Source organism: Chiloscyllium plagiosum, unplaced genomic scaffold (assembly GCF_037043375.1).
Source record: "Chiloscyllium plagiosum isolate Xiang-an unplaced genomic scaffold, Cpla_swu_hap1 HiC_scaffold_23, whole genome shotgun sequence".
Taxonomy (NCBI): Eukaryota; Metazoa; Chordata; class Chondrichthyes; order Orectolobiformes; family Hemiscylliidae; genus Chiloscyllium; species Chiloscyllium plagiosum.
Window position 1 is genome coordinate 53,691,556 of NW_028270161.1, and position 144,179 is coordinate 53,835,734.

Sequence of the window (144,179 nt, forward strand, 5' to 3'; positions counted from 1 at the left end):
TCTTGTCTGCTGGTTTGGCTGGGCCCCACCAGTACCCTTTCACTGACACTCTCATTCGTTTGGCTGAACTGGTCCCCACACTCAGTGATTCCTCCTTCGATTCCAAAGGGGTAGCCAAGTGCCCCAGCTATGCCTGTTTCTTCGTCGGGTATATGGAATAGTCCATCCTCCATAGCCACACCGGCACCATTCCCCACTTTTTCCTCCGCTACATTGATAACTGTGTTGGCACCACCTCGTGCTCCCAGGAGGAGGTTGAACAACTCATCAAATTCACTTATATGTTCCACCCCAATCTTAAGTTCACCTGGACCATCTCGGACATTTCTCTCCCCTTCCTGGACCTCACCATCTCCGTCAACAGTGACCAACTCAACACAAACATCCAGTACAAACCCACCGACTCCCACAGCTACATGGACTACACCTCCTCGCACAATGCCTCTCGTAAAAATGCTATCCCATACTCACACTTCCTCTGCCTTCGCTGCATCTGCTCCCAGGAGGATCAATTCCACCACAGAACACACCAGATGGCTTCCTTCTTCAAACACCGCAACTTCCCCTCCCACGTGGTCGTGCATCTCATTCACTTCCCACACCTCCACAATTGAACCCACCCCTTCCAACTCAACAAGAACAGAACCTCCCTGGTCTCCACCTTCCACCCCAACATCCTCCGGATACATTGTATTATCCTCCGCCATTTCTGCCACCTACAAACGGACCCCAGCACCAGGGATTATTTTCCTTCCCCACCCCTATCCACTTTCCGCAAAGACCATTCCCTCCATGACTCCTTTGTGAGGTCCACGCCCCTCACCCAACCCACCCTCCACATCTTGCACCTTCCCCTGCCACTGCAAGAATTGCAAAACCTGCTTCCACACCTCCTCCCTCACCTCCATCCAAGGCCCTAAAGGAGTCTTTCACTTCCATCAAAGATTTACCTGCACTTCCACACACGTCATCTACTGTGTCCATTGCTCCCGATGTGGTGTTCTCTACCTCGGGGAGACAGGACGCCTACTTGCAGAACACCTCAGAGAACACCTCAGAGACACACGCACAAAACAACCCCACTGCTCCATGGCTGAACACTTCAACTCCCTCTCCCACTGCACTGAGGACATGCAAGTCCTGTGCCTCCTCCACCACCAAACTCTTACAACCTAATACCTGGAGGAAGAACGTCTTACCTCCCATCTTGGGACCCTCCAACCACATGGAATCAATGTGGATTTCACTAGTTTCCTCATCTCCCCTCCCCCCCACTTTATCCCAGTCCCAACCTTCAGCTTGACACCGCCCTCTTGAACTGTCCTACCTGTCCATCTTCCTTCCCACCTATCCACTCCACCCTCCCCTCTGACCTATCACCTTCACCCCCACCTTCATCCACCTATCGCATTCCCAGCTACCTTCCCCCAGCCCCACCCCCTCCCATTTATCTCTCAGTCCCCTTGGGCTACCCCTTCATTCCTGATGAAGAGCTTATGCTCGGAACATCGATGCTCCTGCTCCTGCTCTTTGGATGCTGCCTGACCTGCTGTGCTTTTCCAGCACCACACTTTTTGACTTTTGCTAGTGTTGGTTGATTGTTCTTTTCGGTTGGAGGTGTAGATTGGAATTCCAGGCTGAACAATAGTTCCAGACAGGAATCTCCGTTCTGCCGGCTATGTTGTGGATTTGCTGCAGTCGCATCAGTCCAGGGTTTTGCCCAGTATGTCAGATATTGGAAAAGTCAGCCTCTTGGCCAGTGATTTAGATGATGGGGATTTTTGCTTGATTTTACAAAGGGCCTCTCTGTACTGTATGACAAGATGATTAATCGGTAATATTGAGCTAAAGCTGCTGTCATGTCAGTCGTGATCAATTTGGTCAAAATATTCTGTGCTGAGCAGATCCAACTGGCCTGGATCAAGTTCCTGGTCAAATTCCTAACAGCAACCTCTGCTGCAAGGTGTCTGAGAAACAAGAACCCTTCAAGCTGAAGATGCGATTGTACCATTCCATGACTTTCAGTGCCATTGGGACCAGCACTAGGCATCAGCTGTTCGCTGCATTATCCTTGAATGGCGTACTCGCCTCTTTGTTAGGAGACCTCCGATGGTATTGCTCAGAGCAGTGCGGGGATTGCTTTATTGAAATAACACGCAATTTAATGTCAAACATTGGAAAACTTCAACATCACTAACTCTCATCAGTTACAGAGCTTTTAAGGATAATTTTACAACAAACGTTTTGGGATTTTTTTTTCTGCTGCTTTGGGAAGTGAATTGTCAGAACTCCAGACATCACTTTCTCTAAGTATAAATGAGTCATATGGGTTGTGTTGGTTCATAGTTGAATGTTAATCCCTCATACATCCTCAAACTGAGGTAATGCAGCTTAGTCTGCCAGATACACCCAAGCTAAAATCAACAGCACGGCATCATAATTTTTTATTTTGGTGTGCTGTTATTGGAGACATTTTCAAAACTTCTGGGTGCAAGTCAGTTACATTGATTCTATAAACACCCTCCATTGCAGCAAAACGCATGCTGGGTGATACAGTGCAAAAGACAGGCTAAACAAGCAGTTCAGCTCTCAGCTCAGAGACCATTACTATTTACACCAGGATTGCATCTGAAAGAACGTGAACTTGGTAGGGACAAGTTATCTGTCCGACCTCCCAAAGCAATAAATGACGGAGTTGGCTGGCTGAAGGTCTGTTTGGGAATCAAAACTGTTCAACAGGCGCTGGAGCTGAAGAGGTTTAGAGAGAGAGAGAGAGAAACCCACACTGCTCCCTGACACAGCAGTGAAGCTTTTTATTTGTCATTTCTACCGTTTACAACTGACACAGTAAAAACAAGACAGCGTTCCACCAGGATCGAAGGTGCCACATGGACAGCACAATCCACACAATCGTACACGGCATAAAAGTGCATAAGAAGTGCAAAACATGCAGGTTACAGTGCAATAGAAGAAGGATAAATAATAGACATTTTTCTAGCAGCAATTCAAAGTTGTGCAAAGAATTTCAGATGGGAAAGAGTCCGATCATACCGTGTTAAGGACCCTGATGGCTTGTGGGAAGAAACTGTTGCACAGTCTGGCTGTGAGAGACTGAATGCTCCAGTATCTTCAGCCAGGAGGGAGAGGAGTTTGAGTCAGGGGTGTGTGGGGTCTTCCACAATACTCTTAGCCTTTTGGATGCAGCTTGTGGTGTAAATAGAACATAGCTATCCCTGGAATTATATCTGCGGAAGCAGGAGTGATTCCTCAGGCTCACAAACAGTAAATGGACAGCTGCAGCCCTGTCATCCATCTCCAGGAATGTGACCCACCCCACACACGGACTAGCAAATGCTCTTGCACGACAAGAGTCCTGCAGTGCGTCTGTACATCAGCTATCATAACCTTAAGATGTGGGTTTAGCCTCCAGCAAAACTTGAGGAGACAATGTTCAGGTTATCCCTGGTCACGTAAGACTTTGGACGTGGACAAAATGGTATCGAAGAATCTGACAGACATTTATCATAGAGTCATACAACACAGAAACAGGGTCTCTGGTCCAACTCATCCATGCTGACCAGCTTTCCCAAACTGAGCTAGTCCCATTTGCTGGTATCTGGCCTGTATTCTTCCAAACCTTTCCTTTTCATGTACTTGTCCTAATGTCTTTTAAATGTTGTAATTGTACTTACCTCTACAACTTCCTCTGGTGGCTTATTCCATAAATGCACCACCCTCTGTGAGAAAAAGTTGTGCCTCAGGTCCCTTTTAAATCTTTCCCCTCTCACCATAAACTTATGCCCTCTAGCTTTTGACTCCCCTACCTTGGGGAAAAGACCTTGGTTAATCACCTTATCTGCGTCACTCGTGATTTTATAAACCTCACAGCCTTCTACGTTTCAGGGAAAACCAGTCCCAGCCTATTCAGCCTTTCCTTATAATTCAAACCCTCCAGTATCAGTAACATCCTTGTCAATCTTTTCCGCACCCTTTCCAGATTAATAACGTCCTTCCTACTGCAAGGTAACCAGAATGTACAGAGTACTACAAAAGTGGCCTCACCGATGTCTTGTATAGCAGCAACATGATGTCCCAACTCCTATACTCAATGCTCTGACCTGTGAAGGCAAGCATACCAATCTTCACCATCCTATCTCATACACGTGGTCAACAAGACCCTCCAGCGTATCCCCTCTACTTCCTGTACCTATGCCCTCGAACCCCACCCCTCCAACCACAACAGGGACCGAACGCCCTGGTCCTCACCTTCCACCCTGCCAAACTCCAGATACATCGCATCATCCTCTGCCATTTCCACCACCGACAGTCAGATCCCATCACCAGAGATATATTTCCCTTCCCATCCCTGTGTGAGTTCCGCAGAGACCATTCCCTCCATGACTCCCTTGTTAGGTCCATGTGCCCCACAAACCCAACCTCCACTCCTGTCACCTTCTGTTGCTACCGCAAGAGATGTAAAACCTGTGCCCGCACCTCCCCTCTCACCTCCATCCAAGGCCCCAAAGGATCCTTCCACATCTGGCAGAGATTTTTTTGCATATCCAAACATCTCAACTACTATGTCCGTTGCTCTCTATGTGGTCTCCTCTACATTAGGGAGACAAGATGCCAACTCACAGAATGTTTTAAAGAACATCGCTGGGACACACACACCAAACAACCCCATCATCCTGTGGCCGACTGCTTCAACTTCCTCTCCCACTCCAATACCTGGAGGAAGAATGCCTCATCTTCATCAATAGGACCCTCCAACTACACGGCATCAACATCGATTTCATCAGTTTCCTCATCTCCCTCCCTGGAGGAAGAATGCCTCATCTTCATCAATAGGACCCTCCAACTACACGGCATCAACATCAATTTCATCAGTTTCCTCATCTCCCTCCCTCCACCTCATCCCAGCACCACCCTCTTGAACTGTCCAACCTGTCCATCTTCCTTCCCACCTATCCGCTGCTCTCTGACCTATGACCATTAACCAGCATCTTCATCTACCTATCGCCTTCCAAGCAACCTTCCTCCCAGCCCCACCCGTCCTCCTATTTATCTTTCACCCCCGTTCTGCACCACCACCACCTACCTTCACCCCCTACATTCCTGATGAAGAACTAATGCTTGAAACATTGACTCTCCTGCTCCTCGGATGCTGCCTGACCAGCTGTGCTTTTCCGCAGCCACACCTTTTGACTCTGACTCTCCAGCATCTGCAGTCCTCGCTTTCTCCCATCCCTCCATGGCATGGCATCCTGCTGCCATCACGAAGCCCCCACCTCTGCCCTGGACCCCACAAACCCCTCAAGTCTCTGCTCCTGGACCTGACCCATCTTTCCCTGCCATGGACACATCCTCCTGCCCTGCTGACAGTTCCAACTCTTCTACCCCAACACCAAACCTTCCATGTGTGTAGACAATGACCCTTTGCCCCTTCCCTGCTACTGGGCCTGATGCCCCAGCTCTAAATCTGACCAATCCCACTCTGAGGTGGTCACTGTCACCCTGCTCCCTCTGAGACCCAGAATTCCCCTTTCCAACACGCTCTGCACAGTGACCTTGCTGGACTTGTATCTCCCTCTAACCCCATTCCACTCTATCTCTGACCTTGCTACCTTGTATCCTGGTACACTAACCAACTGGCACCTTAAGCACTTGTTACAATACTCACCTGGCACTTTACTGCTACCCACCTGGCATGCTACCATCCTGGCACTTACTTTATCTACGTAAGGTTTCAGAGAGCTGTCACAGTGACTGTGTGTGATGCTGGACCTTCACATTTGAGAATGTGCTACTGACTGCTGTGTCAAAGGGGACATGGCTTACCCTCTATGCTGTAAGGGACCTGTCAGGATGGAAGCATGCCCCTACATTTCTGAAGGTGCTCCGTGTAACAGCTCCTGTCAGAAATTAGAGCAGTTTCATTTTGTAAAGAAAGAGGGGGATGACAATCTGTGTGAGGTTGGCCCTCCATGGGAATTCTGGCCCAATCTATCACAATGAAAGCTCTGTAGGCCAGCTACACCCAGTTCAGGATAATGGTGAACAATCAGGTGCCTTACAGGACAAGGAAGCTCCCTCAACATCTCAGTCGCCCAAGCACACTACCTCGACCAGTGCTGCCAGTGATGCTGTTCTGTTTGCTCATAATTATTGTGCTTATTTGAGCACCGCCATGTTTTTTACTGGCATGGTGTTCCACAAAGTGTGCACGCACATCATTCCCACATGTGCAACCTGAACCTGTCGGGTGGGTCAGGAGACACAACTTTTAGCCTCAGTTAAAATATCTACTATGAATGCTACACCATGTCTCGAATATACATCCAAGCCAAGTTATTCCAAGCTTAGTAGAAACACTGACATCTCCCCCAAAACATAGACATTACCCAGATACGTTCTATCAACTAAAAGTAGTCAAGATGTGGAGGAGTCAGTGTTGGACTAGCATGGACAAACTTAAAAATCACACAACACCAGGTTATAGACCAACAGGTTTAATTGGAAGCACTAGCTTTCAGAGCACATCAGGTATGGTGAGGCAGATATCAAGTTATCTCAAGAATGTGACTTAAATGAAGTTTGGGATTTACATATTAATAAACTGAAACCTGGAACCCATTCTAAAAGATGAAAGACTTAACAGCAATCTTGGTTTGTTCAATATACTGTTTTACTTGTGTGACACTGTGATCTTCTGCTATAAATTCTGTGTCTTATGATCCTGCCCCATTAGTTACCTGATGAAGGAGCAGCGCTCCAAAAGCTAGTGCTTCCAAATAAACCTGTTGGACTATAACCTGGTGTTGTGTGATTTTTGAACAAAAAGCAGGACAAATCTACTTTGGTCAGGGACCAGTCTAACAGCAGAGTCCTTAGCAGACTGAAAGGATAGGTTGCCAATTGATCCAGTCCCAGAGTTTGATGTGTGAAATGGATATGCTTTTTGATTAGATTTGATTTATTATTGTCACATGTATCTGGGTACAGTGAGAAGTTTTGTTTTGTCTGCAGTACAAACAGATCATATCTTTGTTGTGGTTCTGTTCGCCGAGCTGGAAGTTTTTATTGCAAACGTTTTGTCCCCTGGCTAGGCGACATCATCAGTGCTTGGGAGCCTCCTGCGAAGCGCTTCTTTGATGTTTCCTCCGGTGTTTATAGTGGTCTGTTCCTGCTGCTTCCGGTTGTCAGTTTCAGCTGTCCGCTGTAGTGGTTGTATATTGGGTCCAGGTCGACGTGTTTGTTGATGGAGTTTGTGGATGAATGCCATGCCTCTAGGAATTCCCTGGCTGTTCTCTGTCTGGCTTGCCCTATGATAGTAGTGTTGTCCCAGTCGAATTCATGTTGCTTGTTGTCTGCGTGTGTGATTTATACCTTCTACCTGAAGGAAGAGGTTGGAAGAGATTGTAACCGGGGCGGAAGGGAATTTTAATGATGTTGGATGCCTTCCTGAGGCAGACAAGCAGGAGGCTGTAAGAACACAGCAAGCCAAGCAGCAAGAAGTGTAGATGGAGTCAATGGTGGAAGGCTGGTTTGTGTGATGGACTGGGCTGCGTTCACGAATTTCTGTAGTTTTTTACGATCCTGGGCAGAGCAGTTACCAAGCAGTGGTACATCCAGATAGAATGCCTTCTACGGTGTATCTACAAAGATTGGTGAGACTCTTTACATAAGTGCTTAATTTCCTTAGCCTCCTGAGGACGTAGAGGTGTTGTTGTGCTTTCTCAACCATTGCATCAACGTGGGTGGACCAGGACAGACTGTTGGTAATGATCGCTCCGAGGAAATTGATGCTTTCAACCATCTCCACCTCAACTCCATTGATGGAGATTTTTTGGAAGAGCACAAGTTTACAGAATGTTCAAAATGGGAAGCCAGCCAAAAGAACAGTGGGAGAATCCAGCCGAGAAGTTAGAAAGATGTGGATGAGGCTTTTAGCAACAATTGGATGAAATAAGAGTCAAGACAGATGAAACTAAGTTCAACAGTTCAAACATGCAATGGATTCATAATTAAATATCAGGACTTAGACCAGTCTGGGAAGTTCATTTGGAACATGCAGTTTGTTTAACATGATACACAAAGGAACAGGGATATGTAAAACTGAGGTGGGAGAAGATGGTGTGACAGGTTTACATTGGCAATCTGCATCATAAATGTAGATATTGGTAATAATTGGGAACAATACACACCTTCATTACCGGGCTGGTATTGTGACAAGGGAGGTTTCTTACCTGTAATAGATTATGCACAGTTTTTAGGATGAAATTTGGAGAAGTTCTAGCTTGTCCAATTATCACCAAGGCTGAGAAGTGAAATCTGTTCCCAAAAATGAATGAAAATCTCGCAGTGACAGTGTTCTGACACCAGAGGGCAGAAAAATGCAAAGAAGCTTGCAAGTCAGTGTACTGGCGTGGGTAAGAAGCTGCTGAAATATTCCTTCCAATCCGAATTTACAAAGAGAAAAAAAATCTAAATGGGTCAATTGGAGGTTGTTTAGACCTTTAGCTTAACACAAACACAGAAAGAACTTCTAAAAAGAAATCAGCTGCAACTCTCTGAATTTAATTTAACCTTAATGAGAGATATTAGTCGGTAAATATTTGCACTGCATGACAATGACTTTGTGTAGATGGCTGCAAGGCCACCTGGTTGTCTGGAGCTCAATGCACACAGTTGGTGTTTCAGGCTCAGTAACTCAATGTGGCCAAGCTGCAATCTGTGTAATGCAAGTTTCTTTTCATATTGTATACAACATGAAATGTCAGGCAGTACTGGCAATGCCTCCTCAGAAAGTGCTGATAGCTCTCCTTCCAGATCCTCCTTGTAGGTTGTTAGTTTCCTTCACACATACAACATGTTGAAGCACGCCTCCATGTACTCCTGATGACTCTTCCTTTAATATAGGAAACATTTCACATTAGTGTCAAAAATTTATTCATTTAATCAACTATTGTGGCAGCCAAGGTTTAACTAAGGTGAGTTTGTCAATCACAATTAAGGTGAGTTTTTCAATCAATAAGTTTTCCAAAGCACATTTATGACTCACAGTGATAGAGTAAAATGCTGTTTTAAGCATGCCTTGCTTCATCAATTTAGCTTTCGGTGTTTTTAATCAGGCAAGTTATGATACACCTCTGGAGCAGATTGGACTTCACCCAGAGGCTGGGATTGTGCTGTGTTGTGGTAGATTATTCCTTGAAATAATCTCAGGAGCCTCGAGACCACAGGTCAGTGATTGTTTATCGAGTCAGTGATGGGAGAGTCCACATCATAAAAGATTGCGAGGTCACAGTGTCCCTCAACAAGGACTCATCAGATACTTAAACATTGTAAGTCGCGTGGACAGTACATTTCTCAAAGTCTGAAATGGTCTGTTTGAGACCAACACCTTGTTTTTCACACAAGTGGCAAGGCACCTGTTACCCCGGTCTCACCACTGCCTACCTTCCCCAGTGCCATCCTATCTCCTCTCTGAAGCCTGTTCTTCATTACTGTCCTTGACTAAACGCCCATTGCTTTGTCTATCTTGCTGTGGTATGGGATCACCTTCACACTTCAGCCCCACCTCAATGAGTTTCGGGATAACATGATATTGAACTCTTCTTCTGTCGCCATCACATCCGTGCCCATTTGTTTGGACAGGAGACCTCTTCCTGTCCCACAAGCCTCTACACACACCTCCAACACTCTCCCTCCACCTGGACCCTTCCCTCTGGCCTTTTACCTTCACTTGATTTGTCCACTGAGAACTAACGACTTAACATCGACTATCTTATTTCCTCTGCACCATCTTCCCCCAACCCTTCCCAAAACTCTCTTCCTTTGAACTGACTGCTCTCCATGCTCTTAGATCCAACCCTGAATTTGTCATCAAGCCTGCAGACAAGGTCGGTGCTGTTGGAGTCTGCATTGCAGTTGCTGAGTGCCAGCCTTCTGATACCACCTCCCATCTCCCCCGGACCAAGGGCCCATTATCGACCATCACCAACCTCGTCTCATCTGGCGATCTCCCCATGGCAGCCTCCCAGCTCACAGTCCCCCAACCCCACGCAACCCCCTTCTACATTCTCTCCAAAATCCACAAACAGGACTGTACGGACAGACCCATTGTCTCTGCCTGTTCCTGCCCCACAGAACTTACTTATTCCTGGATGTTCGGACTGCAGTCGGGGGGGGTGGCGGAAGCAGGAGGTAAAACCTTTGCTGAGTACAGAACACTCAGCATCAGAGAGCAGAAAGTCGGGAGGAATAGTGAATAGATGACAGGAGGTGGGGTTGGAAGAGGGGATGGAGTCAGAGGGGAGGGGTATGGAGGAAGGCTCCAGAGGGACGTGGGTACCTCTGAGTTGTTGCAGATTGCATTCCTTCATGCCTGAGAGGAACAGAAAAAGCTTCTCAGACAATCAAATGAGCCAGAGAGTGACGGGGGAATGGGCTGGGAGAGACAGCTGAGAGAGAAAGAGATCTCTCTGTTGGAGAGAGATGTCGAGAGTGTACACATGGTGATTCTGGGCACTGAAAGCGGATCTCAGGATGCAATTAGAACAGTTGTCTGAGGAGTGTTATACGTCTTTAGTTCTCATGGAGATATCTGTGATCCTGGATGGGTTCAAAATACAAAGGGTGAACCTTCAGTCGGAATCCACCTGGGGTGATTCTGAATTGGAGGCAGTCACTGAGGACTGAGGTGTGGCCGTGGAAGTGGGTTTTGGCAAAGACTTTGTCAGATGCTGCAGGAGGAAACAAAAAGTAATAGTGGTGAACAAGAGAGAGATTAAAACAGACATCCTGTTGGAGACTGGAGCAGAACTTCTTCAAGGTGGGTGTACCTGGAAGAGATGTGGCGGTGAATTAATCACTAGAACAAAGAACGATGGATGCTGGAGTCCTGAATCCAAAACAGCAATTGCTGGAGAAACTCAGCAATTCTGGTAGTGTCTTTCTATAAAAATGACCCTGAGTCTCCCAGTTGCCTGCCAACTCCAGCACAGCACCATGTTCCCACACCAACATTTCTGCTGCAGTGTTCCAGTGAGACTCAGGGCAAGCTCAAAGAACAACATCTGATTTTCAGGGACTCGATGTTGAGTTCAGTAACTTTAGATCTTGATTACATCCTTCCATGTTATTTACCTAACCCACATATTGATTCTATCATGACATGGGTTGCTTTCAGCATAGCCTTTCCATTCTCACCCTCTCTCAGTCCTAATATTACATTATGAGTTACTTTCAGTACCCCATTTTCTCTTAATCTTAGCCTTTGTTATCATTTCAGCATTTCTTCTATCTTGGCATAATCTCTTGTCTGCCTATCCCTTTCACATCTCTCTCTCTCTGGACTCTCCTCATTGCTCACCTCTCTCCCGACAGCCCCCAGCACTGGCTTCACCATGAATACCAGATTCCTATCAGTTCTAATGAAGAGACACCAGATTTGAACTGTTGAACTTTACATTCTCCCCATGGATGCTGCTTGACCTGCTAAGTTTCTCCAGTACTTTCTGTTTTCATTTGACTCCATGTGTCAGTTCATGAGCCCTCATTCATGCCTTTGTGACCTCCAGTCTCAACTACTCCAATGCACATTGGGCTGAGGTCCTACATTTTATCCTCCATCAACTTGAGGTCATCCAAAATATTGTTGCCCATATCATAACTCCCAGAAAATCCCATTCTTTTATCACCTCTGCATTTGTTAATCTACATTGATTTCTGGTCAAGAAATGTCTTGAATTTATAGTTCTGATCCTTGTTTATAAATCTTTCTACTGCTTCACCCACCCCAGTGTCTGTAATCACCTCTAGACCCACAACACTGTATAATATTTACTCGTCTTTATTTCTCACCATTTGTATGCCCTTAATTTTAATTGCTCTGTCTTTGGAGGCTGTGCCTTTAGTTTCCTACTGAGAATATGTGTAGGGAAAGAGTTAAGTTTTGAGTTTTGTGAAACAAGAGGTTCAGCTGAGTATGACTCAGATCAGATAAGAACTTACAGTTAACAATGGGGTGCTGGAGGCAAAGGTAATGGGTTAACAAGGTGGAAAAGCATTCATTACGTAGAGCAATTTAACAAAATTGGAAGCATTCAGTTTGTAAGGTTAATTTATGAAGGTGAAAAGTATTCATTATGTGAAGCCAGTTAAGGTTAAGAACATTCATTGTGGAACAGCAGATGGCTTAATTTTTACTGTTGATGCTCGCTGATTGTAATGGTCACCCAATTAATATGTATGTTGCCTTACCTGGATGTTTCTCTCTATATAATGACTATATAATTCATTAAGAAACTGTTGTTCAAGAGAGAAGACAGAGAACTCATGTCTCTGTGCACATGGGCAATTGTTCTCTCTCCCTCCATAGCCCAGAATAAAGATGAAGGAGGTAAAGTCATGCTTTGTCTCTGAGCGTTTTGCTTTGACTGAGGGGGGGAGGGGGAACAAGATGACACTACCGCCCCACACCTTTATACTTTGCCACCTCTCTATCTGGCTTTCCTTATTTAAGACAGTCTTTAAAATATACCTTTTAGACAAAGCTATTGGTGAGCTGACATAATGGGTTGCAGTTTTGTCAAGAAGGAAGTCTTCCCACATGTTGATTCCATGATCATCCTGGTGGAACCCACCAGTCGTCTCTTCCTTACGGGTGTTGTGTGAAACTGAGCCCACTGTTTCTGGAGGGGTATGTCTGAATAAGGAACAGAGTTGGCCAAGCTGACAGAGTAGAAGTCACCCCCTCCCACCACCCTGTGTCTCACTAATTTGACTGAGTTTTTTGAAGAAGTGACGAAGAAGATCGATTGAAAACAGAGCATGGATGTTGTCTGTATGACCTTCAGCAAAATGTCCGACAAGGTTCTGCAAATAGAATAGTTAGCAAGGTGAGATTACATGGAATGCAGGGAGAACTAGCCACTTGGATAAAAAATTGGCTCAAAGATAGGAGTCAGAGGTTGGTGGTAGAGGGCTGCTTTTTGGACTGAAGGCCTGTGACCAGTGGTGTGCCACAAGGATCGGTCTGGGTGCACTACTTTTGGTCATCTATATAAATGCCTTGGATGTAAATAGAAAGGTATGGTTACTAAGTTAACAAATGACATCAAAACTGGAGGTGTAGTGGACAGTGAAGAAGGTTACCTCAGAGTACAACAGGATCTTGATCAGATGGGCCAATGGGTCAAGGAGTGGCAGATCATGTTTAATTTAGATAAATGTGAGGTGATACATTTTGGTAAGGCAAATCAAAGCAGGACTTAAACACTTAATGGTAAGGTCCTGGGGAGTGTTGCCAAACAAAAAGACTTTGGAGTGCAGGTTCATAGTTCTTTAAAAGTGGAGTCAGAGGTAGACAGGGTAGTGAAGGAGGCATTTGGTACACTTGCCTTTATTGGTCAGTACATTAAGTATAGGAGTGGGGAGGCTATTTGTGGCTGTACAGGACATTGGTTAGGCCACTTTTGGAATACTGCATTTAATTCTGGTCTCCCTGGTATACAATAGATGTTGTAAAACTTGAAAGGGTTCAGAAAAAAATTTATAAGGATGTTGCCAGGGTTCAAGAATTTGAGCTACAGGGAGAGGCTGAATAGGCTGGGGCTGTTTTCCCTGAGGGGTGACCTTATAGAGGTTTATAAAATCAGGAGGGGCATGGATAGGATAAATAGGCAAAGTATTTTCTACAGGGTAAGAGAGTCCAGAACTAGAGGGCATAGGTTTAGGGTGAGAGAGGAAAAATTTAAAAGGGACCTAAGGGGCAACTTTTTCACATAGTGTGTGGTACGGGTATGGAATGAGCTGTCAGAGGAGATGGTGGAGACTGGTACAGTTACAACAATTAAAGGCATCTGGATGGGTATATGAATAGGAAGGGTTTAGAGGGATATGGGCCAAATGCTGCCAAATGGGACTAGATTAATTTAGGATATCTGGTTGGCATGGATAAGATGGGCTGAAGGGTCTGCTTCCGTGCTGTATGACTCTGTTTACTGGAATACTATGACTCTAACTCTATGACTCTGTTAACTGTTCAAGCTTATCAAGCTTTCTCTCCCTGGAGTCCTTTACGTCATTTTAATGCACCCCTTGAAATCCCACACACCAACCCTTCTACTATCCATTGTTTCAGTAGATAATGATCCATTGGGAAATCTGACAAGTCTTCAAATTGCTCTGGAAACTGACAATAGAAGCAAATTTTTGAAAACGATTGTCTGAAGAACTGATGACTTTACAACCTGGTGAAAATGTCAGCCATTCACAGCATTAACAATACAATCTTTAATCCAATTCAACCATTTCAATCTTGAGTGAATGAATACTCAGACTTTGAAAAATATAGTATGGAGAAAAATCAGGTTATCATATGAAAATACAATGGTCAATCTAAAAAAAAAGCCACTCCACCCCCTCGAGCTTTGCCAACATGGCATGCAAGCTTGAATCCTTCAGCTGTTCTTGGAGCTATGCCAGGCATTCATAATGAGGCCATCTGGCAACGGTCTCAACTGAAACATTTTGAACAGATCGCCAGACGTTTGGAATTCTGGAATTGGATCCAGTCTGCCATTTTGAAAGGACTCCTGATTCAACTTATCTTCACAAAAATCTGAGCCAGTGTCTGCAATTGTGGCTCAGTGTTGTCTAATTCTCCAGTGATGTGGCTGAGAGGTGCCATATAAATATACATTGTTACATGCATCTGCAGGAGTATACACAGGAAAATATACGTTTTTTAAAAAGGTACCTGTCAAGTCAGGTCAGCTGAGTCAATATTCTTGTCCTGTATTTGTCTAAATCCCTAAGTCTTTAGACCCATAGGAACATGAGTAAGCATTCAATCCATATCTTCTTGAACGACAAGAAACCTTTTACCTGTCCTCATAATTAAACCTCCTAAGGCTTTGTTATCATTTTTCCTTATATATTGTATCTCAAGAATGTCCACCCAGCCAAGGTGAATCCAACGGTCAATTGACTATTTCTGCACAGCTCCTTGACTTCACCAGGGATGAGCGTGGAATGCAGCACTGACTCACCCTAGCAATAGCACTTCATTGTTCTGTGTGCCCTGAATCACAATGAGAATGGTCAAGGGTAAGCAGTGTCCTCCACTGCAGCGATAGGTATGTCTATATATATTCTACTTAACCCCTCTCTACTCATTCAAAAGGACAGGGTTAAAGTGTTGCTTAATGTACAGCATCTCTGTGTATAGCCACAGTAAATAATTGATTAATAAATAACAAAAGTGCATGCATTTGCATCACCCCCTACTGTGCATCCAGTCTTCAGTCTCACAAACTCAGCCGGTGAGAGATAGATTTTTAACCCATTCCTATCTTAATTGCAAGGCTCTTACTTACACCACCACAGCTGGGAATTGGGAATTTATCGGCACAGGAGAAGACCATTGTATCCATGTCAGCCTTCTGAAAGAGAAGCCCTTTTCCCATACCCTTTAACTTTTAAAAATATTGATCATTGTGCACACAATTTCCTTTGCAAGCTGCTACTACCACTGGCAAAGGGCCATTGATTTGAAACGTTAACACTGCTTTTCTGTATCCATAGCTGCTCCCTAGCCCACTGAGCATTTCTAGCATGTTCTGCTCTTATTTCGCCTTTTGAGCATCCACATGGGCAAAAGAGACAGGAGGCCATCTGCAGGATATCTTTTCTCATCCTCTCTGTCAGAACTCAAGCAAACCAGATAAAGCACATAACGCTGGGAGGTGTGAGCTGTCTTTGATAACGATGGTAAAAACAATGACTGCAGATGCTGGAAACCAGATTCTGGATTAGTGGTGCTCGAAGAGCACAGCAGTTCAGGCAGCATCCAAGGAGCAGCAAAATCGACGTTTTGGGCAAAAGCCCTTCATCAGGAATAAAGGCAGTGAGCCTGAAGCGTGGAGAGATAAGCTAGAGGAGGGTGGGGGTGGGGAGAAAGTAGTACAGAGTACAGTAGGTGAGTGGGGGAGGGGATGAAGGTGATAGGTCAGGGAGGAGGGTGGAGTGGATAGGTGGAAAAGAAGATAGGCAGGTAGGACAAGTCATTGGGACAGTGCTGAGCTGGAAGTTTGGAACTAGGGTGAGGTGGGGGAAGGGGGAAATGAGGAAACTGTTGAAGTCCACATTGATCCCCTGGGGTTGAAGTGTTCCGAGGCGGAAGGTGAGGCGTTCTTCCTCCAGGAGTCTGGTGGTGAGGGAGCGGCAGATAACGATCAGCCAGACCCACTGTCTGTGAGGAACATGCTCTACACAAAGTGCTTCTGACTGCTTTACATTGAAGCATCCAAGGAGCAGGAAAATCGGGCTTTTGCCCGAAATGTCGATTTTCCTGCTGCTCAGATGCTGCCTGACCTGCTGTGCTTTTCCAGCACCACTTTAATCTTGACTCTAATCTCCAGCATCTGCAGTACTCACTTTCGTCTGCTTTTCATGGAACACAGCTTAGGCCCCAGTGACCAAATCATTGAGATCATAATGATGGCTGCTGGGTTTCTTGTACCTTACCTCTCAGGCTGTGAGAGCACGACTTGCTGCAATTAGACGGTGTTGGCTTCAGACAGATATTCATATATTTGTGCATCATCCATATTAAAGGTAGCAGAACCTTTATGCACAGTGCTGGGGGAAGATGGTGACATGGTGGTAATGTCATTGGCCCTGTAATCTAGAGGCTCAGGCTAAATGAGTAGTGACATGTGTTTAAATTGCATCATGGGGGCTGATGCTAATATAAGTGAGAGTGTGAACAGTTGCTATGCCACTAAGCGTTTATTATTATCCATTTTTGTCTCTAAGGAAATTGGTCATCCTAATCTAATCTGGGTCCCAGGCACCCAGCAATGCTGTTGACTCTTAACTGCCCTTTGGCATGGCCTAGCCCCTTTGTTCAGTGGCAATTAAGGATAGGCAACACAATCTGGTCATGCAACACTCACATCCGATGAAGAAAAAAAAAGCTTAAAAATATTTAGCCCAGACAAAGCATCACAACAAACAAAGCTAATACTTCGAGCTATGCTGCTGGCAAAATCTTTCTGACATTTTGTCAAACAAACTTCCAATGTTTGCCTGGGTGCAGTAAATCCACAGAAACAAAAAAAAAACCATAAGAAAAGAAATGACTCTATAAAGCGGTGAATAGACCAGCAACTATGTTCAGTCTTGACATAACATAGATAAAATCTACGAGGGAAAGTAAAAGGGACCTTTACTTTTTGACAAAATGTGTTTGTGCCACACATATAATAGAACTGCCCTCTGCTGGGCACATGCTACACTTTGTGCTGTTTTTAGTCTATATTCCATGTGACTGTTTAACTCACAAGAAAGTCGTTCTAACAAGGTTTGAGTTGGCTTATGCAACCCAGTATCTCAAAAAATGTTGGATGACATTGAGTTCGAATTTTTACACTGTTTCTCTCAGAAACAGTGAATCTAGCTTTCGTTTGTTAATGATCACCAGGAGGTTACTGGTTAGCATAGAGACCATGCAAATTAGTAGCAACAAACATTACAGTTTGCACATCTCATCTGAGACAGCAAAGAGGGAATTATCCAGGCAGATGTGAAAAGAGAAAGATTCATCTAAGTTTTATTATGTAAATAAAGTGATTTAAGATTGTCAGTCAGGTGAGCACACTTGCGCATACTGGAAGCCACTTATATTAACACACAGGGCTTTCTTTTTGCACACAGGAATAAAAATGCCTATTAGTCATCTTTAACATCTGTTCACTGGCTCATTTCTCAGTGCAATGCCCTGACCAATCAGAATCAACCTACCTGCTTTGAAATGTAAACAAAGCCTGACTGCTCACTGTCATTCAGCATTAATGGCTGAATTCTACATGGCAAATCCACTGCCAATCAGTGTCTATTTGCTAACCAATCAATCCTCTCCTGTCTGCCAGTCCATATGTTGATTTTCCCCTCAAATTGATATTTCTTGCAAATAAGTTCAAGCCAAAAAGCTTGAGCAAAATGTGTCTTTTCTCAGCAATAATTATCATGAGTGAAATTCCACGCCCAAGTACTTTTAATGTTTTGGGCTGAACTCCCATTCAACAATGAATCCTGCAATAAGCTATAAGGAAAGGCTAGAAAAACTCACGTTGTTTTCTCTGGAGTGGTGGAGGTTGAGGAGCGACTTGATAAAAGTTCATAAAATTATGAGAGGCATAAATAGGGTTGATGGTCAGAATCTTCTTCTCAAAGTTGAAATGTCTAAAACTAGGGGGCATGCATTTAAGGTGAGAGGGGGAGAGGGGCAAGTTTTCTCTTACACCGAGTGTGGTAGGTATCTGGAATGCGTTGTCAGGCATGGTGGTGGAGGCAGGTATGATAGGGGCATTTAAGGGGCTTTTAGATAAGTACATGAATGTGCAAGGAATGGAGGATTATGGACCAAGAACAGGCAGAAAGGATTAGTTAAATTTGGCGACCTGTTCAGCCGAAGGGCCCATTCCTGTGCTGTACTGTTCTATGTTCTAACTATATATGTCACTCTATCTTCTTATTCTGTCCATCTACCTAACTTATTATTTTCTGTCTTTCTATGTCATCTTTTTGTCTATCTATTTTACCATCCATCCATCCAACAGCTTTCTGTCTGTCTATATCTCCATCTAGCTCTGTCTGTCTGCCTTATATGGGGAGGAGCCCATTTAGTCATGCACTGTCTGGCACAGATGGTTAATGTTTTCCTGTGAATGAATGGACTCTCACATTGATTTACATCCATTTCCCTGAAGGCAATGTACAAGAGCAGAAATTCTGATATTAGTTCAGTCCAGGGGATGCAATGATAAATTCTTACCAAGTCTTACCCCACCTGCCTTCCTATCTCTAAATCCTCTCAGCCTCTGCTTACACTGCAAGGCCATGCTAAGCTGATGAAGCGTAGACTAGAGATTGGAACTGCCCTGCACATCTTACAAATATATCAGGTCATATATTGGTTTCCTTCAGGCTGAAAGTGACTTACTGCAGAGAAATGAGGGAGAGCTCCTAAACTGGTGGTGATCTAATGACTTCGCTGTATCTTGTTCACAGCCCCTAGTTGTTTAGCCATCTGAGAATTAATCACATAGTTGTCAGCAGGCAGAAGACTTTATCCTGACTGAGTGGTCACTGGGTGACAAACCAGTCCACTACCTATTGCTGACCAAATCTCCATTTATACACAACTGTTTGGCTCCAGTTCATCTGCAAACACTGCTGTAACCCACTGCTGTGCAAATGGTCTTCACAAAGAGTATCGAGCTCGTTGAGAAGAGTTGGTTAGCTGGCTTGTCATACAGACTAACACCAACAGCATGGGTTCAATTTCTGCACCAAATGAAGTCACCACAAGGGGCTGTCCTTTTCAATGTCACCCCTTGGCCTGAGGTGTGGTGACTCTCAGATTAAACTGCCACCAATTGGGAGAAAGTGAGGACTGCAGATGCTGGAGATCAGAGTCGAGAGTGTGGTGCTGTGGTGAGGCAGTATCTGAGGAGCAGGAGAGTCGATATTTCGGGCATAAGCCCTTTGTCAGGTATGGTTCACCACTTGGCTGTCTCTAATGAGAGAGCAGCTCTATGGCTCAGTGAGACGATGGAAACTTTTACTTGCGTTCAAACTGTGTAACAATCCTTCCAATCATTAGTTTTAAAATGGATCTTTTCTAGCTTCAGTCCACAATTTAAAAAGACACAAAAATAAAAAGACATGGTCTTTCCAGTATCAGATACTAATGTCACTTATCCAAGTACGATTCTGACATAAAGCCAGAGTTTTAATTTTTTGGAAGTCCATGAATAAGTCTATTCTGCAATATCTTCCAGATATGAGGCCACTGCTTGGTTATTCACTGCTCACCACATTTGTACATGTCATTTCTTATATGAGGTATAAATAATTTCTCCTAAGCGATGTATTTGGAGTACTATAAATGAGTTTTTCGGATTCTGCTGCATTAGGTGTAATTAAAGGTGAATGAAGCATTTTAATAGATGCTGAAATCTTGATACAAGTATAACAGCTCTTGAAAATTAAGTATTTAATGGCGGATTATTGAGATGCAGCTAAAATATTTTCCCTTCATCACCACTTCAGAACAAAGGGATGGGCCTGTCTGTTGGAACTGAATCACCTTATATGCCTATCCCAACTGAATTTGTCTTGTAGGCCTCACCCACTTCACATAACACAGTTGAACTCCAGGATAGTTATGTGTTCCATGTACTTCAAGACTGGGTCAAAGGCGCACTGCTGCCTCACAGTGCCAGGGACCCGGGTTTCAGTTTAACTTCAGGCGACTGGCTGTGTGGAGTTTGCACGTTCTCCCCATGTCTGTGTGGGTTTCCTCCAGGTACTCTTGTTTCCTCCCATAGTCCGAAGATGTGCAGGTTAGTGGATTGGCCGTGGGAAATGCGGGCTTATGGGGATAGGGTCTAGGTGAGATGCTCAATGTAGACTTGATGGACTGGATTTTTGCAGTCCATAGAATCCCTTCCTGCACGATTGGGATTCTATTTTTTAAAAATCTGCCATTATATTAATACTTGGATAAATTTTAAATAAGGCCTGTATTAGATTTTTTTTTACTCCTGTTTGCTTATTGAATTAATTTCTTTAATCAGCCGAAGATCTACACGAAGCTATCTTGCCTCCTCCAAACCTGTCCAATCCTCCATTCTCCTCTCTTCATTATTGCTCAGGTTAGGGCCCAATTCGACCCAGACAAAAGTCATCTGCTTGTGCGCTGTGGAAGTTGGTCCCTGTGCCCCAGTGGTCCTTCTGCCCGTTTGACCTCATCATTGACGGGAGTACCATCAGCTGTCTGGGCTGTTCCTTCCATTAATCTGTCTGTCTCCTTTTAAACCTTCCTCTTTGATTGACCTTTTGGTCAAACCTCCTAATATTTTCTGCTTTGCCTCAGACCACAAGAAATAGGAACAGGAGTAGGCCATTCAGCCCCTTGAGTCTGCTCCGCCTTTCAATAGGATCATGGCTGATCCATGTCTATTGGGAAGAATTTTGCACTGCTTCACAACTATTTTATATTTTACTATCAATAACATCAATATTCCTTTGCTAGTTTATTCAAAAATCTTTAAGGTAGTGCCATGAAATCTTTTACATACACGCGAGAGGGCAGAGAGCTTTATCTTAATCTCTCATCTGAAATGTAACATCTTTGACCATGCAACACCCTCTTGTTACTGCAGTGAAGTGACAGGCGATATTATATGCTCAAGCTCTGCTATTGGGTTTGATTAGTTGAACACACAATCTCCTAACTCAGAAGTGAGCATATTCCAGTTGAGTCGAAGTTGACACCTTAATTACTCTTTTCCTCCTATTTGGCTTAGAAAAGTAATTTACTACTATGACAGTTTAGGCTTTTGTCAAAAGACAACAAGTAAAATCTCATTCGGCTGTCAAAACACATATGGGAACAGTTTGTCAAATTGTTTGACAAACGAGCTCAGTGACCTACAGACTTAGAATTTCAAAAAAGAACGGTAATTCCAATACTGCTGGTTATTCGCTGTAAATGACACAATTAAAATTGATTTCTAACTAAGACAAATTGAAGGAATAGAATTTGAATGTGGATTTTTAGATGAGATCATTTTTTAATATATTAACCAAGTATATTAGTCCAGATTATCCATGCCTGGATGAATGTTAAATATGGTGTAGATACTGTCATGGGTAGGATTTATGCATTTTCCCACTGTTTGTGAGCAGTGCATTTTATATTGTGAGAGGTATGTCTTTTTATGCTCTCAAAGTGTACATCCTAAATTTAAATAGTTCAGCAGCAAACTTCTGTGAATTTAGGACAATGAGATTATTTATTCTTACTCATTCAACTTGAATTTAAGCACAACATCTCACAATTGTTCCTACATTCCCACTCAAAGCACACACACACACACACCACTTGGTTATACATAAAAAGATACAAAAGGTAATGGTACTCATTTACAAATTGTGGTTGACTCAGCCTCTGGTTCACTGATCTGTGTGGCAACCCTGGTTTCTTGAATTAACATGATGCTTTAAAGTTGACCGTAGGGTCTTAGAAAGCTAAAAAGGTTCTTAGTAAGAGACAAAAAAACTGCAGATGCTGGAATCCAAAGTAGACAGGCAGGGGGCTGGAAGAACACAGCAGGTCAAGCAGCATCGAGAGGTGGAGAAGTCGACATTTCCGGTGTAACCCTTCAGGACTAGAGGTGGGTGTAGGGGGAGCTGCAGATAAAGGGAATGGGGTTGGGGTCAAGGTGAAATAGGGATAGGTGAAGACAGGTAGAGGGTACGACCTGGTTGGTGGATGGGATGAATGAATCCGGTAGGTGGCGGGGAGGGGTGGAAGGCAGGGGGAGGGGCTGGGAAGGGAGGTTATTTGAAATTGGAGAACTTCATGTTGAGTCCTGCAGGCTGTAGGCTGCGCAGGCAGAAGATGGGTGGTGACTGGGAGGACCCAGCTGAGATGCTCGGTAAACCATTCCCTGAAAATTGAAGGAAAAACACCTCATCTTCACCTATCCCCACCTCATCTTCACCCTGCCGCCGCCACCCCCTTTATCTGCAGCTCCCCTTACACCCACCCCCCATCCTGAAGAAGGGTTAAACCCGAAACGTCGACTTCTCCACCTCCTGATGCTGCCTGACTTGCTGTGTTCTTCCAGCCTCCTGCCGGTCTACTAAGGATTCTTGGTAAGCGGTGAGGTTTATTGCAATCAAATGTCTAGGACTTTGTTTCACAGGTGAACTTAAAATTGGAACAAGCTGGGGAGTTTCACTCTGTTGGGATCTTCTTCCAAGGTAGTTCAGTTAATTATTTTGATTGCGAGGTGACATGCAAGCTAGTTATGGCCTGGCTTTCTCACCACTGAAATGTTGGTTTGATGGTTTTCTGATGGGACTACCAATAATCAACTTCTGGTTGAGTTTAAAAGCAGACAATACCATGGTTTCCTCATTATGTGACTTCTACAAATTCAAAGTTCTCTTCCAAACATGTGGTGGTATCTATGTTGATTCGGTGTTGTTAACATCTTAGAAATTCAGTCTGCCTAGAATGGATACTGGAAATCATCATTAAATAACATAAGCCTTTTGTGTTGTTCCATCTTTAAACAAAGAAAATGTGACTTTCCCCAGATGGATCTGAATGTCCATTGTAAATGAAATACACCTTTGAGACATAATACTGTCTTGCTCAATTGGCAAAATGACTTTTCAGTCAATAATTTTATTAGCCTGTTTGTGTTCAGTTTTTAAAATTATTGACTGAAAATTCACAAAATGATACGTTTAGTATCGCGATACACTGAATTTCATTTGCCACGGTTCGGTTTATCAGTAGCTCGAAGGAATTGCCATATACAATGTTGATTGACTGTACCTTGCATTTTCCACACTGGGCGAGAACTCTTTTTCCAATCAAGTTGCCTGAAGATAATAAATTTTTCACTTTTGTTATTAAACAGTAATGGTTTCATGTACTTCTTTCTGTGTTTTGAGCTCATTAAACAAAGGTTGTCAGTATTGGATGGAACAGTTTCACACTCCCAGGTCAAACATATGATGGGAGTTGGGGTAGGATTCACTTGAATTTTCTTTCCAGCCTGTGAGGTCAGTGCACAGAGTGACTTCCAGAACTCGGATCACCATGCAAACCATGGGATTGTAAGTCCGTAAGACAGGATTGTGGGAGGAAACTCAAGCACCCAGAGGAAACCCATACAGCCATGGAGAGAATGTGCAAACTCCATACAGAGTCACCCAAGGCAGGAATCGAACCCAGGTCCCTGGCACTGTGAGGCAGCAGTGCTAACCACTGAGCCACCGTGCTGCCCAACCATTAAATGATTCATTACCTGCTGAAAGAAGAAATTCTCCTCAGACCTCTCTTACCCTGAGATTATACCCTCTGCTTCTATACGTTCCATGAAGGGAAACAACCTTTCTATATCTACCCTGTCAAGGCCCCTAAGAATCTTGTACATTTCAATAAGGTCACCTCTCATTCGTTTATATTCCAATGAGGACAGGCTCAATCTCTCCTCATATTACAATCCCTCTTTTAAAAGGGACCACTGTTTGAGGAGGTTCCTAAAAAAATGGTTGACAAAGTCTTAATTGCTGTGAGACCAGGAGGAGCAGGGAAATGTTCCACCTCGATTGACTAAAATTCTGGGATGTGTTATTGGTCTCAGATTGACTGTCAGCTCATGGCCTGTCCCGTAACCAATTGAAGGCAGGAATATGCATCAAGTGTCAGTTAGTGATGGACTTATCTCCTATAATTGCCCAGTCTGACAAGGACTGGCACTGGGATCACCACGTAGGAACCCATTGACGCCCAACCAACTGTAGCTGCTGCCTACTTTGCCTGCAGAGCTTGCCAGTAGTCATTGAATTACACCTGAAAATGGTTCAATTCTGAAATCATAGCCAGAGTGTCTAAAGTGGATATGTGTGTTGTGTGAGAAAGAGTGTCCAACTTTCATTCAACATCACTTCTATCAAACTTTCCTGGGGCAAACAAACCCTTGGGTGAACCAAGGTAAAATATCTGCTTATATAAAGTGAACTGAAAATGTTAGAAACTTACAACATGAGAGGAGGCCCATACTCGTTATTAAAAACAGTTACACAACTAATCTGGCTCCCCTACTCATTCCCTGTAACCTTTCCATATTTGTCCCCTTTCGTTTCCCATTTGAAAATTTCATATTGAATCCGTTTCCCCCAACCTTTCAGGAAGCGCATTCCAAATCACAACAACCCATGGATGTAGTGATTGTAGCAATGTCAGCCAGGTGGACCTCACAGAATACGAGCTCCCTGAATGAGGGAGTGAGCCTGGTCCAGTTAGAGAGCCCTGGCTGACAGGAGTCTCAGGGGTTCTGTTCACTCTATGAGCTGGCTCTGAGGGAGCTGGATCAGTGATAAGGAAGTAAATAAAGGCTAACTTGGTGACAGGATACTCGTCTCTGTGGAGTTATTTCAGTGGGGTTAAAAAAGCCCTTTGCCTTTCACCATTGATTATTTTTTAGCAATTACCTTGAATCAGTGCCTTCTGATTCCTGATCCTCCTGTCCATTCAATCAACACCCCTCATGATTGTAAATACATTTAAAGAAATCACCCCTTAACCTTCTCAGCTCTAAGGAAAACAATCCCAGCTTCTTAACACAACTCACATCTTCCATTTCTGTGAGTAAGAATTATTCAGTAAACCAGGAAGAAAGTTACCTCTGCGAATATCCCTCAATCCCTTAATATGACATGATTACCACACAGGGAAGAATTTATTTTTCAATGTATGGAAGGAGTGCATGCTTTCTGAAAACTACTGATCAGTTTTTGCTTCCTTGCTATTCTTTTCCAAGCATTCCCAACATGTTTTCAGCTTTTTATAATTTTCCAATTCACCATGCAAGCTTAGCAGCCTCTTGGGGGATTGATTTGTGAAGCAGATCTGTTAGCATCTGCGTAATGCAAATGACCTCGTCAAGATGGCAGATGGAGCTGAAAATAATGAGAGGAAGCTAAGATTGGGGGTAGGGCAGCACAGGAGTTCTTGGGAGGGGTTGGGGGGGGGGGGCGGCGATAGCAGCCAGATTGCTGAATGCATTATCTGTCAATCATACCCTTAAAGGTTTCTGAGCTCATCTTTGTTCATGAGGAAAATTAGTGGAGAAAGACCAGGAAAAGCAGGCCCTGGAAGCAAATTCAATTATAACTTTTGAGAGGGAATTGGTTATCCACAGGGATACATGTGACTGGGACTCATTCAAAAAGACAGCACAGGTAGAATGAACCTTCTGTGTCTCCTTCTGTGTTGAATGATGTTATGAGAGACACACACATTGCTAGTGTCACAACCTATTACGGCAAATAAATTGCTGAAACTTGCACTGATCCACTTATATCCCTGTAAACTGCATGTTCTCAGTATATTTGCTGAACTTATGTTCTTAATGTTGTGCATGTCATGGAGCTACACTGGTTGCACAGCACAGAAAAAGGCCATTGAGCCCAGCTGCCATAGCTAGAGTTTATATATCACACAACCTGCACCAAAACCTCTTCGCCTGATCCCTCCAACTTTTCATTCAATTCCTACCTCCCTCATATTTTCAAGGAGAAGTTAGAATCATAGAGTCTTACAGCACCGAAACAGACCCTGCGGTGCAACCAGTCCATGCAGTCTGTATTCCCAAACGTAGCCAGTCCCACCTGCTTACACTTGGCCCATATCTCTCCAAGATTAGAGTGGGGCTGGAAAAGCACAGCAGGTCAGACAGCATCCGAGGAGCAGGAAAATCGACATTTCGGGCAAAAGCCAATTATCAGGAATGAGAGCTTTCATTCCTGATGAAGGGCTTTTGCCCGAAATGTTGATTTTCCTGCTCCTCAGATGCTGTCTGACCTGCTGTGCTTTTCTAGCACCACTCTAATCTAGACTCTTATCTCCAGCATCTGCAGTACCCACTTCTGCCATATCCCTACAAACCTTTTCCTATTCACATACTCATCCAAATATCTTTTAAATGTTGTAACTGTACCTGCATCTATCACTTCCTCTAGTAGTTCATTCCACACACAGGTATAGCTTCTTCTTATCTCTATCCAAACCACTCATGACTTTGAAAATCAGATGGGTCTTTATGACCATCAACAGTGGTTACAAAGTCACCAGGTAGTCATTCCAGAGATTTTAAAATTGGATTTAAATTTCACCATCGGTCATAGTGGGATTCAAACCCATGTCCTCTGAACATTAACATTGGGTTCTGGATTGTTAATCGCCACTATCACCAGGCTACCACTTTGCCACGTGTAATAACGTTTACCTGCTTACTCGGGGAGAATACTGTTCCCACAGAGAGCTGTCAGTCATTCTCTTGTGTGTGTGAAGAGGTGTGCAGGATTTTGGCAAGAAAACATGAGTAGATAACGAAACATTAAAGGAGAGTATAGTTCAAAAAGCCGAAAGAGGCAATCACTTTCCCCGTTCTGGTTTCTGCAGAATATTAAGCCCCTCGGTGAAACCCCATGCCTGTGTGGGTTTCCTCCAGGTGCTCTGGTTTCCTCCCACAGTCCAAAGATGAAAGATTAGGTGGATTGGCCATGAGAAATTGCCCGTAATGTCCAGGGATGTGTAGGTAGGTGGTTTAGCCATGGGAAATGCAAGGTTACAGGGATAGGGTAGGGGTGTGGGTCTTGGCGGGATGCTCTTCAGAGGGTCGGTGTGGACCCGATGGGCTGAATGGCCTACTGCCACACTGCAGGGATTCTATGATTCAAGACAGAGTTCTCACTATTCAGTCACGTGAAGGTAATGTTGTGGACACGTTTTGTGAACAGATTTTCAAAGTGTCAGGCAGGGATTCCAAATGTTCTTTCAAAACAAGCCTACCAAGCAATTGCGTTGTTCCATTGTTTGGAAACGTAGCAGCAAAGACAGACACATTTTGTTTGTGGATAAACAAGGGTACAGCTGATCAGACATTCGGCAGGTGGTACCTGGCTCTCTTGTACGCTGCACTGCACTTGTTCTGACAAAAGATCTGGAACAAAATGTTGAGTTGGATTTTTCATTGTTACAAATGCATTCTCTGAAGGTTATTTATCAGCTCCCATCCCCCCCCTGTCCCAGTCAGGAAGGGCAAAGGCTACAAGCAAGGACAAGCATTAAGACCATTGTGCCCAACAACTGACAAATCCTTCAGGAACTGGGAGCCAGCTGACTGAGTAAGTGGTCTGTACAGATGGTTCACCAAATCAAACTTATTCTTAAGGGAGAGAGACCATCAGTGGAATTTCTGCCTCTAAGCATCAGAAGATTATTGTTGATTCAAACCTTTGACAAACCTGCTTGATTAAATTCTTCAGAGCTCCTTTCGTTGTGTGAGGGGCACTAATTTGACACAGAAAGAGGCAGAAATAAAACTGCCAAAATACAAGAGCTGCGAGCTCATGTCAGAATATCTTTTGGCAAGTTTAATTTAGAGACCTTATTAAAACATGTGAGATTACTAAGGGAATTGATCGGATGGATGTGGAGAGGTTGTTTCTCCTTGTGGGAGAGTGCCAGGTCCAGAGGGCATCATCTCAGAGGGAGGGGTCACACTTAAGAGATGAGGAGGAATTCCTTCCCTTAGAGGTATTGTATCCATGAAACTTTACTGCAGAGGACCTTTGAAACTGGATTGTCAAACATATTCAAGGCTGAGATAGACAGATTTCTAACAGTAAGGGAATCAATAGTTAGAGGGATAAAGAGGGAAAGTGGAGTTAAGGATTATCAGGTCAGCCACGCAATCATGAAGTATGAATGATGGGGTAGAGTCAATGGGTCGAATAGCCTATTTCTACTCATTCATCTTCGGGTTTGCAAATCAGCCTGCTAATTCAACCTGTCCTCTACATTGATCTGCATTTGCATCTGGGAGTAGCTATAATTTGCAGTGCACAGACATCCTGTTTTGTAATGTCAAACTGTATGATGCAGTTGTAGGCTCTGACTGATTTGATCTTTTAGATTAGATTCCCTACAGTATGGAAACAGGCCCAACAAGTCCACATTGACCCTCTGCAGAGTAACGCACCCAGACCCATTCCTTTACTCTATATTAACTGACTGATGCACCTAACACTATGGGCAACTTAGCATGGCCAATTCACCTGACCTGCAGATCTTTGGAGTGTGGAAGGAAACGCAGACATGGGGAGAATGTGCAAACTCTACACAGGCAGTTGGCCAAGGGGGGGAATCAAACCCAGGTCCTTGCTAATGACTCTTTGGAGTAGAAGGGCTGAATTTTTCTGAAAAGGTAACAGGGTCAGTATTAATATACGGAGCTTCCAGTCACTAGGAGTGAGGAAGAACTCATGAACTGCAAGTCACCAGATGTTCCTGGCTACATGCAGTATCTCCAGATTAACTATTGTAAGAATCTCACCTGTAACAGCCCCTTGATTGTCACGGACTTTGTAGCATTTGCAAATTATTTAAACCTGCCACACATACTTAATAATTATTACTTCAACACCTCTTTAACGTGACTATTAATCTGGCTCCCTGGCCCAGAAAGTATACAATTCTAAAGTGTTCCTTCGTCTTCCTTCCGGTGGTAAATACTTTAAAAATATTATATTTTAATCATTTATATTTTCATTCTTCTTTTTCTATTCAACTCTGTTTTTCTGCCTCTTAATGCAACTTTTCTTCCCTTCTAACTTTTTTTGTGAATGAATTGATTATTATTTGCCCTCCTTTCCATTCCCCACACCCTTCTCTCTTTCTTTAATTCTCAATCTTTTAACCTTTTTGGTTCGGGAAATACGTTGTTTGACCTGTTGTTCATGTAAGTTCTAAATGTTCATTATCCTTGTCCAGCGATTATGTGGGCAAAAACATCAAAACCAAAGTGTGTAATTGTAAGAAGAGTTAATGGGATACACTGGAGATTCCATACTGAAACAATCTCTATGCATTCTACTTTCATCAACTTTCCAAATCCATTGTTTCTCCAGGGATACGCTTTTGAAACTCAACCCTGTAAGAAAGGCTTAGGATCATTAATTAACTCCAGGCAATGCCTTGGTTAGTAATGTTTGGTGTAAAACATTGTAGAAAACTCACCAAAGATCATTAGACTGCATTTTCCAAACCTATGATCACTTCCACCCAGAAGGGCAACAGAAGGGAACACCATCACCCCAAGTTCCCCTCCAAGCCACTCACCATCCTGACTTGGAAATATATCGCCATTCCTTCAGGGTCGCTGATTTAAAATCTTGGAATTCTCTAAGTGCACTGTGGGTGTATTTACTGCTCATGGACTGCAATGATTCAGCAAGGCAACTCATTCCCACTTTAAGAGCAACTCAGGAAGGGTAATAAATGCTGGCTCAGCCAGGGGTTCCATGATTGAATGAAAGAAATATGATTCCAATATCATTTTGGAATGATAGCTTCATGCACACGTATATAGAATGCTATGTTACTCCCTCCTGCACCACAGTCTGTACATCGGACTAACAATATATCAGCCGACAGCACAGTGTGATCCGAGAAAGATGTTTGAACAAATTCCAACTCTAGAGTTTAAAAGTAAGATCAGTACGAACTTTTGAGAACCACAACGTACCACAGAAGTGTTTACATTTCACCAAATCATAATGTTAAGGATATTAGAAGAAATGCTTGAATACTAAAGCTGTAAATTAAGTTTGTGGAGAAGTGTTGATTGAAGTGTCAATAACATTCTGCTCCACAGACATTTATATCTAAAGCATGAATTAAATCTATTGTTAGCACTTTGTAAAATTAATTGCATACACTTGCATTCCACTCCCAGATGATTAATTACAGCTCCCCTGCTAACTTCCCGTGATATCCAAGTCATTGTAGCTGCAGTTCACATAAATATTAAACACAGCTGCCTTTTGTTACTCTTGCAAGCCAAGTAATCGCAGTCACACTTCTCAGGAATGTGCCATTCTGTAAGAGCTACTCACCACGTTTCTGCATTTGTGTTGCAGCTAAGACTCAACATTTGCGAAACAGCAGATTTGCAGCTCAGAAATGCAACAAGCTAAACAACGTGACTCTTTAGAATGCAATTCACCAAAAAAATGAAAGCCTTTTGGATTTTGTTGGACTTCCTGTGACTGGCCTTTTTCTGGCATCCCGTCCCAGTGAAGACACGTGCAGCAATTTGAGGAGATGGATACTCACTGGCCGTTTCAAAGACAGGGTCTCTATTTAATGGGAGGCTGATATGCCAACCTGGTACATGCCTGTAATCTTGTAATAACATGAGGCCTCAAGATATTTTCTAGCCACTGGGTGCCCCACCTCCAATCTGCAACCCACTGTCCCATCATCGACTCAGTGTATCCCATTAATTCTGCTTACAACTACATGCTTTGGTTTCAATGTTTTTAACCCATAATGTTGCTGGACGTGAGCTGTTAACAGTGTGGCAAGGGTAATGGGCATCTAGGACTAGGATGAACAGCAGCCCCTGACGCTCCAGAGGAAAAATCCCCAACCTATTCAGCCTCTCCATATAACACAATTTTAAACTTTGCGCAATCTAAGAAGGAGAGCATTCCTGACCTCCTCTGACCACAAGAGAGTGAAGAGGTCCAACCAGTCTGTGTGTCATGGGTAGAGAGTCTCCAGGAAATGCTTGGAAGGACTTGTTGACATGCGGCAAGTAACATGCGCAGCACACAAATGCCAGGCAATGCTCATCACCGTTAAGAAAGAAAGTAACCACTGCCCCTTAACATTCAATGGTGTCACAATCAATGAATTCCCCACGATCAATATCCTGGGGGTTACCATTGACTAGAAACTCAACTGGATTCATCACCTAAATACAGTGGCTACAAGACCAGGTCTGAGACTAGGGATACTGAAGCAAGTAACTCATCTCCTGACTCCCCAAAGCCTGTCCACCGTTGAAAAGATAGAAGTCAGGAGCATGACGGACCATCCCCCACTTGCTTGATTGGATGCAGCTCCAACAATACTTGCAAAAGCTTGACATTACCCAGAACAAAGCAGTTCACTCAACTGACACCCATGTCCACCCACACATGGACGATCAGTGGTAGTGTGTACTATCTACAAGATACACTACAGAAATTCACCAAAGATTCTCAGACAGCACCTTCCAACCCCACATCCACTTCCATCTAGAAGGACAAGAGCAGCAGATAGATGGGAAGCCCCCACTCCCTGCAAGTTCCTCTCCAAACCACTCACCATCCTGACTGGGAAATATGACCATTCCTTCACAGTCACTGTGTCCAAATCCTGGAGTTCCCTCAAAGAGCATTGTGGGTCACTTTGAGAAAGAAGCAAAGAGCTTTCAAGCCATCTTAGTGTAGGATGGAGGTGTAAAGAGATTGCACATCCATGGTGAATAGAAGGTGGTTAGGGCCTGTGAACTGAAAGCTGTCAATGTATCGCAAGGCTGTCAACTTTGTCAACTCTGACAAAGGGTCAGTTAGACTCGAAACGCCAGCTCTTTTCTCTCCTTACAGATGCTGCCAGACCTGCTGAGATTTTCCAGCATTTTCTCTTGTGGTTTCAGATTCCAGCATCCACAGTAATTTGCTTTTATTTAGCATTGTGGGTCAACCTTCTGCACATGAACTGCAGTGGATCAAGAAGGCAGCTCACCACCACCTTCGCAAGAACAATTAGGGATGGGCAATAAATGCTAGCCGAGTAGTGATGCCCACATCCCCGAGTGAATAAAAGCAAATTGTCACACTGAGAACAATCAAGAAGTTGAGTTCTCTTCACTGTCTTTGAATTCATTGGTTCATTACAAAGGAGATAGTGTACAATACAGGAGTGGTAGTAGTGAAGCTAGTGAGTGTGATTACAAATGGAATATTACAATGATGAAGATAATGGCCTTCATTTCATGCACATTGGATTAAATGATCTATCCCCCATTGAATGTTACTGCAAAATGTTGTCAAATTTATCACAGTGACATGTTTCAGACAATTATCAGAGAGGAATGTGAGGGGCAACATACCTTCACTTTAGATTGTAACTGCTGGTTGTAAGTAACTTTGTATATTGGAATATATAAACTCTTCAAATGTCCATTCAGAGGAGCTATATGGATTCTGAAATGACCCTCAGGCAAAAGTACTGTTGGGACAATTGGTCGTATCTACTTAGGTTATTGCAATTAATGTGTGAACAGAAGGGAAGGGGCTGATTGGTTGTGCTAGTGGCTAATTATGTTGCCTTGGTGATTAATCATTGCTTACCAGCCATTCGGGTATTTGGAGTTGATTTCATTTTGCAAAGTGCAAGATTAGTGAGAGTTATGGAGGTGTTGAATGATGTATGGCCACTCTTCAGGACTTGTACATTGTTCTTTGGCCATCACATTCTCTACCATGGCTTTCCCATAGTTGCCAGCCGCAAAATCAGTGTGCTTTTACTGAGTTCTTCTGTTTGGCACTCATTTCAAGAGAGTCAAGTGGAGAAATAACATAGAAACAGAGTATAATAAAGACAGTTCTCCTACACCTCTGGTTTTTCAAGAAGTTGCATCGTGTTTTGTAATTGGCATTGTATTACTCAAGAGAATAGTATAAAGCTTTGACAGGATATTCCAACTGATCCACAAGTTACAAGATGAATGGTCTTTTTTCAGATGCAATCATGTTTGAAACAGCCAATCGTGTGGTTAACCCCATAAAGAGGGTGGTGAATAGGTTCCAAATACCTACACAATAAGGGGAGACCCATCAAAGCAAATTGACCACAAAATGTGCCTGGATTTCCTCAGGGAAATATCCTAGGGCCAACTATCTCCAGCAGTTTCATCAATGACACCCTCTCCATCAGAAGGTGAGAAGTGCGGATTTTCACTGATTTTGACAGAATGTTCAACACCATTCACAGCTCTTCAGATACTGGAGCAGTCCATTTCCAAATGCAGCAAGACCTGGATAATATCCAGGCTTGGGCTGACAAGCAGCAAGTAATATTTAACCACACGCATGTACAAGGCAATAACTATTCCCAACGAGATTTTATCACCATCTCATCTTGAGTTTTAAGTATGCTGTTGAAATGTGTGGTGCTGGAAAAGCACTGTTGGTCAGGCAGCATCTGATGAGCTGGAGAGTTGACGTTTTGAACATAAGCTCTTCATCATTTTGAGAATGCTGACATGTACAGCCTTCGGAATCTCATAGTCATAGAGATTAACAGCGCGGAAATAGACCCTTTGGTCCAACCTGTCCATGCCGACCAAATATCCCAACTTAATCTAGTCCCATCTGCCAGCACCTGGCCCATATCTCTGCAAACCATTCCTATTCATATACCCATCCAAATGTCTTTTAAATGTTGCAATTGTACTAGACTCCACCACTTCTTCTGGCAGCTCATTCCATACACGTACCACCCTCTGCGTTATAAATTGGCCCCTTAGGTCTCTTATATCTTTCTCCTCTCTCCCTGAACCTATGCTGTCTAGTTCTGGATTCCTCCACCCCAGGGAAAAGACTTTGTCTATTTACCTTAGCCATGCCCCTCACGATTTTGTAAACCTCTACAAGGTCACCCCTCAACTTCTGATGTTCCAGGCAAAAAGCCCCAGTCTCTCCCTATAGCTCAAATCCTCCAACCCTGGCAACCTGTAAATCCTTTCTGAACCCTTTCAAGTTTCACAACATCTTTCCAATAGGAAGGAGACCAGAATTGCATTATTCCAGCAGTGGCCTAACCAATGTCCTGTACAGCCGCAACATGACCTCCCAACTCCTGTACTCCATACTCTGACCAATAAAGGAAAGCATACCAAACGCCTTCTTCACTATCCTATCTACCAGTGACTCCACTGTCAAAGAGCAATGAACCTGCACTCGAAGGTCTCTTTGTTCAGCAACACTCCCCAGGACCTTGCCATTAAGTGTATAAGTCCTGCTAAGATTTGCTTTCCCAAAATACAACACCTCGCATTTATCTGAATTAAACTCCATCTACCACTTCTCAGTCCCTGGTCCATATGATCAAGATCCTGTTGTAATCAGAGGTAACCTTCTTCGCTGTCCATTACACTTCCAATTTTGGTTTCATCTGCAAACTTACGAGGTACAAACAATGACTGCAGATGCTGGAAACCAGATTCTGGATTAGTGGTGCTGGAAGAGCTCAGCAGTTCAGACAGCATCCAAGGAGCTTCGAAATCGACGTTTCGGGCAAAAGCCCTTCATCAGGAATAAAGGCAGTGAGCCTGGAGTGTGGAGAGATAAGCTAGAGGAGGGTGGGGGTGGGGAGAAAGTAGCATAGAGTACAATGGGTGAGTGGGGGAGGGGATGAAGGTGATAGGTCAGGGAGGAGAGGGTGGAGTGGATAGGTGGAAAAGGAGATAGGCAGGTAGGACAAGTCCGGACAAGTCATGGAGACAGTGCTGAGTTGGAAATTTAGAACTAGGGTGAGGTGGGGGAAGGGGAAATGAGGAAACTGTTGAAGTCCACATTGATGCCCTGGGGTTGAAGTGTTCCGAGGCGGAAGATGAGGCGTTCTTCCTCCAGGCGTCTGGTGGTGAGGGAGCGGCGGTGAAGAAGGCCCAGGACCTCCAAGTCCTCGACAGAGTGGGAGGGGGAGTTGAAATGTTGGGCCATGGGGCAGTGTGGTTGATTGGTGCGGGTGTCCCGGAGATGTTCCCTAAAGCACTCTGCTAGGAGGCGCCCAGTCTCCCCAATGTAGAGGAGACTGCATCGGGAGCAACGGATACAATAAATGATATTAGTGGATGTGCAAGTAAAGCTTTGATGGATGTGGAAGGCTCCTTTAGGGCCTTGGATAGAGGTGAGGGAGGAGGTGTGGGCACAGGTTTTACAGTTCCTGCGGTGGCAGGGGAAGGTGCCAGGATGGGAGGGTGGGTTATAGGGGGCCTTGGACCTGATCAGGTAGTCACGGAGGGAACGGTCTTTGCGGAAGATGGAAAGGGGTGGGGAGGGAAATATATCCCTGGTGGTGGGGTCTGTTTGGAGGTGGCGGAAATGTCGGCGGATGATTTGGTTTATGCGAAGGTTGGTAGGGTGGAAGGTGAGCACCAGGGCCGTTCTGTCCTCGTTACGGTTGGAGGGGTGGGGTCTGAGGGCGGAGTTGCGGGATGTAGACGAGATGTGTTGGAGGGCATCTTTAACCACGTGGGAAGGGAAATTGCGGTCTCTAAAGAAGGAGGTCATCTGGTGTGTTCTGTGGTGGAACTGGTCCTCCTGGGAGCAGATCTGGCGGAGGCGGAGGAATTGGGAATACGGGATGGCATTTTTGCAAGAGGTAGGGTGGGAAGAGGTGTAAGCCAGGTAGCTGTGGGAGTCGGGGTGGGTTTGTAAAAAATGTCACTGTCAAGTCGGTCGTCATTAATGGAGATGGAGAGGTCCAGGAAGGGGAGGGAGGTGTCAGAGATGGTCCAGGTAAATTTAAGGTCAGGGTGGAATGTGTTGGTGAAGTTGATGAATTGCTCAACCTCCTCGCAGGAGCACGAGGTGGCGCCAATGCAGTCATCAATGTAGTGGAGGAAGAGTGGGGAGTGGTGCCGGTGTAATTACGGAAGATCAACTGCTCTACGTCGCCAACAAAGAGACAGGCATAGCTGGGACCCATATGTGTGCCCATGGCTACCCCTTTGGTCTGGAGGATTCAAAGGAGAAATTGTTAAGGGTGAGGACCAGTTCGGCCAAATGAATGAGAGTGTCGGTGGAAGGGTACTGTTGGGGTCGTCTGGAGAGGAAAAAAACGGAGGGCTTGGAGGCCCTGGTCATGGCGGATAGAGGTGTAGAGGGATTGGATATCCATGGTGAAGATGAGGCGTTGGGGGCCGGGGAAACGGAAGTCTTGGAGGAGGTGGAGGGGGTGGGTGGTGTCTCGAACGTATGTGGGGAGTTCCTGGAGTAGGGGGGATAGGACAGTGTCAAGGTAGGTAGAGGAGATCTCCCACCCACAGCTTCCAACCTCATAGTCCGGGAACCCCGCATTGCCCGGTTCTACCTCCTTCCCAAGATCCACAAGCCTGACCACCCTGGCCGACCCATTGTCTCAGCATGCTCCTGCCCCACTGAACTCATCTCTACCTACCTCGACACTGAGACAGTGGTGTTTTTTGTGGGGCTCTGTAACATTTGTGTTCCTCAGCTTGAGCTAAGTTCAAACTGTTTTTTCCTGCCATTTGTCCTCAAGATTCCCATTTCTCTCCATGCTCTTTCCTCTTTTTTCCCATTTCCTATTCTCTCTCTCTCTCAATTGATTTCAAAGTCACAATATGCCAACTCCAATTCCTGTCTCTGGGTTCAAATCGCAACATAAGTCCCCGGTTTGTTATGATCAGATCTGGATGGAAACAGACCCTTCGATCCAACCCATCTGCACAGACAGATATTCCAATCTGACCAAGTCCCATTTGCCAGCATTTGACCCATATCATTCTAAACCCTTCCTATTCATAAACCCATCCAGATGCCTTTTAAATGTTATAATTGTACCAGCCTCCACCATTTCCTCTGGCAGCTCGTTCCATACACACGCCGCCCTCTGCGTGAGAAAGTTAACCTTCAGATCCTTTATAAATATTTCCCGTCTCACCATAAACCTATATCCTCTAGTTTTGGGCTCCCCCACCCGAGGAAAAAAATCTTGAGTATTCACCCTACTCACGTCCGGCACAATTTTATAAGCCTCTGTAAGATCACCCCTCAGTCTCTGATGCTCCAGGGAAAACAGCCCCAGCCCATTCAACCTCTCCTTACAGCTCAAATCCTCCAGTCCTGGCAATATCCTTGTAAATTATTCTGCACCCTCTCAAGGTTAACAACACCCTTCCTACAGAAGGGTGACCAGAATTGCATGCAATAATCCAAAAATGGCTTCACCAATGCCATGTACAACTGCAACATGACATCCCAACTCCTATACTCAACGTTATGATCAATGAAGGCAGGTATGGCAAACAACTTCTTTACCACCCTGTCTACCTGCGACTCCACATTCAAGGAACTATGCATCTGCACCCTCGGTCTCTTTGTTTAGAAACAGTCACCAGGACCTTACCGTTAAGTATCTAAGTCCTGCCTTGATTTGCACTAGCAAAATACTAACATCTCACATTATCTAAATTAAACTCCATTTGCCACTCCATTGGCCCATTTGATCGTGATCCAGTTGTACTCTGAAATAATCTTCTTTGTTCCCTAATTTAATACGGTTTTAGATAGGACACCCCAAATTGTGAAGCTCACATGTCAGGAGGAGTGAATTAACCCCCCCCTTGTTTATTCAGCCACCCCTTGGTTGGTAGCAACAAGTTTAATTTACAAAGGATTCCTATCACTCAGAGCAAACGAGTTTATGTTCTAAAAGGAACCAATTCAGGGAGGCTTCCTTATGTTAACAAAAGGGCAGATTTACTAGTTACTAAATACAAGAAGAAATAATAATAATGCAACCCACATACACACAGAGTTAGAATAAGAAATGAATCTAAAAAAGATAGAAATCAAAGAAAAGGTCAGTCCGTATAATGGTGAGAATGTTATGGTCTTTACAACAAATGTTCCTGGTAGTATTGGCATTGTTAGTTGTTAGCAATTGATTTTGAGATTCTTGGCTTTACAGTTTGATTGAAATTCTTTCATCCATGTTCCTTTTGACAGTGGCTGGCTGTCAGTACTCAGTGTGAGAGAGGCTGCCTCTTTACCTGCAGGGCCGGTGTGTTTATCGGTTGTCCTCCAAGCTGTGACCCCACAGTAGACTAGTCCACATTAGGATGTCAAATCAGTAACACACCTAGACCAGGGTTAAAACTTACTTCTAAAGCCTGTCCCTGTGTATTCTTGAAAAGGGAAAATGCAAATATGCCTATCACACAGCCTGCTGACTTCCTTTAGCATCATGTTGACAGTCTGAGATACCCACAGGGATTACCACTCAGGTTGTAGTGCATTTCTTCCTCTGAAGCAGCGGGTGGGAGATTTCACAGTTCCTCTCCAGACAGCCATTGGATTTACATTGTCAAATAGTTTTGGCTGCATCTTTTAAGAACAAGTTGGAATTCAAAAGATTCATATGCCCTTAGAGCTATGATCCATTGTCATCATGAACCCCGGTGAATATTGTAGGCACTAGGATTGGAAATTTGACACTGGTGCTTCAATTTGCTCTCTGACTAATGCCAATGTTTTTAGAACTCTTTCACCACCTCTGTTCCTGACTTGGGAATGTTTTATTCTTTGCGTTACACTAATATTACTACTGGCATATTTACATACTTCTCCATCGTATCTCTGGGCTTTCTGGTAGAGTACCTAAGACTTTCTTTTTACATGCTTCTTTCTCGTTTGGTCTCTACTTCTTTTCAGCACTGTTGATGTCAGAGTAACATTATCAATTGCATCAAGATAATTTCAATGTTCCAATTTACACAGGGGAACCCCACAATTTTAGTCCCAACGGTTTCTGATTTGTTTTGCCTATCCTTGCTAACTTCCCACCAAAGTCTTGAAGTCCTTCATGACCTACTGTTCCCTATCTTCATAACCTTTTCAACCCGACAATGGCTGTCAATCTCAAATTATTGGCTCTGGGCTTTTGAGTATTGTCCTTCTTTACTCATTCATCGGAGAGCCATGCCTTTAGCTGCCTCAGTGACAACTCAGGAATTTCATCCTCAAACTGCTGAGAATCTCTCTTGATCTCCTCCTTTAAGACCTTTTATAAAACCTTCCTATTTGATCACTCCTTTGCCCACACTTCCCATCATCTCCTTACCTTCACGGGTAGCACGGGGGCTCAATGGTTAGCACTGCTGCCTCACAGCACCGGGCACCCGGGTTCAATTCCCACCTCAGGCAACTGTCTGTGCGGAGTTTGCACATTCTCCCTGTGTCTGCGTGGGTTGCTCCGGTTTCCTCCCACCATCCAAAGATGTGCAGGTTAGGTGTATTGGCCATGCTAAATTGCCGGTAGTGTTAAGGGCATTAGTCAGGGGTAAATGTAGGGGAATGGATCTGAGTGGGTTGCTCTTTGGAGGGTTGGTGTGGACTTGTTGGGCTGAAGGGCCTGTTTCCACACTGTAGGCAATCTAAAAAAAATTTGTTTTGTGATTACATCTCTGTGAATTACTTTGAAATGTTTTCTTTGTTTACATTATTCCATCACCAAATTGTCAATACAATTCTAGTGTCAGTGTTGTTTCTGTTTGGATTAAAACCAAACATCTCAATGAAGCTCTTTCATTGCGCCCCGTTGGCATGAAATTACCAAATCGAAATGAATAGAGGCCATTCAGGCTGGGTCACTTTCTCAAAGAGCAAATCAGTCCCACTCTGCCAATCCTTACACAAATTCCTGCAATTTTTCTCTTGTAAGTACTTTTCTGATTCCCTCTAAAAGTTTAACATTGAGCTGGCATCTCCCGATCAGATAGTTCATTCCAAATCCCCACCATGTGTTTAAGAAAGATTTTCTTCCTGTCATCTCTGGGTACTTTTGCCATTCATCTCAAATCTGTGACATTTGGTAACCAACCCTTCAGACATTGGAAATACATTATTTTTGCTTGTTTTGCACTTTGGTGTTGCATTTTGGTAAGGAAAATCAGGACAGGACTTATGCACTTAATGGTAGCCTCTGGGGGGGTGTTGCCAAACAAAGAGGCTTTGGGGTGCAGGTTCATAGTTCCTTGAAGGTGGAATCACAGGAAGATAGGATAGTGAAGAAGACATTTAGTATGCTTGCCTTTATTGGTCAGTGCATTGAATATAGGAGTTGAGATGTCATGTTGTAGCTTACAGGACATTGGTATACTGTGTTGAATTCTGGCTTCCCTGATATATGAAAGATATTGCTACACTTGAGAGAGTTCAGAAAAGATTTACAAGGATGTTGTCAGGATTGGAGGATTTGAGCTATTGGGAGAGGCTGAGTGGGCTGGGGCTGTTTTCCCTTTAGTGTCGGAGGCTGAGGGGTAACCTTATAGAGATTTATAAATATCATGAGGGGCATGGATAGGGTGAATAGCCAAGGTCTTTTTCCCAGGATAGGGGAGACCAAAACTAGAGGACATAAGTTTAGGGTGAGAGGGGAAAAAATTAAAAGGGACTTAAGAGGCAACTGTTTCATGCAGAAGGTGGTGTGTGTACGGAATGAGAAAGTGGTAGAGGCTGGTACAATTGCAACATTTAAAAAGCATGTGGATGGGTACATGAATTGGAAGGGTTTAGAGGTTTTGGGCCAAATGCTGGCAAATGGGAATAGATGGATTTGGCATATCTGATCGGCATGGACAAGTTGGTCCAAAGGGTCTGTCCCATACTATACATTTCTATGACTCTGACGCTTACCTGATGATAACACCTCAGCTTCAGAACCACAGGTCATAGTTTTCCGAATACATTTTGGACTGTGATGAGGAGAAATTTCTTCACCCAGAGAGTAGTGAGCCTGGACGAAATGTTTTCAAGCCAAAGTTGGATATAGTTCTTAAGATTAAAGGATGGTATGGGAAGTAAAAGGGGTAATAGTAATGAGTTGAGTGATCAGTCATGATCATATTGAATGGTGGTGCAGGCTCAAAGAGCCAAATGGCCTACTGTTGCTCCATTTTTCCACATAACTGGGAATCTCTATTCCCTACAACAAGTAATCCTTGCCTGTCCCCTTCCTAGTGTTTGCTTTGGTTTGCCATTGAACGTTATGATGGAGTTTGACAAATATGAGAAAAAACAAACAGAGACTAACACAAATGAACTCCTCACTTTCCCTGAGGCTGCTGTAGGTGACATTGTCTAAGCTTAGGATTGGTGGGAGGAAATTGAATGCAGAGACAAACTCAATCGCTTTAGATATAAAAAGGAAAATTAATGTCTTCTGAACTTCTAGTTTTAAGTAGCAACAATGTTTCCGTCCCTGTTAATGTCTGGATTTATGTTTAGCTATTTTAACTTCACAGCTGCTGCTTTGAATAAGAAACAAAACAATGTCCAAGTTTTTGATGTTTGTCTGGGGGCTGTAATTCTTCAGAGAATAATTAATTCTGTATCTTATTCTGTAATTAACTGTTTAATTCTTTGGATTATTGCTGACTTGCGGTTAATATTTTGTAAGGAAAGTTAATCAGTCTTTACAATGGACAGAAGGAATTGTAAATGGCTCCCAGGAGACATGTTGTAGTGATTGTAATGGGGTCAGACGGCTGGACCTCATAGAATATGAGTTCCCTGATTGGGGCTATTAATCTGGTCATATCACAGAGGAGAAAGTGAGGACTGCAGATGCTGGAGATTAGAGCTGAAAATGTGTTGCTGGAAAAGCGCAGCAGGTCAGGCAGCATCCAAGGAGCAGGAGAATCGACGTTTCAGGCATGAGCCCTTCTTCAGGAAGCTGCGCTTTTCCAGCAACACATTTTCAGCTCATATCACAGAGCCCTGGCTGACAGATAAAAAAGGGAAAGTGTCAGCAATTCAGGTCTCTTATGAAAAGCAGCTGGTTCAGTTCCTGCTGGTTCTAGTAAAAGGCTTGGGTCCATGCTTGACGGGGTGAAATTGGTTGAGAAAGATTCACCTTGATTGGCTCAACATTTTTCTATAAGAAAATGGCTGCCTGAGTGAAGTCCAAATTAAATACCCGGTCGTTCTTCAGGAAAGCTAACAGACCACCAAAAGAGCCAAGGCCACCTTGCATGTTGACCAGGAAGCAACTCCTCGATTCTGCAAGGCCTGCCCTGTGCCACTTGCTTTATGGGTAAAAGTAAGGGCAGAAGTCAGGAGGCTGGAAAGCGAAGGAATCATCAAACCAGTCCAGTTGGCAGAATGGGCAGCACCTGTCGTACCAATTGTGAAGGCTGGCAGGTTGGTTCGCTTCTATGGGGGCTTTTGCAGCTGGGTTAATACCCTATCCCTCTCATATTGGATTTATACGCAAAGATGGCAGGGGGGTTGTCCTTCACAAAGCTGGACATGAGCCATGTGTACCTGCAATTACGATTAGGTGAGGATTCCCAGAGATACGCTGCAACTAATGCTCATAAAGGTTTGCACGAATAGATGAGACTGCCATTCAGGGTATTGTCTGTCCGTGCAACCTTTCAGCGGACGATGAAAACATTTTATATGCCTACTGCAGTTTGCCATTTATCCAGATGATGTGCTAATATCAGGGAGCACTAATTAGGAACACTTAGAGAACTTGGATATTCTCCTAAGGTGTTTCTCCCAGGCAGGCATTTGCCTTACAAGGAAGAATATGTGTTCCAGGCACCTGAAGGATCTACTAGGGCTACAGAGTTGACAAGATCCAGTTACACCCATTGGAACATAAAGTGAGGGCGTTCAAAGGTACCCCAGCTTCCATACCTGTCCAGGAGCTTAAGTCATTTCTTGCATGGGTAAACTATTATGGGAACATTCATACATAATCTTGTCTCCATCCTGGCATCTTTGCATCAACTCATTAAGAAGGGTCAGTCTTCTTAATGGTTGCATAGCCAAGCCATAGTTTTCAGGGAAGTGAATAAACAGCTCTCATCCTCTAAAATGTTAGCACACTATGATCCCAAGAGAGATCTGACATTGAAATGCGATGGCTCCCATTACAGCCAATGGAGAGGAACGCCCAATAGCATATGTATTCAGGACTTTGGCTAATGCTGAGTCTAATGATGTGAAGATAGAGGAGTAAGGTTTGGCGGTCATATTTGGAGTCATGAAGTTCTGCCAATAGCTTTGCGGATGTAAATTTGTAATAATAACAGACCACAAATCCCTGCTAGCTCTACTTAAAGAGAACAAGGCAGTGCCACCCGTAGCTTCAGGCTGAATTCAGCAGTGGGCTCTATAATTGTGTTCATAATTACAAGTTAGAACATCAACTTGAGGCCGAGTCATGAATGCGAATGCTTTGAGCTGCCTCCCATTAGTGGATACACTACGATTGGTACCCCCAGTGGAAGAGTTCGTAATGGCATTTAATTTTCTCGACACACTCCCAGTTACACCTGACAACGTCAGATCCAGAAAGATCCAGTCTTGTCAAAACTGAAACAACTGGTGGTGATGGGGAGGGGACCATCACAACTAGAATTGAAACAAGAGAGACCAGCTCACAGCAACGGGCACCATATCATTATGAGGAGCACGAATGATTGTCCTGAGCAAAGGTCACCATGAAATACTGACTGAACTCCGCCGGGGCCACCCAGGAGTCTCCAGCTCGAGATATTGGAGCCAAGTTATGTCTGGTGGCCAAGCCTGGATGTCAAAAAGGAGAAAAATTACCGCCAATAGCTTCCCCACCTCTGTGGAAATGGTTGGGTAAACTTGGACTCAGTTGCACACAGACTATGCAAGTTCTTTCATGGGCTCAATATTCCTCATCATTGTGGCCACTCAGTCAAAGTGGTTGGATGTGCATCGAGCACATTCATCAAACATGAGGATAACGATTGAAAAACCACCCACGTCTTTTCTCCGAGAAGTGTAGGCCATAGGCTTGAAGAAACAAGCCAACTAGATACCAAGCTGTCCCTGTTACTTGATTAAAGGACAACCCACATGCAACTGTCGGGATAGCACCGATAGATTTGCTAATGAGTAGAAGACTCCACACCAGGTTAAATCTGATCTTCCAAACATAGCGGGGCATAGGTGAAATGGTATCGTGAATGCCAATGCAGGAGACAAGACTCCACCAAGTGAGAGAGAATTTGATATAGGAGACAAGGTTTGGTGGAAGAATCATGAAAATGACCCTGCATGGGTAAGAGGCATGGTCAACATGATGGAGAAATGAGGACTGCAGATGCTGGAGACCAGAGTTGAAAAGTGTGGTGCTGGAAAAGCGCAGCAGGTCAGGCAGCATCCGAGGAGCAGGAGAATCAACGTTTCGGGCATAAGCCCTTCTTCAAGAATGAGGCTGGTGTGCCAAGTGGGCTGAGATAAAAGGTGGGGGGGGAGGAGTTTGGGGGAGGGGCTCTGGGAATACGATAGGTGGAAGGAGGTGAGGGTGAAGGTGATAGGCTGGAGAGGGGGTGGGGGCGGAGAGGTCAGGAAGAAGATTGCAGGTCAAGAGGGCGGTACTGAATCCGGGGGTTGGGACTGAGATAAGGTGGGGGGAGGGGAAATGAGGAAGCTGGAGAAATCTACATTCATCCCGTGTGGTTGGAGGGTTCCTAGGCGGAAGATGAGGCGCTCTTCCTCCAGGCGTCATGTGGTCAGGGTCTGGCGATGGAGGAGGCCAAGGACCTGCATGTCCTTGGCAGAGTGGGAGGGGGAGTTAAAGTGTTCAGCCACAGGGTGGTTGGATTGGTTGGTGCAGGTGTCCCAGAGGTGGTCCCTGAAATGTTCCACAAGTAGGCGGCCTGACTCCCCAATATAGAGGAGGCCACATCGGTTGCAACAGATATAGTAAATGATGTGTGTGGAGGTGCAGGTAAATTTGTGACGGATATGGAAGGATCCATTGGGGCCTTGGAGGGAGGTGAGGGGGGAGGTGTGGGCGCAATTTTTGCACTTCTTGCGGTTGCAGGGGAAGGTGCCGGGAGTGGAGGTTGGGTTGGTGGGGGGTGTGGACCTGACGAGGGAGTCGCTGAGGGAGTGGTCTCTCTGGAACGCTGATAGGGGTGAGGAGGGAAATATATCTGATAGGGGTGAGGAGGGAAATATATGCTGATAGGGGTGAGGAGGGAAATATGATGTCAGAGGAGGTCAACATGATGTCAGAGCGAATGACATATAAAATTCAGGTGGGCACGATGGTTCTGAATAAGTAGGTGGACCGCATAAAAGCTGCAAATTTGCAAATGGTAAGGGAGCAAAACATGCCCAGGCCCTCGGAACAGTCAGAAAGGCTGCCAGGACCCACAGGTTCACCCTCACCATCAAGCATTGATGTGTCCTCGGATTCAGAGATGAACATGATGGATGTAGCCGCCCCAACACCTTGCTGCCAGAAAAACAGAGGGAATTCTTACTGAGGCACAAGAGGTAAGCTCCCAAGTATTACACGCTGCCCATATCAGATGCTGAGAGGTCGGAACTGGACCTGGTGCTAAAACAGTCCAGGAAGCTCTCCAAGAGAAAGAACTGGTCTATGTCCTCGGACTCAGTTCAGATGGATGTAGAGATTGTAACTAGGCCAGCCAGGTGGACCTCATAGAATAGGTGTTCCCTGATTGGGCTGTTAATTTGGTCCAGTCAGAGAGCCCTTGTTGACAGATAAAAAGGGAAAGTGTCAGAGAATACTTGCACTCTGACAGCTGACTCTGAAGGGGCAGTACTAGAGTCAAGGACTCTCCATGTATAAATAAAACATGATTTGGCAACAGGATACCAGCGTCTGTGGAGTTATTTCTCACCTGACAATCTATTGTGGATTCAACTGATGTTGGACCTCAAGATCTGAACTTACCTCAAGAAGAATCACAGAAGTTTTGAAATTTGCTGAACACTCCCAAAGGTGAAATTAATTCATTAATTAATTAAGTTCCATCAGAGGTGGCTGTAGAAGTTCCTATCTCCCTTACAGAAATCTTACAGAATGACAGCCATTCAAGTTTATATCTGAGATCGATAAAACATTAACTTGAATGGCTGGAAGATGATGAATGGATACATGCTCCAGATGTGGACTTACTCCCAGCATGGATACATGATTGGGCAGTTTGACACAGCAACCATTTTTTAAGTTGTGAAGTCTGAAAGGTATGAAAAGCCTTGTGTGTAATGATCTCTGGGGAATCACCTGAACATCACCAGGAAACCATCTTGAAACAGCCATTCCTTCAGAACCAAGAGGCAACGGGAGGCATCCAGATTGTTGTATGGGACAAAGCTGCCAAGAGCTATAATCGACAGTGCCATAAAAGTAAAGCAAAGGATTCGTCACTCTGCCAGAACCTGTTCTGTTCCTGCCCTTTAGCTATCTACTGAACTGATAAACCTTCAGCAAGCAAAGAAATCTGAGTGAAGGGCAGATCATCGATCACAATCCCAGTTGGTTAAGAGTATGTCCATTATGCTGAATGATTCACGCCATAAAACTTTGCTAAAGATGCAGACTGATTGACTTCAAAGCAAAATAAACAATTCATAGAATCCCTACAGGCCATTCAGCTCATCAAATCCACATTGGCTCTCTGAAGAGCATTTCACCCAGACCTACCCTATACCTGTATTTCCCATGGCTAACCCATGTAACCTGCATATCTTTGGACTGTGGGAGGAAACTAGAGTACAGACGTGGGGAGAATGTGCAAACTCCACATAGACAGTGACACAAAATCAAACCGGGTTCCCTGGCTTGATGAGACAGCGGTACTAACCATTGCGTCACCTCAGCAATTGATGTCAGGGCTTTCATAAGATAATCGGTGAAAGGATTTGGTTTGGTGGGATGTTGTGGAGATGAGGAGAGCATTCTTCTCCTGTCATTGAGGAAGTTGAAGTTGTTCTCCTCAGACAGAAGATGGATGTTTGATTAGGGTTTTCAAAACGGTGAGAAAGTTGGACAAAGGAGCTATCCCTGCCGTAAAAGAAAAAACGAACAGGAGGATTCAAGTGATGTGAACCAAGCAAGGGGTGATGGGAAGGAAAGCTTTTTCACCCAGCAAGTAGTTAGGGGATGGAATGTACTGCCTGGAAATGTGGGGGAGGCAGGTGTCACTGAGGTATTCAGGAGGGTATTGAATGGTTATTTGAATGGGAATGGTATGCAGGCATAGGCACTAGGTAATACAGCCAGTACAGGCATGACGGGTGGAATGGCCTCCTGCTGTGCCATCACAATTCTGTGATGCTGAACCTTACAGTCAATGTCTCCCTCTTTATCCAGGGGAGAGTCATAGAGTCACACAGCACAGAAACTGACCCTTCGGTACAACCAGTCCATGCTGAACATAATCCCAAACCAAACTAGTCCCATCTGCCTGCTCCTGGCCCATATCCCTCAAAAACTTTCCTCTTCATGTACTTATCCAAATGCCTTTTAAATGTTGTAATTGCACCCACATCCATCACTTCCTCAGGGAGTTCAATCCACACGCAAACCGACCTCTGTGTAAACAATTTGACCTCTCATGTCTTTTTTATATCCCTCTCATCTCACCTTAAAAGCATACCCCCTAGTCTTGAAATCCCCCATCCTAGGGAAAATACAACAAATATTAACTCTACCTATACCCCTCATTATTTTATACACTTCTATCAGGTCGCCTCTCAATCTCCTACGCTTCAGTGAAAAAAGTTCCGGTCTATCCAGCCTTTCTTTATAACTGAAACCTTCCATCCCTGGCAACATCCTGGTAAATCTCTTTTGTATCCTCTCCGGCTTAATAATATTCATCCCATAACTGGGTGACCAGAATTGGACAAACTATTCCAGAATAGGCCTCACCCCTGTCCTGTAAAACCTCAATACGACTTCCCAGCTCCTATACTCAAAGGGCTGAGCAATGAAGTCAGGCGTTCCAAATGCCCTTTTAACCATCCTGTCTACATGTGACGCAAGCTTCAAAGACTTATGTACCTGCAACCCCTAGGTCCCTCCTTGAGAGATTTCTGTCCATGTGTGTACACAAGCCATCAGAGCTGCCGAATCCAAGTTCAGGACTCAACCTCTTCACTTAAGGATGAGAATCATCAAGCATTCCAGGATTGTCATGATGATAAAGACTGATCTCATTTTTGCTCCCATATATAACTTTCGACCTTACTTACTTTAACTCTGTAACATTCAGCAACAGTTGTGCAATATCCTTAGTTCATGGATATGTCTGAGGACATACCTGGTGTGTGACAGGTTGAGTGTAATGATTGTAACCTCTGTATCAAGGAAATGTTTAGAGAGATCAATCTATCGTAGAATCTATACAACACAGGGGAACCATTTTGTCTTTGTTATCCAATAGCTCCCAGTCTCCCAACTCCCACTCTTTCCTCATAGTCCTGCAGTAATCTTTTCTTCCAGTATTTAGCCGGTTAATAAAATAATATACCTACCATAGAATCCTGACAGTGTGGAATGAGGCCATTTGGCCCATTGAGTCTGCAGCAACCCTCTGAGCAACATCCATGCAGACTTTGCCCCCGACCCTATCCCTGTTGCCCCACATTTACCATGTCTAACCGACCTAATTTACATATCCCTAGAGACAATGGATATTTTAGCATGGTCTGTCCACCAAACTGCACATCTTTGGATTGTGGGAGGAAACCAGAGCACCTGGAGGAAACCCATGAAGACCCAGGAGAATGTGTAAACTTTCTCTTTCAAGAAACTTTCTCTTTCAAAAGTTCTGTATCCTCCAGACTCTGATTTCTAGCTCAGAACAATTCGGCATGGAAAATAAATTCTCTTCACCAACTCTCCCAGTTCTTTTGACGATTTTGTTATTAAATATCTGACATTTCAGATGAGCAAATATTTGCTTTGCTGTGCAATCAATTGGATAGATTATTCAACAGAGCTTTGCTGTGTGAGTCATTCAACAAAAAACAGGCCTGCTCTTACTAACTAAGATTGCATTCAATAATTTGCCTTTCATCAGGATTTAATTGCTTGGTGAAGATTCATCAGTGGAGCACAGGGGAAAACTGAAAGCAATTCCAAGAACAAACTCCACACAGTCACCCAAAGCTAGAATCGAACCCAGGTCCCTGCTGCTATTAGGCAGCAGTACTAACCACCTTACCACCCCTCAGTCACCTCTGCTCGAAAGAAAAAAATCCTAGCTTGTCCAACCTCTTGCTATAAGTCAGATTGTTGAGTCCTGGCAACATCCTTGTGAATTTCTTCTGCACTCTTTGCAGTTTAATAACACCGTTCCTAAAGTAAGGTGACCAAAACTGAACACAATCCTCCGAGTGTGGCCTCACCAATGTCCTGTATGACTGCAACATAACTTCCCAACTTCTATACTCAGTGCCCTGACTGATGAAGGCCAGTGTACCAAAACCCTTCTTCACTGCTCTGTCTACCTGTGACTCCACTTTCAGATAATCTTGGTCCTGAATCTAAATAACTGAATCACAGTGAATGGCTTAAGTTCTAAACTCACTTTTAAAATGAAAGTAATGGTGCCTCAACATTGTCCCCATCAAACACTCCCAGGACAGGTAACAGCACTTGGTTGATACAGCATAAAGTAGCCCCTTAAACTGAAAGTAAAACTCCTTTTATTCCTTTAAACTGAAAGGAAAGCTTCTCTACATTTTTTTCACATGTAAAAGTAAAATTTCCACTGCATTTTTTCAACTAAAAGTAAAGTTCCTTCTACACTGCTCCATCAAATACTCCAAGGACAGGTCTATACTGGGGGAATAAATATCTTAGCACCAAGCCCATCCAACTCACCATGGTCTCACATGAATAAAGAAATCATGGTTACAATTTAAACTGTACTCTCATGATCAAACTTACCTTAATACGCTGTTGTTAAATTACAGTATAACATCCGTCTAAACTTTCAGGAATAAAAAAATTACCCCATCACAATTTTATAGACCTTGGAACCAACTGGAATTACTGTTACCATGATTATGAAGGTGAAAAACCCTACATTCCAGCCAGTGAGGTTGGCATGGGAACGCTCAACCTGTTTATTTCCCATATTCCTGTGTGCTGAGTTTTCATGAAGGCAGGTCACGTAAACAGGAGATAACTGAGGCCAGCCTCTGTCAAGTGGGAATACTCCTGTCCTCGCATTGCAAAGTAGGCATTCAATCCATCTGCCAGGATATTTAATCACTTAATCTCAGCTGACAGATCAGAGCAAGGCCATGCCTGCCCTCCCAGAGTGGGGGCTGACTGTTCTTCTCAATGTCCACACCAGTATCAAACAGCATCATAAATCGGTCAGCTATGGTGCTAATTGTGGGGTCTTGCTATGGACAAATAGAATGCTGCGATATCCCACTTTATGAAAGTAACTAATCTTTACAAAGGCTGTCAAAAACTTTGGGGTATCCCAGGGTCAAGAAGGGCTCAATAATTTTTTTTAATATAACGTGTTGGAAAACTTAGTGTAAGAGTGAATTGAATGCTTAGATGTGAACTCGTTCAAGACGAGCCAAGGGTTGATAGCATAGTTTCAATGCTGAGAGAAAGAGAATTTCAACAGCATTAATAGTGGTGGAGAATAAAGGAAACAGTTGGTCAAGAACCAAAAGTGGGGACACTTGAATATTGGGGTCCTTTAAAACTGAATTTTCCTCATACCTTATAGAGGTTTATTAACCTTAAAGGGCATGGATAGGGTGAATAGCCAATGTCTTTTTCCCAGGGTGGGGCAAGTCCAGAACTTGAGGCCATGGATTTAAGGTGAGAGGGGAAAGAATTAACAGGAACCTGATGTCAAGTTTTTCATATAGAGGGTGGTGTACGTACGGAATGAGCTGCCAGAAGAAGTGGTGGAGGTGGATACAATTCCAACATTTAAAAGGCTTCTCTGAGTAAATAAGTAAGAAGGATTAAGAGGGATATGAGCCAAATGTTTGCAAATGGGACTAGATCAATTTAGGATATCTGGTTAGCATGGATGAGTTGGACTGAGGGTCTGTTTCTGTGCTGCATTACTGTAGACTTACTATGTAGCATGAGATTTCATTTCACAGTGCTATGGGTAGCAATGATAGAGGCTTCAATTTACTTCCTGTTACAACTGATTAGGAATCTCTCTCAAAACCGGTGATTGTTGCAAGGATTTACAAAGCGATACTTCACCTGTTTGACTATATTATGATCAGACCTTCCTTGGCCATCAAGTCTGAATTGGACTTGAATGCAAAACCTTGTGGCTCAAGGACAGGGACACTCCCCACTGTCCACTTCCCTTCACATATTACAACATTATTAAGTAAATTGCTGTCTACTTCAGACCTAAAAGCTTGGAGACTGAGAAGGGTGTATTAGTTGACCATCTTTGGTAGACAATGAAGTTCAGACCAGACCCTGAATCTCTTACAATTGCTTCAGCCCTGCCTGTAACATCAATACACAGCTTCTGCAGCTCTTCATAAGAACGGGTATTAAAAAATCTGTATCTAGTTACCTTGTACCTAAGGTGGTGCCAGAAGGGACAACTTGTGAACTTTTCACTGTGGAGTCTTGCTATGCACAAATTGGCTGCTGCATTATCCTACTTTATGAAAACAAGTGATCTTTTCAAAGTACATAATTGGCTGTCAAGCACTTTGGGATAGCCCAGGATCAAGAAAGGTGCTACTCGAATGCATTCAAGTACATGTGGCAAAAAAGAACTAATTCATTTCAATTCAGAAAATACCCCAGGAATTGATTCTTCAATGACCTCTGGAGACCCAGGGAAGGTTCTGATATGCGGTTCTGCACTGACCTTACTTAGCCCCAATGGCATTGATCTAGGGAGATGTACAAATTTCCATTGCATGATCTCCTTTGGTGAGTTGAGGGAAACAGGAGGTTGCTCCACTCCAGATCCATGAAGATGTTGGCCCCTCTCTGAATTGTTAACGATCACCCTGTTCAGCCATTTCTGTGGTACATCAGCTTCCCAATTCAAACAGAGAGAAGGCCCTATCCCTTGACTCTAAGTCTATGTTGCAGGCTGCATTTGGACAGAAATCTTATAATTTGCTGCTCTTGCTGTTTACCTTTTAACTTCATATTATGTAGAGGGTCTATCGAACTGTTTGAAAAAAGGCACTTTTTGTTTCATTCATGTTGGTTAGGCCAAACCACATAAAGATGGCAGTCTTCACTTCCCCAAAGGCTACCAGTGAAACAAATGGGTTTTCATGGTAATTGGCAATGATTACCGTTGGACTAGCATTTTTTAAAAAAAAAGCTCAAGTGCCATTAGCAGGATTTGAATCCATCACCCCAGAACACTCACAGTAAACTACTAAGTCCACTGATGTCACCACAATGCTACTGCCTTTGCTTGCGTGATAGCTGGTTATTGTTGTATTTTTACCAAAGTAGACTTTGTGCTTTGATTTAAAAAAAAATTGTGGTTTGCTTTCCTTTAAACATCTGATTTTGTAACTTTCCAGATGAAATCGCTCCCAATTAAGAATAACAATGCTTCCATTGAGAAGATCCTTTTCCCCAGCCCATTGTGTCAAACGAAAAGAATTCTGGAATGTCCATTTTAGCAGAAACGAGGGAATTCCTGTGCACTGTTTATTCAGATGACGACCTGAGCACTTGGGACAACAAATACTTGTGTTTTAAAGAGTATACATCGTGAGGAAGGATGTATCATTTTCATTGTAAAGTTGAGCGGTCACCTTTGAACTTTGGCCTCTGCCCTATGTTCTGCATCCAATCATTTAAACGGAGACCTTGTTCTCAAAGGTCTATTTCATTTCATTTTTGAAAAGAGGCAACTGTTTGTCAACCCTTTGTGTGTGCTGTATTGCCCTGAGGAGACTATTAGGTCCTCAATAAAACGCTGACAATTTGAATGAATCTCCCAAGAGACAGAACTCAGTTACAACTTTGTTTGGAATCAGTAGAGTCTGTTTCCTGTGGCTGTGATTGATGAGTGGGGAACATGCATATCTCGTCATGTTGCTGGCATTTAAACCACACTGTGAGACTGTTTCAGGTCATGGGAGCCACTGACGTCAGCGCCTGCACCGATAAAGTAAATAGACTGATGCGGTCTGAGCATGTCACCTTGACCTTTGCAAATTACCTATTTGGATTCTCTGCGTGGCAATAAACCTGAGGGTCATTCAATGCAATGCGCAAGTTTGGAAGGCAGTTGCCATTCCTGTCAAAATACAAAGGGTTTTCAGTGGCGCTGGATTTTCCTTCAAAATTCACTCGCATGTTGTGGGTGTTGCTGGCAAGGCTGGTATTTATTGCCCTACTCTAACAGGGTCATAGAGTCGTAGAGTCATCGAGTTGTACAGCATGGAAACAGACCCTTCGGTCCAACCCGCCCATGCCCACCAGATATCCCAACCCAATCTAGTCCCACCTGCCAGCACCCGGCCCATATCCCTCCAAACCCTTCCTATTCATATACCCATCCAAATGCCTCTTAAATGTTGCAATTGTACCAGCCTCCACCACATCCTCTGACAACTCATTCCATACACGCACCACCCTCTGTGTGAAAAAGTTGCCCCTTAAGTCTCTTTGATATCTTTCCCCTCTCACCCTAAACCTATGCACTCTAGTTCTGGACTCCCCAATCCCAGGGAATAGACTTTGTCTACTTATCCTATCCATGCCCCTCATAATTTTGTAAACTTCTATAAGGTCACCCCTCAGCCTCCGACGCTCCAGGGAAAACAGCCCCAGCCTGTTCAGCCTCTCCCTATAGCTCAAATCCTCCAACCCTGGCAACATCCTTGTAAATCTTTTCTGAACCCTTTCAAGTTTCACAACATCTTTCCGATAGGAAGGAGACCAGAATTGCACACAATATTCCAACAGTGGCCTAACCAATGTCCTGTACAGCTACAACATGACCTCCCAACTCCTGTACTCAATACTCTGACCAATAAAGGAAAGCATAGCAACGCCTTCCTCACTATCCTATCTACCTGCAACTCCACTTTCAAGGAGCTATGAACCTGCACTTCAAGGTCTCTTTGTTCAGCAACACTCCCTAGGACCTTACCATTAAGTGTATAAGTCCTGCTAAGATTTGCTTTTCCAAAATGCAGCACCTCGCAATTATCTGAATTAAACTCCATCTGCCACTTCTCAGCCCATTGGCCCATCTGGTCCAGATCCTGTTGTAATCTGAGGTAACCCTCTTCGCTGTTCACTACACCTCCAATTTTGGTGTCATCTGCAAACTTACTAACTGTACCTCTTATGCTCGCATCCAAAACATTTATGTAAATGACAAAAAGTAGAGGACCCAGCACCGATCCTTGTGGTACTGCACTGGTCACAGGCCTCCAGTCTGAAAAACACCCCTCCACCACCTCCTTCTGTCTTCTACCTTTGAGCCAGTTCTGGCATCTTGGGCATCTTTCACATTCTTCGCTCTGACTTTGCAGTCCATATCTTGAACCTAGAAAGGCGCCAATCTCCTTTATACTCCCTCAATCATGAAAGCTCTCTGTCTCAGCCAAGACACTCCTGAAACCTATGTCTTTGACTGAGGTTTAGTCCTGTCTGACAAGTAGCTCTTCAATAACACGATGGTTGTGTTCTTGTGCAGCCTCACATTATAGAAAAATCATGCTTTAGAAACAGCGCTTGAAGTGTTGGTGATGTTGGTGTTGGTGATGGAACAGCCCCAACACACGATTTAAAAGATCATGTGCTTTAGAAACAGTGTCCCCAGTTTGTCAATTGCATTCCAGCGAATTCATGTTAACAAAACACACGCTATAGCAGAACAAGCTGTATCTCGTCACATGGCTTAGAGTCCAATTCTGTCAGGTGAAGCTGCATGGGACGTTTTACTGCATATAAAGGAACAATACCAATGTAAATTGTTGTTGTTGCAACATCACTTCTGTGGGGAGCTAAAGGTCAACTGCATTGTGTGGAACCGGAGTCAGGTACAATGCAGATTAAAGGTCAACTGCATTGTGTGGAACCGGAGTCAGGTACAATGCAGATCAGGTACAAAAGGTGTGGTTCTTCCAGAACAACGTGTGAGAACAGGGTAGGCTATGAAAATCTGATAGTTTTATACTCACTTTCACCAATCTATTTACTTCCTGACTTTTTTAAAATGGAAATTCAGCATTCGCTCTCATTTTCAGGGAGCTGAGTAATATATTGGTGGTTCTCTTGTGGCACTGCCTTGAGCGGCTTCAGATTTGAAAGAGATTTAACCCTATCGCAATATTCAGCTATTATAACCTGACCTGTCTCTCTGATTCTCTGAGACAAGCCAGCTTTGTACAGGTCCCTTGGAGTCAGTTTCAAGACGATTTTAGTTGTAAATTGACAGTTTCAGATTGGGAGCCAAGATGGAATTCCTTTGTTTGTAATGAAGTGTGAGATCAGGCCAGGACCATATGGTGTAGTGGCCTGGGCGCGGTGTCTCTCAGGCTGGCATGGCGATTTTCCAGTGGTACATGGCAATCTCTCAGCCTGGCATGGCCTCTGTGTGGGAGTCCGGTCTAAAGGTGATTCCAGAGCGATTCCTGGCCTCAAGAACCCTGAAGTGAAGCCTAGCATGGTCTGGAGCCAAGGCCCAGTGCGGTTGGGAGACTAGGAGTCAACATGGACTAGGCCGGAAGACTGTTTTACTGGAAAGCTTTTTCCCAGAAAGCAGAACTCAATTACTAGGCATGATTTGGAGACACCAGTGTTGGACTGGGGTGTACAAAGTTAAAAATCACACAACACCAGGTTATAGTCCAACAGGTTTATTTGGAAGCACTAGTTTTTGGAGCGCTGCTCCTTCATCAGGTGATTGTGGGGAATAAGATTGTAAGACACAGAATTTATAGCAAATGTTTACAGTGTGATGTAACTGAAATTATATATTGAAAAAGACCTGGATTGTTTCTTTCAGATGTACGATTCATATGTAAGTTTCTTTACATATGAAAGAAACAATCCGGGTCTTTTTCAATATATAATTTCAGTAATATCACACTGTAAACGTTTGCTATAAATTCTGTGTCTTACAATCTTATTCTCCACAACCACCTGATGAAGGAGCAGCACTCCAAAGCTAGTGAGTCCAAATAAACTTTTGGACTATAACCTGGCGTTGTGTGATTTTTAACTTTGGAGTCATGACTTCAAAGTGAAACAGGAAAGGTTTAAGGGAGATATGCATGGCAAGTTCTTTACACAGAGGGTGGTGGGTGCCTGCAAAACGTTGCCAGTGGAGGTGGTAGAGGCGGGAACGATAGCGTTATTTAAGATGTATCGAGACAGATACATGAATGGGCAGGGAGCAAAGGGAAACAGACCCTTAGAAAATAGGTTTAGATAGAGGAACTGGATCTGCGCAGGCTTGGAGGGCCAAAGGGCCTGTCCCTGTGCTGTAAATTTTTTTTGTTTTTTGTTTTTTGTATTCTCAGTCAGGGCAGCTTGAGAATGTTGATTTTTGATACAACGTAGACTTGTTTGGCAGCACAGTAGCTCAGTGGTTAGCACTGCTGCCTCACAGTGCCAGGGACCCAGGTTCAGGTTCGATTCCAGCCTCAGGCAACTGTCTGTGTTGAGTTTGCACATTCTCCCCGTGTCTGTGTAGGTTTCTTCTGGGTGATCTGGTTTCCTCCCACAATCCAAAAGATGTGCAGGTTAGGTAAGTTGGCCATGTTAAATTGCCCACAGTGTTCAAGGATATGTAGGTTAGATACATTAGTCAAGGGCAAATATAGGGTAGGGAATGGGTCTGGGGGGGTAGCTCTTAAGAGGGTTAGTGTGGACTTGTTGGGCCAAAGGGTCTGTTTCCACACTGTAGGGATTCTATTCAATAAGAGCCCAGAGATGCAGCCTGGTCCAGTCCATGTGCTGGGTCTGTGTCTCTGAGCACAGTGTCCTTGCTGCAGCAGTACAAAGGATAATTACTAGTGCAGTCCAAGATATGGTATTGAAGTGCAGAAGTGTCCTGTAAGTGGACTGGAGATGTACCATGATGGTTCATGGAAGCTGGCATATGTAAGATGCCAATGTCCATGGATGTGGCTGATGCCCATGGAGTGTTGGTGGCGAGTATCTAACATGGTGATCTTTTGAAGCAAGCAGCAAATTAACCCTCTAAGAATGCATTCTGGTTTCCATGTTGAGTTTTCCAAATGGCTATTTTGATTGAGGAGTTTGGTAATTTCACAAGCAGTGGGGAGTGGGGTCACTCAATAAGCAATTATGAGTGTCAGCTGGGAACTTTCTGCTGCCTAGTGAGAATCTCACCAAAAGTGAACAAGATACAGTGAGATGATTTGTTTTTTTTTATTTACTTGTGGGATGTGGGTATCACTGGACAGCCAGCATTTATTGCCCGTCCCTAGTTGGCTTTGAGAAGGTGGTGGTGAGCTGCCTTCTTGAACCACTGCAGTCCATTTGCTGGACATGTTGATCGACAATGCCCTCAGGGAGGGAATTCCTGGATTATGACCCAGCAACTGTGAAGGAACAACGAAATATTCCAAGTCAGGATGGTGACTGGCTTGGTGGGGAACTGGCAGCAAGTGATGTTCCCATGTATCTACTGCCCTCGTTTTTCTAGATGGAAGTGGTCATGGGTTCAGAAAGTGCTGTCTAAGGATCTTTGACAAATTTCTGCAGTGACTCTTGTAGATGGTACAAACTGCTACTACTGAGCATCAGTGGTGGAGGGGGGGGATGTTTGTGGATGTGGTGCCAATCATGCGGGCTGCTTTATCCTGGATGATGTCAAGCTTCTTGAGTGTGGTTGGAGCACCCATTCGCAAATGGGAAGTATTCAATCGCATTCCTGACTTGTGCCTTGCACAAAGAACAAAAAAGCAAAGAAAATTACAGCACAGGAACAGACCCTTTGGCCCTCCAAGTCTGCGCCAAACCAGATCCTCTACCTAAACCTGAAGCCTATTATCTGAAGATCTGTATTCCTTTGCTCCATGCCCATTCATGAATCTGTCTAGATACATCTTAAATGACACTATCGTGCCCGCCTCTACCACCTCCGCTGGCAACGTGCTCCAGGTACCCACCACTCTCTGCGTGAAGAACTTTCCATACATATCTCTCCTAAACTTTTCTTGTCTCACTTTGAACTTGTGATCCCTAGTAATTGAGTTTCCCACTCTGGGAAAAAGCTTCTTGGTATCCATCCGGTCTATACCTCTCATGGTTTTGTAGACCTCAATCAGGTCCCCCCTCAACTTCTGTCTTTCTAATGAAAATAATCCTAATCTACTCAACCTCTCTTCATAGCTAGCACCCTCCATACCAGGCAACATCCTGGTGAACCACCTCTGCACCCTCTCCAAAACATCCACATTCTTTTGGTAATGTGGCGACCAGAACTGTACGCTGTATTCCAAATGCAGCCAATCCAAGGTCTCATACAACTGTTACATGACCTGCCAACTCTTGTACTCAATACCCCGTCTGATGAAGGAAAGCATGCTGTATGCCTTCTTGACCACTCTACTGACCTGTGTTGCCACCTTCAGGGAACAATGAACCTGAACACCCAGATCACTCTATACATCAAGTTTCCCTAGGACTTTTCCATTTACTGTATAGGTTTCTCTTGAATATGATCTTCCAAGATGCATCACCTCACATTTGCCTGGATTGAATTCCATCTGCTATTTCTCTGCTGTATTCTCTGACAGTCCCTTCACTATCTTAGTGTCATCTGCAAACTTGCTAATCAGGCAACCTATACCTTCCTACAAATCATTTATGTATATCACAAACAACAGTGGTCCCGGCATGGATCCCTGTGGAACACCACTGGTCACAGGTCTCCATTTTGAGAAACTCCATTCCAACTACTACTCTCTGTCTCCTGTTCCCCAAACAGTTCTCTATCCATCCAGCTAGAACCCCGTGGACCCCATGTGACTTCACCTTCTCCATCAGCCTACCATAGGGAACATAATCAAACACGATACTAAAGTCCTTGTATATGACATCTACAGCTCTTCCCTCATCAACTTTGTCACCTCCTAAAAGAATTCAATTAAGTTGATAAGACATGACCTTCCCTGCACAAAACCATGCTGTCTATTACTGATAAGCCCATTTTCTTCCATGTGGGAATATATCCTATCCCTCAGTTTCTTCTCCAGCAGCTTCCCTACCACTGACGTCAGGCTCCCTGTTCTATAATTACTTGGACTATCCTGCTACTCTCCTCAAACAAGGGGACAACATTAACGATTCTCCAGTCCTCTAGGACCTCACCTGTGTTCAAGGATGCTGCAAAGATATCTGTCAAAGCCCCCAGCTATTTCCTCTCTCGCTTCCCTCAGTAACCTGGGGATAGATCCCATCCGAACCTGGGGGCCTGTCCACCTTAATACCTTTAGAATACCCAACACTTCCTCCCTCCTTATTCCGACTTGGCCTAAGTACTCAAAAATCTATCCCTAACCTCAACATCTGTCAAGTCCCTCCCCTTGGTGAATACCAATGCAAAGTAGATGTTGAACAAGCTCTGGGGAGTCAGGAGATGAGTTACTCACTGCAGTATTCCTAGACTCTGACGTCCAGATAAACAACAGGATTGTAAAGACAAAAGGATGACATTTATTGAAGGATAAACATTGACCACAACACTGGGGATAGCCCTTCTTGGTCTTCTTTGATTGAGTATTATTTACCTCTGTTAGAGCAGGCAGCTGGAGACCTAGGTTGATGTTTCATCTGAAAGACAGAACTGCCGGCAATACAGCACATCTCAGCACAGCACTAGTGCATCCACCTTGAAATTTGTGTTCCTACTAAACAGTGATGTACACATCAATTCCATTGTTAAATGAGTTAAGAACTGTCTGTATATACTTTGGAAACTGAATCACCATTTCTACTCAAGCCATGATTATTTTAATCCATTTTCCATGTATTTGAGCACAGGACGCATGTGGTGGAGCTGAATCTCAAAGAAACATTGTTGTTCCAGCAGCACGATGTGTGGGAGCATCGACTGTCGGAGAAGTCACGCAGTTACATACTTGGGCAGTTGGGCAGTTGAATGTTCCTCCTGCAGTATGTGGGAGGTAAGGGTCACCTCTATTGTCTCTGCTGACTTCATTTGTGGGAAGTGCACCCAACACCAGCTCCTCAAGAACCATTTTAGGGAACTGGAGCTGGAGTGGGATGAACTTTGGAAATTCAGAAGGTGGAGGGGGTTATTGAGAGGAGTTACAGGTAGGTAGTTACTCGACAGCCACGTAAAGAAGGTAGATGGGTTACCATCAGGGGTAGGAAAGGGAACCCGCAGGCAGCATAGGGATCCCCTGTGGTGGTTCCCCTCAACTTCAAGTATACCATTTTGGATGCTGTTGGGGGGGACGATTTACCAGGGGTAAGCAATGGGGCACAGGTCTCTGGCATACAGTCTGTCCCTGCTGCTTAGAGGGGAAGGGGAATGAGGAACAGAGCTTTAGTCATTGGAGACTCCACAGTTATGAGGACAGATAGGAGGTTCTGCAGGAACAAGAGAGACTCACGATTGGTGTGTTGCCTCCCAGGTGCCAGGGTTCGTGATGTCTCTGATTGTGTTTTTGGGATCCTTGAGGCAGAGAAGGAACAGGCCCAAGTCATGGTCCACATAGGCACCAACGACATAGGTAGGAAGAAAGGTGGGGATCTAAGGCTTAAATTCAGGGAGATATGATGGAAGCTTAGAGTGAGAACAAATAGAATTGTTCTCTCTGGTTTATTTCCCATGCCACATGCTAATGAAGTGAGGAAGAGGGAAAGTGCGGAGCTGAACATGTGGCTGCAGGGATGGTGCAGGAGGGAGGGCTTTGGATTCTTGGATAATTGGAGCTCTTTCTGGGGAAGGTGGGACCTTTACAAACAGGATGGTCTTAACCTGAACCAGAGGGGTACCAATATCCCGGGAGGAGATATTTGCTAAAGCTCTTCGGGGGGGTTTAAACTAATGCAGCAGGGGGCCGGGAACCTGAATTGTAGTTCCAATGTACAGGAGGTTGAGGTTAGTGGGGTCAGGGATAGGTTCACAGTGTCACAAGGTGGCACCGGCAATCAGGATGTTGGTTTGAAATGTGTGTACTTCAATGCCAAGAGCATCCGGAATAAGGTGGGTGAACTTGCAGCATGGGTTGGTAGCTGGGATTTTGATGTTGTGGCCATTTCAGAGACATGGCTAGAGGAGGAACAGGAATGGTTGTTGCAGATTCTGGGATTTAGATGTTTCAGCGAGCACACAGATAATGGTAAAAAAGGGAGGGATGTGGTATTGTTAATCAAGGGTAGTATTACAGCAGCTGAGAGAACATTTGAGGACTCATCCACTGGGGAGTTTGGGCTGAGGTTAGAAACAGGAAAGGAGAGGTCACCCTGTTGGGAGTTTTCTATAGGCCTCTGAATTGTTCCAGGGATGTAGAGGAAAGGATAGCAAAGATGATATGAGCGAGAGTAACAGGGTCGTTGTTATGGGGGACTTTAACTTTCCAAATATTGACTGGAAATAATATACTTCATGTAGTTTAGATGGGTCAGTTTTTATTCAATATGTGCAGGAGGGTTTTCTGACACAGTATGTAGACAGGCCAACAAGGGGCAATGCCATATTGGATTTGGTACTGGGGAATTAACTCGGCCAGGAGTTAGATTTGGAGGTAGGTGAGCTGTCTGGCGATAGTGATCACAATTTGGTTATGTCAACAATAGCAATGGGCAGGGATAGGTATATACCGCAGGGAAAGAGGTATAACTGGGGGAAAGGCAGTGGTTTACAAAATTATGAGGGGCGTGGATAGTGTAAACAGGCAAAGTCTTTTCCCTGGGGTGGGGGAGTCCAGAACTAGAGGGCATAGGTTTAGGGTGAGAGGAGAAAGATATAAAAGAGACTCTGGGGCAATTTTTTCACATAGAGGGTGGTACGTGTATGGAACTGCCAGAGGAAGTGGTGGAAGCTGATATAATTACAACATTTAAGAGGCATTTGGATGGGTATATGAATAGGAAGGGTTTGGAGGGATATGGGCCGGGTGCTGACAGGTGGGACCAGATTGAGTTGGGATATCTGGTCGACATGGATGGGTTGAACTGAAGGGTCTGTTTCAGTGCTGTACATATCCATGACTCTATGACTATTTAGGATGCATACGATGGGGAAGGAAACTACAGGGGATGGACACATTTGAAATATGGAGCTCATTCAAGGAACAGCTACTGCGGGCACTTGATAAGTATTTATTTATCAGGCAGGGAGGTAGTTATTGAGAGAGGGAGCCATGGTTTACTAAAGAGCTTGAAGCTCTTGTCATGAAGAAGAAGAAGGCTTATGTGAGGGTGCGGCTCAGATAGGGGGATGGAGAGTTATAAGTTAGCTAGTAAAGATCTAAAGAGAGGGCTAAGAAGAGCCAGGAGGGAACATGAGAAGTTGTTGGCAGATAGGATCAAGGAAAACCCTAAGGCCTTCTATAGGTATATTAGGAATAAAAGAATGACTAGAGAAAGATTAGGGCCAATCAAAGATAGTAGTGGGAAGTTGTGTGTGGAATCTGAGGACATAGGGGAAGCGCTTAATGAATACTTTTTGTTAGTATTCACATTGGAAAAGGGAAATGTTAGTGAGAATACGGAGATACAGGCTACTAGATTAGATGGGATTGAGGTTGACAAAGAGGAGGTTTTAGCCATTTTGAAAAATCTGAAAATAGATAAAACCCTGGGCCAGACATGATTTATTCTCGGATTCTCTGGGAAGCCAGGAAAGAGATTGCAGAGCCTTTGGCTTCGATCTTTATGTCATCATTGTTGACAGGAGTAGTGCCAGAAGACTGGAGGATAGCAAATATTGTTCCCTTATCTAAGAAGGGGAGCTGGGACAACCCTGGTAATTATAGACCAGTGAGCCTTACTTCGGTTATGGGTAATATGTTGGTAAAGGTTATAAGAGATAGGATTTATAATCATCTGGAAAGGAATAAATCGATTAGAGATAGTAAGCACGGGTTTATGAAGGGTAGATCGTGCCTCACTAACGTTATTGAGTTCTTCGAGAAGGTGACAAAACAGGTGGATGAAGGTAAAACAGTTGATGTGGTCTATATGGACTTCAGTAAGGCATTTGATAAGGTTCCACATAGTAGGTTATTGCACAAAGTACAGAGTTTCATGATTGAAGGTGATTTAGCGGTTTGGATCAGATATTGGCTCGCTGAAAAGAAGGTGGTGTTTGATGGGAAATGTTCATCCTGGAGCTCAGTAACCAGTCGTGTGCCACAATGATCTGTTTTGGGACCAGTGTTATTTGTCATTTTTATAAATGATTTGGATGTGGGTGTAGAAGGATGGGTTTGTAAATTTGTGGAGGACACTAAGGTAGGCAGAGTTGTAGATAGTGCTGAAGGATGCTATGGGTAACAAAGGGACATAGATAAGATGCAGAACTGGGCTAAGAAATGGCAAATGGAGTTTAATGTGGAAAAGTGTGAGGTAGTTCACTTTGGAAGAAGTAATAGGAATGCAGAGTACTGGGCTAGTGGTAACATTCTTGGAAGTGTGGATGAACAGAGATCTTGGTGTCCAGGCACATATATCCCTGAAAGTTGCCACCTATGTTGATAGGGTTGTTTACGAGGACGTTGCCTAGAATAGAAGGAAGATCTTACAAGGAAAGGCTGAAGGAACTGAATCTGTTTTCGTTGGGAGAGAAGAAGGTTGAGAGGTGACTTAATCGAGACGTATAAGATAATCAGAGGGTTAGATAGGATGGACAACTTTTTTCCTCGAATGGTGAAGACTAACATGGGGGGACATAGTTTTAAATTGAGGGGTGATAGATTTAGGACTGATATCAGGGGTGCTTTCTTCACTCAGCGAGTAGTAAGGGTGTGGAACGGCCTGCCTGCAACAGTAGTAGACTTGCCATCTTTAAGGGCATTTAAGTGGGCATTGGACATACATTTGGATAATAATGGAACTGTGTCAGTTAGATGGGCATCAGATTAATTTCACAGGTCGGCGCAACATTGAGGGCCGAAGGGCCTGTACTGTGCTGTAATGTTCTATGTTCTATGTTCTATGAAACAATGTAAAGGCATTAAAATTGTTCCAAAAAGGGCTTGCAGAATCAACCGTGGCCCTAATTACTGCCATTAATCTGATGCCTCATATGCTCTCGGTTATCAGTTACTCAAGAGCAGGTCAGATCTGCTCACCCACTCTTTCACAAAAATTACTTCAAACTTAACAACTTGTTTGTCATTGACCAATCTCATAGTGACTGCCAACTACAGAACCTAAAACTGTTTATCGTATTAAAATACTTCATCATTGGTGGAAATGCTACTGTTGCCTGGGGTTTAAGTGCTGGGATATCTTTTATACAGCTCCCGAGCTCCCTTTCTTTCTTTAAGACACTTTTAAAAACTTTCTTCTTAGATAAAGCCTTGGGTCATGAGACCTAATATGGCATGGTGTCACTCTTTATTTCATAATACTCCTGTGCGGCCCTTTGGGATGTTTTATTACACAAAAGGTGCTATATAAATCAAAGTTGTTGTTGTAGCAAAGTGGCAGGATTGAAGAATATCCCTTCCTCACAATGAACAAACACTAAACACGTTTAATCTTTGAACCTTGATAATGTCAAGAGCCTAATTTATTGATGATTACTCTGTCCTTTTTATTTCTCTATGTAGTTATGGATGATTGGAAATCTCACTTTATTCCTGAAGAAGGGCTTATGCCCGAAACATCGATTCTCCTGTTCCCTGGATGCTGCCTGACCTGCTGCGCTTTTCCAGCAACACATTTTCACCTCAATCTCACTTTAGCCCTCAGCTGTGACACAAGTTGGCCTGTAAATGAATAAACCTGTAGCGAATAGTTTTGGAGTGGGAGTTTAAGGGAGAAAATTCAGATGTTGCCAACTGAGTTACATTTTGAAGTTTGCGTCACATAGAGACAGGGTGGTTAGAAAGGCATTCATTGCTCAGTCCTTTGAGTATTGGAGTGGGAAATCATATTGAGGTTGTACAGGACATCGGTGAGGCCTCTTCTGTTAACAGTTCTGGTCACACAGTTATAGGAGGAATGTTATTAAGCTGGAAGGGGTTCAGAAGAGACTTATCAAGATGCAACTGGGGAGGGAAAGTTTGACTTATAAAGGAAGGCTGGTTAGGGTGGGAGGTTTTCACTGGAGTGTAGGAGATTGAGAGGTGATTTGATAGAACTTTATAAAATAATGGGGGGTATAGATAAAGTTAATGGTAGTTGTCTTTTCCATAGAATGGGGGATTTCAAGTCGAAGTGGCACATTTTTAAGGAGAAAGATTTTAAAAAGACAAGAGAGCAAATACTTTACACAGAGGGGGGTCTGCGTGTGGAATGAACGTCCTGACGAAGTGATGGATATGGGTCCAATTACAACATTGAAAAGACATTTGGATAAAGGCATGAATAGGAAAGGTTTGGAGGGTTACGGGTCAGGAGCACGTTAGGTGGACTAGTTTAGTTTGGGATTCTGTTCGGCACGGACTGTTTGGACCAAAGGGTCTGTTTCTATGCTATATAGAAACCTCTCAACCTTGCTGTATGACTCTGACACAAATGAGGACATTCATGAGAATGATCCCAGAAATGAAAGGCTTAATATGGTTGAAGACTCTGGGACTATACTCAATGGAGTTGAGAAGGATGAGGGGACATCTGATTGAAACTTACAGAATACTGAACTGCCTGGATAGATGAACAATAAGAAGATGTCATTGGTGACACAGGACATACATGTGAGTGCAGGTAGTGTGACAATATATATGTACAAACAATTGGGAAATTAGCCAGTTAAGTGTAAGCACTGAGACCTCTATTAACTGATGATCTAACGTACTGATTCTGCCAAATTATAGCTGAGTGTACACACTTTTAACAGTTATTGAGCCTTTATCTTTGTTTCACACGTGCATAGGCGACTCTGAGTGGAGAGTATGCAATTTAATAAGTGGAGTGGAAAATATAATCATTATCCTAAATCAACTAAGTACATGGGAAAAGGGTCAGAGAAAAGAAAGAAAGACAAACCATGTTTCACAACCCTTGGTTCTCCCAAATATCTTTACAGCCAATGAAGGGAATTTTTCAAACATAGCCACGATATTACTTTTGGAAATGTAGCAGCAACTTGCACAAAAGCTGCACACACAGCAATATCCTTATATAGGTCATTTGACCTAGGTGATGTTGATTGAAGGATAAAAAAAAACTGAGCAGGACAATGGTGTGAATTTCCCTTGCTCCTCAGGCAGAATGTGTTCTGGGATGTTGATATTCTCCTGAGAGGGCGGATACGGCTTGCTTTAACACATCTCAGCTAAAAGGCAGCCTCAGCTGACAGTATAGCATTCCTTCAATGGAGGGTTAGTCTAGAGTTTCTGCTCAATTCTCCAGAGTGTCTTGAACTCAAGACGTTTGAACTCAGAGGTGACTGTGCTACCGCTGAGCTGCAGCTTTCAATATCACACTGTGAAAAGGATGCAAAGCAGCTAACCATACAGGACAGCTGGCTATCCAGATGGCCAACATTAGGAATCTCACTGAATGTTGGAGGTTAGTGAGCAGAGAGCTCCTTGTCAATAAATAGCCAGCTGCAGAAATCTAACTTACTTCATTAGAGAAGGGCATGAACAGACAATGCAATTCTATACTACTGTTTCCCGGTGCTCTTGAAACAATTACAATTTCACAGCAGTAGCACATCCCATGAGGACCACTAATGTTATGAATTGCACTAAACTCTACAATGATGTGACTGTATCAGAGAATGATGTTGCAAGTATTATGCGTTATTTTGCACAAAACTTTAAGTTTTTAACTCTGTAAATTGGTGCAATCAAACAATGAAGTTCTGCCTTTTACGACTTCAGAACATAGACAAAGAAGTACTTTGGAACATCATACATTGTTGCAATATAGATAAATGTGGAGCCAATTTAAAACAGCAAGATCATGGAACTCAAAGGAGGGAGTCTTTTATTACGTCGTTTTATGCCCACTATCAGTTTGGGTTCAAGACAGATTGGTTGAGAAGGCAATGTCTTTGGACTTAGACTTCAAAAAAACCTTCAAAGTATATATTTCTGTGGGTGGCAATCATAGTTACACAAGGCTCTGATCTTACCGTTACAATAGGGACAAATCTATTCTCTTTGTGTGTTCATGCCCATGTGCTCTTTTAATCTAATATATTGTCGTGTAGTTGTATTTTAACATTGCCCACACTGTGCTATATACACTCAATGGTGTGTACACTCCGTGACATCATCGCAAGTTTGTTAGATGGCCTTCCACAAGTTTTATCCAACAATGATTAATGGGGAAGCTATAATAAATTATTGGACAGTACCCGGAGAGAATGCTCCTCTTTTCTTAAAATACTGTCATGAAATCTTTATCATCCATCTAAACAAGTCAATAAGAATGGTTTGTCTAAAGGATTGCCATTCCATGACTGAAGTACTCTGTCAATATTGCATGAGAATAAAAAAACCTTTTCACATTGTCACCCCATTTCAGTGTTCAAAAGTTGCCAACACCTCAGGGATTCCTGTGAGATTGGGAAGCAAGGGTTGAGAGAACACTAAGAGATCAGAGGGCAAAGCTGTTTGATCCACTGGAGGTTTGAAATAGAAAGTACCTGCATAAATCTTTTAAAGCAGTGGGTAACCTCCAAGATTGAGCAGGTTAATCATGCAATTATTAGAAAATCTACAATACCTCAGGAAGGATGCATTGGCCCTGGAGCGTGTCCAGAGGACGTTCATGAGAATGATCCCATGAGAATGAAACGCTTAACATATGAGGAAGATTTCAGGACTCAGGGACTATACTCAATGGAGTTTAGAAGGATGATGGGGGGGGTTCTGATTGAAACTTACACAATACCGAAGAGATAGTATGGATGTTGGGAAGATGTTTCTATTGACAGGAGAGACTAGGATCCAAGGGCGCATAGACTTAGAGTAAAGGGAAGACCTTTTTTAGAACAGAGAGAATGAGAAACTTCTTCAGCCAGAGAGCGGTGAATCTATGGAATTCATTTTTACAGAAGGCTGAGGAGGCCAGGTCAGTAATTGCCGAGGCGATCAAAGGTTACAGGGAGAAAGCAGGAAAATGGGTTTGAAAAACCTATCAGCCATGATTGAATGGCAGAGCAGACTTGATGGGCTGAATGGCCTAATTTCTGCTCCTATGTCTTATTATCATCTACATAAAGGGACTTTGCAGCTCCATAACAGCCAATACTGCACCTTAGCTTACAACCAAAATATATTTACTGGTGACCCAACTGTGAGCCAAGAGCCCCAGTTTGAGGAATCCTGCATGATAATATCAGCCTGGAATATGTGTTGAGGGGTTGGAGTGGAATTGAGAATTCTGCCGGGGTAACAGTAATAAGGGTGAGCAGAGAACGGAAATGAGACATTTCCTCAGCCAGAGAGTGGTGGGCCTGTGAAATTCATTGCCACAGAGCGCATTGGAGGCTGAGACATTAAATGTCTTCAAGGCAGAGATTGATAAATTCTTGATATTGCAAGGAATTAAAGGCTACAGGGAGAGTGCGGGTAAATGGCATTGAAATGCCCATCAGCTATGATTAAATGGCAGAGTGGCCTCAATGGGCCGAATGGCCTTATTTCCACTCCTATGTCTTACGGTCTTATGGATACTAGCACCATCAGCTACTGTAATGGTGTCACAGTTGAAATTATAAATGTCATAATGTATATGAAGAAGAAAATCTCTTCTAACCATGCTGAGAAACGTTATCCCTTTGGCCACTGCCATTGTGAGTGATTATTACAGAGTCCAGCTGCAGTATGTTAATTACCAGCTGATCCAGATGCACACAGTCTCAAGAGCTAGCCATCTCTTTCTCATTACCAGCAGATTAAACATCAATAAGCTATCGGTGATTAGATCATTCTTATCCAATTCAGACAATCATGAGCTCCAATGGGAATCAACCATCTGAACTCCGAGATGACAATTTGTTATGCCTTGTTGTTTCCACTGGTAGGTGAAACTAGGTCAGAAATCACACGACACCAGGTTATAGTCCAATATGTTTATTTGAAATCACAAGCTTTCAGAGCACTGCCCCTTCGTCAGGTGACATGCAGAGCAGTCTCCCCATGATCCATGCTTCTTCACAGGGCCCTGGTGTTCTGGTGATGAAGGGGCAGCGCTCCGAAAGCCTGTAATTTGAGGTAGAGCTGTTGGACTATAACCTGATGTCTTCTGACTTCTGACCTCGTCCACCCCAGTCCAACAACAGCACCACCACATCAGGGTGAAACTAGAAATAGGGGCATAGCCTCAAAATAAGGGGGAGCAGATTGAGGACTAAGCTGAGGAGGAATTTCTTCACCCAAAGGGTTGTGAATCTGTGGAATTTCCTGCCCAGTGAAGCAGTTGAGGCTGCCTCATTGAATGTTTTTTAAGGCAAAGATAGAGAGATTTTTAAACAGTAAAGGAAATTAAAGGTTTCAGTGAGTTGGTGGGTAAGTGGAGCTGTGTCTACAAAAAGATCAGCCTTGATCTTATTCAATAGTGGCGTAGGCTTTGATAGGTCAGATGGCCTACTCCTAATTCTTATGCTCCCAAAGATGGCTGAATGACCACCTTTGCCATTCTGGTGTGGAGCAGGCGGGAATAATGTTAACAAAGAGAAGACTTGCATTTATAGACTTGGACAGCCATAGAGATCTACAGCACAGAAAAAGGCCCTTCAGCCCATCTTGCCTTGTCAGTCAAAAACAAACAATTTTCCAGAACTTGTCCTACAGCCTTGTATGCCTTGGCACCATAAGTGCGCATCTAAATACTTCTTCAATATTATGAGAGTTTCTACTTCGAGTTCTAGATTCCCACCATCCGCTGGGGAATAAAAGTATTTTCCCACATCACCTCTAAACCTTTTGCCCCCTTACGTTAAATCTAACCCATGGGCATTGTTCTGTCCAATGAGGGGAAAGGTTTTTCCTGTTTAGCCAATGACCCTCGTAATTTTATACATTTCAATCATTGTCCGCTCTCAATCTCCTCTGCTCCAAGGAAAACAACCCCAGTTGTACAATCTCTCTTCTTAAGTGAAACTCTGCAGTCCAGGCAACATCCTGGTAAATCCCCTCGGTACCCTCTCCAGTGCTATCACATCCCTCCTGGAATTTGGATTCCAGAACTGCACACAATCCCATAGCTGTGGCTTAACCAATGCTTGTCTTCATTGCTCAGACCTTTGAGTATAGAGGTTGGGATGTCATGTTGAGATAATAGAGGATGTTGGTGAGGCCTCTTCTGGAGTACTGTGTACAATCTGGTCGTCCTGTTACAGGAAGGATATTATTAAACTGGAAAGGGTTCAGAAAAAGTTTACCAGGATGTTGCTGCGAATGGAGAGTTTGAGATATAAAAATAGACTGTAAAGATTGGTTCTTTTTTCACTGAGCACAGGAGGTTGAGAGGTGACCTTATTGAGTTTATAAAATCATGAGGGGCATGGATAGAGTGAATAGGAAAAGTCTTTTCCCTAGGGTACGGACGGTAAAAACTGGAAAGCATATTTTTACCGTGAGAGGAGAAAGGTTTAAAAAGGACATGAAGAGCAACATTTTTACACAGAGAGTGATTCGTGTGTGGAATGAACTGCCAGAGAAAATAGTGGATGCAAGTACAATTACAATGTTTAAAAGACATTTGGATAAGTTCATGAATCGGAAAGGTTTAGAGGGATATGAGCCAAGTGTAAAAATGTGGGGCTAGTTTAGTTAGGAAACATGGTTGCCATGGAGGATCTGTTTCCATGGAGGAATTGAAACTTTGTGCAAGTACCTCTGCTATTTCCTTCCTTACCTCAGTCAACAACCTGGGATACATTTCATCTGGGCCTGGAGATCTATCTACCTTGAAGTCTGCCAGACCACTCAGAACTTTCTCTTGTGTATTCTAATTTCTTTAATTGTACTACGGATATTCTCCTTGATTTTTAAACTTATATTGTACCTTTCACTAGTGAATATCAACCCAAAGTATTCACTTAGAACCCAGTACATCATGTGGCTCCACACTTGAATTACCCGCTGTAATCCTTCATGAACCCTAATCTTTCCTTGTCACCCTTAATTTACCTATAAAACATTGGAGTTTCCTTTACTTTACCAGCCATTTTCCTTTCTTGTTCCTTTTTGATTCTCCTAATCTCCTTCTTAAGTTCACCTTCCCAGTAGATGGTAGCCTGGGTTGGCTTCTGTCTTGCCTATGGAACACCAGAGGCAGAGGTTGACAGATGCACCATTTCAGTCTTGGCTCATTATCCAGACACCATGGGCTGAATCCTACGCTTTTTTTGGCAAAGTTCGAGTTGCATTGAGTTTTTTTGGAGAGTTTTATGCCGTGTGGTCTAGCTAATTATTTTGCTATACCTGACCAAACCAACTTCATTTAGTACCTCCCACATCCCAAAGCATCTGTCATGACTAATTCCATTCCTGGTACAACTCGCCACTCACCCAAATGTCTGATATGCTTCATACACATTCTATATTCCTCCAGGGCATTCTGCTGTTTTGAATCCTCGGTGTCTGTCTAACCCTCTCTGTTTCCTCTTTGAACAATGCTGTATATCCCTTAATATCACAGGATTTGATGGTCCCACACTTTTTCCTCAATTGGACCATGTTCATAAAATCCGCACAGTATGAAGCAGGCCATTCAGCACATCGAGTCCACATCGAGCCTCCGAAGAGCATCCCATTCAAGATCCAGATCCCTACCATATAACACTGCACTTCTCATGGCTAATCCACCTAGCTTGCACATCCCTGGACACTATGGTCAATTTAGCATGGCCAATCCATCTAACTTGCACATCTTTGGATTGTGGGAGGAAATCAGAGCATCCAGACCAAACCCACACAGACACAGGGAGAACGTGCAAACTCCACATAGACAGTCACCTGAGGGTGAAATTGACCCCAGGTCCCTGGCGCTCTGAGGCAGCAGTGCTAACCACTGAGTCACCATGCCAGCCTGTGCTATCTATATTTCCTTCTTGAATGCATTTCATTGTTCTGAGACAGAGTTACCTGAGAGTATCTGTTCCCAGTCCATTCTGGGCAAATCATATCTGATCTTATTAAAAATCACCCGTCAACCGGTTTAGAACTTTGATTTCAGGCCCATTGTTGCCCTTTACATAACAATCCTACAGAGCACCTTTCACAAACTCAAAGCATTGCAAGCAATTCAGTACTTTTTGTTTGACTTATGACACTGGAAATAGGCAGCCAATTTGCACACAGCTCTGGCAAACAGCTATGAGATATTGCTCAGATATTCTAATTTAGTGATGTGGGTTGAGGGATAAAAATTGGCCAGGACATTGGAATAATTTCCCCTGCTCTTCTTTGAAATAGTATCATGGAATCTTTTACATCCATCTGAGAGGGACCATCTTTAAATGTCTAACGTGAAAGCAGTCACCGTCCAATCATTGCAGCACCTTCCCAGTAGATGGTAGCCTGGGTTGGCTTCTGTCTTGCCTATGGAACACTAGAGGCAGAAGTTGACAGATGCACCATTCCAGTCTTGGCTCATTATCCAAACACCATGGGCTGAATCCTACGCTTTCTTTAGCAAAGTTCGAGTTGCATTGAGCTTTTTTGGAGAGTTTTATGCCGTGTGGTCTAGCTGACGAAACCGACTTCATTAAGTACCTGCCACATTCCTGTAGCATCCCTCATGACTAATTCCATTCTCCATCCTACCACAGCTATTCCTGGAACAACTCGTCAGTCACCCAGATATCTGATATGCTTTTGCCCATCTTTGAAAGGTTACTGTGCACTCGGGCAAGCACTGACAGTCTGACAGTGCCCACCATTGGCAGTGTAAATAGGTGACAGGTTTAGATAGAGGTTCTGTATCGGTGCAGGCTTGGAGGGCCGAAGGGCCTGTCCTCATGCTGTAATTTTCTTTGTTCCTTGCTCTTTTCTTTGTAATAGCACAGCAGCCATAAAGTGCTCACGGCAGATATCCAACATGACTGACATTCCTCGCACAGTCTCTGACTTTTGGAGCTGTGTACATACCCAGTCACACTGTTTATCCATTCCTTCTAAGCACCCACGCGAGGTCACTGAGACTCTGTCCCCAGCACCCACAGAGAATTGGAATGAGTCAGGGACCAGCAGAGGAACGGCACGCAGAGGCAAGCAATTCCAACATGAGCTTTTATTTACTGACCACAAAAGCAACCAAGTATAACGAATACAGCTGCAGGTTGCCCTCTCAAACCAAATGCTGGCATCATGACCAGCAACTGATGTACAGTCCACGATGGTCTACTCTACCCAGGTCCCATCACCTTGCATACATTGCAAATAGACTTTGATTTGATCTCAAATTCTATGTAGCTGGAGTTTTCAACTATCTGCTTCATGGATTTGCCCCTTCACCATCCCACTGTCCTTTATGTATGGATCCCACACTTTCACCCACTGAACTGGCAAACTCTGTTCACTGCTGGCATTGGCCCAGTCATTTCCTAACTTCAATTCACATCCAGAGAAAGGCAAGTGATGGCAGTGGACACCGTTAGCACTGAGCTCTGCCAAAGTATGCACCCGTCTCCCGCAACACGAGACTCCATGTTCACTTTAACCCCACACTACCCAGACAGCTCATTTTCACCTTCACCACCCCATGGGTAGACCCACAACATTGAACTTTGCCTCCAACTGTCCTCACTGCTTCCTGACCCCTGACATTACACGTTAATGATGACCAATCCGCTCCTCTGCATGGAGGCCATGATGGTGGTCACGAATTCCCCAACCCCTGCCTCTGATGCTGTTCCACCTCCCCCTTCAAACATCTTGAGATTTTCCCAATCACCATCCTTATCTCCACAAATGCCCCTGATTCCCCTCCATGCAGCTCCTTGACTTTGCCATCCCTTTTGGCACCGTCCGTACAGACTGTTCCACAAACAACAAATAGAGTCACCCCCCCACGCCCCTCCCCCTCCCCCGACTTCCCCCCTCCCCAGGACTGTATACGCTCCAGACTTCTGACCAGCTTCAACGAGCAACTCCTGGACATGAATAAGCAGGCCACTGACCACTGTCTTTACAGCTCCCTCTAGACACAAAACTCTCAAACACTCGTGTTGTCCCTTCAGAACTGAAAGTTACTCACACCTCGGACTGTAGTCAGACACATCCCCTGGCTGTGAGCAGCTCAAGTGGCTGACTGGCCAAGGTCATGACCCAGACTGGGTGCAGAATATACTCATGGCTGATGTTACCAAGACCTCCTGATCGACAGCGCTCCCACTTGACTGGACTGAGGACAAACCCCCAGCAAGTTTCCAAGATGACCCTTTGGTTGAATAAACATGCAGTGTGTTTGCCGCACTGGCAACTAGCACGTGCTATAGGAGATACACTGATGTCTCGGCGTGCCGCACAGCAGGTTCGAGCCCAATATCCTGACTGTCTCTATGTGTGACTGCATGAAGGAGCAGCGCAATCTGGCAGTACTGGTAGCTTCCAATATTGTGAAAACTCAGGTCTTTGTGCCAGTATACAGATTCAGATGTGCAAAGGGTGAATATCAATGCTTTCCACACGTCAAAGCAATAATTTGCTTGGGAAGAAATTCAGTTAAGTAATTCTCTGAATTCTGTGATGCACTCCCCTGGAGATTTAAATCATACTAGAATAGGCATTAATTTACAGCGGCAGACCAAAGTAAACAATGATGTTTTCATTATTCTGACTGCAGTTAAAATGTGTCAGCATAAAATCCTGGCAAACAGAAGTGTATTGACCACCAAGACCTGCACTGTACCCAACCTCGTGCCAATTGCAATATTTGTGCAATCCATTTTGTGAGAAGACTTTGTTCAGAATAATGAAAAGGTCTGAAACTGGAATTTGGCAAATGCACGTCACTGAAAGAGCAGATAAGGTATGACTGGATTTATTTTCTCAATTTGTATTCTCCACTACCAGTGTGTATCAGAAAACTGGTTTGTTATCTTTCAACCTGTACCCTTAAGCCTTTCTGTCCTGAACCTTTTCACAACTTGACCCCATTGTAAGGCTTAAAAACTGTCATGACCCCACAGTACCAGGCCCAGGAGAGGGCGGAGCATACCGTGCTGATGATCAACCTCCTCTTGGGAAGCCCAGCTCACTGACCAAGCAGCCTGTCAATCTGGGTGCTCAGTGTCCAAAGCAGCCAATCTGGTGCATCCGGATTAACAGTCCATACAGCCAATGAGTGCTCTAGTTCCTGAAGAATGACAATCGTTGGATCTGCCATCTTCCCCAAGGTCACCTTTCTGGCTGACCTGACGGATCATCTAGTTTTTGAAAGCAGAGTGGTGTCAGCATTTACTTTCTTCACTTGACATCTTACCGGAGGCTGTTAGATCAATTAATGAGGAAAAACACCCAGGGCCTCAACTCTAAATTTAGTTTAACATCAATCACTGAAAAGACTGTAAGAGTCCATTGTAAAGGATATAAATTAAAATAAACAGCAGCGAGTGTCAAGGAGGCGGAGTTCCAATGTAAGCTGACTTCAAAGGAAAGGGACTATCTAAAGTCCCTGTGTGGTCAGTGTTGAATCCCAAGAGGAATAATGGAATGTTACACCTGAATAGTGTCAAGGAACTTCAAGTCTCTCTGATTGATGAACACAAGGCAGCACAGCCATTGTTGAGGTTACCTCTGCAAACTCCATTCAGCTAGGCCACCTTTGGAATATTGTGTGAAATTCCAACCTCCCTGCTATAGGATGTTGTGAAATTTGAAAGGGTTCAGAAAAGCTTTACAAGGATGTTGCTAGAGCTGGAGGGTTTGAGCCATAGGGAGAGGCTGAATAGACTGGTGTTGTTTCTCTGGAGTGTCAAAGGCTGAAGGGTGATCTTATAGAGGTTTGTAAAATCATGAGGGGCACGGATAGGGTAAGTAGGCAAGGTCTTTTCCCTGGGATGGGGGAAGTGCAGAACTAGAGGGCATAGTTTTACGGCAAGAGAGAAAAGATTTAAAAGGGACCTAAGGGGCAACCTTTTCACACAGAGGGTGATACTTGTATGGAATGAGCTGCCAGAGTATGTGGTGGAGGCTGGTATAATTACAACATTTAAAAGGCATCTGGATGGGTATTTGAATAGGAAGGGTTTAGAACATAGAACATAAAACAATTCAGCGCAGAATCGGCCCTTCGGCCCTCACTGTTGCGCCGACCCGTGAACTATTCTCAGCTCGTTCCCTTACAATATCCCAAAAGGATTATCTAAGGATTGATTAAATCTCCCTAATGTGGCTGAGTTGATTACCTTAACAGGTAGGACATTCCACACCCTTACCACTCTCTGCGTAAAGAACTTGCCTCTGACATCAATCTTAAATCTATCACCCCTCAATTTGTAGTTATGCCCTCTCGTACACGCTGGCGTCATCATCCTAGGAAAATGTCTTTTTCTGTTTACCCTATCTAATCCTCTGATCATCTTGTATGTCTCTATCAAATCCCCTCTTAGCCTTCTTCTTTCCAATGAGAACAGGTTCAAGTCTCTCAGCCTTTCCTCATAAGACCTTCCCTCCAGACCAGGCAACATCCTGGTAAATCTCCAATGCTTCCACATCCTTCCTGAAATGTGGGGACCAGAACTGTACACAATATTCCAAGTGTGGCCACTCCAGCGTTTTATATAGTTGCAGCATGATATTGCGGCTCCGGAACTCAATCCCTCTACCAATGAAACCTAACACACTGTATGCCTTCTTCACAGCACTATCAACCTGGGTGGCAACTTTCAGGGATCTGTGCACATGGACTCCAAGATCCCTCTGCACATTCACACTAACAAGAATCTTTCCATTGACCCAGTACTCTGCCTTCCTGTTATATTTCCCAAAGTGCATCACCTCACATTTAGCTGCATTGAACTCCATTTGCCACCTCTCAGCCCAATCCTGCAGTTTATCCAAATCCCCCTGCAACCTGTAACATTCTTCCAAACTGTCCACTACTCCACCGAATTTATAGTCATCTGCAAATTTACTAATCCATCCACCTATGCCTGCATCTGAGTCATTTATAAAAATGACAAACAGCAGTGGTCCCAAAACAGATCCATGTGGAACACCACTAATAAATGGACTCCATTTTCCATGAATATTTTCCATCAACCACCACTTGCTGCCTTCTTCCAGAAAGCTAGTTTCTAATCCAAACTGCTAAGTCACCTCAATTCCATGCCTCTGCATTTTTTCCATCAACCTTATCAAAGGCTTTACAGAAGTCCATGTATACCATGTCAACTGCCCTACCCTCATCTACATGCTTGGTCATCTTCTTAAAAAACTCAAAGACGTTTGTGAGACATGACCTGCCCTTGACAAAACCATGTTGACTATTTGAAATCAAATTGTTGCTTGCTAGATGATTATAAATCTTATCTCTTATAATCCTTTCCAACAACAGAAGGAAGGCTCACTGGTCTATAATTACCTGGGTCATCTCTGTTGCCTTTCTTGAACAAGGGAACAACATTTGCAATCCTCCAATCCTCTGGTACTAAACCCGTAGACAATGATGACTCAAATATCAAAGCCAAAGGCTCTGCTATCTCTTCCCTCGCTTCCCAGAGAATCTGCGGATAAATCCCATCCGGTCCAGAGGACTTGTCTACTTTCACTCCTTCCAGAATTGATAACACCTGTGCGTAACTAACCTCAACCCTTTCTAGTCTAATATCTAGTCTTTATTCTTCTCCTCTACAATATTCTCCTTTTCCTGAGTGAACACCGATGAGAAATGTTCATTTAGCACCTTTTCAATCTCTACAGGGTCCACACTCAACTTCCCACTTCTGTCTTTGACTGGCTCTATTCATACCCGAGTCATCCTTTTATTCCTCACATACCTATAGAAAGCTTTAGGGTTCTCCTTTATTCTATTTGTTGAAGACTGATCGTGTCCTCTCTTTGCTCTTCTTATCTCTCTCTTTAAATCCTTGCTAGCTGATCTATAACTCTCCATCGCCTCATCTGAACCATTTTGCCTCATCAACACATAAGCCTCTTTCTTCTTCTTAACAAGAGATGCAATTTCTGTTGTAAACTATGGTTTCCTTACCTTATCACTTCCTCCCTGCCTGACAAGGACATACCTATCAAGGACACACAATATCTGTTCCTTAAACCAGCTCCACATTTCCATTGTCTGCATCCCTTGCATTTTGCTACCCCATTCTATGCATCCTAATTCTTGCCTAATCGCATTATAATTGCCCTTGCCCCATCGGTAACTCTAGACCCGCAGCATGTACCTATCCCTTCCCATCGCTAAGCTAAACGTAACTGAATTATGGTCACTTTCTCCAAAGTGCTCATCTACAACTAAATCCAACACCCGGCCTTGTTCATTACCAAGCACCAGATCCAATGTGGCCTCCCCTCTTGTCGGCCCTTCGACATACTGTGTCAGGAAACCCTCCTGTACACATCGGACAAAACTGATCCATCCGACATGCTAAAGTTATAGCATTTCCAGTCAATGTTGGGGAAGTTAAAGTCCCCCATAATGACCACCCTGTTCCTTTCACTCCTACCCAGGATAATGTTGCTAATCCTCTCTTCCACCACCCTGGAACTCTGTGGAGACCTATAAAATCTCCAAGAAGTCTGGCCTCTCCTCTTCTGTTTCTAACCTCAGCCCACACTACCTCAGTAGACGAGTCCTCATCAGGGCTAGAAGGTTTGCTTTATAAGAAGAGGCTGGATAGGCTGGGACTCTTTTCCCTGGAGTGTAGAAGGTTAAAGGGTGACCTTATAGAAACATAGCAACATAAAAGATCGGAGCAGGAGGAGGCCATTCGGCCCTTTGAGCCTGCTCCACTGTTCATCATAACCGTGGCTGATCATCCAACTCAATAGCTTAACCCTGCTTTCTCCTCATAACCTTTGATCTCGTTCACCCCAAGTGCTGTATCTAGCCGTCTCTTGAATATATTCAATGTTTTGGCATCAACTACTTCCTGTGGTAATGAATTCCACAGGCTCCCCGCTCTTTAAGGGAAGAAATGTCTCCCCATCTCCAACCTAAATGGTCCACACCAAATCCTCAGACTATGACCAGACCCACCATTGGGAACATCCTCCCTGCATCTACCCTGTGTAGTCCTGTTAGAAGTCTATAAATCTCTATGCCACCCCCCCTCATCCGTCTGAACTCCAGCAGAAACAATCCTAATCTAGTCAATCTCTCCTCATGTGTCAGTCCCGCCATCCCTGGAATCAGCCTGGGAAACCTTCACTGCACTCCCTCGAGAGCAAGAGCATTCTTCCTCAGAAAAGGAGACCATAGCTGCACACAATATTCCAGGTGTGGCCTCACCAAGGCCCTGGAAACCTCTCGCAGTGAAGGCCTACATAACATGTGCCTTTAAATACTGCCTGCTTGCACCTGCATGCTTACCTTCATCAACTGGTGTACAAGGACACCCAGGTCCTGCTGCATGCTCCCCTCTCCCAATTTACAGCCATGCAAGTGGTAATCTGCCCTCTTGTCTTTGCTTTCAAAGTGAATCACCTCACGTTTATCCAAATTATCCTGCATCTGCCAAAGATTTGCCCATTCACCCAAACAGTCCAGATCACGTTGAAGGATCTCGTCACAGTTCACCCTCCCATCCAACCTGGTGTCATCTGCAAACTTTGAGATGTTTCATTTTGTTCCCTCATCCAAATCATGGAGATAACTTGTGAATAGTTGGGGTCCCAGCACTGTTCCCTGTGGCACCCCACGATTTACTGCTGCCAGTTTGAAAAGGACTCATTAGTTTCTACTCTTTGTTTCCTCTCTACCAGCCAATTTCCTATCCATTCCAATATACTTCCCGCAAACCTATCATCTTTAATCTTGCACAATAATCTATTATGTAGGACTTCATGAAACGCTTTCTGAAAGTCCACATATACCACATCGAATGGCTCCCCCTGTCACCTCTACTAGTTACATCTTCATCGAATTCGAATAGATTTGTCAAGCATGATTTCCCCTTCATACATCCACGCTGACTCTGTCTGCTCCTGCCACTACTTTCTAAATGCTCTGCTATAAAATCCTTGACAGAGGTTTATGAGATCACGAGGGACATAGGTAAGGTGAATAAACAATGGTCTTTTTCCCCAAGGTAGGGGAGTCCAAAACCCAAGGGAATAGGTTTAAAGTGAGAGGGGAAAGATTTCAAAGGGATCTGAGGGGCGCATTTTTGTGCAGAGGGTAATGAATACATGAAATGAACTGCCTGAGGAAGTGGTAGATGCAGGTACAGTTACAACATTTCAAAGATATTTGGACAGGGATGTGGCCAAGTGCGGGCAAATGGGACTAGGTTAGTTTGAGAAACCGGAGGAGTTGGAACAAAGGGTCTGTTGCTGTGCTGTATGGCTATATGATTCTGTAAATATCTGGGGAGAGATTTGGAGATGGAACAGTTAGCAAGGGCAAACATCAGGTAATGTGCCCAATGCCTTTCCATTTCCATGCCATTTTGTCAACAGCAGGTGCCAATGTCCACTCCCGCACCTTCAACACTGCCCTCAGTGGTACCAATCACCATGCTGAAACAGGATTACCTTTGCTTCTTAGGCCTGAGTTCAGGAAACTGCCACCTCTACCAAATTCTAGCCCTTAGAGTCATCGAGGCATATAATACAGAAAGAGGCACTGTGGTCCAACTCATCCGTGCCAACCAGTTTCCTAAACAAAACTAGCCCCATTTGCCTGCATTGGCCCATATCCCTTTGAACCTTTCCTATTCACGCATCTGTCCAAATGCCTTTTAAATGTTTAAATTGTGATGCCTCCACCACTTTCTCTGGAAACCCCTTATTCACCCCAATGTGCTTCACAGCCAGTGAGCTACTATGAAGAACAGTTGCTGATGTAACTTTGGAAATGCAGCAGCCATTTTTCATACATTGAGCTCCCACAAGTTAGTAACAAGATAAATGACCAAAGGGCTTGCTTTACAGATACTGGTTGCGGAATGACTATTGGCCAGGGGCACAACAGAGATCTCTGCTGTGCTGCATTCGGGTCTGCAAGGGTTAATACTGAGGAATGCCTTAAACAGCACCCACTGGACGGAATTGCAGGCAGAATGGCTGCAGATCTCGAAGGAGTGCGATCTAACATCTCGACCTCTCTGCAACGCTGTCTATCACATCGATGTAACCTGTAACTAATTACTAACGTGCAATAAACTATATCGTGTTAACCAAAAACACTTCTTAGACCAGGAAGTTATTCATAGAGCATAGACGTAGAGGTCAACAAGACAGAAAAAGGCACTTTAACCGATCATATCTGATCCTATCTATTCTAATTCCATTTTCCAGCATTTCATCCATCACCTTGTATGCCTTGGCATTGCAAGGGCACATCTAGATACTCCTGTCCCACACTAGACTGAGCAGGGCTTGTACTTTGCTGCTCCTTAAGAATAAGTTTGCATTAACCTTCACTATGAGCTGCAGTTTAGTGAACAGCATCATCATGATAAAGGGCATATGCCTGAAACGTTGATTCTCCTGCTCCTCAGATGCTGCCTGACCTGCTGTGCTTTTCCAGCACCATATTTCTTGACTCTGACCTCCAGTATCTGCAGTCCTCATTTTCTCCTGAAAAGCATAGGGACCAAACATGCCTATACAAGGGGTGGGCAATAAATGTTGGCCAACCAGCAGCACCCATACCCCAGGAGTGACTAAAAATAATTCGTTGCTAACTCCTTAAGGATTGAGCTTCATTGAATGGTCACTGACTCACTGAAATATTGTTTGTGAAGTTTGGTTTTGAATTTTGTTGTCTCGAGTCTAGGCTGTGCCCTCCGATCACTGTTACACTGTTTTGGCTGCTCCCTGTTCAGATTAATCAAATGGAACATGGACGGTATGTGAAGCTAAGGACTACTATCATCATTCAGTCATTCCTGATGAATAACCAAGCACAGTGTGGTAAGACAACTCGCGTTTGTCTCAAAATTGCGCTCATCGTTTTGACAATGTTAAATCTTATTATTACTTTTGCAAAGCTCTTGAAAAAGGCTGTAAATCTTAGATTAGATTCCCTACAGTATGGAAACTGACCATTTGGCCCAAAAAGTCCACACCGACCCTCCAAAGAGTAACCCACCCAGACCCATTCCCCTACTCTATATTTACACCTGAGTAATACACCTAACACTATGGGCAATTTAGCAATTCGCCTGACCTGTACATCTTTGGATTGTGGAAGCACCCAGAAGAAACCCACGCAGACATGGGGAAAATGTACAAACTCCACACAGACAGTCCACAGAAATTGAGCCGTGGTGCTGTGAGACAGCAGTGCTAACCGCTGAGCCACTGTGTGTATTGGATGTTGAAAAAAGTTGAACCACGCACCAGAATTTTCCCTTCCACCCATTTTGGCAACAAATCGATTAAATTTAAAAATTATCATATGTGCTTCTTTTGGTCACAAAATTAGCATTAGGGTAACCAAAGGTACAATGGTTCTACCCTATTGGAAAACCAGTGACCTCGAACTGTTCAGGGTACTTGGAGCACCTGTAATCAAGATCTTCAGAAAGAATCCATTTCATTTTCAATTTGCAGTTAAGACAGTTTTTCTTTTTTATTACAGAATCTATTGGAACAGGTGATATCTGGAGAATGTCAACTCGACAGCTCAAATCTCCAAGGCTCCTCTGCAAGGATGTATTGTTGTCGTCACCAAACATAATCGGGTGTAGTTCTAACCTTCCAACAGATCCAGCTTATCTCTTACATGAATATCTGTTTACTTTCTCAGTGTCGGTAAAGACCTCATTTGTTATGAAGTCTGCACTAAAAATGCTGAGTTGATATGGATTCGTGTAAACAAAAGTGTTAATCACGTAGTATGACGATATGGCCTTTTAGCTGAGAATGGAAAACCAGAATATTTACAAGGAGGGTGACTGAGCCATTAGCACTGGTTAGCACTGCTGCCTCACAAGGCCTGGAGCCAGGTTCGATTCCACCCTCGGGAATTTGCGGAATTTGCACATTTTCCCCGTGTATGTATGCGTTTCCTTGGGTGCTCTGGTTTCCTCCCACAGTCCAAGGATATGCAGGTTGGGTGAATTGGCCATGTTAAATTGCCCCATAGTGTCCAGGAATGTGCAACGTAGGTGGGTTAGCCATGGGAAATGCAGGGTTATAGGAATACGGGAGGGGTGTGTGTCTGGTTGCGATACTCTTCAGAGGGTCAGTGTGGACTCAAGGGGTTGAATGGGCTCCTTCTACACTGTCGGGATGCTATGATTTCTGGGTGAATAATCACCTTGTGACTGTAAAGCAAGCTGTCCCACAGCCACTGAGTCATTGTGTATGAATCATGCCCATTAATAAAATCCATAAGTCAATTCTCTTCCTTTTACTTCCCAGTGTAATATTCACCAGCATCGATCAACACCTGAAACAAGTGTTGGGACTCCTGCCAACCAACACCAAATTCAGTATAAGTTGAATAAAGCTTCCATGCACATGCTCTGCTCAGTTTTTCTGGGTTCCCAGTGGTTAGTGGTCCTTACAAAAATAACCACTGACAGAAAAGCAAGCTCACGTTTATGCAAATCCAGCAGGCTGATCCGATCCTGCGACAGCAACAATGATACTAAAAGCAAAATACTGTGGATGCTGGAAAACTGAAATCAAAACTGAAATCGCTGAAAAAACTCAGCAGGCCTGTGGAGAAAGAAACAGAGTGAACTCATCCTGCCAACATGTGGGGCAGTACTATGGGGGCAGGCTCACTCTTAGACCTGACTGATTACGCTGAAGACCCAATCAGCAAACAAATCCATGTCTCAATGCAACTCTCTGATTTAATGCAAATAAATCCCAAAATCCACTATCCAACAAGCCGAGGCCATCTCTTTTATTTTTTCAACTTGTGGGGCTTGGGTCTCATTGGCTGGGCCAGTATTTATTGCCCATCCCGACCTGCCCTTGAGAAGGTGGTGGTGAGCTGCCTTCTTGAACACTGCAGTCCATGTGCAGTAGCTAGACCCACAATGCCCTGTGGGAGGTTATTATTCCATCTTGGGTGCAGATTCCCTTTTGACCCCACAGTAATGATTCCTCAAGTTTTCTGGCTTTAAATTTCAATTCTGCATTGCCTCATGTCCAGCTTAGTTTAGGGGCGGCACGGTGGCTCAGTGGTTAGCACTGCTGCCTCACAGCGCCAGGAACCCTGATTTGATTCCAGCCTCAGGAGTTTGCACATTCTTCCCGTGTCTGTGTGGGTTTCCTTTGGGTGCTCCGGTTTCCTCCCACAGTCCAAAGATGTGCAGGTCAGGTGGATTGGCCATGCTAAATTTCCCATAGTGTTCAGGGATGCATTGGTTATGTGCATTGGTCAGGGGTAAATATAGGTTAATAGACTAGGGGAATGGGTCTGAGTGGGTTACTCCTCAGACAGTCAGTGTGGACCTTTTGAGTTGAGGGCCTGTTTCCACACTATAGGGATTCTATGATTCTAGCTGCCTGTTATTATTTTCAAAAGGCAGGATAATTCAGCACCAAACTCTCATACTATCATTATTTACACCATGACTACACCCTTATCCAAGTCTTCAGAAAGTTCACCGTAAGTTCTCCTGATCATCTGCTGGAATGTCAGTGAAAGCTGCAGGATTTATGCCTCGGCTTCCTGATACATTTATAGAAAATGCCCAGGAAAGCCCTTGTGGTAATTCTGCAGTCCCCTGGATTTGGAAACACAGCAGTCATGAGATTACATTTTGGCAGCAAGTTGTGTAATTTGATTCAGTCAAGCATGGGGCTAGAATAATTGATGCTAACAGGCACCCTTGACATTTTTTTTACCTAATATGCCCTTGTACAATATGGCAATAATCTCAATCACAAGAACCTTCAGAAGTTGTAAGGGGGAGTTATAACATATGTTGCGCTTAGGTCACCCACAGACATCCTTTTGGGTGGAAAGATAGACTGAAGCCATCTCCCATCTTTTGTATTTGGGAATAAGAGACTCCAGTTTTCCTTGCAGGGCCCTGAGATTCGTTTCTGGCCCTCTCCATCCCATAAGAAAAGCAGCCAGCTTTGGGTCATACACACACACACACACATACATGGACACACATATACACGGATACATACATGGACATGCACACACGGTCTCACACACACACAGACGTACACACATTAACACGCGCACACATGGACACTCATACGCGAATGCACACACACACAGACACGCACACACGTATATACTCACACATGGGCACACACACACATGGACATGCACAGATGGTCACACACACAGACACACACACATGGACACACATTCACACATGGACACACACAGATTCTCTCTCACACACACACACAGACACACACACATATATGGAACGCATACACAGACACATGCACACAGACACACACACATGGACATGCACACACGGACACTCACTCACACATAGACACACACACACACACACATATGGACAAGCACACACAGACACACGCGCACACGGACACACACACATGGAAATGCACACATGGACACGTGCACACAGACACACACACATATGGACACACACAGACACACATGCACATGGACACACACACGGACACACACACACACACACACGGCCATGCATACACAAACACGCACACACAGACACACACACATGGACGCATACATGGACATGCACACACGCACACCGACACACACACAAATGGATATGAACACATGGACACACACTCTTACACACAGACAGACACACACACAGATACACATACAAGAACACGCACATGCGGACACACTCTCACATGGACACACACACACACGCACACAAATGAACACACACACACATGGACATACAAACGTGGACACATACACATGGACACACACACACGGGCACACACATACAGACACGGGAACACACTCTCATAAGGATACACACACACACGGACACACAGTCACACATGGACGCGGACACACACACACACGGACATGCACACATGGCCACACACACACGGACATACACATACACGGACAGATACATACAACACACACACACACACAGACACTAACAGTCATAATTCCCTGTCCATTAGAGCAAATGAAAAATGGAACACATCTCCATCAGTTTTACACAGGGTAAGCAACCAAGCAACTTTAACTGTCCATCTGTCCATCTATTCCTCGTGGGATAGGTTTGATCCTGACTCACTGACAGAATGAGCAGCAAAGCATCTAGTGAGACCCTGCACAAAGCTGTCCAAAACGTCCTTCAAGGATCCCAATAGAATCCTCACAATTTCCTGGAGCTGCAGATCAGTCTGACGAAATATGACCCTCAAAACAACAAGCATCTCTCTGGAACTGTCAGATTAAAGAGTGTGCCTCAGCCAAACATCTCCAGGTGCCTGCTTGGGAACGGGCAGCAGTGAAGCAAAGGCTGCTGATCTCCCTCACATGGACGTTGGTGAAGAAGTTGAACAAAAATAAGGAGATGGTCAAGGAGCTGGGAAAGAAGTCTGATACCTTCCTTCCCCCAGGATCCCTCATTAAGCAGGTTCTTCACATTCTGGGTCCTGATCTGAATAAGCCTTGTAACTTCCTTTCCTTCCCAACGAACACTGGAAACAATGCTAACCAAAGTAGATAAAGTCAATGCAACCACCACGTTCCTGGTGAAGAAGGTGTTGTACCTGGCTGTTGATGTGGGCCACATTAAAATGACTGAAGAGAGTTTTGTCTACAACCTTCATTAGGCAAACAACTTCCTGGTTTCATTGCTGAGGAACTGGTGGAATGTGTGTGCCCAGTACAGTAAGAGGGGTATGGGCAAGTCTCAGCACCTTTACTGAGTGATTGTACATTTTTAAAACTAAAATATTGCACAGCAAAGAAATGTAATACACTTCCATATCACAAACAACAGCTAACATTTGAAATGTAAAGCTGTCCTTTATTGACAATGCTTCTGAAAATGACAGCAAGTGACTGTTCAGCTTAGAATTTCACAGGAACTGTTTGATTAGTTTTGTGTTATGGCATCTGATGTGTCACACTGTGTACAGAATAAGGATCATTGTCAATTATCGATTCTACCTAGCATCGCTGAGGTAAAGTAACAACACAAAGAAATACTCGACCTCTACTTGAAAGTTTTCTTCATAACTTATAGAAGAAGAGTTGTTAGCTCTTTTAGCTGGGTTTAACCGATCCACTGACACTATTGGAAGCACAAAGATGATCTGTCACATGTCCTGAGGGCAGGACAGTGGCTCAGTAGTTAACACTGCTGCCTCACATCGGCTAGGTTCCATTCCACCTTTGGGTGACTGTGTGTACAAAGTTAAAAATCAGACTACACCAGGTTATAGTCCAACAGGTTTATCTGGAAGCACTCACAACAACCTGATGAAGGAGCAGTGCTCCAAAAGATAGTGCTTCCAGATAAACCTGTTGGACTATAACCTGGTGTAGTCTGATTTTTAACTTTGTCCACCCCAGTCCAACACCGGCACCTCCAAATCATGTTGGTATGGAGTTTGCACATTCTCCCATGTCGGCATGCGTTTCCTTCGGGTTCTCTGGTTTCCTCCAACTGTCCAAAGATATGCAGATCAGGTGGATTGGCCATGCTAAATTGCCCAGAGTGTCCAGGAATGTGTAGGCTGGGTGGATTAGCCATAGGAAATGCAGGGATAGGGTAGGGGGATGGCTCTGGGTTGAATCCTCTTCTGAGGGTCAGTGCGGACTCAATGGGCCGAATGTCCTGTTTCCACACTATGTGTAATATGAAATACTGCATTCTGACAGGATGTCACTACCTGAAACATTGACTCCATTTCACTCTCCACAAATACTGCCAATCAGCCTGAGTTTTTCCAACATTTTAGTCCTGTTTTTTCGATATAAAGCAACCTGTACAGTAATTTCTCTCATTGCTGTTTGTGGGAGCCTACAATGTGCACATTAGCTGCTATATTTATCTAAACTGCAAAATGACTGCATTTTGACAGCATTCCATTGACTGTAATATGCATCACAATGTTTTGAGGTCAATAAAAGAATTACCATACAAATATAATTTCTTCTTTGTTTGAAGCAGCAACGCACTTCCAGATTCAATAGCTCTGAGCTGGAGCTATAATTGTGAAGACTCTTGTGGTAAGGTGGTAGTATCCCTTTGTCTGAACCAGAAGGCCTGGGATCAAATCACATGTTGCTGCAGAGTATGTCATAAGACATCTGAGTAGATTAGATAAAATTATCTGGAACCTTTATGATGGGTGATTTTAGATGCAAAATTCTTTAATATAAAAATTTTGTTGGAGAGAGAATGAATTAAAATAATATCTTTCGACATTAGCTACTCAATAAGGCCAAGGCTGGCCTGTTAATCCAGAGCCCAGGTAATATTCTGGGGACCCAGGTTCAAATCCTGCTATGACAGATGGTGGAACTTGAATTCAATAAAAATCTGGAATTAAGAGTCTTGCGACGATCATGAATCCATTGTTGATTATCAGGAAAACTCATTTGGTTCACCAATTCCCTTTAGGGAAGAAATCAGCCACTCTTACCTGGTCTGGCCTACATGTGACTCCAGATCCACAGCAATGTGATTGACTCTTAACTGCCTTCTGGGCAATTAGGGATGAGCAATAAATATCGGCTTAGGTGGTACCATCCTGTGAATAAGTTAAAAAAAGTTGAAACACTTCCCTGTTTTGAAAAAGCATTGAAAAATAATCTTGAAATATCAAGAGAATACTCAATGTTTAAATGAATCGATTTTCCAAAAATGATTTTCCTGTTATTTCACTGTTACTTTTTATTGTGTTAAAAAAAGGAGCCAGCTGCTAAGTTAGCAATGGCAGCTAGTAGCAGCCTTGTTTAAGACGAATAGCTTGCAAGTATTCAGCCAATGCCGCAGTTAGCAAGGCTCTGTTGCTCAGGATATAAAACAGCGCACAGTGAGTCATTGGAATGAAACTGAATTGGGAAAAGAAATCTGGCGCTACTCACGCTGGACTGCTCTCAGCACTCACTATTTTTAAGGACTCTGTTCTACACAGCCCCTGTACAGCGACACACTGTAAAAGTCCTAATGTTCGGGCCAAGAATTTCTCGAGACTGTTTACATTGGCACTGTAGAACTACTATTCAAATCTTGAAATGCCATGAAAGCAAACGCAACTCGTTTTGACAACAAAATGCCAGATTATTTGCTGCTGAAAAAGTGTTTGAGTCAATCTCAAAATATTAAGTATGCTAAATGTATCAGGATGAGCCCACGAAAGCCCTGCGTTTCTCATGATTTCAGATTAAAACAATGGTTGCAGAGTTTCATTGAGCAACACTTTTGAAAGGGGTTTGATTAATTGAGGAAACCTGAATATACAGCTGCAGAAGCCTCCCTCTGACACCTGTCCAGGACCTCCTCTAATTTTTTGAAGGAATACTGACCCATCTAAGTCTTCCTCCATTTTCTGCAAATAATACCGACCTGTCTAAGCCTTCCTCTGATTTCTGGCGGCCAGTACTGACTGAAATAACTCCACACAGGCCGGTATCCTGTCACTAAGTCACCCTTTATTTGTATGTGGAGGTCCTTGACACTGATCCAGCTCCCTCAGAGCCAGCTCTCAGAGTGAACAGAACCTCTGACCTTCCTGTTTGTATCTATCAGGCGGAGCTCCCTGATTGGACTAGGTTAACAGCCCCAATCAGGGAACTCACATTCTATGACGTCCACTTGGCTGACCCCGTTACAATTATTATATTGACCTGTCTAAGTCTCCCTCTTATTTCTGGGAGTAATACTAACCTGATTCAGCATTCTTTTGATTTTTGGGAGTAAAATGGACCTGTACAGATCTTTCTCTGATTTTTTTGTGTAGTGTAATGAGAGTCATTTAGATCATGACTCTTAAATTAGTAATAGCGAAGACAACAGTCTAGAATGAACACGTGAAGAGGGAGGTTTTAGATTAGATTTTCTATAGTATGGAAGCAGGCCCTTCAGCCCAACAAGTCCACACCATCCCTCTGGAGAAAAACCCACCCAGACCCATTCCCCTACCCTATATTTACCACTGACTAATGCACCTAACACGAGGGGCAATTTAGCATGGCCAATTCACCTGACTGCACATCTTTGGATTGTGGGAGGAAACTGGAGCAAATCCATGCAGACACAAAGAGAACATGTAACCAGTTGCCTGAGGTAGGAATTGAACCCGTGTCCCTGGTGCTGTGAGGCAGAAGTGTTAACCACTGAGTCACTATGCCACAGGTTGTATTCACCCCACTGGAGAGCTGTACTGTGAACTCACTTGGTGTGGAAGGAGTGTTACAGTACATAAGGAGCAAAACAGCCTTTCTTCAAAATAAGGAATAAGCAGCCTCAGGGACAGGGTATGTGCAGTCACCCACAGCTCGAGATATTCCAGACTGCTGCCTCAAAGTACAGGGAGCAATACTAGTTTAAATCACAAAATAAAATATCTGCCAGTTATACTCACCTGTCTGCGTTGTTTCCCAATCTCTTTGAGTAATACCAACATTCCTGGGCTTGAACACGAGGAGAAAACCTGAATAGCAGATTCAAACATTTATCATTGATCTAACAGCTGAGCGTTCATCTCAAAAGACATTTGAGTTCTAATTTTATTTCTTGTTAATCACGCCTTCTTGACAACATCAAGTCAACTTCATGTGTCCTTCTCAGGAAGGATCTTACCCATTTGGTTTGGGCTCAGAGAACATCAGAAGGTAATCATTTACTTCAATTTTTCAGTTCATTCTGGAAGGGAGAACAAAAGAACAGAGTTTTATTTACATGGAGAAAAGCTGCAACACTAAGGGACTTGGGGGAGCTTGTGCATGAGAGACAGGAAGCTAACCAACAGGGGCAACAGGTAATTAGGAAGGCTAATGGCTGGGGGGATCCAAGATGGCGGCGACCCAGTAAGACTGAGTCTATAGTGCTCCTCCCAAGACCTGGGCACAGTGGGTCACCTACCCCCTACCAAGCTCACCAAATCATTTATAAATCATTTATAATAGTTTAGTAACTGAATTAGTGGTTTAATATTACATTTAAGCTACATTTAAGCAACTTTATCCTAAGTTAAAATGACTAAAGGGAAGGGAGCCCGCAGCTCTCAGCAAGCAGGAACCCCTCCCCCACACTCTCCAGCTGCAGCAGAGGTGTCCACAGCCGCCCCGGGGGACCTACCTACAGTAGCAAGCCTTACAGAAATGCTTTCCAAGCTTGACTCGAAGATCGATGCCTTTATCGTCGAATCCAGGAACCGTTGGGAGTCGTTGTCGGCCGCGCTGAAGAAGCACGACCGTGAAATTGAAGTCACGGAGGGGCGGAGCTAAAGGCCGCGACCTCGGAGACAACCGCTCAATCGGCCGTGGATCAGGTCCGGACTCTCGAGCAGCGAGTCCGGACCTTGGAAAATCATATTGACGACCTCGATAATCGAGGTCGTCGAAAAAATATTCGTTTGCTGGGCCTTCCCGAGCAGGAAGAGGAAGGCCAGCTTACAGCATTCCTGGAGCAGTGGCTGCCACAACTTTTAAATCTGGAAGCTGGATCAGGCCAGGTAAGGGTGGAATGGGCCTACCGGGTAGCAATACGGGGGCCCGGCTCGAACCAGCGCCCACGCCCGGTCCTGTTCCGGTTGCAGAGCTACAGGGAGAGGCAGATACTCCTAGAAGCCTCTAGAAATCTCGGAAAAGACCCCCAAGCTATGATCTACAAAGGATCCAAGATCATGCTATTTCAGGACTTTTCCCCGGCTCTGGTTCGAAAGAGGAAAGCATTCGACGAGGCGAAGAAGCGTTTAAGGGACTTAAATGTACAGTACTCCTTGCGCTACCCAGCGATGTTACGCTTTAACCATGAAGGTTCTGTATATAACTTTGGATCACCAGAAAAGGCTAAGGAATTCTTGGACTCTCTTAGATAAACTGTAGGACATAATGGATGTTGGTCTGCCTTCCCCCCCGTTTTGGTTTATATCCCCTCCCTTTTTTTTTCTTACCTTATTGCTTAATATTATTATGGGGGGTGGGGAGAGGGATTTGATTTTCTCCCCCCCCCCCCCTTGGAGTTGTTTTCTGTTATTATTTTATGTATATATGAGGGGTGTATGTATATGTGTGTGTATGTATATATATATATATATATGTATGTGTATGTATATATATGTATATATAAGTTGGGGGATTTGGTTAATGTTGGTGGGGGGAGGTGGTTACCTTATTCGATTTTACCTCTGTCTTTAGGAGCGGGGTTGTTTTTCCCTTCGTTATTTTGTATTATCATATTTAATTATTATTTGTTGAACTGGTAATTTTATAGTTATATGTTTATATATGGTATTAACATTACCAAATATACCCAGGTGTTGGTAGGGGTGGGGGTGGGGTGCTCACTGTTAACTCTAGCTTTGTATTATATTTGAATTTTCCTCACTTTATTGAGGAGTGCCTGGGTCAAGGGTGGGGCATTGGTTGGGAGAGGATATGAGGGATTTTTGGAGAGGAAGTGATGCCCCCTGGGAACAAGGGGGAAAGTCTCCACTTAGATACGTTTTATATTTTTTTTATTTAGAAATAGTTTTTTACTGTATTGTTGTGGGTGTATTAAAGAGGGTTTATTTTTGTAAATTTTACATGTTCCATGCTCAGGATGTTCTGGATAGGGTTCCCCCTCCCGAGGGGTCTCGGATTGGCCCAGAGGATTATGGTTGATCAATCGGTTAAGTGGTGCACCTGGAATGTCAAAGGGAGTAATTCGCCACTTAAAAGGAAGAAAATATTATCAAATCTTAAGAAGGAAAGAGTTGATATAGCTCTCCTACAGGAGACGCATCTGTCAGATAAAGAACACTTGAAATTACGACAGGGCGGATTTGATCAGGCCTTTTTTTCTTCTTTTAGCTCAAAAAGCAGGGGAGTTGTTATTCTTGTTCGGAAGAATTTCCCTTTCAAAATCCTAAAGCAGATAAAAGACGAATCTGGACGATATATCTTGATTAAAGCTCTCATAAATGGAGAGGAATATGGGATTTTAAATTTGTACTGCCCCCCGGCACACCCCTTTAAATTTATAACAGAAGCCTTCTCAAAATTGATGGCTTTTGATGCCCGTCATATAATTATAGGGGGAGACTTTAATTGTATTATGGATCCGGAAATAGACAGGATTCCCAAGAGTACTGCAGGAGTATCTCCCAGATCTAGACAATTGATGGATCTGAACAAAGAATTAGGATTAGTAGATGTATGGAGATGTCTTCATCCACAGGGTAGAGATTTTTCTTTCTACTCTAATCCACATAAATGTCATACCAGAATTGATATGTTTTTTGCCCCCTCAATTTTTTTAAATTCCATATCATCCTGTAAAATAGGTAATATAGCAATTTCTGACCACGCTGCTGTATATATGGAAACTAAGGCGAGGAACAGTGGGACATCCCCTCGGCATTGGCGTATGGACCCCTTCTTAATGAAAGATAGTAAATTTGTAAAGTACTTCTCTCAAGAATTTAAAACTTTTTTAGAAATTAATTCAGGTACAGCTAGCAACCCGTCAATGATGTGGGAGACCATCAAAGCTTACACGCGAGGCTTGATCATCTCCTACTCAGCGACCCAGAAGAAATTAAAAGGAGAACAACAGCGTTTGCTTGAAGCCCGCTTAAAAGCGGCTGAAACAGCATACACTGATAGACCCTCTATTATTAAATTGCAAAGGATTACAGCTCTTAGGACAGCTCTAAATACTACACTTACTCAAACGGCTAAGAGGGAAATATTATTTGCAAAGCAAAGATTATATGAATATGGTGACAAACCGGGTAGATACTTAGCATTTCTTGCAAAGAAAAAAAAGGCCCCTCAGACGATTATGTCTATTAAGGAAAGCACGGGCATTTTGACTCATGATCATAAAAAGATTAATGCGACCTTTAGAAAATTCTATTCTGAGTTATATAAATCACAGGATTGTGAAGATAGGGCGAAGAGGATGCAGTCATTTTTTAAAAATTTGACTTTTCCAGACCTAACTCCGGAACAAGTATCAGTCCTAAATGCTCCTCTTACACCCCAAGAAATAGTTGATGCAATTAGGCACCTTCAAAATGGTAAGACGCCGGGCCCAGATGGCTTTCAAGCTGAATTCTATAAAGAATTTACAGAAATACTGGTTGGTCCACTTATGGACATGTATAACTATGCATATAGTCAGGGCTGTCTCCCGCCTTCGCTGAAAGAGGCAAATATCTCTCTTATCCTCAAAAAAGGAAAGGACCCAGAAGATTGTACATCATACAGACCTATATCCTTGCTAAATGTAGATTTTAAAATCCTCTCTAAAACGTTAGCACTGAGATTAGAAAGGATACTGCCACATATTATAAAGGAGGATCAGACGGGGTTTATTAAGGGCCGTAGATCATCCAATAATGTTAGAAGGGCTCTGAATATGATTCAAGCTTGTCATCAGGGAAAGATACCAGGAGTAGTGGTTTCATTAGACGCGGAAAAGGCATTTGATAGGGTCGAATGGTCATATTTGTTTTACACATTGGAGAGGTTTGGTGTTGGACAGGTGTTTACCAAATGGATCTCAACATTGTATAGTGATCCCAAAGCAGTTGTGGTTACCAATGGATTAGGCTCGGATAGCTTCAGTGTAGGTAGGGGCTGCCGTCAGGGATGTCCCCTCTCGCCATTGTTATTCACGCTAATAATTGAACCACTAGCAGAAGCTATACGAGCTGATCCTAACATAGTGGCCCCAAGGATTGGTACAGGTAAACATAAAATTACCCTTTATGCAGATGATGTTCTTCTATTCCTCAGTAACCCTTTGATGTCCATACCTCGCTTAATCCAAGTTATTAATACATTTAGTGCATTCTCAGGCTATAAAATTAATTTTTCAAAATCGGAAGCTATGCCAATGGGTGGCCTTGCTGTGATACCCCGCTTAGCGGACGGTTCCCTTTTTCCCTTTCGCTGGTCCCTGGAGGGTTTCTTATATTTAGGCATTTTTATTACTCCAGTATTTGGTCAGTTGTATAAGGCTAATTTTGTGTATTTATTGGAAAGGATAAGGCAGGACCTCCAGCGATGGGGAGACCTGCCAATTTCCTGGCTGGGTAGAATAGCATTAATCAAAATGAATATCCTGCCCCGTCTCCTATATCCTATGAGAATGCTTCCGGTGATGCTGCCGAGGACAGCTTTATGTAAATTATACGGCTGGCTGAGTTCCTTTATCTGGAACCATAGGTGACCCCTCATTAAGCTGAAGAAGCTACAGCTTCCACAGGCAAGGGGTGGATTGGACTTCCCAGATTTTAGGAAATATCAATTAAGTTCCCTATTAAGTTATATAGCTGATTGGGTCTTGTCTGATCCACAATCAATCTGGTTGGACATCGAGGCTTCTCAAGTAAAATACCCACTTATTAACCTTTTATTCTCAGACAAGAGGAAAATCATTACAGATCACTGTAAAAACCCTATAATACTGAATACAATCAAGGCTTGGAATATAATGCGGCAAAATGAGGGTAATTCACATAAAACATCCCCCTATGCACCGATAGTGGGAGCATGGGGATTCCAACCGGGGTTAACAGATGCCACTTTTAAACTCTGGAGAGCCAGGGGTATCTCATGTCTTGGGGATTTATTTAAAGATGGGGTCCTGATGTCTTTCGGACAGCTGCGTCAGAAATTCGGATTACCCAATGGAGACCTCTTTCGATACTTCCAAATTCGAGATTTTATACAGAAGAAGACTACGTTATTAGATAGTCTTTATAAATCCGATAGAGAATGTAGTGTCCTACGACCAGTGGGGGTATCCTCCGTCAGTAATATTTATCATTTGCTACATGATGAAGTATCGGGAGATATGGATAATCTGCTTAAAACATGGGATCAGGATCTGGGACTAGAAATCTCCACAGAAACGTGGAATGATATCTGGGAAAATGCTAGAAGAATTACTATTTGTAACAGAACCCAGGCTATCCAGCTGAAGATACTTCATAGGGCCCATATAGCACCGGTTCGATTGGCAAAATTTAAAGCAGGAGCATCTCCAATGTGTCCTAAATGCAAAATAGAGGTGGGCACTCTTGTACATTGCTTATGGACCTGTCATAAGATCCGTGGATATTGGACTAAAGTAGCAAGTACCCTGACAGAAATTTTAGGAACGGAAATAAAAGTGGACCCCGTATCTCTCCTCTTGGGCTTTTCGAACTTTCCCTCCCTGGACACGTACGGGAAGAGACTATTTTCTATTCTTTCTTTCTGTGCAAGGAAAAATATTTTGATGAACTGGGTGGCGGAGGGCCCCCCTGGACTTTCAAATTGGCACAGACTAATTATGGAATGTATTCCCCTTGACTTCCTTACAAATATGGTGCACCGAAAGACCGAATTATTTTATAAAATATGGCAGCCCTTTTTGAATTACATAAATACAGATATTTCGGCTATCCTAACAAGGGCTTTTATTTAATTGAGACTACGAACCTGGCTGGTCCGCGGCCCCTCGGGGGAGGAATCCCGCACGAATACGGGTTTTATCATATCTGATGTTAACACATCCCGAGCATGTAAGAGACTTAAATATACACCCTGGTTAGTTGTAGGTTAGATTAGTAGATAGTTGAGTTTTGTCTGTTTGTTTTTTTTTTGTTGTTGTTGTTTTTTTTTGGGGTTTTTTTTTGTTGTTTTGTTTTGTTTTGTTTTTTTTTGTTGTCAAATTTTGGCTATTGTATATTTGAGCTAATTGTATATCAATGTTTATATCTGAGAGTTTTGTTTATTTTTGTAAACTTGTAAAAATGTTAAATTTCTAATAAAAATATCTATAAAAAAAAAGGAAGGCTAATGGCTTATTTCAAGGGGGTTAGAGTATAAGAGTCGGTAAGTCTTACTGCAACTGCATAAGGTGCTGGTGAGACCTCATCTGGAGCACTGTGAGCAGTTTAGTGAAAGATATCATTTTATTGGAGGCAGTTCAGGGAAGGTTCAGGATGATCCCTGGTATGGAAGGATTGTCTTATCAGCAAAGGCTAAACAGTTTGGGGCTGTACTCACTGGAGTTTGGAAGAATGAGAGATGATCTCATTGAGACATGAGAGATTCTTTAGGGGCTTGACAGGGTAAATGCTGAGAGGAAGTTTCCCCTCACGGGAGAGTCTAGTGCCAGAGGGCACAGAGTCAGAATAAAGGGGCACCCATTTAAGATGGAGACGCGGAGGAATCTCTTCATTCAGAGGGTTGAGAGTCTTTGGAACCCCTTGTCACAGTGGGGATAGAGACCTTTGTAAATTTAAGACTGAGATAGACAGATTCTTGATCAGTCAGGGAATCAAGGGTTGAGGGGAAAGGGCAGGAAAGTGGATATGAGGAATGTTGAACAAACCATGGTGTTATCAAATGGTGAAACAGGCTTGAGGTGCTGTATGGTCTACTCCTGTTCTTATTCCGTGTGGTCTTAGTTTTACTCACGCACCACGATACCACACTTGGTCAAGTACTGCCTTGATGTTAATAGTGATCACTCTTTCACCTCACCGTTAGAATTCTGCTCATTTGTCCGTGGCTATAATGACCCATTCAGTCATGTGTTGTATACACCAAGGGTATGACTCTCTCAGTAAAGTTCTCCCTAATTTCAGGATTATCTTGCATAGCTAAATGATCATATTTCATAAATGAGAAACCTCAGCTGAACAAACAGTAAAATTTCCAACCACATTTCTGAAATTAAACACCAAGAGGCAGAAATACCTTCAAGATATTTGCTGAGGAGGAATTACAAGTCAGATCAATCCTTAACCCCTGATCTCCCATGGAGGAACAAGTTGCTGAGAATTGAAGGCCAGGTTTTCATCCTCAAGGCAGGTAGTGGGAGTTGGGGAAATTGCCAGCTTTGTGTGAATACCTCAGGAATTATTGGCTCTAAAAGCTGCGTTTTTATTACTTGGAGGACTGGCACCAGTTGGAGTTGATGTTGGATAAGTTCAAAGACAGCCACAACACCTATCAGTTATAAAGTTAGGCTGTGTAAGAGGCTCACATCAGAGCTGTGGGACTTTGCTTCCATGTGCAATTAAAAACAGACACTCCTCTGTAATTGTCACACTCTGTCACTGCCCACACCTTCCCAGTGCACCATCCATGACCCCTTGTAATCAAATACTGCCCTCATCCATGACCCCACATGCCCCCAACCAAGCTGTGGTATTAATGAATTGAATTTATTGTCACGTGTACTGAGGCACAGTGAAAAGCTTTGTCTTGCGAGCAATACAGGCAGATCACAGAGTGAAGTAGCATAGATCAGTAAATAATAGTAATGGATAGAAGGTTACTGCCACCCTTCCCATTCCCTTGTCTACTGTGTCTACCACCCTGTTTGTGAGTCTTAACAAGAAGAAGCTCTTGTCCTCACATGATCTAATTTATTGCATGATAGCCATTGGGTATAATTTGTGGCACAGTGTGGTTGCCCCCTATCGCTGGGCCAAAGGGCCAGGTTTAAGTCCCACCTACCCTGGAGGTGTGTCACAACATGTCATGTTTTGATCTAAAACATATATTTAATCATAGAATTGTTACGATGCAGACAGATGCCATTTCACCCAAAGTGGCTGCACTGCCTGAGCGTTTCAGTTTGTGACAATCACCTGCGTTCTCCCCAAACCCCTGCACAATATTTTCATTTACATAGCTATCTAATGTCCTCTTTGAATGCATCAATCGAACTCATTTCCACCACACTTCCAGGAAGTGCATTCCGGACTGTAACTTCTCACCTCACGTTTGTCTCTTCTGCAAATCACTTTAAATTGTGCCCTTTGGCTCTGACTCCTTTTACAAACAGGAATAGTTCCTCCCTGTCTTTTCTGTCCAGACTCCTCATGATTTTGAAAATTCCTATCAAATCTCCCCTTCACCTTTCTCCAAGGAGAACAGTCCCAACTTCTCCAATCTTTCTTCCTAACTGAAGAGTCTCACTCCTGGATCCATTCTTGTAAACACCTTCCCCTCTGTCTCTCCGATGTTTTCATAACCCTCCTCTGGTGTGACACCCACAACTGTACACAATTCTCCGACTGAGGTCTAACCAGCATCCTAACTTAGTTCGTCATCATTTCCCTGCTCTTGTACTCAATGCCCTATTAATGAAGTCAAGAAAACTGTATGCTTTATTAACAGCTTCCTCCTCCTGTCCTGCCACCATCAATTTCTTATTCACCCAGATATCTCTACTCCTTTAGAATAGTACCCTTTATTTTATATTTATTTCTCCATGTTCTTTGTATTAAAGTGAAAAAAAAATCACCTTCCCAGACACTGAAAGGACAAAGGACCAGTAAATAAAAAGCAGGGCAATCACGACTTTGCAAATAATCAGGAGGAGTCAAAAGAAAGCAATTCATTGACATCGGTGACCGTCTGGTGCCAGAAATGTGCTGCTCTGACAGTTTTTTAACCTTCTCCGCAATTAATATTTGCACCTTGTCCCAACTCGTTGCATTGTTTACATCTGCACAAGAATTTAAAGAAAAGGGTGAAGTTTAAATTGCAGAGTTATAGGTTAGTGATTCAACCTGTCTACTTTTTGTGACTGATTAAAAATAAGTTGGACTCCAATAAATGTTGATAGTAAAAATCTGCATTTTCCTTTAACCTGAGTTAGACAGGTAAATCTGAGCAATTCCATGGTTTAAACACATTTTCACATCCACAGCTTGATTTCTGGTGCACTATCCCTGAATGCTGTAATGTATCTTCACTCCAATATTTTTACCTGAGATCTTTTCCAGACAACTGACAAAAATGTCCACCTGAAAGTGGGTCCTAATGTGGTTACCATTTTGCTGATGCCAAGATACACTTAAGTACCTGCCCAATATCATTAGAAATTATCCAAACCTAAAATAGCATGGCGGCTCAGTGGTTAGCATTACTGCCTCACAGCGCCAAGACCCAGGTTTGATTCCGCCCTCAGGCGACTGTGTGGAGTTTGCACGTTCTCCCTGTGTCTGTGTGGGTTTCCCCTGGGTGCTCCGTTTTCCTCCCGCAGTCCGAAGATATGCAGATCAGGTGGATTGGGCATGCTAAATTGCCCATAATGTTCAGGGATGTGCAGGCGAGGTGGATGAGCCATGGGAAATGTAGGGTTACAGGGATAGGGTAAGAGAGTGGGATGCTTGTCAGAGTGGCAATGTGGACTCAATGGGCCGAATGGCCTGCTTCCACAATGTGGGGATTCTATGAGTGTACATCAGTGTAAAAACAAATGGAGATCAGAGTAAAAGATAAAGGTAAAATCGCCATAGTCTCACCAGACCAATGAGCTGCTCTCTTATTAGAGACTAGTGGTGCTTTATCCTAAAGGTCACCACACCTCAGGTGAGGAGAGAGGTTCAAAAAGAGAGTCATTCAGGAAACCTCAGCAATGCTGAATCCATACCGGTGTAGTCATTCTTTAAATATGAAAATTAGATTTCAAATCAGTCAGCCACATTTTATGCATCTCAGAATGTGGGGTGGCACGGTGGCTCAGTGGTTAGCACTGCTGCCTCACAGTAGCAGGGTCCTGGGTTCAATTCCATTCTCAGGCATCTGTCTGTGTGGAGTTTGCACTTTGCTCTGGTTTCCTCCCACAATCCAATGTGCAGGTCAGTGAATTGGCCATGCTAAATTGCCCATAGTGCTAGGTGCATTAGTCAGAGGGAAATGGTTCTGGGTGGGTTACTCTTCAGAGGGTCAGTGTGGACTGGTTGGGCTGAAGGGTCTGTTTCCACACTGTAGGGAATCTAATCTAATGAAAAAGAATCAAGTAGTATTTCACTGTGTACCTGATACTAATGGACTTGTAATCTTGTCTAACTCAGCAACCATCCTGATTTAAAATAATCGCTATTCTTTGGCTGTCCTGGAACTCTTCCTAACAGCACTGGACTGCAACAAGTGATGGAGGTAGCTCACCACTGCCTTATCATTGAATCCCTACACTGTGGAAACAGGTCATTTGACCCAACAAGTCCACACTGACCCTCCGAAGAGTATCCCACCTCAACACTTACAGTTACCCTTGACTAATGCAGCTAACCTACACATTCCTGAACACTATGGCCAATTTAGCATGGCCAGTTCATCTAACCTGCACACCTTTGGATCATGGGAGGAAACTGGAGCACCCAGAGGAAGCTCCCACAGACACAGGGAGAATGTGCAAACTCCACACAGACAGTTGCCCGAGGCTGGAATCGAACCCCGTCCCTGGTGCTGTGAGGCTGCAGTGCTAACCACTGAGCCACCGTGCCGCCCCCATATAACAGAAACACATCTCACTCACTCAGTGAAACAGACAATGAGATTTAGATTACTTACAGAGTGGAAACAGGCCCTTCGGCCCAACAAGTCCACACCGACCCTCCGAAGCGCAACCCTCCAGGCCCATTCTCTTACATTTACCCCTTCACCTAACACTACAGGCAATTTAGCACAGCCAATTTACCTAACCTGCACATTTTTGGACTGTGGGAGGAAATCAGAGCGCCCGGAGAAACCCACGCAGACATGGGGAGAATGTGCAAACTCCACACAGACAGTTGCCCAAGGCGGGAATTGAACCCGGGTCTCTGGCGCTGTGAGGCAGCAGTGCTAACCACTGTGCCAACGTGCCACCCGCTATCTCTGGACTTGAAAGAAGTTCTGGGATTTACGTATTAATGAACCAAAACCTGCATCCCCATTCTAAGTGATTAAAGATTTAGCAGCAATCTAGGTTTGTTCAATTCATCGCATCAGTTGTATGACACTTTGATCTTTTACTATCTTTTACTGATGAAGGAGCAGCGCTCCGAGAGCTTATATTTTCAAATAAACCTGTTGGACTATAACCTGGTGTCGTGCGATTTTTAACTTTGTCCACCCCAGTCCAACACTGGCACCTCCACATCATGGAAGGCGTTTGGCTAAGAACCCAGAAAATTAGTAGGGAGCTAAAACACTTGAGTCCCTGCTTGATTCTCTTTCTCTCAGAGGGTTGCAAAACTTTGGAATTCACTTCCTCAAAAAGACTTGGCACCTTTAAATATTTTTAAGACCAAAATATTGTGCTAGTGAGTGACACTAGAGAAATGTGGCAGTAATCGGGGATAGCATAATGGGGTGATTAGATACTGTTCTCTACTGCAAAGATAGAGAGTTCCGAAGACAGTGATGCCTACCTGGTGCCAAGGTTGTCACTTGTGAGATGGAGAGGAATTTGAATTGGGAGGGAAGGATCCTGTTGTGATCACCTAGGTATGAATGACATTGATAGGACCAGGAAAGAGGTTCTGCTGAGGGATAACAAGCAGCTCAGGGCTAAAATTAAAAAGAGCAGAATCACAAGGATAATAAACACAAGATTAGTACTTGAACCACATGTCAATTGGCGTCAGTTAACTAAGATTAGAGAGGTAAACGTGTGGTTCAAAGATTGGTGCCAGAGGAATGGGTCCCAATTTCAATTCCATTGGCACAAGTAATGGAGAAAGAGAGAACTGTTTGTGGGATGGGCTCCATTTGAACCAGGATAGGAACCCTGAATCATAGATTCATGGACCATTTGGCCCATCAAGCCCACACCAACCCTCTGAAGAGCAACCACCTACCTACCCTATCCCTGTACCCCTGCATTTCCCATGGCTAATCTATCTCGCCTGCACATCCCTGGACACAATGGGTAATTTAGCATGGCCAATCCACCTAACCCGCACATCTTTGGACTGTCCTGGTAAATAATATAACTAAGATTGTTGATTGGGCTTTAAACAAGTTAACACAAAGAACTGAGGATGCTGGAAATCGGAAACAAAAACAGAAAGTACTGGAGAAACCAGGAGGTCTGGCAGTGTCTGTGGAGAGAAAGTGGAGTTGACATTTCGAGTCCAGTGACCCTTCTTCAGAACTCAACATTAAAGGGTATTCAATATTCCAGATAAATAGACGAAAAGGAAAAGGAGATGGAGTAGTTTTGTCAATGAAGGAAAGCATCAGTAGAGTGCTGAGAAGGGATATGGTGGCAGTAGATCATGATGTATAATCAGTTTGGGTGGAACTAAGGAATAAGGAAGGAAAGAAGCCATGGATGGGAGTTATCTGGAGGCCAAAGAGTTGTCTCATGGTGGGACTGAATCAGGAAATATTAGAGGTGTGTAAGAAAGACACTACAATTGATTTTGATCTGCATACTGACTGCACAAACCAGATGGACAAGTGTAATTTGAAGATAAATTTGCAGAGTACATCAGAAGCAGTCCATCGTAGAGCCTATTCAAAACAGAATATTTTCGATCAAGTAATACATAATGAAGTTAGATTAATAAGAGATGTTATAGTTGAGGATTGTCTAGAGGGTATTGATTGCAACATGGTAAAATTTCAAATTCAGTAACTCGGATATCAAACCATTGGCCCCACCTAAAATAAGGTGACTTTGGAAATATGAGGAAAGAGTTATCCAAAGCGGACTGGGAAAATAGACAAAGGGAAAAGTCAGTCAATGAGCAGTGGCCCAGACATTTTAGCAGACATTTCATAACGCTCAGCAACAACTTACTGGGGTCAAAAAGAAGGACTCAATGAAATGGATGATCCACGCACAGTTAACAAGGACTACCACATCACATCAAAACCACAGCATATAAAGCATGCAAACTAGAGTAGACCAGAGGATTGGGATTCTCTTTATAAATCAGCAGCTGTTGATTAAAAATCTAGTAAATGGGAGAAGATTGATTACAAAAATAATATGGCAATTAATATAAAAACAAACAGCAAGAGCTTCTGCAGATATATAAAAAGGAGAAGAGTAGCTGAAGTAAGTGGTGGACTCTTGTCGAAGCTGACTGGAGAATTGTTAACAGGGAAATGCAGGTAATTTAAATCAATGTTTTGCATCAGCCTTCTTGCCATGAAATTCCTAAAGCTGTCAGATTAGCAAAATAAGGGGAAAGGTTTTGTAACAGTCTCTGTCATAAGGGACAAAGTATTTCACAAACTAATGGGACTGAAAGCCAAATAGTGAGCATGACAGACTCAGTTTGACCATAACTACTGGCCAGAGTAGAGTCATTGAGTCACAGAGATGTACAGCACAGAAACAGACCCCTCAGCCCAACTTGTCCATGCCAACCAGATATCCTAAAAAAATCTAGTCCCATTTGCCAGCATTTGGCCTATATCCCTCCAAACCCTTCCTATTCATGTCCCCATCCAGCTGCCTTTTAACTGTTGTAATTGTACCAGCCTCCACCACTTCCTCTGGCAGCTGATTCCATACACATACTACCCTTTGCATGAAAATGTTGCCCCTTAACTCCCTCTTATATATTTTCCCTCTCACCCTAAACTTATGCACTCTAGTTCTAGACTCCTCCACCCCAGGGAAAAATACCTTGTCTATTTATTCTATCCATGCCCCGCATGATTTTATAAACCTCTATAACGTTACCCCTCAGCCTCCGACGCTCCAGCCTATTCAGCCTCTCCCTGTAGCACAAATCCTCCAACCCTGCCAACATCCTTGTAAATCTTTTCTGAACCCTTTCAAGTTTCACAACATCTTTCCAATAGGAAGGAGACCAGAATTGCATGCAATATTGCAACAGTGGCCTAACCAATGTCCTGCACAGCCGCAACATGACCTCCCAACTCCTGTACTCAATACTCTGACCAATAAAGGAAAGCATACTATCCTATCTACCTCTGACTCTACTTTCAAGGAACTATGAACCTGCATTCCTAGGTCTCTTTGTTCAGCAACAATCCCCAGGACCTTTCCATTAAGTGTATAAGTTCTGCCCTGATTTGCCTTTCCAAAATGCAGCACCTCGCATTTATTTAAATTAAACTCCATCAGCCACTTGTCAGCCCACTGGCCCATCTGATCAAGATCCCGTTGTAATCTGAGGTAACCCTCTTCGCTGTCCACTACACCTCCAATTTTGGTGCCATCTTCAAACTTACTAACTATACCTCTTATGTTCACATCCAAATCGTTTATATAAATGATGAAAAGCAGTGGACCCATCCTTGCGGTACTCCATTGGTCACAGACCTCCAGTCTGAAAAACAACCCTCCACCACCACCCTCTGTCTTCTACCTTTGAGCAAGGTCTGTATCCAAATGGCTAGTTCACCCTGTATTCTATGTGATCTAACCTTGCTAACCAGTCTACCATAAGGAACCTTGTCAAACACTTCACTGAAGTCATAACAGATCATGTCCACCGCTCTGCCCTCATCAACCCTCTTTGTTACTTCTTCAAAAAACTCAATCAAGTTTGTGAGATATAATTTCACATGCAGAAAGCCATGTTGACTATCCCTAATCAGTCCTTGCCTTTCCAAATACACGTACATCCTGTCCCTCAGAATTCTCTCCAATAACTTGCACACCCAGCGATGTCAGGCTCACTGGTCTACAGTTCCGTTGCCTTTTCTTACTGCCTTTCTTAAATAGCAACACCACGTTAGCCAGCCTCTAGTCTTCCTGCACCTCACCTGTGACTATCGATGATACAAAGATCTCAGCAAGAGGCCCAGCAATCACTTCCCTAGCTCCCCACTGGCTGTTCAGCTTTAAATTTGCAGTATTCGAATATCCTCAGCAGCTCAGAATGACCAAATAGATTGTGCTAATTGCAATCTGTCTCGGCACCTCTGATTCCTTATGGATCTGGCTGCAATTAATCAGTTGCAGTGTTGACATATCCGTCAGTTCCCCAGCATCGCAACGATTTTCCCCACGTGCAGTTCACTCTGAAGCTATCGAGGATAGAACTGGCTCTGGAGGTTCGTCTAGCTGGGAGTACTTTCACCAGTGTTCTCAAGAGCAGCTTGCAAAATCTCACAGCAATTGAAGGTCATTATGCAGCATGCAATGAGCCCTCCCTTAGCAGAGAACGTGCCCCACAACCCTGTCACCACCACACAGATGTGGCTGCAGTCCCGTGTGATATTTACTCTCTGGAGTGAACATAGTAACTTCACCTTCCATGTCAACTCATTAAAAGATAATGAGTATATGCAAGGAAATACTTTCCCTATCCACTCTCGAATTTTCCAAATGAAATGTGAAATTTCAGCAACATAATTGAAAATGTTTCAAAATGAATCATTGCAATAAATAGATATTAACATTTACTCAATCCATGAAAGCTCTGACCTTTGTTTCCTTTTGCTTCTGTTCTACTTGGTGTAGGGTTTGAGTCACAGTGAATATTAATATCCAATTAAATGAGATAAATCAAAAAAAGGGAGCTCTCAAATTAACGCTGGTGACTTCCCAAAGGCTTTTCATTCATTTATGATGGCTCCTGCCTAGCAGTTTGGTGAAATCCACTTAAAATAATTGGGCTGATGCTAGACATGAAACTACAAATTGAAATATGTGACTAGCCCTTGTGCTTAAGAACACCAAATGTCATTTCAATCGAATAATACCAGACCGAAAACTCTAAACTGAAATCCAGTAAAATCAGTGCCCAGACAATGAGAATCCCAGATAATTGTAACGTTTGCCTGAATTGTACTCCCTGCATACGTCGCACATTTTCCAAGTGCAGGATTACATTATCTCCATACCACTTTCAAAGTGACTCAATGCAATTTCTTTTTTCAGTCAATAGCAATTTCTTCTCTGAGTTGAAGGTCAGGGTTTCAAGTCTCACTTGAGCAGTGTGATGTCCAGATTCATGGCTTAGACTGCACACAGCGTCAGTGAAAAGTCATCGACACAAAACATTAACTCTGTTTCTGTCACCACTGATGCTGCCAGACCCTCTGCATATATGAGGCAATTTCTGGTTTTGTTTATGGCACATTTGCTGCCAATTTTATGAAATTTACGAGGATATTGCCAGGGTTGGAGAGCTTTCGCTGTAGGGAGAGGGTGAATGTGCTTGGGCTATTTTCCCTGGAGCGTTGAAGGCTGAGAGGGGTGGTGAGCTTACAGAGGTCTATAAAATTATGTGGGGCATGGATAGGGTCAATAGCCAAGTCTTTTCCCCAGAGTAGGGGAGTCCAAAACTAGAGGGCATAGCTTTAAGATGAGAGCGGAAAGATTTAAACCTGACCAAAAGGGCAACTTTTTCACGCAGAGGGTGGTGCGTGTATGGAATGGGCTGTCAGAGGAAGTATCTGGATTAGTGGTGCTGGAAGAGCACAGCAATTCAGGCAGCATCCGAGGACAGGCAAAATCCGAGGACAGGCAAAATCGACGTTTCGGGCAAAAGCCCTTCGTCAGGAATAAAGGCAGAGAGCCTGAAGCGTGGAGAGATAAGCTAGAGGAGGATGGGGGTGGGGATAGAGTAGCATAGAGTACAATAGGTGAGTGGGGGAGGAGATGAAGGTGATAGGTCAGGGAGGAGAGGGTGGAGTGGAAAAGGAGCTGGGCAGGTCGGACAAGTCCGGACAAGACAAGGGGACAGTGTTGAGCTGGAGGTTAGAAACTAGGATGAGGTGGGGGAAGGGGAAATGAGGAAGCTGTTGAAGTCCACATTGATGCCCTGGGGTTGAAGTGTTCTGAGGCGGAAGATGAGGCGTTCTTCTTCCATGCGTCTGGTGGTGAGGGAGCGGCAGTGGAGGAGGCCCAGCACCTCCATATCCTCGGCAGAGTGGGAGGGGCAGTTGAAATGTTGGGCCACGGGGCGGTTTGGTTGATTGGTGCGGGTGTCTCGGAGATGTTCCCTAAAGCGCTCTGCTAGGAGGCGCCCAGTCTCCCCAATGTAGAGGAGACCGCATCGGGAGCAACGGATACAATAAATGATATTAGTGGATGTGCAAGTAAAACTTTGATGGATGTGGAAGGCTCCTTTAGGGCCTTGGATGGAGGTGAGGGAGGAGGTGTGGGCACAGGTTTTACAGTTCCTGCGGTGGCAGGGAAAAGTGCCAGGATGGGAGGGTGGGTTGTAGGGGGGCGTGACCTGACCAGGTAGTCACGGAGGGAACGGTCTTTGCGGAAGGCAGAAAGGGGTGGGGAGGGAAATATATCCCTGGTGGTGGGGTCTTTTTGGAGGTGGCGGAAATGTCGGCGGATGTTTTGGTTTATGTGAACGTTGGTAGGGTGGAAGGTGAGCACCAGGGGCGTTCTGTCCTTGTTGCGGTTGGAGGGGTTGGGTCTGAGGGCGGAGGTGCGGGATGTGGACGAGATGCGTTGGAGGGCATCTTTAACCACGTGGGAAGGGAAATTGTGGTCTCTAAAGAAGGAGGCCATCTGGTGTGTTCTATGGTGGAACTGCTCCTCCTGGGAGCAGATACGGCGGAGGCAGAGGAATTGGGAATACGGGATGGCATTTCTGCAAGAGGTAGGGTGGGAAGAGGTGTAATCCAGGTAGCTGTGGGAGTCGGTGGGTTTGTAGAAAATGTCAGTGTCAAGTCGGTCGTCACTGATGGAGATGGAGAGGTCCAGGAAGGGGAGGGAGGTGTCAGAGATGGTCCAGGTAAATTTAAGGTCTTCCGTAATTACACCGGCACCACTCCCCACCTCTTCCTCCGCTACATTGATGACTGCATTGGCGCCACCTCGTGCTCCCGCGAGGAGGTTGAGCAATTCATCAACTTCACCAACATATTCCACCCTGACCTCGGATGCTGCCTGAATTGCTGTGCTCTTCCAGCACCACTAATCCAGAATCTGGTTTCCAGCATCTGCAGTCATTGTTTTTACCCTGTCAGAGGAAGTAGTGGAGGCTAGTACAATTATGACATTTAAAAGTCATCTGGATGATTATGTGTATAGGAAGGGTTTAGAGGGATATGGGCCAAATGCTGACAAATGGGAGTAGATTAATTTAGGATATCTGGTCGGCATGGACGAGTTGGACTGAAGAGTCTGTTTCCATGCTGCACATCTCTATGTCTCTATGACCAAAATGAAAGACTAGCAGAAATCCTTTTCTTTCAGATGGTGCTCTGTCCTTCTGGTAATTACAATCTGTCCACTAGTGTTTCTCGTGTCTCAGAATGTGATTAATCAACTTGCAGCCTTGTTATTCTCCCAAGTATGTGGATGAAGTCTATCTAAAGCAGATTGTATAGTCAGGGTCTCTTCCTATTATTTTATGAAGGCTCAGATTATGATAGCTGAAAATGTGTTGCTGGCAAAGCGCAGCAGGGCAGGCAGCATCCAAGGAGCAGGAGAATCGATGTTTCGGGCATGAGCCCTTCTTCAGATTATGATAGGATGAGTTGGGAGAGAATTGAAATCTGAATTTGCAGACTTCAATTTGTTTATGTACATACTGAGTTGTTGGGCTTGTATTTTGAACTTGATATCTATTGGTGCTTTGGAAAGTTAATACTGTTCACTTCTTTGTGAATTTGGGGCATTGAGGTAATCAGTACTGTGATCAAAATTTTCCAAATAGAGCCCAAATCAAACTTGTTTTGTACCTTCCCAGGCAACACTTGCAACTCATTTTTCACTTTATATTTTAGGTTACTTCATTGTCTTCTCTGCTATAAGTCAGAATGAAATGAAAGAAGAAGGTCTAATTTATCAGTTGACCACACTTCTCTCAATTCTCTGATTTCTCAGTACAGTGCATTAATGCTAGTTCTTGTACTTTCTGAAAGTGGTGAGCCTCATCAAAGCATTACCAGCCACTGTGGTGGATGTTGACTTTCTGATCTATAGAGGGAGCTAAAAGTGTTCTCCACAAAGGGGCATTGAGGTAATCAGTACTGCGATCACAATTTTCCAAATAGAGTCCAAATCAAATTTGTTTTGTACCTTCTCAGGCAACACTTGCAATTTTATTTTCACTTTATATGGATTGAAAATAATGTGTAGAATAGGTTTTGTTCCTGACATCTCCTGAAATGCTTTTGATCAACTAAGGTGGGATAAAGAGGAATTTTCCAGAGGATATTCACTGTTATTAGTCATAGCCTTTGAAATTGTTGTATTCTATTTTGATGAATTCATGGAATGTGGCCAGTTTCTGGTACGTTGTTACCTAACACTCTGTGCCCTTCTTGACTACAACTGATTGACTTGCTTAGCTATGTCAGAGGACAACTCCGTCACCAACATATATTTTGGTAGGCCAGGACGTCCCATCGTGTCGGACAATGGGACCCTGTGTGAGAATCTCTTCGGCTATGTGGAAGGCATCTTGAAACCTATTGTACAGGGGATCTCCAGCTTCTGTCGTGACACTACGGATTTCTTACAGAATCTCAGCACCCACGGACCAGTCGAACCAGGAACATTCCTCATCACAATGGACGTTTCCGCACTCTACACCAGCATCCCCCACAATGATGGCATCACGGCAACAGCCTCAACACCAACAACTGCCAATCTCCAAACACCATCCTACAACTCATCCGCCATATCCTCGATCATAACGTCTTCACCTTTGACAACCAATTCTTCATCCAGACACACGGAACAGCCATGGGGACCAAATTTGCAGCCCAATATGCCAACATTTTTATGCACTGGTTCGAACAAGACTTCTTCTCTATGCAGGATCTCCAACCAACATTGTACACCAGGTACATTGATGACATTTTCTTCCTCTGGACCCATGGCGAGGAGTCACTGATAAAACTACACAGTGACATCAACAAGTTTCATCCCACCATCAAACTCACCATGGACTACTCTCGACTGTCTGTCTCATTCTTGGACACGTGCGTCTCCATCAAGGACGGACACCTCAGCACCACACTCTACCACAAACCCACAGACAACCTCACAATGCTACACTTCTCCAGCTTCCACCCAAAACATATTAAAACAGCCATTCCCTATGGACAAGCCCTACACATACACCGGATCTGCTCAGATGAGGAGGAACGTGACGGACACCTGGAAGTACTCAAGGATGCCCTCACAAGAACGGGGTACGATGCTCAACTCATCGAACGCCAGTTCCGACGTGCCACAGCAAGGAACCGTAATGACCTCCTCAGGAAACAGACACGTGCTGCAACTGTCAGGGTACCCTTCATTGTTCAGTACTTCCCAGGAGCTGAAAGATTACACCATGTTCTTCGTGACCTGCAACACATTATCAATGAGGATGAGCACCTCATCAAGACCTTCCCCACACCTCCACTACTTGCCTTTAAACAGATCATTGTTCGTAGCAAACTGCCCGGCTCTCCATACAACTCCATACAACCCTGTCACGGTGGACACTGCAAGACGTGTCAGATTGTGGACATAGATACCACTATTATGCGTGGGAACACCTCCCACCGTGTACATGGCAGGTACTCATATGACTCAGCCAAAGTTGTCTATCTTATACGTTGCAGGCAAGGATGCCCTGAGGCATGGTACATTGGGGAAACTGAGCAAAGGCTATGGCAATGATGATTGGGCACTGCACAACAATCAACAGAGAGGAGGGTTCCCTCCCAGTTGGGGAACACTTCAGTGGTCCAGGACATTCAGCCTCGGACCTTCAGGTGACCATCCTCCAAGGCGGACTTCGGGACAGGCAGCAGAGGAAAGTGGCTGAGCAGAGGCTGATAGCTAAGTTTGGTACCCATAGGGAGGGCCTCAACCGGGACCTTGGGTTCATGTCACATTACAGGTGATCACCATTGCACTACACACACACACACAGATATTCCTACACACACACACTCTCACATACACACAGACACAGGTACACTCAGACGCGCACACAGACACCCACACACACCCTTATAGACACACACACTCCCACATGCACCCCCTCACAGACTTAAGACACTCTGCACTCACTACACACACACGCACACACACACACACACTTTCTCACACTCACAACCCACCCCAGACAGACACATACACACAGACAGACAAAGACCCACATACACACATATATTTTGTGGGGTGAATTTGTACTTGCAGAGTTACATTGTACTTTGCTCAAAAATTGCATACATTCATGTAGAACTCTGAGCTCAAAAGCTGCATGAATTTATGTAAAACTCTGTTATCTCACTTTTTAGATTTGAATCAATCTAAACATCATGGCATAGACAGAGAACACAGGGGGGCCAACACCTTCAACATATTGTCTAGCTATCACCATTGTTAACAGCTAACCCAAGAATGCAACTTTAGACAATTAATTTTTCAATGTATAATTTCAGTTACATCACACTGTAAATTTTTGCTGTAAATTCTGTGTTACGATCGAGCCCTCCACTATCACCTGATGAAGGAGCGTTGCTCCGAAAGCTAGTGTGCTTCCAATTAAACCTGTTGGACTATAACCTGGTGTTGTGTGATTTTTAACTTTGTACACCCCAGTCCAACACCAGCATCTCCAAATCTTGGTTGATTATGGTTGACTTTTATTTGTCCTCCAGTAATTAAGTTAAAAATCACACAACACCAGGTCCAACAGGTTTAATTGGAAGCACACTTTTTTTATTTCAAAAATATACTTTATTCATAAAATAATTTGATGGTCTGTACAGTTGGTCATGCCATACATACGTAAACATTTGCATACAGAGATCAGAATTTATCATTCATATATGCAGGTCTGTACATTTATCCATCATATATCCATATATTTAGCTGAGGCCTCAGCAGAGCCCAATTGACTGGGTGGGCCCCCTGTTCTTCGTTAGGCAGGCAGATGTTACACAGTGGTCTTTCCCCACTGCGCCTTGGCAGCAGCTGCCCCAAGCTTCAGCGCGTCCCTCAACACGTGGTCCTGGACCTTGGAATGTGCCAGTCTGCAACACTCAGTCGGGGTCAACTCCTTCAGCTGGAAGATCAACAGGTTTCGGACCGCCCGGAGAGCGTCCTTCACCGAGATGATGATCCTCCAGGCACAGTTGATGTTTGTCTCAGTGTGCGTTCCCGGGGAACAGACCATAGAACACGGAGTCCCGCGTCACGGCGCTGCTCGGGATGAACCTCAACAAACATCACTGCATTCCTCTCCAGACTTCTTCTGCGTAGGCACATTCCAGAAGGAGGTGTGTGACAGTCTCGTCCCCCCCCCCCGCAGCCGCTTCGAGGGTAGCGTGCGGTGCGGCTGAGAGTCTGGGCGTGTATAAAGGATCTCACAGGCAGAGCCCTTCTCACCACCAGCCAAGCCATGTCTTAGTGCTTGTTGGAAAGTTCTGGCGATGAGGCATTCTGCCAAATGACTTTGACAGTCTCCTCAGGGAACCACTCGATAGGACCACCTTCTCCTTTTAACGAAAAGTCTCAAGGACACTACGTGCTGACCACTTCCTGATGGACTTGTGGTCAAAGGTATTTTTCTTCATAAACTTCACCACGAAGGACAGGTGATATGGAACGGTCCAACTACTCGGAGCATTCCGTGGCAGTGAGGCTAGGCCTATCCTTCGCAACACCGGGGACAGGTAGAACCTCAGTACATAGTGACACTTGGTGTTTGCGTACCGGGGATCCACGCATAGCGTGGTGCAGCCACACACAAAGGTGGCCATCAGGGTGACGGTGGCATTGCGTGTATTTTTTCCCCCGTTGCCCAGATCTTTATACATCGAGTCCCTTCAGACCCGATCCATCTTTGATCTCCATATAAACTGGAAGATGGCCTGGGTGACTGCAGCAGGAGAAAGTGAGGTCTGCAGATGCTGGAGATCAAAGTTGAAACTTTATTGCTGGAACAGCACAGCAGGTCAGGCAGCATCCAGGGAACAGGAGATTCGACGTTTCGGGCACAGGCCCTTCTTCAGGAATGACTGCAGCAGCACAGGTTCTGGGAATAGGCCAGACCTGTGTCACGTATAACAGCAATGACAGTGCCTCACACCTGATGACCAGGCTTTTTCCCGCAATGGAGAGCGACCGTAGCTTCCATCTGCCCAGTTTCTGCCTCACTTTGCTGATACGCTCCTCCCAAGACTTGGCGCATGCCCCAACCCTCCCGAACCAAATATCCAGCACCTTCAGGTGAAGGGGATCGAGGATTGGTCAGCCCAGTTCCCGAAGAGCATAGCCTCGCTCTTGCCTCGGTTTACCTTGGCCCCCGAGGCCTGTTCGAACTGGTCACATATCACATCAGAGTTGAAAACGAGTTGCTGGAAAAGCACAGCAACACATTTTCAGCTCTGATCTCCAGCATCTGCAGTCCTCACTTTCTCCTCGAACATACGCACATCAGTCTGTGCACGGACAGCGGATCCGAGCAGAAACGGCGACGTCATCCATGTACAGGGAGGCCTTGACCTGCAGGCCCCCGCTGCCAGGAATAGTCACCCCTCTCAGGCTCGCATCCTTCCTGATGGACTCGGCAAATGGCTCTATGCAGCACACAAACAAGGCAGGAGAGAGAGAGGGCAGCCCTGCCTGATTCCAGATCTGACTGGAAAGCTATCTGATTCCCACCCATTGATTGAGACTGCACTGAATGTTGGGTGTAGAGCAGTCTGATCCAATTGCAGATTCCCTCCTCAAAGCCCATTTTGGAGAGAATATCTCTCATAGACCTGTGTGATATCCTGTCATAGGCTTTCTCCTGGTCCAGGCTGATCAGGCAGGTTTAACATTTCATTTGAATTTAACTCAGTATGGTATATTTGTATTGGACTATTTGTATTGATCAGTGTGGCCAGACCTGATGAATGACTTGGGTCTTTTTACTGTTTGTTGAAGTCTTATTTTTTTCAATCTCGTTTCAGGCACCTGGTGCTGAAACACTGTGCAAGCTGAACTGACATTTCACATTTTCGCGGTGAGCTTCATGAAGTATGGTTATGTTACTGCACCTGCAGTCTAGTGGCCTGAAGTTATGACACACTAGAACAGGTTCAAATCCCACCATAAGCACTTTGAACATTTGAAATCAGTTTTAAGAAGAGTCATACTGGACTCAAACTGTTAACTATTTCTCTCTCTCTCTCCATATATACTGCCAGAGCTGCCGAATTTCTCCAGCAGTTCCTGTGTTTACTACTTTCTTCCCTCCTTTTCCACATATCATTCCTTATCCAGTAGCCTAATCTCAGCCATACTATTTTGTATAATTATTCTTGAGGTTTTTTGCTTTGCTGTTGTCATAGAGTCATAGAGGTCAAAAGTACAGATAAAGGTTGTTTGGCCCATTGATTCTGTGCTAGTCAGAAACAACTACATAACTATTCTATTATCCAGCACTTGATTCATAGTCTTGTATGCCTTGGCATTGCAAGTGTACAACGAAATACATAAATGCTATGAGATTTTCTGCTTCTCCTGCCCTTATAGACAGTGAGTTCCAAATTCCAACCAGTCTCTGGGTGAAAAAAATTCCTCACATCCCCTCTAAACAACCTGGCCCTTAGCTGAAATCTGACCCCACGCTCTGGTCAATGATCCCTCCACCAAGGGGAAATGTTTGTTCCTGTCTACGTTTCTCATTGTTTTATACTTTGCAATCATGGCACCCCTCCCTCTCCTTTGCTCCAAGGGAAATAAAAGCCCAGTCAAATGAATCTCTCTTCATAACAAAAGCTGTCCAACCTGGGCAACATCTTGGTAAATCCTCTCTGCACCATCTATAAGAATCTTGGTCACCTTGTGCAGCTCAAGAATATCTGTGTGTCCACTGCGCCAAGGAAAATGTTAGCTTCATTTAAGAAAATCTTACTGAATCTTCATCTTACCATAAGGCTGCATGACAGAGGGAGTCTGTGATGATAATGCCTATTGTGTCTCATTAGTGCATTGTACAGTCAGACCTAATCCCTTATAATACACCTCCCAAGTATCAATGCACCATCCTGTGTTCCCTCTGACAGCATGAATTGATTGGAAGGTTATTGGGTTTACCCTGTGTAAGTGAAGGGTTTGAAATGTGTTAAAATCTCACCAGCATTGCCTGTGAAGAATCACGGATATCAACTCCCATCTTGTAAATTTCTAACATTGTAGGTGACAACACAGTAAAACATAAAGCATTATTCACAACCCCAAAGTGCTTTAAGGCAAGTGAATTATTTTCGATATATTGTCATCGTTGTAATGTGGAGAAAGTGACAGCCAATTTGCATGCAGCAATGTTCTACAAATGGCAATGTGATAATGACCAGATAATTGGTTTTTAATAAGTATTTTTATCACAAAGCCACTTCCCTGAGGATCTGTACAATGATCCTAAATAGCTCATTTGCAAAATGCATCTCTCTCTGAAGCCCAGATTGTTACGAGAGAGAAAAAAAAATGTCATTTATAAAATGGATAAAATGCGCAATGCACTCTGAGATTCTTAATGGGAACTATAAACTTTGCAGTAGTTATTGGGGAAATATCTATTGTAAAGGAGAGTAGCAATCATTGGGAGACCATTTTGTTTCTAAAGGTGGAATTGGGATTGTAAATTGAACGCATTTTATCCTAGCTGGCCCCACCTTCTGGTTGCTAGGGAAAAGTTTGTCTCTGCATCTTATCGCAGCACCTCAGGGAGACATCAGTGATACAAAACCAAGCCTTTGCCTGTCTGGACACAATTCTGACATATTATAGGTACATGAATAGGACAGGTTTAGAATGTTATGGGACAAGTGTTGGCAAATGGGAGCAGTTCAGTTTAGGAAATCTGGACAGCATGGACAAGTTGGGCTGAAGGGCCTGTTTCTGTGCAATATGAGGAGAAAGTGAGGGCTGCAGATGCTGGAGATCAGAGCTGAGAATGTGTTGCTGGAAAAGCGCAGCAAGTCAGGCAGCATCCAAGGAACAGGAGAATCGACGTTTCGGGCATAAGCCCTGGAGAAGGGCTTATGCCCGAAACGTCGATTCTCCTGCTCCTTGGATGCTGCCTGACCTGCTGCGCTTTTCCAGCAACAAATTTTCAGCTCTGTGCAATATGACCCTATCCAGTTCTCCAACAGCGAGTTCCAGCTCTTTAACCTGCAGATTTGGGTCGCACTTTGCAATCGTAGAGTTGAGATTGAGCCATGTAGGTCATCGTTATACTTACTGCTCCAGAAACCGGGCAGTAAAATGGTCATTATGGAGATGCTTTACAAAGGTTCCGGCACTTAAGGGCTAAGATATTTCCAAATGATTCTTAGCCCCCACACTCCCCATCTGCCTGCATTTAACTAGCGACTGGGATCTTCCAGTTTTTGATCAGTTTTCAGTCCAAACACAGAACAGTTTCTCTAAGGTGAGAAAGCTCACTGGATCTTCCTGCAATCAGGCAGCTGATTAATTATGTCACAAGCATGAGGTCTAATATCTTTGTGGGTATATGTGAAGGTTCTACACAACACAAGAAATGGTACTTTGAACTGATGGTGGACTATGTTGATCCATTTTTAATGCCACAGCCTGTTCATCTGCAAGTGGGCTGGGCTTTAACAGAGGGTTACAGCCCTTACCCAGGAGGAGGTGAGGGCTGGGGAAGTAATGGAGTTGGAGATGATTTGTATTCTTATGGTTTTGATGGACTTCATCTGTGGTCAGGTCAGTGATTCTCCTGTTCCTAAGATTTTATTGTTCATTATTGATAAAACTGCTGTCCCTAAGTGTGACACTCTTACTCCCTCATTTAAAATGTGTCATGATGGTTTGTTAATGTTTAGAATGGATAATATTTGTTGTTGTGGTTCTGTTTGCCGAGCTGGGAATTTGTGTTCCAGACGTTTCGTCCCCTGCAGCACAAATTCCCAGCTCGGCGAACAGAACCACAACAACGAGCACTCGAGCTATAAATCTTCTCACAAACTTTGGATAATATTTGTGTATGTTCAGCTCCCTTGCTATCCACCCCATGGCTGTGTCTTTACCACCCACCTGCTTTCTGCTTACAGTCATTGAGGGAGGAGGTACGCAGAGAACCAACGTCCCAATCTCTCCCTCTCCAATCAGTTTCTCAACCGCCCCCTTCTCTGCTCCTGCCATGCCTGATCCTGGCATGGAGGCACTGTGATTAACGTTGCTCCTCACAGTGCCAGGGACCCCAGGTTCGATTTCAGCCTCAGGCAATTGTTTGTGTGGAGTTTGCACATTCTCCCCGTGTCTGCATGGATTTCCTGCAGGTGTTCTGGTTTCCTCTCTCAGTCAAAGACATGCAGATTAGGTGGATTGGCCATGCTAAATTTGCTATAATGTGCAGGCTAGATGGGTTAGCCATGGGAAATGCAGGATTATATATTAATGATCTGGATGAAGGGACTGGGGGCACTCTAACGAAGTTTGCCGATGATACGAAGTTAGGTGGACAGGCAGGTAGTACTGAGGAAGTGGGGAGGCTGCAGAAGGATCTAGACAGTTTGGGAGAGTGGTCCAGGAAATAGCTGATGAAATTCAACGTGAGCAAATGTGAGGTCTTGCACTTTGGAAAAAAGAATACAAGCATGGACTACTTTCTAAACGGTGAGAAAATTCATAAAGCCAAAGTACAAAGGGATCTGGGAGTGTTAGTCGAGGATTCTCTAAAGGTAAACATGCAGGTTGAGTCTGTGATTAAGAAAGCGAATGCAATGTTGTCATTTATCTTGAGGGTTGGAATATAAAAGCAGCGATGTGCTACTGAGCCTTTATAAAGCTCTGATTAGGCCCCATTTGGAGTACTGTGTCCAGTTTTGGGCCCCACACCTCAGGAAGGACATACTGGCACTGGAGCATGTCCAGCGGCGATTCACACGGATGATCCCTGGAATGGCAGGTCTAACATACAAGGAACGGCTGAGGATCCTGGGATTGTATTCATTGGAGTTAGAAGGTTAAGGGGAGATCTAATAGAAATTTACAAGATAATACATGGCTTGGAAAGGGTCGACGCTAGGAAATTGTTTCCGTTAGGCGAGGAGACTAGGACCCGTGGACACAACCTTAGAATTAGAGGGGGTAAATTCAGAACAGAAATGCGGAGACATTTCTTCAGCCAGAGAGTGGTGGGCCTGTGGAATTCATTGCCGCGGAGTGCAGAGGAGGCCGGGACGCTAAATGGCTTCAAGGCCAAGATTGATAAATTCTTGATGTCACAAGGAATTAAGGGCTACGGGGAGAATGCTGGTAAGTGGAGTTGAAATGCCCATCAGCCATGATTAAATGGCAGAGTGGACCCGATGGGCCGAATGGTCTTACTTCCATTCCTATGTCTTATGGTCTTATGGATTGGTTGTCAGTGGAGCCCTTGCTTGCTGGAATTAAGAGCCATCCCCATCCGTCTGGAGCATCTGGCCAATCAGAAGCTGGCTGCTTTAGACTAGTGCAGGGTCACGGAGAAACCAGTCGCTGATACCGAGGTGACATTCCATCACCCGGACTCTGGGGATGGTCAGTGGGAAAGCTAAGAGTTATCTGGGGAGGTTTCTGTCTTGGGAGAGGGGAACAGGGGTTTAGACGTGAGAGTTGGTCAGCTACCAACCTCTTGAACCAGGCCAGAGCCTCCGTCCTGCACAGATTACTGTAGGTCAAGGGAAGCCATCAATACCACCAACCCCCTGTCACCCCTCTTCATCTCCATCACTTCCCCACACACAACTGGTGGTCTGCCTGAACTGGTTAATCAGTCAGGTAGACTGAATCTTGTTTCAAATGGAATTGAAACAATTGCAGCCCAGGCAGGACCATACCTTTTAAGTGGTCGTTAATTGACAAATTAAGGGCCTCACTTAGCTATGGGGCAGGAATGTTGAACTGGGGCTTGCAGCCCACAAACAACTTCAGGCAAGGTCAAGCAGAAGCTCCTGTGGCACAGCAATGCGGACTGAGAGACCCGGGCTCAAGTCCCACCTGCTCCAGAGCTGTGCAATAACATCTCTGAATGGGCCGATTAGAAAATAGGATCCGGCAAGGTCAGGAGCATTCTGAAGTTCTGGCCAACCACCATCCTATCTGGTTGTGTGTGCCAGCTTTGTTGACTGGAAAGGGTGACAGTTCATTGTGTTGTTGACTGATCTGAACAAAGAGATCTTGGAGTGCAGGTTCATAGCTCCTTGAAAGTGGAGTCGCAGCTAGATAGGATAGTGAAGAAGGCGTTTGGTATGCTTTCCTTTATTGGTCAGAGTATTGAGTACAGAAGTTGGGAGGTTATGTTGCGGCTATATAGGAGATTGGTTAGGCCACTGTTAGTCTCCTTCCTATCGGAAAAATGTTGTGAAAGTTCCCCTCCAAGCTACTCAGCATTCTGACTTGGAAAAAAATCATAGAATCCCTACAATGTAGAAGCAGACCATTCAGCCCATAGAGTCCACCCTAACCCTCTGAACAACATCCCACCCAGATCCACCCCTTACCCTTTAACTCTGCATTTCCCATGGCTAATCTACCTAGCCTACATATCCCTGGACACTATGGGCAATTTAGTATGACCAATCCACCTAACCTGTACATCTTTGGGCTGCGGGAGGAGACTGGGGTACCCAGAGGAAACCCATACAGACACAGGGAGAATGTGCAAATTCCACACAGACCATCACCCAAGGGTGAATGCAACCTGAGTTCCTGGCGCTGTGAGGCGGCAGTGTTAACCACCATGCCGCCATGCCACCCACAGAGATATGAGAGAGAGGACATCAGAATTTTTAATTGATTGGCATGCTTCAGTACATTCTTAGAAATTATTAAACTTCCTGTGCCTTTACATGTGCTACCTGGACCTTGTATATGGTATGAGTGTTTTTCCAGTTTTTTATTCACTTACTGTTCAAACTGGCATGTTATAATTCGTAAAGTGTCAGAGGAATCAATGCTGGTCCTAATTATTCACAACCTATATCAATGATCTAGATGAGGGGGGTCCGAACATATGTTCACTAAATTTGCTGATGGCACTAAGATAGATAAGAATATAAGTTGCTAAGAGGAGGTAGAGAATTTTTATAGGGATATAGACAGGATTAGGTGACCACTAGACGGCAATGTGACAGAACATTTTCCACATGCCTGGCTGAATGCAGCCTCAACATCACTCACACACGCGACACCATCCAGCGCAAGCAGCCTGTCTCACTGGAACCCCATCCACTACTTCCAACAATCGCTTCTTCCTCACTGATGCACAGTGGCAGCAGTGCGCACCGTTCACAAGATGCACAGCAATAACTCACCAAGACTCCTTCGGCAGCTCTTTCCAAATCGATAAGGGCAAGAAGCTTGAGAACACCATCAGCTACAGGTTCCCCTCCAAGCCACACAGCAGCCTGACTTGGAAGAACATTGCCATATTCTGGGCAACTGGGATGGGCAATAAATACTGGCCTGCCCAATAATGTCCACATCAAACAAGTGAATTAAAAAGAATTGTGAGTAGACAAAAATTAGGTAAATTGAGTATAATGTGAATAAATAGAAACGTCCATTTTGGGAGGAGAAATTTAAAAAAGCATATAATTTAAATATAATGAGAGGAATCTTTGGCACATAGGAATCTGTGCGTTTTAGTTCATGAATCACGTGAGGTTAATATGCAGATACAGTGAACGATTAAGTTAAAAATCACACAACACCAGTTTATAGTCCAACAGGTTTATTTGGAAGCACTAGCTTTCGGAGCTCTGCTCCTTCATCAGATGGCTGGTGGGGCAGATATCAAGTTACCTCGAGAATGTGACTTAAATGAAGTTCTGGAATTTACATATTAATGAACCAAAACCTGCCACCCATTCTCAAAGATGAAAGACTTAACAGCAATCAAGGTTTGTTCGATTGTTTAATTATGTGACACTGTGATCTTTTGCACCTCCACACACATCATTTACTGCATCCGCTGCACCCGATGTGGCCTCCTCTACATTGGGGAGACAGGCCGCCTACTTGCAGAACATTTCAGAGAACACCTCTGGGACACCCGGACCAACCAACCCAACTACCCCATAGCCCAATACTTTAACTCCCCCTCCCACTCCACCAAGGACATGCAGGTCCTTGGACTCCTCCATTGCCCTACCATGGCAACACGACGGTTGGAGGAAGAGCGCCTCATCTTCTGCCTGGGAACCCTCCAACCACAAGGGATGAACTCAGATTTCTCCAGTTTCCTCATTTCCCCTCCCCCCACCTTGTCTCAGTCAAATCCCTCGAACTCAGCACCGCCTTCCTAACCTGCAATCTTCTTCCTGATCTCTCCGCCCCACCCCACTCCGGCCTATCACCCTCACCTTGACCTCCCTCCACCTATCGCATTTCCAAAGCCCCTCCCCCAAGTCCCTCCTCCCTACCTTTTATCTTAGCCTGCTGGACACACTTTCCTCATTCCTGAAGAAGGGCTTATGCCCGAAACGTCGATTCTCCTGTTCCTTGAATGCTGCCTGACCAGTTGCACTTTTCCAGCAACACATTTTCAGCTCTGATCTCCAGCATCTGCAGCCCTCACTTTCTCCTATAAATTCTGTGTCTTACAATCCTGTCCCACTAGTTACCTGTTGAAGGAGCAGCACTCTGAAAACTAGTACTTCCAAATAAACTTGTTAGACTATAACCTGGTGTTTTGTGATTTTTAACTTTGTCCACCCCGGTCCAACACCAGCACCTCCAAACCATTGCGATTGACTAGGAAGACAAATGGATTTGTATGTTCATATATTCACGTATACTTGCCAATGCCCCTGAATCCATATCCCATAAAGATTCGTGCTTTTAGTGGAGGAGCTAAAGGAGGGGAAGCTAGCAGAGGACATGGGTAAAGATTAACAATAAATTAGAAAAGTGAGCCACAAGTTCTTCATCAGGAAAAGGATTGGAAGTCATTCGAATATATATGGAAAGATGATGGTGCTGTGATAAAGTCATTAGACTTGCCATCCAGAGGGCCAGGCTCATATCCTGGGGGGTGGCAACTGGTAGGATTTGAATTTCATTATTTAACACATTCCATTGATTAATAAAACTCTAGAATGTAAAGCTGGTTCCAAGAACGGTGACCATGGCAACCACTGACTTTTGTAGAAACCCATTTGCTTCACCCATCGCTCAAGGGCAGAAATCTGCCATCCTTCCCCAATCGATCTACATGTGACTCCAGACCCACAGCAATGTGGTTGGCTCTTAACTGCCCTCTGAGGTAGCCACGCCACTCAGTTCAAGGGCATCTAGGGTTAAGCGTACAAATGCTGGTCTTGACTTTTTCAAAATGGAGAAAGAGCTGATCAAAGCCAGGGAATGTGTCTTGACTATTTTTGGGATGGAATGGAACTTTGACCTCAAAGGACCTCCGACACCTTGAACTTTTATTAGGCCTCAAATGGATGAGGTGAAGCAAGGAACTCAGCAAGATTCTCAAGATGACACGCATTTGGAACAGATAATGCAGTGTGAGGTACAGTGCAAGGTGATTTGCTCACAAGGGTGGGATGTGATCAAAATAATCAGCCAAAGATTGAAGAGGGATATTGTTGAAAAGAGAGAGGGAGAGAGAGAAATGCTGTGCTGACATTTCGCATCTCACACTCATTACTGTTATGTTGGTACTGATGAGTGTCAGGCAAGAAACATCAGCAATAGGTCCATCGCTTTAGCAAGATTCATGTTGTGTAGTGCCAAGTGAACTGTTGATGAAGTTTAAAAAGAGCTTTTCACATTATAGGTTACTAAAACGTTAAATACTTTGTCAAGCCCTGGGATGCTCAGGCAGGTGAGAGCTGCACAGAACTAAAGTGCAAAATGATGCAAAAATGGAAATTGTTGGAGGAACTCAGCAAGTCTGGCAGCATCTGTGGAGAGAGAGCAGAGCTAATGTTTTGAGTCCAGTGGCTCTTCTTTGGAACTGGAAATGTTAACTCTGCTTCACTCTCGACAGCTGCTGCCAGACCTGCTGAGTTTTTACAGCAATTTCTGTGTTTGTTTCTGATTCTCAGTATGCAAAGTTCTTTGTTTTATTTCAGTGTAAACTGATGAATGTTTGTCAGCTGTTTGTATTATGTAAAAATGTACAATTAAACAACACCTCACTAGATACGTCTACCATCAAGTCTGAGTCCTCTGCGACTTAATGTCACTGATATTGCAGTGTAGTTATTAGCCTGTCACAATTAAGCCGATATGCTGTAATAAGTGTGTAGATGAGAAGGGAATAATTATCATAGAACACAGCAGGCAACAACATCATATGCTGTGTCTGACTTTCCAAAAGTGCCATGCAATTAGTCCCAATTATCCACTGCCCTTTTCCTCATAGCCCTGCTAATATTACCCGAACAGATCCCTACGAAAGTTGATTTTTGGATCTGCAGTGTATTCTCCATAACTTCTGTAGAAAATAAAAATTCACCCTATCTTTCTCTGCCTTAAGTTTGTGCCATCTGCTTAGGGCTGGCAGTGGGGCACTGTGTGTCTCAAGCAGGGTCCTCTGGATTGTGCAGGCAGTGCATTTCTCTCAATCTAGTCTGTCCAAGTCCAATATAATCTGTGGTTTTAACCTCTAACCAGAAAGATGGAATGTTAGCACGATGAAGGGAGCTGTAGCTTCCCTCTGCATTGGAACTGCTTTCTTTCAGTCAGTGGTTTGTAATTGTGGTACGGTGGTTGGAACACCAACTTTGACAGGTTTCTCGTTCCAGGTTTTGATGGATTCCATGCTCCGAATTTTCCTTCCAACCTCAAAGGAAGAAATATGTTAGGCTTGGGCCTCTCTATGGTGGAGCCTGTTTGCTATCAGAATGATATCAATAGTAGGGGAAGTTTATGTGGAAGTTAGTATTATCACTTGGCTACTAATTCAGTGACCCTGGGCACCAGGGCTCAAATCCCACCTTGGCAGATGGTGGAATTTGTATTCAATGAAATTAAGAATCTCATGATGACCATGATTAGATTAGATTAGATTCAGATTCCCTACAGTGCAGAAACAGGCCCTTTCACCCAACCAATCCATACCAACCCTCTGAAGAGTAACCCACCCAGACCCATTTCCCTATGACTAATGTACCTATCACTATGGGCAATTTAGCATGGCCAGTTCACCTGACCTGTACATCTTTGGACTATGGGAGGAAACCAGAGCACCCGGAGGAAATCCACGCAGACACGGGGAGAAAGTGCAAACTCCACACAGACGGTCGCCCAAGGCTGGAATCGAACCTGGGACCCTGGTGCTGTGAGGCAGCAGTGCTAGCCACCCGTGCCGCCACTGATTGTCAGGGGAAAAACCCATCTGGTTCACAAATGCCCTTTAGTGAGGGAACTACCATCCTTACCTAATCTGGCCTACAATGTGAACCAATATGACTTCAGACCCACAGAATGTGGTTGGCACTTTACTGTCCTCAGAGTAAGAGTGATGGGCAATACATGCTGGCCAAGCCAGTGACACGTATCTGATTAACACTTTTTTAAAAAATGGTAGGAGAGATACCCGTGATTGGTGAACATCAGAACAAATTCAACTTGTTCCTGGCATTGCAGCTGGCCTCAGATTTTGCTGGATTGGGTTGGGAATCACAGGATTCGGGATCTTGGAATTGTGAGTTTGGGAACTCGGTGATCCAGAATAACGGGGTCACAGCTCAAGTAGGCAATGATCAGAGAGAGGAAGGCGGGTCCCTCGGGGGGTAGGAGATCAAAGATGGAGGATTTCCAGTAACGGAAAATCAGGGATCAACTAATGAAATGGAGCTTGGGAGGCCCAGGCTATGCAGACCACTCCCAATCCACCTCACCAGGGATGATGTAGCTGAGGATTGAGGAGCTGGCTGTGTGAGGACCAGGTGATTTGGGGCAGGGAAAGGTAAGAGATAAGAGAATGGGAAAGTCAAAGCCAGCAACTGTGTCAGATAAGGGCAGGGCCATGAGGTTGTTGAATTGGCCAACGGAATTGAAAGCCAGGAGATTTGAGTTGTTCAAGGACATGTCATGGAGAACAGTGTGGAGATATGCATTTGATATGAGGTGATTAAGAGAGGAACAGAGCTGTAGAAGAGTAAGATTGAGTTCAATGGAAGTATAGTCTTTCAATGTGGGACCTTGTGTAGTTCCTAGCTCCACATCCAGGTAACTTAATAACTTCCATTGTTTAGAACGTAGAACATAGAGGCTGTGAAGACAAGCCCCTTGCCTGGTTTGCTGGAATTGCCAGTTAACAAGTGTTCCTGTTAAGCCTTATAGTATCCATCTTTAATGGGCCAACATTTCCCAAATTACCCATTTCTTTCTCTTAACGTGCTGAAGAAACGTCTTGCTGTTTGCTTCGTGCTTTTTTGCATTTGAGAATTTATGTGTTGCTTTAACGGTGCTGTTAAAAAGATAACCGACATTTTAGCGTGGATGGTCCAAGACTTGGGGCTTTTGCAACTGGATTCACAGCCCATCAGATTGCAAGAAATACAGAGCAATGTGAACTCTCCTGCTCCTCGTTGTGATATTGTTGTTCTCAGTCAAAACGTGTGGCGCTGGAAAAGCGCAGCAGGTCAGGCAGCATCGGAGGAGCAGGAGCGTCGATGTTTCGAGCATAAGCTCTTCATCAGGAATGTGGGGGAGGCACATGTGGGCTGAGAGATAAATGGGAGTGGGGTGAGGCTGGGGGGGGGAAGGGAGCTGGAAATGAGATAGGTAGATGAAAGTGGAGGGTGATTGTGATAGGTCAGAGTGGAGGACGGAGTGGATAGATGGGAAGGAAGGTGGTCAGGTAAGACAGTTCAAAAGGGTGGTACCAAGTTAGAGGGTTGGATCTGGGATAAAGTGGGGGAAGAGGAGATGAGGAAACTGGTGAAATCAACATTGATCCCGTGTGGTTGGAGGATCCCAAGAAGGAAGCTGAGGCTTTCTTCCTCCAGGTGTCAGGTGGCATTAATCTGGTGGCGAGGAGGCCCAGGACTTGCATGACCTTGGCAGAGCAGGAGGGAGAGTTGAAATGCTTGTGATTGGAGGGTCCAAATCCTCCTTGAACTGTCCTCCCTGTCCATCTTCTTTCCCACTTATCCGCTCCACCCTCCACTCTGACCTATCACCATCACCTCCCACATTAATGTCAATGCTGCTGTGTTTCAACGAGAGTTTCAGCGTGGCTTCTTAGCACTGTCTTTGCCCTGCCCTGGAATTCTGGGTATTTAAGAGTAGAAAGAACAGACCAGCAGACTGTATACTCGCTTCGCAGAGGCATTCAAACAACTCGCAAACACGTGAAGGGAAGCTTTCTGTTGCTCTTTTCAAAGCTGATTGAGCCGTTTGCAGCCTTAGTTTCTTGTGATATTGCTCACAGGATAATGGCATTTTAATGGGTGGAAATTCTCAGCCTGTGGGTCCACTGTCCCCCCAGTCCCAAAGAGATGTCCCAATGAGTATCACCAAAATATGGAAAAGGGCCAAATTGCAAGCTATCTCCCTCAATATTGAAAGCTCATGATGACATCCTGTTTGTCAATGCAGTCTTACTATTTTATATATTATATTACTTTTCAATAATATACTTATATATTGTTATTATTTTAGATAATACCGTGTGTTCTGATATAATGAGATAGTTGTGCGATTCCACATTATAAGAAAAATACATAAATGCAGTACCATTTAAATCAATAAGACCAGAAATGTGTTATAGTCAATACAGGTAAGGAAAGTTCATATTCTATAAGTAACAGTCTAAATTCTTCAATCACATTGCAGCCAATTCATGTTGAAGAAACATGCGTTATAGCAGGACCAACTGGATGACATATTATTATTTTATAGTGTATTACTATTTTGAATTTCCCTCAGTTAGGGTCATTTTCTTTATGGCTGACCAATAACACAGAAGTGCCACGCATATTACAGCGCCAACTGTTCACGGGAGCTGATGCTGAATTGCAATTCTAATGAGTGTGCCACCCAGCTCATCTCCTTACCAAGGAACGCCTTGGAATCCCGAAGATGCTCAAACAATGCAGCAGCTGAATGTGCAGCTGTTCACTCCCGGCCTTCACAAACCAACAGCCTCTCCAGCTGCTGAATTGCGTCACTCACTAACACGACAGCAAGGTCTGTCTGCGTGATATTGGATTTCAAATAAGTGCCAGCTGTTCCTGCAATGAATGGGGTTTTCAGTGCAGTTATTGCATTGGAAATAGACCATGAGAAATACAGCCGCCCATTTGCTCGTATGAGCATTTCAGCTCTCGTTCCATTCTATGTTTGTGCTCTTCTTCAGACACTTGTATTCACATACTACTTCTCACAACCAAACTCCAAAAAGCACTTTACAAACAATGAAGTGCTTTTGAAGTGTACTCATTGCTGGAGTATAAGAAGCAGAACAGCCAATTTGGATACAGCTCCCACTCACACTAATATGATGCTGCCTCGATAGCCTGTTTTTCTGATGTTTGTTGAAAGATGAACATTGGCCAGGGCACAGGAGATAGGTCTCCTGGTCGTCTTTGAAAAAATGCTGAAATAACTCCAAAGAGGCTGGCATCCCATCAACCCTTGTCCGACACATGGAGAGTCCTTGACGCTGATCCAGCTCCCTTACAGCCAGCTCTCAGAAGGAATTGAACCTCTGACCCTCCTGTTTATATCTGTCAGCCAGGGCTCCCTGATGGGACCAGGTTACCAGCCCCAATCAGGGAAGCCACATTCTATGAGGTCTACCTGGCTGATCTTGATCCAATCACTACAGGTGCTGTGGGAGCTTTTACATCCTCCCCAGCAGGGAGATTGGGCCAACAGTTCTAATGACTCCTACAGTGAGCTGCTACCACCACTCCAAGCTAACTGTGCTGCTTAGAGTTGCCTGGGCTGCTTAAATCTAGTTTCTGTCAGAGGAATTTGTTGCTGCCATTCAGGCACTGTCTCTGATTGGTGAAACCCTGAATAATAGCCCAGCAAGAGAGAGTGGGCTCCAATTTTCTCAGATGCAGCAATAGAGGCCTAAATGAAGGAGGTGGAAAGGAGATATTCTGCACAACTAGTGAGCAGGAGGCACATTCAGAAAGTGATGGGCTCTGAACACCATGGAGGTCATTGCAAAGAAGCAAGCTCCGAGGAGCAGGAGGCAGAGTGACATTGACTGAAGGTCAGCGTGTGCATCCTGAGTCGATACATCCAGCCACCTGCACTATCAGCCTCACACAGTGCTCCAACTAATGCAGCATCTTCACTTACCTCATCAACAATCTCTGCCTAACAGGCCAGATACACTCTGTAACATTGCAAAATTCTCACCCACACCCCCAGCAATTCGGGAATCCTGTGACCCATGCACTAGGCACACTGACATACTTCCCTCTCTCTTGCAGAACAAGATGACACACAGCCAGATTCAGTCTGATTGAACAAAAGGGGGACAGATGTACCTCTATACAAAAGCTATGATTTGATGATACAAGTTACCCAAAAGTCATGCACAAGTGGAAACATCTGATTGGCATCAACCCTGTTAAGCCCCTGGTCAGCCATGTTTTATGTAAAGTGGTGTCCATTAAGCTGCCTGTTCCAGAGAAGACAATCAGTGGAGAACAGACATAAGTACTCATTTTGTCTGCTTTGTGGTCTCTGGATACAGGAAGTCTCTTTCATTTAAATAATTTAGCTGCTTATTAAACATTACTTCCCCCTGTACTTTTCCCCTTCCTGCCTTTGCAAAAATAACTGGGAAACCTTTTAATGAGAGCTGCCATTTGAAGAGAAACGCATTCTTTAATTCAAAGTTTGTCCTGTCTTCTGACATGCTTAATTAAAGAAAGCATTTGGGACCAAGTGGATGGTTGGTTTCTGTGAACGTGCTGTCATTTTTAAGTGGCAGCTGTTGGAAATGCATTAGAAACATCGCCGGGATGCTCAAAAGAAAGGCTTTATTAAGAAATATGGAACCCTGTACTAATAGGTAAAAACTTCCACTCACTTGAGCAATGTAGGCAACAGTGAGGAATTTAGCAAAATACAGCAACGTTGGAAAAATTAGATTCTTGGCATCAACAAACAACTTTTGGACTTTCCCTTAGGCTAGTGCTTCCCAAATCTTTTCCTCCTGTAACCCCTCAGTGAGGAATTGTGAAAATGGATTTTTGGGAGTATTGAGAGTGGGGGGACTGAAATTGGAGCAGGGGTTCTAATAGAATCACTACAGTGTGGGAGCAGGCCTTTCAGCCCTCGTGTCTGCAGCAGAAGAGCATTCCGCCCTGACCTGCACCTCTACCCTACCTGCACATTCCTGGACACTACGAGGCAATTTAGCATGACCAATCCACCTAACCTACAACTCTTTGGACTGTGGGAGGAAGCCCACATAGACATGGGGAAAAATGTGCAAACTCCACACAGGTGCGCCACCAAGGCCAGAATCGAACCTGGGTTCCTGGTGCTATGAGGCAGCAGTGTTAGCCACTGGGCCACTGTGTGGGCTCAGTGGGTTAGAGCACTGACCTCCTAAACTAGGGGTTGTGAGGAGGCATTTCAGGAGTTTTGTGTCCCTGCTACCTTCCACAGTAGTAAGGTGTGGGAGATCTGAAATAATGGAAAAACCAGAAAGCTCTGGAAAAGCTGAACAGATGTGCCAGCAGTTTTGTAGGGAGCAGCAGCATTAATGCTTTGGGTCCTCTTCAGAATGCCAAAGTTCTGAAGAAGTGTCACTGGACTTAAAAGTCTAACTCTGTTTTTCTCTCTCTCTCTCTTTCTTTCTCTCTCTCTCTCTCTCTCTACTCTTTCTCTCTCTGCCTCATCATGTGTTAGAGCTTGGTCAGCCATTGTGTGGCCATTGCTGTCTCAGAGATTGTGACTCCAAACTTTCAGCTGAGAACCTCATTTCTACCCTTTGTCCATGAAATGGGCATCCCCATAGCCACCAACCTCACCACATCATTGAAGCTGCCTTTGAGTGTGTCGAATCACATGCCCCTTCAGCCCTTCAACATTTCACTTTGAAGCTCAGGGACATTTATGACTAGCGTGCTTCTGCCAGGAATCTTTGCGTGCTGGGGTACACATGTATCTTGTGCGTCTACACAGGATTCATCTTATGATTTGTTCTCAGCACTCACTCACTTTGCATTTGCTCAGAGTCTACCAGTATCTCTGGCTTGCACAGGAGCTTGAGGCAGGCTCTTTGTCAGCATTGAACAGTCAAGGCAGCAGACATGTTGCCTTGTCACACCTACAGTGTGCGCCAACAGCTTACACACCGAACACACTGCATCTGCTGCAAGCAAATAGTCGTGCCTGGAAGTCAAAGGAGATGAGTCCTCAGTGGACTCACAGGGGACAACGGTCAGTCAGGGGTAACACTACACTCAGTCAAGAAGCTTGTCCAGTTCCAGTTCAGGGCCACAATCTGTCAGATACTTGGTCCCATTGGTCACTGAGTATGCAAATGTTTGAAGCTAAGGGAGTAGGCCATGGTTAATCCTATAGATCAAATAGTCCCAATCCAGGTAGGTCAGTCAAGGGGCAATTGATGAATCAGTCTGGAGTATGGTCTGTTCTCAGACAGGATTGTCCTCACAAGTCAGTCTGGGGTCTGGGCTATGGTCACTCCTGGGTGGTTTAAACATTAATGGCCAGGGGTCGATGAGGGGACAGTTCATGGAGTCATGGAGAGGGTACAAAGCTCACTTCTGGGATCAGGGTTCATTGGACTGGGTCACTGAATGGATGATGCCAATGAAAGAGGGCAGTTCCACATGGAAGGCTGGGATCTTACAGAACACGGAAGGGGGAGGAAAGTGGAATAGAGGGCTGTGAGCAGAGGTGTTGCTCACAAGTGGTAATTATCCTGGTCTCAACATGGGGGTGAATGTATGACCAACAAAGGCATGGCAATGCACAAAGCCATGAGGGTAAATTGGTGACATAAATAGTTATATAAAGGAGCTGAATGGAAATGGGGTCATCTGGGACATCAAATAAAGGAAAACTTGCAGGAAGTCGGCATCTACCCTCTGTGCTCAGCTTACCTATTGCCATTGATGCCAGAACTTGGAGGTATTGAGACATATAAGATAATGAAAGGATTGGACACTCTGGCAGCAGGAAACATGTTTCAGCTGATGGGTGAGTGCCGAACCAGAGGACACAGCTTAAAAATACGGGGTAGACCATTTAGGACAGAGATGAGGAGAAACTTCTTCACCCAGAGAGTGGTGGCTGTGTGGAATGCTCTGCCCCAGAGGGCAGTGGAGGCCCAGTCTCTGGATTCATTTAAGAAAGAGTTGGATAGAGCTCTCAAAGATAGTGGAATCAAAGGTTATGGAGATAAGGCAGGAAGAGGATACTGATTAGGAATGATCAGCCATGATCATATTGAATGGCGGTGCAGGCTCGAAGGGCTGAATGGCCTACTCCTGCACCTATTGTCTATTGTCTATTGTCTATTGTATATGCCAGATATCCTGGGAGCTGCCCTGGCATCTACACACTGGAGAACTTACAGGTTCCTGCCTCCTTCCAAGGTCCCAAACCCATACCAGGATGGTTGCAGGGGAGACAACATGATCGACGACACCATAAAAAGACTGTCAGATTGATACAAATGGGGGTGCAACACTGCCGATGCTCCCATCAGGATCGTTATGGTACAGACCATGGGCTACCCCAACATGGCCTTGCGGTGCCTCCCTGTGACCATCACAACTCAAACCGTCAAAGGGAGAAATGGGAGATCGAGCACACCTCCCAGCCTTCAATAAGCTCCTTTGAAAAGCAACGAGGGCTCTAGAGCAAGCAGCAGACACTTTAGGAGAGAAAATAAACAAAAATGTACAAAAATGCAAAATTGCTAACAATGAAATCCCACTACCTACATGTCCTCATTCAGATTTTGTTTCTTCTTCTCCTCCCCAGTACATCTGAGTCCACAGTTGGGGTGGAGGGAGTGTGCTCTGTAGTAGGCCTGGAGGAATTGGCTGGTCAAAGCTGGGGGACAGCGGGTATTTGGGCCAAGAGGATCCAGGCTCTCTGACAGTGTCCTGCCCAGAACCTTCCTCAGCTTGGACTTCTGCAGGCATTAGCATCCCAGGCAGGGGAAGATGGAGGTGCCTGGTACCTCCAGCATGCCCTGAGAGGATGCTTCAGGATTGACTCTTCCTTCTCCTTCTCCCATTGGTGCCACCCAGTCACCCTGAGGTGAAGAGGTTCCTGGAGTGAAATCATGCCGTCTGTTAAAATAGAGCAAGGGTAGGAGAGTGGAGGATTGATTTTTAATCCCCAGCATGCACTATTTGTATTGTGTTTGAGAACACAACAAGGAGGAGTGATACCACAAGAAAAAGAGGGTCGCTATGATGGATCACTCTGATGAGCTGAGCCACGGTAACTAAGAACTCAGGGACATCGCCAGCTCACTATTGGAATAATTCCCCTCACAGGAGCTGGGAAGTTTGACAATGAGCTGAGAAGTGTTCGTTTGGGACCTAGTCTTACTGGACCTCCTGGAAAAGACTTGAGGGGTTTTCGCCGGCATTTCAGTCAGTGGATTGTCTCCCACCATGACCATTAAACTGCACCCACCTTTTTTCACATGCAATGTTAAATTGAGGTCAGTCTGTCTGTGCAAAGAGCTTTTGAAGGAAGAATTACTCTTTTACACTTTGCAAATTTCTATCCCTCAACACCTGTAAAGCAGATTACCTAGTCATCGTCACGTTGCTGCTTGTGGCTTCTTGCTTTGTGCAAATTGGCTGTTGAGCTTGTTACTTAAAGGATTGACTAAATTGCAAAGTACTTCCCTAGTATTATGGATGTCTGGGGGCTTAAAAGGCATGATATAGATACAAGACTTTCTGTCATCATTGTCTAATGATACTTTAATTTATAACTGGCAGTCTATTCTCTGATCTCTGAGTTTATTTTAATTCAGCTGCAGTCTTTACATTTGTCCATTGAGCTTTGGTATCAGACATCTCCATACTCAATGTCTGCCCTGTGACTCAAAGAAGGAGATGAATTGCTGACGAAGTATATTCACTCCCTTTGGGTTCAGCTAACCACTTATTCTCCTCACATTTCGGAAAATCACGAGAAACTTTTTCAGTGTCAGTTTTTCCTTAAACACAGTTGTCTCTGAAGCTGAAACTCACCCTTTTAAATAAAGCATCACTCTATTTCTGCCATTGATGCTTCAGGAGCTCATACATAATTAAGTTTAAATTCAATTTTTTTCCCCTTTTCCAAAGCTACCTCAAAGGCAGCCAATCCATTAATTAATTTTAATTCAGTCTGCCCGAAATGTCTGCATAAAAATATCTCTGCGCATTGGATATTAATATGAACGTTATCATTGCGCATACTGTTGCTAACAATCTAAGAGTGTCCTGGAGTTTCTAGGAATTAAAGCCTGTGGAGCTAACTCAGGAGTGAATCCACACTCAGGGATTCTATGGATTCATTGGAAATCATAGATTTTTTTTAAAGTGTTTGTTTTATCATTTTCTCTGAATGCTTTTGCTTTTTATAGACATTAGGCAATAGGTGCAGAGTAGGCCATTCTGCCCTTCGAGCCTGCACCGCCATTCAATATGATCATGGCTGATCATCCTTAATCAGTATCCTTTTCCTGCCTTATCTCCATAACCTTTGATTCCACTATCCTTGAGAGCTCTATCCAACTCTTTCTTAATTGAATCCAGAGACTGGGCCTCCACTGCCCTCTGTGGCAGAGCATTCCACACAGCCACCACTCTCTGGGTGAAGAAGTTTCTCCTCATCTCTGTCCTAAATGGTCTACCCCGTATTTTTAAGCTGTGTCCTCTGGTTCGGCACTCACCCATCAGCTGAAACATGTTTCCTGCCTCCAGAGTGTCCAATCCTTTAATAATCTTATATGTCTCAATCAGATCCCCTCTCAGTCTTCTAAACTCAAGGGTATACAAGCCCAGTCGCTCCAGTCTTTCAGCGTAAGGTAGTCCCGCCATTCCAGGAATTGACCTCGTGAACCTACGCTGCACTCCCTCAATAGCCAGAATGTCTTTCCTCAAATTTGGAGACCAGAACTGCACACAATACTCCAGGTGTAGTCTCACCAGGGCCCTGTATAGCTGCAGAAGAACCTCTTTGCTTCTATACTCAATCCCTCTTGTTATGAAGGCCAGCATGCTATTAGCCTTCTTCACTACCTGCTGTACCTGTATGCTTACCTTCATTGACTGGTGTACGAGAACACCCAGATGTCTCTGTACTGCCCCTTTACCTAAATTGATTCCATTTAGGTAGTAATCTGCCTTCCTATTCTTGTCACCAAAGTGGATAACCATACATTTATCCATATTAAACTGCATCTGCCATGCATCTGACCACTCACCTAACCTGGCTAGGTTACCCTGTAATCTCCTAACTTCCTCCTCACATTTCACCCTGCTACTCAGCTTAGTATCATCAGCAAATTTGCTAATGTTATTACTAATACCATCTTCTATATCTTTAATATATATTGTAAAAAGCTGCGGTCCCAGCACGGATGCCTGCGGTACCCCACTGGTCACTGCCTGCCATTCCGAAATGGAGCCATTTATCACTACTCTTTGTTTCCTGTCAGCCAACCAACTTTCAATCCAAGTTAGTACTTTGCCCTCAATACCATGCGCCCTAATTTTGCTCACTAAAATTAGCATTTCTCCACAGATAACTGAACTAACCAACCAAACAGTGAGAAAAACAGGGGTAATCTGATGGTGATAGACATTCCTCAGATGATTTGACCCAAAGCTTTATTGTTTGATTAATTTTAATCTTAGAGGGTGGTTGAAATAGAGGAGAAGGCACCAGCATTAGCTTTACCACTGTATTTTACATAAAATGTTTGCTTTTGTGCAAAAAACTGATATTTCTTTGGGGACTTACATAACCTCAGAATGTCTCAAAGTGTTTTATAGTAGATATAGTCCTCTTCAAGTGTAATGGTTGTAATATTAACAACACAGCAAATAATTTTCACAAAGCAAAGAACAATGAAAGAAGCAACTAAATTCTCTGTTCAGGACCAACATTGAATGTTAGCCTCAGTGATAAAGCACACTCCCGCTCTTAGAAGGGTCATTGAGTCATAGAGATGTACAGGGTAGAAACAGACCCTTCTCTAAAGCGCACATGCCTACCAGATATCCTAAATTGATCAAGTCCTATTTGCCAGCATTTGCCTTTTAAATGTTGTAATTGTACCAGCCTCCACTACTTCCTCTGGCAGCCCATTCCATACACGCACCACCTTTGCCCTCTCACCTAAAACCTATGGTCTCTAGTTTTGCTCTCCCCTATACTGGGATAAAGAGCTTGGTTATTCACCCTACCCATGCCCCTCATGATTTTATAAAGGTCACCCCTCAGCCTCCAACTCTCCAGGGAAAACAGCCCCAGCCTATTCAGCCTCTCCCTATAGCTCAAACCCTCCAACTCTGGCAACATCCTTGTAAATCTATTCTGAACTCTTTCAAGCTTCACAACATCTTTCCTATTGCAGGGGGCCAGAATTCTGAAAGTGGCCTAACCAATGTCCTATAAAGCTGCAACATGACCTCACAACTCCTACACTCAAAGCATTGACCAATGAAGGCAAGCATACCAAATGCCTTCTTCACCATCTTATCTACCTACGACTCTGCTTTAAAGAAACTATGCACCTGCAAACCACAAGTTCTCTTTGTTCGGCAACACTCCCCAGGCCCCTACCACTAACTGTATAAGTCCTGCCCTGGTTTGCCTTACCAAAATGCCACACCTCACATTTATCTATCTTCTTTGAACAGTAATATTAACACACAGCTCAAAGTCACAGAATCATTACTATAATAGAGCAAACGGGGCCCTTGGTGTAATACCTTACCTGAAAACACTTCTCCAGCATGTCTTCAGTACTGCTCATTTGCAAGTATGAATTGTGCACTCAAAGGTTCAGAAATATTTAATCCACAGCCTTTAGACAAGAAGCCCATACCATAAGCAAGGGCTGAGGAATTATTTTGGAAACCAAGATACCTTCAAGAGACAATAGACATATGAGAATTTAAACCCAACAGCTCACGAATGAGTGTTTAAAAGGCTAACAGTTTAAAGCAGCTTTAATACTGGATTTCGTCTACTTATTGCTCCCATTTCGATTCAATTCCACTACTTCATTCTCAATGCTGAATGCCATCCACCAAAATAATTTCTGAAAAAGCTATCATACCTGTACTTTGTTCTGGTGAATGTTTTGATAGGTGAAGCTCTGCAGTGTAATCCATGGTAATGCACTTGTCTCTGACTCCAAAGTTCAGGAGTCCGGGTCTCAGCCCTGACATTTCCCACTGGTTGGTGAGTCAACTGTTGGATCGGGGATACATTTGGTCATCATTGAAAGAATAAAGGAAGAGTAAACCAAATATAGTTGTGAAGATGGTGGGGTGTTTTGTTCAGCCACTGGATGCTGTGATGAAATATGTATGATTTGTATATATTTTAATATCATATTTTGAGTTTGGATTTCAAAATAGTGGGTATATGTGTTTTGGTTATTTTTGCGAAGGTCCATAATAAACAAAAATGTCAGAAAACCCAGACAGTGAATGCACTTAGAGTAGTTCAAAGGAAAGTTTAATATTCTCGGAAGCAAGTATAGTTTCTGTCCTAAAACAGAGTTTTTTCAAAACACTTAAGGGAATAAGTTACCACCATAGAAAAATTTAGTTTATACAACTTCAAAACATGGAGTGTTTGGTTAGGAATCTGCAGGTTATTAGAAGCTGTGAAAGTCTAACACTCCTGTAAGAAGATGTTTAGTAAATTGAGGCAAGATTGCTTGACTTCAGGGATTTACATTTGCTAAATAAATAAAACAACCTCTCCCACTCAAAATTAACTCAGCAAACAAATGCTGACTGGTTCCTATCTGTTTTACACTTACTAACTTTAATCCTCACAGATTTTATTTAACCAATAACTTTTCATTAGGCAGTTTATCAAGTACGTAGATATGAAATTCTGTAACATACCCAATTGGGTTGTCACTTCCTCAAGCATTTAGTCAGACAGGGTGTTCTTCCTCTGAATCCATGTTGATTACTAATCACGAGGTCATTATTAAAAGATTAGACAATCTCATAGTTTCCAAAGGAGGATTAATTGATGCATAATTGATCATCTCTCTTATTGGTGTAGATATACTGCACTGGCCTATTTCCAATCCATTGGTACATCCCCAGTTCCCATCTCCTGATGGTCAATGCCTCGCTAATTGTGTCTCTCATCTCTGGGATAAATGCCAACTCATTTGCGGGATTTATTTGTTTTGAACCTTCAACATCTTTAAGACTGTAATCAAAGCTATTGATTTTGTTTAAGTTCATTTTGCTTGCAGATAGCACATTGCTCATGATTTTCTTTGCAAAGTAATCATGCAGGACTCCTGATATTTTATGCTTCTCCTCTGTTTCAGGTCTATGATTGATGACAGAACAGTGCGCATTGGGGAGACAGAATCTGTGATTGAAAGGCACAGCTCCACACTGATTCTTTCTCTCCTATGTATGGGGAACAACCTTTTCAATGTTTGAATTTTTACAGGCTGCTTCAGAGCTTTTGACAGTACATTTGCCAACCCCATGAACACTAGTGGGAATAAATGAAGTCTAGAAAAGGTTAGAATTGTGCAATAGTGTATAATAGACGATTAGAGAAAAAGCTTTTCATTTTACATTTGTTCAAAAATCTTTAATAGGGAAGGCAATGACTTTGTGACATTATAAGCCAGAGACCCAGGTACTTTTCTGGGGACCTGGGTTCAAATCCTGCCAGAGCAGGTGGTGGAATCTAAATTCAATCGAAAATATCTGGAATTTGGAGTCTAACGAAGATCACGAACAATTGCCGATTATCAGAAACTCCCGTCTGGTTCAATAATTTCCTTTAGGGAAGGAAACTGCCATCCTTACCTAGTCTGGTTTACATATAATACTCCAGATTCACAGAAATCTCTTAACTGCTCTCTGGGCAATTAGAGACATACAATAAATTATGGATTGGCCAGTGACGCTCTCATCCTGTGAATGAATTAAAGTTAAACATCGGAGAGGGTTGCAAAACACAATGCCTGACTCACTAGCACCCATTTTATGATATTGTCAAAGTCTAGTCACATGCCTGTTACTTTCATCTGCACCTATTTATTCATTCCATTTTCATTATTTTAAAGTAAAAAGTAAGCACTGTGGAGATATCACCAAGAATGGTAAATTGTAAGTGGGCAGGGTTACTTTATAAAATCCCCACAGTGTGAAAGCAGACCATTTGACCCATTGAGTTCACACTAATTCTCTGAAGAGTATCCCACTGAGACCCAGCCTCCACTACCCTACCCCTGCAACCCTTCATTTCCCATGGCTAAGCTACACTTCTCTGGACGCTATGAGCAATTTAGTATGGCCAATCCACCTAACTCGCACATCTTTGGACTGTGGGAGGAAACCCACACTGACACAGGGAGAATGAGCAAACTCCACACAGACAGTCGTCTGAAGGCGGCATTGAAACCAAGTCCACGGAACTGTGAGGCAGCAGTACTAATCACTGAGCCATGAAGCCACCTCTTTATTACAAGCTGCTTCGCAGAAATTCCTTTGTAAATCCAACTACTATTGTCATGTGGGCAAATGGTTGATTAAGTTATTATTCAACATGAAGCGTAGAGCATTAAAGCTATATGTTATAATGTGCTCCACAGCTGATCAAGCAGGCACATTATGGGCAGACTTGGAATAATGCTTTCAAATTACACACAAAATCCAGAGACAGAACACATGGAACTGATGCAATAAATCTACCTCGCCCACTGAACTTTGTTAATCAGACAAAAGAAATGATCATATTTTTAGTGTACAATAGGAATTAAATAATACCTGACATGTTAAAATTATGATAAATAAACAACATATTCATGAAAGCCTTTCTGAGTTCAACAGCACATAAAGAAAAATCTCTGAACTGACTAATAGATATGAAAGCTACTCCTATTATAAGATAAGTAATTCTTTGTTCTTCTAAGTAGTTGCAGCTGCTTTGCTTGATACTGTCAGCTTAATTAGGACTTAGTTTCTAATCAGCCTTTTTCTTTCCCATGTTCCACGTGCATTTCTTCCAATGTAAATTTCCCAATTACAATATTCATACTGTGACCTGCAGTGCATCTTCTCTGAGTCTGCTTCAATTATTGACAGGTTCTTATTCCCAAAGCAACAGTTGTGTTGCTCTGTTGTCAGTTAACCTCTGTCTGCAATCATCCCAGTTCATGCATTTGTTAGTTTAGCTCCTCAGTTCGAACAGTGGGTTGGGGATTCGTTTGTGCCCATCTTAACCAGTATACTGTCAAGGAGATTACCCATGAAAGCTAGCATTTACATTGCACCCCAATACATCACAAAACTCTTCATAGGAATGCATTCAGACAGAAATTGGCATAGAGACACGTGAAGATATGAAAACACATATCCAAAAGCTTAGTCAGAGAGATCTGTTTTCAAGGAGCAATTACAAGAAGGAGACGGAAGTAGAGAATCTTTTATCATGTGGCTTAATATCACACAGACCAGTCAAGGAAAAGGTAAAGTCAAGAACTGACTTCAGGTTTAGATTTTAATATGACACTATTTAACATATATTCATATAAACACAGCTATACACAGTACTAATACACCAGGCTCTGATTTTATAGTTAGAGTCAGCAAGGACTAATCTATCTCCTCAGTGTGTTTATGTCAGCAACTCACAAAGGCTCCTTAGACAGTACCTTCCAAACCCATAACCATCATTGTTGAGAATGATAAATCACCAGATAAATGGGAACACCACCACCTGCAAGTTCCCCTCCAAGCCATGTACCATACTCACTTGGAAACTGATTGCTGTTCTGACAAAATCCTGGAATTCCCTCCCAAACAACATTGTGGGTCTAACTACACCAACTGGGCTTCAGCAGCTCAAGGAGACAGCTCCCCACCATTGTCTGAGGGATAATGAGTGCTGGCCCAGTCAGCAACACCTACAACTCATGAATGAAAGTCCTTGTGTTCTTAACACTGTAACGTGGTGATACCTGTTCCAACTCTGCCCCCACAGTGTACTGTTTATGCACGGTGATGAGCAGCTCAGCGACATTATCTCATGGTTGCTCCAGGGTCCTGAAGCCTTTACACAACAGGGAAGTGGGAAAGTTTAGGGAGGGAATGTCAGAGCCTTAGCTTTCGGCAGCTGCAGCTATGTCCACCAGTGATAGAGCATAGAAAGTCAGTCAGCAGTAAGAATCAGATGGAGGTGACCATTTCTGTCATCAAAGATGTGTTCTTACACAGAGTTCAGTTATTTTCATAGGTGTTGCACAAGAACAGTTGACCTTTCTCAAATGAGGTAAGTCACCTTATCATGATTGCTGGCTGCATTTCTGTGAAGGTGTGCACATAATAGATGTGCACATGGACACTTTTGAACTAAACCTAGTTCTCAAGGGGTTAAATTCAATGCGCAGTAGCCAGAGGAGATGTGCATTAAAGATTCAGAGCGGCTGTGAGAGACATACTGTTTTAGTTTGAACATTTCTGTGATTGGTCACAGCTATTTTGGAGGAAATGATTTGATTTAATTCAGAGAACAGACTGCACAGCCATCCCTCTAAACCCTTCCTATTCATGTACCCATTTGGGTAACCTTTAAATGGTGCAATTGTACCAGCCTCCACCGCTTCCTCTGGTAACTTATTCCATTAACGCACCACCCTCTGCGTGAAAAAGTATCCCCTTGGCTCTCTTTTAAATCTTTCCCCTCACCTTAAACCAATGCCCTTTAGTTTTGGATTCCTCTATCCTGGGAAAAAGACCTTTGACTATTGACCCTATCTATGGTCCCACCTGATTTTATGAACATCTATAAGGTCATCCCTCAACCTCTGATGCTCCAGGGAAAAAAGTACAAATAAGCACCTTATACCTGTCCGCAGTTCTGATCCTCTTGGCTAAGAAAGGATATACCTAGCTTAGAGGGAACGCAGCAGAGATTTACCAGACTGATTCATAGGAGGGTGGGACTGTCCTAGCAGGAGAGATTGAGCAGACTGCTTCTTTGTTCTCTGGAGTTTAGAAGAATGAGAGGCAATCTCATAAAAAGTTACAAAATTCTTAAAGGGATAAATGGAATGGATAAAGAAAGGATATCTCTTCTTTTGGGGGTCAAGTACCAAGGGATATATCCTCAGAATAGAAAACAAATCATTTAGGACTGAGATAAGGAGGAATGTCTTCAATCAGAGGGTAATAAGTTTTTGGAAATCTCTACCCCAGAGGGTTGTGTAGGCGGCATGGTGGCACAGTGGTTAGCACTGCTGCCTCACAGCGCCAGAGACCCGGGTTCAATTCCAGCCTCAGGCGACTCTCTGTGTGGAGTTTGCACATTCTCCCCATGTCTGCGTGGGTTTCCTCCGGGTGCTCCGGTTTCCTCCCACAGTCCAAAAATGTGCAGGTTAGGTGAATTGGCCAAGTTAAATTGCCCGTAGTGTTAGGTGAAGGCGTAAATGTAGGGGAATGGGTCTGGGTGGGTTGCGCTTCGGTGGGTCGAAGGGCCTGTTTCCACACTGTAAGTAATCTAATCTAATCTAATCTCATTCATTAATTTCAAAATGGAGATTGATGGATTTCTACTTACTAATGACATCAAGAGACATAGGAAAAGCACAGGAAAATGGCATTGAGGTGGATCTCAAATGGTGGAGCAGACTAAAGGAGCTGAATGTCCTACTCAGACTCATGTGCTTCTAATTAGAGATAGGCAATAAATGGTGACCAGGTCAGTAACACTTACATCTCATGAACAAGTTATAACAAAAACTGCCTTCACCTTTCAATTCTGATGCAATTTCTGTCTGTCCCTGCAGACCAAACCACCCCCATCCTCCACCAAATTCTAAACCCACTCAAATCACTGCAATTGCTTTATCTAATTCCCGGTATTAGCCATTTTCCAGAAATGCACATCTCAGTTAGAATCATAGAGTCATACTACATGAAACAGATCCCTTCAGTCCAACCAGTCCATGCTGACCATGTTTCCAAATTAAACTTATCCCACCTGCCTACACTTGGCCCATATCCCTCAAACCTTCCCTATTCATGTACTTATCCAAATGTCTTTTCAATGTTGTAATTGTATCTGCATCCACCACTACCTCAGGAAGTTCATTCCATAGACAATCCACTTTCTGTGTAAATAAGTTGTCCCTCCTGTCCTTTTTAAATCTTTCTCCTCTCACCTTAAAAATCTGGCCCCTAGTTTTGAACACCCCCACCCTAGTGAAGGCATCCTAGTCATTCTATGCCTGCCATGATTTCATAAACCTCATTGTTGCTTCTTGATTATGGTATGATTGTGGATCAATCCTCTCTGCCTGTACAGTCTTCAACTTGTTTCTGAATTTGAAACATAGATCGTGATAAACTCTGGTCTGACAAAGCATGGTGTAGAATTATTGCTGTTTAATGTTGGACCCATACCATAATGTACTGACTGAGATGTTCTGAGCTGAGCGAGGTCAGAGTGTGTTGAATGACGCTCGAGACTTTAATGAAAGCTGTTGGTTCCTCTGTCAGAACTGGCTCAAAGTCAAGTCAGATTGCAGTTGATGCCATTAATGGTTAACACATAGCAGATCTTGAATTTCTGATAATAATTGTGGGTCAGCTGCCTTTTCTTTCAATCTCTGCCATTAAAATCATTGAAAATAACAACCGGGATACGTGTGAAATGTTGACTCACTATCAAATTGCGTAGATGGTCACACAACGTTAAGATCTAGTCCAAGATCAGCACTTATGCTCCGTGTTTAAGGTGGTGTGGCAGTAATGGCATTGGAGAGGCTCTTGGGGAATATTGAATCACATCCCACTCCAGCACGTGGCAAAAGCTCACTTCAATTAAAGATTTGGAATTTGAAGAGCGGATCAAATTGAAGGATAATGGTTACTAATACCC

The 144,179-nt window shown here is 43.9% G+C and overlaps 1 long non-coding RNA gene and 1 pseudogene across 1 annotated transcript; one reads left to right on the forward strand and one right to left on the reverse strand.

Moving 5' to 3' along the window:
- Window positions 1–8,164: 8,164 nt before the first annotated feature.
- On the reverse strand, window positions 8,165–91,086 carry LOC148145898 (uncharacterized). Its single transcript, XR_015761224.1, has 3 exons — window positions 90,829–91,086; window positions 88,885–88,992; window positions 8,165–8,911 (listed from the first exon to the last, which is right to left on the reverse strand). It is a non-coding gene; the product is annotated as an uncharacterized LOC148145898 (long non-coding RNA).
- On the forward strand, window positions 86,527–87,159 carry LOC122561489 (large ribosomal subunit protein uL1 pseudogene; annotated as a pseudogene).
- Window positions 91,087–144,179: the final 53,093 nt, after the last annotated feature.